At 39.6% G+C, this 123,394-nt stretch overlaps 9 protein-coding genes across 15 annotated transcripts; 2 read left to right on the top strand and 7 right to left on the bottom strand.

The window, feature by feature from the left end:
* Positions 1–16,198: 16,198 nt before the first annotated feature.
* On the top strand, positions 16,199–44,183 carry LOC146623219 (uncharacterized). Of its 4 annotated transcripts, XM_085366622.1 has the most exons (33): positions 16,199–16,276; positions 22,532–23,847; positions 24,580–24,858; positions 24,979–25,083; positions 25,199–25,317; positions 25,444–25,662; positions 25,837–25,924; positions 26,209–26,361; positions 26,790–26,887; positions 27,205–27,377; positions 27,485–27,604; positions 28,268–28,510; positions 28,722–28,856; positions 28,970–29,989; positions 30,269–30,412; positions 30,544–30,693; positions 30,812–31,045; positions 31,139–31,279; positions 31,398–31,571; positions 31,667–31,867; positions 31,962–32,120; positions 32,386–32,589; positions 32,676–32,864; positions 33,424–33,629; positions 33,824–33,892; positions 34,017–34,061; positions 34,742–34,804; positions 36,162–36,341; positions 40,330–40,704; positions 41,211–41,333; positions 41,562–41,681; positions 41,763–41,843; positions 42,525–44,183. In XM_085366622.1, exons 2-33 carry the CDS (start codon positions 22,540–22,542, stop codon positions 42,552–42,554), a joined length of 6,948 nt encoding a protein of 2,315 aa, XP_085222748.1. In that variant the 5' UTR covers positions 16,199–16,276; positions 22,532–22,539; the 3' UTR covers positions 42,555–44,183. The 4 variants fall into 4 exon arrangements, with proteins under 4 accessions (XP_085222748.1, XP_085222747.1, XP_085222745.1 ...); XM_085366621.1 differs by lacking the exons at positions 28,268–28,510; positions 28,722–28,856; positions 28,970–29,989; XM_085366619.1 differs by lacking the exons at positions 28,268–28,510; positions 28,722–28,856; positions 28,970–29,989 and having other exon boundaries at positions 30,812–31,279.
* A 239-nt stretch (positions 44,184–44,422) lies between these two features.
* On the bottom strand, positions 44,423–48,819 carry LOC146623218 (casein kinase II subunit beta-like). The gene is made up of 7 exons (XM_085365812.1): positions 48,744–48,819; positions 48,307–48,382; positions 46,435–46,537; positions 46,231–46,346; positions 46,064–46,139; positions 45,749–45,938; positions 44,423–45,639 (listed from the first exon to the last, which is right to left on the bottom strand). Exons 2-7 carry the CDS (start codon positions 48,376–48,378, stop codon positions 45,549–45,551), a joined length of 648 nt encoding a protein of 215 aa, XP_085221938.1. The 5' UTR covers positions 48,379–48,382; positions 48,744–48,819; the 3' UTR covers positions 44,423–45,548.
* A 1,961-nt stretch (positions 48,820–50,780) lies between these two features.
* LOC146623217 (allograft inflammatory factor 1-like) lies at positions 50,781–52,712 on the bottom strand. Its single transcript, XM_085365811.1, has 6 exons — positions 52,646–52,712; positions 52,394–52,455; positions 52,250–52,316; positions 52,107–52,148; positions 51,769–51,934; positions 50,781–51,144 (listed from the first exon to the last, which is right to left on the bottom strand). The coding sequence occupies exons 1-6, from the start codon at positions 52,659–52,661 to the stop codon at positions 51,057–51,059; spliced, it is 441 nt and encodes a 146-aa protein (XP_085221937.1). The 5' UTR covers positions 52,662–52,712; the 3' UTR covers positions 50,781–51,056.
* Positions 52,713–53,448: 736 nt separating this feature from the next.
* On the top strand, positions 53,449–55,249 carry LOC146623216 (uncharacterized). Its single transcript, XM_085365810.1, has 7 exons — positions 53,449–53,515; positions 53,824–54,141; positions 54,223–54,498; positions 54,587–54,640; positions 54,738–54,917; positions 55,025–55,066; positions 55,158–55,249. Exons 1-7 carry the CDS (start codon positions 53,449–53,451, stop codon positions 55,247–55,249), a joined length of 1,029 nt encoding a protein of 342 aa, XP_085221936.1.
* Positions 55,250–55,649: 400 nt separating this feature from the next.
* LOC146623215 (obscurin-like) lies at positions 55,650–58,087 on the bottom strand. Of its 2 annotated transcripts, XM_085365809.1 has the most exons (8): positions 58,015–58,087; positions 57,334–57,618; positions 56,943–57,233; positions 56,592–56,864; positions 56,187–56,453; positions 55,998–56,096; positions 55,852–55,877; positions 55,650–55,772 (listed from the first exon to the last, which is right to left on the bottom strand). In XM_085365809.1, exons 1-8 carry the CDS (start codon positions 58,085–58,087, stop codon positions 55,650–55,652), a joined length of 1,437 nt encoding a protein of 478 aa, XP_085221935.1. The 2 variants fall into 2 exon arrangements, with proteins under 2 accessions (XP_085221935.1, XP_085221934.1); XM_085365808.1 differs by having other exon boundaries at positions 56,592–57,233.
* Positions 58,088–65,082: 6,995 nt separating this feature from the next.
* On the bottom strand, positions 65,083–68,685 carry cyp21a2 (cytochrome P450, family 21, subfamily A, polypeptide 2). Of its 3 annotated transcripts, none has more exons than XM_085365805.1 (12): positions 68,571–68,685; positions 68,221–68,403; positions 68,038–68,127; positions 67,809–67,963; positions 67,620–67,715; positions 67,341–67,451; positions 67,165–67,251; positions 66,908–66,991; positions 66,616–66,729; positions 66,359–66,525; positions 65,434–65,537; positions 65,083–65,348 (listed from the first exon to the last, which is right to left on the bottom strand). In XM_085365805.1, the coding sequence occupies exons 1-12, from the start codon at positions 68,683–68,685 to the stop codon at positions 65,083–65,085; spliced, it is 1,572 nt and encodes a 523-aa protein (XP_085221931.1). The 3 variants fall into 3 exon arrangements, with proteins under 3 accessions (XP_085221931.1, XP_085221932.1, XP_085221933.1); XM_085365806.1 differs by having other exon boundaries at positions 66,908–66,988; positions 68,544–68,682; XM_085365807.1 differs by having other exon boundaries at positions 66,908–66,988; positions 68,571–68,682.
* Positions 68,686–69,376: 691 nt separating this feature from the next.
* tnxba (tenascin XBa) lies at positions 69,377–74,527 on the bottom strand. Its single transcript, XM_085365804.1, has 14 exons — positions 73,456–74,527; positions 73,224–73,355; positions 71,957–73,138; positions 71,748–71,870; positions 71,449–71,592; positions 71,230–71,349; positions 70,999–71,154; positions 70,722–70,834; positions 70,490–70,622; positions 70,265–70,416; positions 70,085–70,181; positions 69,817–69,978; positions 69,566–69,729; positions 69,377–69,475 (listed from the first exon to the last, which is right to left on the bottom strand). Exons 1-14 carry the CDS (start codon positions 74,525–74,527, stop codon positions 69,377–69,379), a joined length of 3,849 nt encoding a protein of 1,282 aa, XP_085221930.1.
* A 6,015-nt stretch (positions 74,528–80,542) lies between these two features.
* On the bottom strand, positions 80,543–99,510 carry LOC146623212 (complement C4-B-like). The gene is made up of 41 exons (XM_085366618.1): positions 99,403–99,510; positions 98,916–99,105; positions 98,644–98,815; positions 98,466–98,536; positions 98,255–98,343; positions 98,097–98,179; positions 97,913–98,000; positions 97,246–97,363; positions 96,999–97,140; positions 96,611–96,723; positions 96,374–96,526; positions 96,123–96,290; positions 95,837–96,028; positions 94,990–95,133; positions 94,770–94,893; positions 93,489–93,560; positions 93,187–93,399; positions 92,955–93,066; positions 91,139–91,209; positions 90,908–91,047; positions 90,585–90,800; positions 90,442–90,493; positions 90,267–90,356; positions 89,977–90,183; positions 89,010–89,085; positions 88,694–88,871; positions 86,962–87,057; positions 86,292–86,454; positions 85,966–86,147; positions 85,676–85,834; positions 85,541–85,600; positions 85,377–85,467; positions 85,133–85,301; positions 84,893–84,977; positions 82,724–82,798; positions 82,547–82,649; positions 82,357–82,446; positions 81,505–81,603; positions 81,297–81,380; positions 81,085–81,217; positions 80,543–81,011 (listed from the first exon to the last, which is right to left on the bottom strand). Exons 1-41 carry the CDS (start codon positions 99,465–99,467, stop codon positions 80,873–80,875), a joined length of 5,067 nt encoding a protein of 1,688 aa, XP_085222744.1. The 5' UTR covers positions 99,468–99,510; the 3' UTR covers positions 80,543–80,872.
* Positions 99,511–101,521: 2,011 nt separating this feature from the next.
* On the bottom strand, positions 101,522–122,604 carry LOC146623211 (complement C4-B-like). Its single transcript, XM_085366617.1, has 41 exons — positions 122,508–122,604; positions 122,067–122,244; positions 121,743–121,914; positions 121,562–121,632; positions 121,343–121,431; positions 121,182–121,264; positions 120,992–121,079; positions 119,257–119,374; positions 119,002–119,143; positions 117,971–118,083; positions 117,732–117,884; positions 117,481–117,648; positions 117,195–117,386; positions 116,490–116,633; positions 116,270–116,393; positions 115,862–115,933; positions 115,561–115,773; positions 115,339–115,450; positions 115,022–115,092; positions 114,797–114,936; positions 114,475–114,690; positions 114,336–114,390; positions 114,169–114,258; positions 113,877–114,083; positions 112,847–112,931; positions 112,478–112,673; positions 112,251–112,346; positions 111,702–111,864; positions 107,861–108,042; positions 107,573–107,731; positions 107,418–107,477; positions 107,255–107,345; positions 107,011–107,179; positions 106,799–106,883; positions 105,067–105,141; positions 104,892–104,994; positions 104,715–104,804; positions 102,415–102,513; positions 102,226–102,309; positions 101,952–102,084; positions 101,522–101,874 (listed from the first exon to the last, which is right to left on the bottom strand). The coding sequence occupies exons 1-41, from the start codon at positions 122,570–122,572 to the stop codon at positions 101,736–101,738; spliced, it is 5,085 nt and encodes a 1,694-aa protein (XP_085222743.1). The 5' UTR covers positions 122,573–122,604; the 3' UTR covers positions 101,522–101,735.
* Positions 122,605–123,394: the final 790 nt, after the last annotated feature.

Here is a 123,394-nt window from a genome sequence, read left to right as displayed (position 1 = left end):
GTATTCGTATCGCCACCCGAATGTGAAGTCTGGTTATGTGAGTGAGCATTATTTCGGTCGACATCACCAACAGCTCCACTAGACATAAGTCTGGCCGCAATAGATTCACCTATCTGTGAACCAAGTTGAAAGATCATGTCACTAAACTGGTTTAATGTGTCATTCCCATCACCGGGAGTGGAGTGACGTGCTTCGCCCCGCAAAAATTGCCCCACGGGAGACTCATCCGGATCTAAATCCGACCCAAAGGCTCCAACCCTCCCAGGCAACACAGGTGAAGCTCCCTCATCCCTCCCAACTGACCCATGTGACAGTAAATGAGCACGTGCTGCACCTCTACCCCGCCCAACAGAGGAGAGAACATTTTCACATATATCACTCAGCTGGAATTTGCTTGCCATATTAGCATATAAACAGAAAAAAAAAAGGAAAAGCAAGAAAAACAAACCAAAACAAAACGTAGACAATAACAAATATTCAGAGTTGCAGGTGTCAGCACAAGCAGTCCGGAGAGAGTCCCATCAAATCAAAGAACAAACAGTCCAGTACCTCAACGTAATTCACAGTCCAAGACGAGCAAAGGATGAATCTTTAAGCACAATACACTGCAACCTGGGTTGGAGATCTGCATCAAGTTGATCTCAAATCACAGAGTCACGGCACCAATGTAGCTGTTGCTGTTCTGAGAGTCTATTGTGCAAGTGGTGTGATATGCCCATGTAGAAAGGACGGCACTGCAACGCTGGACTTGCCCTTACTCTGGGCTCCCTCTTTATTCTGGCAACTGGTACAAAGAAAACAGCACACAGTCTTCATTAACAATCTGCAAAGCAACTGCAACATTCAGTTCACCAGCTTGGGAGTTTTTTTCCTTTTTCCTTTTCCAAACATAACACTTAACAAATGACTAAGATATATTTATACAACATCAACAAAATCTTTATTTTAAAAGTTCTAGCTGAAACCAAACTTGTGATCGTATAGTAGCAATATTATTTATTTATTTTTCTCCTTTTTCCTAACCAACAACAACAATAACATATAAAAACAGCTTTTCTATTATAAAACAATCATCATTGTTCATCATTTTTTTTTTCCTATACAACAGCATCAATTAAAACTTATACTTAACAGCGCCTACCTGGTACAAAGAAAACAGCACACAGTCTTCATTAACAATCTGCAAAGCAACTGCAACATTCAGTTCTGTTAAAAAGAATTAGAACAATCACAATCTCATAGAGAAGCATTAGAGCTGAGTGCAAGTCAAAAAGCACCCGACTAGCTAACGAGTATTAGCTTAGCATGCTAACTAAAAATGCTACTCGTGAATAAAGTTACTACCCATGCATCAAAATGCCTGTAACTTTCGGGATACATGCTAGTACTGCTTACAATCAAAATACATGTTGACAATTACCACTATGAGGGTGTTTTCATTAATACAATTACAAAATTGACAACAGTATCGCTCACTAGCACCTACCACCAGCTTGGGAGTTTTTTTCCTTTGCTGAGGCATGCGCTGTGCAGCAATTTGGAACCTTAACAGTTGCAGTTGCTGTGTTTGTCCACCAGGTGGCTCCAACTATTCACAAAGCACATCAATTTTGAGGAAATTCATTAAGCTATTTTCTAACTCTGTTACATCCACCCCCGCAGAATTTCACTCAAAATTAAAGATGCACAACCCACAGCATCCACCAAAATCAACAAAACAAAAGAGAAACCCAAAAGAAAACAGACCCGACATGGTTATATAGACACACCAACTCAAGAAGTATCCCCAAAAGGATGAAGCAGAGTGAGCGGCGCCAACTCACTACCAGCTCCTGGATGCAGGATGCCGTCTACACCCCACACAAACCATGCCCCACAGAAAAAGAAATGTCCCTGCATCGGGACCGAAGTTCAAACATGGTGGTGCAATGGAAAACCAGAATGGAACAAAGAATACACCAAACTGGAAACCACAATGTAGAAAATAAAAAAAACTTACTGAAAAGCCTGACGTAATGACTTAGAGACTTTGCCAATCATCTGACTTGCATCATTAACAACCTCTTGAGTGGACATTACATGGAGCAACCGATTGACTGGTTTGACAATGCGTCCAAAACGAGATCTGACTGGTTGTACATCGCCAGGACCAGAGTGGGTGGAAGGCGTGAGTTGTCTGTTCCCTCCCTGAGTGATAGTCGAGGGGGCCGATAAGCAGTCTCGTTCAGAGGTCACTGAACCGGCTTGATGGTGCAAATCACTCACACTCTCAGGCTCATCAGCCATGCTCAAAACATGACCAGAGGGCTCAGCGCCCTCACAGCTGTCCGAACGTGCAGCCGACAATTTGTCAACCCATTGCCGAGTTCTGTTCACAGAATCCCCACTCTCTGAGAAAGACAGCAATCCCGTCGCATCCATGGCATCGCCAGATCCAGCTTCAGAAGAAGACTGAAAGGTGCGATCTGCGTGACTGTCCACGTCCACAGGCAAGAAGTTAACAAGCATCAACAGGTTACGGTGCACAACCCTCTCCTGTCCAGTGATAGGATTCTTGATCACATATGTGTGAGTAGCAGGTTTCACACCAGCGACAGTGTATATGGCGGACTCCCACCTGTCTGCTGTTTTTCGCTTCCCTCTCTCACGTCTGTTGGAAACCAGGACTCTATCACCCGTAGCGATCAAGTTCCCCTTCACACGGCGGTTATAGAGCTCAGCCTGACGTCTCTGTTCTTTGTCAACATGTCCTTGAGCAATAGCCATTGCCTCTTGAAGATCCTTTGTCAGGGACACCACGTAGCTATCATAACAACCGATTTCAGGATCTTTCAGTATGTTTTTGAACAGCACATCAACTGGAAGACGGGGGACCCTACCAAACATGAGATAGAAAGGAGCGTAACCTGTTGTCTCATGCACAGTACAGTTATACATGAATGTCAGGGTCTGGAGGCGCCGGGGCCAGTCGTGTTTCGCATCAGGAGGGAGGGCACGAATCATGTTGCCCAGTGTCCTGTTAAAACGTTCCACACTACCGTTGCCCATTGGATGGTACGGCGTCGTCCGAGACTTCTTCACACCAGCAACCCTGAGCAATTCGGCAACCAGCTGACTTTCGAATGATGCGCCCTGGTCAGAATGGACCCTCTCTGGGAATCCATAAATGCAGAAATACTTGTCCCAGAGTTGCTTCGCAACCTGTTTAGCAGACTGATCTCGGCAAGGGAAGGCCTGGGCCATCCTAGTAAAATGGTCTGTCACTACCAGCACATCAACAGGTTTCTTGTTAGAATCCTCCGCAGTCCAAAAATCAATGCACACAATTTCCAAAGGTGCAGATGTCTTGATACTCTCCAGGGGTGCCCTCCCCTCAGGATCAGCTGCCTTACCAATGACACACCGCTGGCATTGTCGCACATAATCCTTCACATCTCTGTCAATGTGCGGCCAAAAGAACCTTTTTTGACCAATAGATCTTTAAGTTGATCTTGTAGACCTTGCTGAGTGTACGTCAAATTTTAATAGATTGTTAAACTGACCTCCCTCTTTATCACTACAAGGTTTTTCTTTCATTTTTTTAAAATCAGAATTAATTCAAAACATATCGAGCTATGGTGTTGACAGATTGAACGACACGCGCGCAAATATTACCAAAATCATAACCTTTTTGTGGGATAAGTAATAGCTAAAGTGGAGAACTAAAACAAAATTATATTATCTAACCACTTCCGCTTTAATGAAAACGTTCAGCAGGGGGCAACGTGACTTCATTAACGCCGTTCCACAGTGTGTTTAGGGAAACGGTCGCTCTTATCTTGTGCAGGAGTTAAATGTTTCCACACTGGGCGGATCCTGGCTGCTTTGTGTGATAATAAGGGTTGAAATATTTGCATTTGAAAACTAAATAGAATTTCAAGTTTCCTTAAATTTATAGATTACAAAAATCGAATCTCAATTCAAGCTTCTTTTTTAATGTTTAAAGTCGTTTGAAGTGAATGTTCCACTCCACATCACTGGAGTAAATCTATAAGGCCGGGTATGTTATAATATCCTGCTGGGACAGAGCCAGCATAGACCTCTGGGCTTTAGGTAACGCGGCGACAGATGCTCCAGCTGCATCAGCTGTTAGATTGAGGTCTATTGCACCTTTTGGGATTTCACTCTGCATTTTAAAGAAGACATCCCAGGTCATCAAAGGGCGCTGTCTATTTGTGAGGGCTGATTTAGTACTCTGTGCATTCACTTACTCTAGGGGACCAATGCAAACCCATGACAGGCCGTGACAAGAGGGAGCCATTTATTTATTTATTTGTGTATTTTTTAGAGGACACACGATAACACATGAGATCAGAGGGACAAATCATGCAGTAACACGACTTTTATTAACTCCTGATACATATACAGAAACACGTCTCAGTAAATATAAAAGTTCCTTGGTGACTGTAAATACCACCATTACCTGCACTTTCACACATGCATGCACAACAGCGCCTCTGTGTGGAGTCAGCTGTAAAATAAAAACAAAACACACACAGACACAAATAGCTCTAGTGACTTATGATATCACATTGAAAGTTTCCAACAGTTTACTAGAAGAAGCTGTTCAGGTACTCAGGCCCTAAAGTTGTCATATAGTTGGCAGAGCAGCCCCGAGTCAGTCCCCTCAGCAGTGCCGCTTACACTCATCTGTAAAGACAGGCTCAAACAAAAATGTCTTTGCGTGTGAGAAAAAAGATCTTTGCTTTACAGACTGTGTGAGAACTAAATAAGAACCCCATGAGGATTTTGAGCAAAGCTCCCACCTCTGATCTCCACCCATCACCAGTACTTAGTGCTTCGTCATTGTGGCTGCGTCACCGCCTCCCTGTGGAAACCCCATCGATACTTTCCAACTAGTCTTGAAGGTAAACACCGGAATTATGGCAGCAAGCTGAAGGTGGAGAAGACGCACAGAGGAGACTGCTACGTGTTCAGGTATGACCCGCAGTCTTAGACACTGCTTGTGTTTAGGTTGCACACCTTTTTTTCACCTGCAGGAGCTTTTCGCGGCGTGTTTTCTTCACGGCGGTGGTTCGTGAAGAGTTCACTGCAACGCATTTAGAAGGATTATGCGAGGTCAGGAGTATTTGTGGTAAGGAAAACAAAAAGATAAGTAGAACTGCTGACCTACTGCAGTAATATGACTTCATAACAAGAAAGAAAAATGCCCACAAATGAATGCAGAGGTGTGTCGTTAGGCTGCTCCCAGTACCTCAAACCTCCCGGGCCCTAAACACTTTACATACTTAGCATAATAGGAAGAATGCAGGTAGCAGCAGTGGTGTAGTAACTGTGTAAAAACTCAACGCCTGTTTGTTAATGTGGAGAAAAAGAAGCCGAGAAAGAAAACATTTGGTGATGTAATTACTTTGAGCGGACAGCTGATAAGTCACCTATAACCAGGCCCATTCCCCTTCCTTTCATGTGCTTCAAATGATGCTAGCACTGCATGCTACTTCTTAACAGGCAGTGCCATTTATTAATATCATGTATAATATTATTGTCTACCTCAGCTTTTAACTAAATCCTTAAAATCTGTACTGTTTAAACAGAAAAGTGTTTTTTTTATTGATGCACTTTTGTCCCCCTCTCCCTCTTTCTGTCTTGACCTGGTCACTCCATCTGCGACTGCGCATGCATTATGAAATGACCTTCTACGTGGATATAATGTGAGTATTATCCCATTTAATTTGAATGAAAGGCATTCGTGCTGTGCTTTGTGAGTGCTCTGCTGAAGCCCTACAATGATTTTTTTTTTACCCTGTCATGTGCACCAGTGATGTCCTCCTAATGCACCTGAATGCAATTCATAGTTAATGCAGAGTGTTTGTATAATTAAATAGCTGCACAGATGCTTTTCACTTATATTGAGGAAGCATTTCCCTAAAGACGTAGCTCATCAAGCTTTAGAGAGATGATTAAATATTCATTTATTCATTATTTCTATTTTAAACCATTCACTTTGGGTTCAGACTCTATCAGTATTTTTTGGGGTAGTGGATGTGAGGGAAGAGTCAGCTCTGACACTTTCTTTCTATCTGGGAAAAATAAAATTTGGGGGTTAAAAAAATGTTTTAGAATTGAGAAGATTGCTTTTGTTAAGGCTTTGATCTGAAAAGGCTATAGTGTACTTCCTGTCAAAAATTATGGCACATAGTTTTTGTTTTACTGCTGGTTACTCGAAGCCTAGTTAAATTTTGGGAGGAGTTGTTTAATGGTGTCACCCTGAGGTATCTGGACGCAAACAGGTCTTTATCTCTCATGAACACCCGCTCCCAGCATGCATTACACCTCTAGAATTGGCGGTGATCCTCTCTTACTCATCTGATATAATTTACGCTGAACTGCTTGAACTAGCTGATCTTCCGCCTCAGTGTGTTTTTTTGTTTTTGTTTTGTTTGTTACTAGACTCAAAATATGACTTACACATGGATAAAAGTGAATAATGGAAAGATGATTTTAGTGAAAGGTTTACTGTGGTTTATGATACAAAGATGAGACTGGTTTTACCATCACACTGGTTACTGAAATTAAAAGCTTCCATTCTGGGAGTAGCTTCAGCAGGGAGAACACATTTTTGCCACAATTTGTTCAATGTTCCACCAGCCATTAAAATCAGATGACATCCAAACACATGTATGTAAGCATGTTGCTTCCAATCTGACTTCCTCAACAGTATCTTTATCAGAATTTTCTCTCTTTTTTCTCCTTATGAAAGGAGATTGATTGTTATACTGCATTGATTAGCCGTACAACATGATTGAAGCAAAATAAAGAAGACATTTTTAACTCTTGTTTTTATAGTTAAGATTAAAATAAACAAGTAAATACATTCAAAGTGAAAATTGCACCACAGAGGGGCAGAAGGATAGAGCATCACTACAAAGTGGAGTGCAGAGCACAACAATCGTTTTACCTTCATTAATAATAAATTGATCATTTAAATTCACTCTCGTTCAGCTGTTTTCCTGCTCTGTACCTTTCATAGCGTAATTTATTGTCCTTAAAGTGCAAGAGAGTCAAATGTGTCTGTTGGGGGAAAACTCTGTAAAAGACCCAGGAGAAATAAAGACACAATGAGACAAGATCACTTTTTATGCTTTAACGTGCACACGGGTAAGCTGTTCAGAACAACTCACAACGTGTACAGAGGCTGGGCACTTTTTATAGGAAAGACAGTGAGAACAGGATAAGAAAATACAAAACAGATAAAATAAACAACTCCATATGTGGCGCTAGTCTCGTCAGCAGAGAGCTGTGAGAGATAAAACAATCTAAAACAATATGTCCCAAAACAGTATGTCTTTGCTGAGAAAGTCTAAAAAGATAATTCTAAACTATCTAACCATAGACAAAAGGGCATGCTTGCACATTTAAAAGAAGGTAAAGAAACATAGAATCATTTTTCCTGTAACATTCCCTCCTGTTTTAACTTATTTTAAATGTATACAACAATTGTCTGTGAAGGTTATTTATTAAGTATCTTAAGCAATTTTTTAATTTTCAAAATGTCAGCATAGCAGAAATGGAAATCATTTGGTCTAAAGAATAAAACAAAATAAAATAATAAAAAGAACAAAGAAAATCATAGTAAATGAAATAACAAGTGGAATAAACAAGAAAAAATAATAAAACTAAACTACAAAAAATAAAGGATAAAAACCTTATATTTAAAACGAAAACTACAAAAAATAAAAGGATGAAAACCTTATGTTTAAAAGGATGAAAACCTTATATTGTACCTGCATAAACTACTAATGTGTTAATCAGTGCATGATCACTTGACAAGTCATTTTTAATCACCACGTCATTCATTAGCAGTTATTACAAGTTCTCCTCTAACAGAATTGCAACGGGATGCTGTTCTTCTTGAGGCACGGCAACATAAGCAGTCATTGTAGTTGTTATCATCTTTGAAATCATTACTCTTAGACATGGCGGTGTAGCTGCTCCAGATGTGTGGTCAGTGACATATTTCTGCAGAATGGTCAAATTCTGCAAAGCTTCATAAATGTCTCCGCTTACAAACTCCTCCTTGTGATGCTGTTAGCAGGTCTAGAGTCAGTCTGTTCTGCAGCACCATCGTTCTGATGGCCTTCTGTTCTCCTGCTAAAGCCGGTCCCAGGGTCTTTGTCAAAGTTGATGCGTCGTAGCAGAGCATATCGGTTGATCTCCACATGATCCCGCACCTCGGCAGCTCCAATGCCGGGGATCAAGCTCTGTAAGAATTTCACTCCTCCTCAGATGCGAAACTCTGGTTCCTTTACTGCTTGGTGCCGTCCGTGCACATCCTGTCTGGTACTGAGTCTTTGTTTGTAGTGGCATCCGGTAGATAGGTGAGTAGGCAGCTCCCCCACTGCCCGCGATCCATTGTTCATCACACATACTGGCAGTTGCGCTGCGTTCAGCTTGTTCAGTAGAATTACATCAGGCAGTGGGTCTGAGACTTGGGGCCAGGTCAGTAGGTAGGTCTGTCCGGAACAGTTCACATTTGTGGGTGATGATGACCTCCAGGTTGCTTTTGCTGGGATGCTGTAGTTGGCCTTGGACCAAATAGTACCGTAGCCTGGATGTGTTGCCAGGCCCAACAGACACCAACTGCGATCTTCAGGTATGCTGTACGGCCACAGGCCAGACGTCTGCGAGGATAGGGGCATATGGGTACATGCATAGCAGTCCGTTTTATTATTCCAGTGAGCTGTAGTGTTCATAAACTGCCACCAAAAGTTAGTGGCGTAGCCATGGGGAAACTTGGTGTACTGTCCTTTGTCATACAGTGTCTGCCTTTTCTTCATATTGCGTGACTTGTTGTCCCTCACGGAAGCAAAGATGAGGAGCCCGGCCATGGTCAGGGCCACTGCAGTTATTAAGAGCCACCACCTCATGACGACGGGACACACCCTCCTGTCGCGAGTAGACCCCCCGGCCAGGAAAGCTGACCCCTCCACCGGGCGAGATCACAACAAGTGGGCAAGCCTGCTGTCAGCTGTGTTTAGATGGCTTCACTTACTCGCCTGCAGTGACTCTGATGGATCCAGGATGGTCGTTCCGCAATTTTGCAAGCGGTCGGTGTAGTGAGGAGGACTTGGTATGGCCCCTCCCACCTGGGTGTGCTCCAGTTTTTCCTTTGGAGCACCTTGATCAGAACCCAGTCACCGGGCTTTAGTCTGCAAGACACTGGAGAAACATCATCAGGTTGTTGATTATGTACAATGATCTCTTTGTTTTCCAATAGCTTAGACATCCATTCTGCTAATGTGTTTTCTCTGATTGCTTTGTCTATTGGTTGACTGGTGATCGGCAGTGGGAACGGCCTGCCATGAATGATTTCAAATGGAGTTAGTTTATGGGAGCCTTGCGTTAAGCGCATCCACATTTTCACTAAACCCAAACATTCAGGCCACGGCCTTCCTGTTTCTGCCATGCATTTCCTGAGCCTTTGTTTTATAGTGCCGTTAGTTCTCTCTACAAGGCCTGCGCTCTGAGGGTGATAAGCACAGTGGTGTTTTATGCTGAAACCGAGTGCTTCAGAGACCTTAGTGATGACATCATTTACAAAATGAGTGCCGTTGCCTGATCGTATCAAAGCTGGGATGCCATATGTGGGTATGACGTGATTGCACAGGCACTTTGCTACTGAAATTGCATCTGCCTTTTTCACTGGATAGATTTCCGGCCATTTTGAGAACACGTCTATAACCACTAGGGCGTATTTTGACCCTTGACATTCGCTTAGTTCAATAAAATCCATATGAATTGTGTGAAAAGGATAAGGTGGAGTGGGAAAACGGCCTCTTTTTGGTCGCAGATTTCCCTGAGCATTATATTTTTGACACGTCATGCACGTTCTGACAAATTGTTTTGCTGAAGTTTCAAAATTTACAGTGTAGAAATGAGAGTTGACAATACAGGTCATTCCCCCCGATGACAAATGCGTATAGCCATGAGTCACTAATGCCGCCATCTTGTGGAGAGATTTTGGCAGCACTGGCTTGCCATAACACATCATTAAGTCGTTTGTCAGAACTGCACCGTGTTTTAGCCATTTTGCCTGCTCTGCTGTGCTTGCTGCTTTATGTTCATTTTTCAACACATCCAGTGGAATCTGATGTGTGTTTACTGCCATCAATGTGATGTTTGTCTTTTGTGCCGCCTGTTTTGCTGCTCTGTCAGCAAAGTTATTGCCTGTAGCAATGAAAGAGGCGTTGTAAGAGGTTGGCATGCTGAACTGGTTTTCCGGTTGGTGTAATCATTCCTCTGGTTTTCCAGATTTTTTGCAAAATGATGCACAGCAGAGAAAACATACTGGCTGTCTATATAAATGGTTATTTGTTTATCTTTGTGTATTTCACATGCGCAAATCACAGCTGACAGCTCAGCGCTCTGTGCAGAATATGAAGAAGAAAGTGGTTTTGCTTCTATTATTTTACTATCTGTGGTTACTGCGTAACCTACACAATTTCGGCCTGTGCTGTAAGGTCAAATGCTGTTCTCCTAGCTTCCACACTTGCTGATCATAAGGTGGATCTGGGCCTGGAGTTTGTTTAAATCTCAGAATGTTGTGATACTCGGTCGGTTTCTGGAAAGTGGATGTGGCGGGTGTCATTTAGCATGCACTCAGGTGTAATACCAGAAAAGAATGGCATGACTGCTATCTTAAGTTTTGTCAGAGCGTCTCTACCTAGCAAATTTACTGGACACGACGGGTCATATATGCATTTAATAAAGCACCTGCGGCCACTTGCTGTATGTACTAGTTCTAAAGGGGCAGTTAATTGTTGTACAGTTGTGTGGCCTGAATGCTGACTTTACAACTAATTTGTCCTTTGAAAACTGTAAGTTCTTAAGTGGCTGCCTCAAAACTGTTTTGCATTATTTCTCTGTGGCCTACTCCTACAATCTCGTGTGAAGTGACCTTCCTCTCCACGGTTCTAGCAGGCGTTGTCTCTATGTTATCTGCTGTTTCTGCGTGGCTGTCTGCAGCCTTGGTGTTTGTGACTTTGCTCGCCTCTCTGTTCCTGATAGCCACCTGCAAATTAGTGTTTTAGTCTGTTGTCAACACGTCAGCCTTATTTCTAAGTTACAGAATGCTTCTTCTCCTTTTTTTTTTTTTTTTTTTTTTTTGGTTTGGGAGAATAGATGCAACTCTACATTTTCACTTAAGGCATTTTTAGATAATTTCTAGTTCTTCAAACAATTCATGGATCTCACACATTTCAAACTTTCAAGTTAGGGTTGTTTCCCATTTATACAAATATATATATATTTAACTTTGCATTGCTCACAGCTCATAGCTCACAGCTCTAAACCTAGGCATTTTTCAATCATATGCCTAATCACTATGTGTCACTGTGATTCTCAAGTATTGTCACAAGTTCATTTAAATTCGTTTCCAAAACCAACAAAATAATCAAACAAAAAACATAAACGTGTCAGGACACAAAAGAAAAAAGAAAAATGCTGCCACCCGAACAAGGCAGAAGTCTGCATATGTTGGCTTGTAATAGCATGCAGCTTGTAACATGGTAGACTAATGTGCCTGTGTTAATTCAGCTCCATATTATTGTGTGAAGTTGCACTGGGTTGGGAGTGGTTTTGTGTGTGTCACATTTTTGGTGAGCCAATGGCTGGAATGGGGTTGGACTAATTAGAGGCAGGTGTACTTGATTGCACTGATACACTGGTCTTCTTATAGCCCACACTACAAACACTGCTGTGTTGTTTTGTCTCTCTGTGCAGGTATGTAATGTGATGAAATCAGATATGTTTGGGATGGATGGGTTTTGCCCTATGAATTTTATATTAAGTGTGTCGTTTTGTCTCTCTGTGCAGTCCAGGGCCTATTATATGCCACAGCCTAAAGGCAGCAGAGTTGCAGAGGCTTGAGTGACCACTGACTATATGCTTGCAGGGTGGTGGGTCTCCAAGGACAACTTCTAACCCTGTTAAAGGCAACATGTGGAGTGCAACTTGGCTGTGTGGCATAGCTGGCTCTGGCCTTGGGACTGTGTGTTTTTATACAATTCTTAAGTGGGACACTGGACTGTTTTATCTTTTATCTCTTGATATATTTTTTGTCAATAAATTATCTTTTAGAATTTTATTGACTGACATCTTTTTGCCCATGACTGAAACGGTTGGTCAGACCTAGAGTCTTTCTTTGGGTGTGTTACAGCAGCTTCTGCTCTAAAAGAAACAAATAAATAAAAAGAAAAGAAAATGTGTAACATGCTCATCAGCTTAGCAGTGTCTACATATTTAATTCAGCTTCTCAATCCTGTAGTTGTAGCTGTTGTCTACAGGGTTTTGCTTATTGGTTGTTATTATAGGTGTGCTCTATATCTCAGCAATGTGTCATTCTAGGATGATAGGTTTCAAGCTGGTCAAGTGCCTCTATGCACTTCATTAGTTTAGTTATTCTCTGTATTGTCTTCATCTCACATGTCATTACACTGAGTTTTAGCAAACCTTAAGCTTGATGCAGACTACTGCTTAACAATTATCCACCTCACATCATAACCGATTAAGGTGCCTCTTCATATTAATATTATGTCATTGTTAATATTATCCTCTTTGTCTTATATAACAGCAATAGCATATTATAATATTTTATCAGTGTGTACCACTATACTACTCCTGAGCCAATTTGATAGTTAGGATCATCTTATTCAGCAAACAGATAATTTAGAATTCATCCAATCTGCGGTCACATTTGTTCTCTCTGTTGCATGGCGGACCAGGCAGTTCTATTATAATATATTATTTATATTTTATTTTGTATCCATCAAGGGCTTCAGATGACCTGCAGAATCATCCTTTTCCCAGGGTGGAGACAGTTACCTTTTCACACACTGTCCTTGGCTGAACAATGACACAGCCTTAATATACCTTATTTATTTTATTAAAATATTTTCGTGTGAATTATTTGCTTTATATTCATTTTATACATGATGGGCATGGTCATCATGCCAACTGTGTTTCATTGTTAATATCACTTTACAGGTTGTTATCCTTGCTATTATTAATTTCAAATACTCTAAAGATAATTTCTACTGTAATTTTCCCTTTGTTCATCTTTATTTCGTACTTTTTATATTTATATCTACTCAGTGGGGTCTGTTTTCAACCCTTTTAAACTACTACAAAACTACTGTGATCTCTAGTTTTCACTTAATAAGGGATTATTATGTTCTTCCTGATATGGGTGTTGCTGCAGATGCGGCTGCAGGAGTGAGTGATGGTTTACTAAAAGGATTGTGGGAACTGCACAGTGTCTCGTCTTCTGGTTTTACTAAACTGGCAGTTGAGTTCTGTTCTTCTGACTGTTTATATTTTGTTTTCTTAAATCTCTCAGTTTACAGACACTGTTTTTGTCCGGCGTCTGGACTTTTCTTTTCTCACCACTGCTCGTCAGCAGGAGTGAGTTTTAATTTCACTTGCTTGATTACCCATCTTATTTATGTATTTACTTATTTTTGTTTAAGTAATATATACACAATACAGCTGCTATCACCTTCGCTGGTATTAGAGACGAGAGTGGTTGCTCACACGCCCTTCTACTTTCGGACTATTTCCAAAAGCGGTGTGAACTTTACGAGACGGAACTCGACCGTTCTCTCAACTCACCAGCACGTCAGTGAATAGCAGTAAAAGAAAAACACAGGAGGAGCAGCTCAGTCTCTTATTGGACCGTGAAAATTCAGCTTGCTCCATTAATTAAAACAATACACACACACACATTCACATTCACAGCTTCGACGCGCGCGACCGGAACCCTTATAATAAGGGGAGCTCCCAGAGCTACTTACTCCCTAGACCCAGTCTAGACCCAGCTGGGGGAGCTACCCAGAGCTCCAAAGCTACCAGTCGACGAGCTCCCAGAGCTACCAGTCGACGAGCTACGCTACCAGTCGACGAGCTCCCAGAGCTACCAGTCGACGAGCTACTTCCGCTATTTTAAATTCCCTGAATTCAAAATGCGCTTTTACGCAAGATTGTGTCAGTGTGTCTGTATCTACCTGGTCAGTGTCGCCGGGTCTGGTCCACCTCGATCGGGTCCCACCACCGTGGGTCGCTTTCTAAGACGTTGGCCAAGACCCGAATTTAAACGCTCTTGGACTTTTATCACACACCTGGTGTGTGAGCTGTCGACAGACGAACAACGTGGACTGGTCACGGAGATGGGACACGATGGAGGCGCTCCGGCTGTCGAAGGACCAAGAAATGTTGGGGGAAAACTCTGTAAAAGACCCAGGAGAAATAAAGACACAATGAGACAAGATCACTTTTTATGCTTTAACGTGCACACGGGTAAGCTGTTCAGAACAACTCACAACGTGTACAGAGGCTGGGCACTTTTTATAGGAAAGACAGTGAGAACAGGATAAGAAAATACAAAACAGATAAAATAAACAACTCCATATGTGGCGCTAGTCTCGTCAGCAGAGAGCTGGGAGAAAGCTGTGAGAGATAAAACAATCTAAAACAATATGTCCCAAAACAGTATGTCTTTGCTGAGAAAGTCTAAAAAGATAATTCTAAACTAATCTAACCATAGACAAAAGGGCATGCTTGCACATTTAAAAGAAGGTAAAGAAACATAGAATCATTTTTCCTGTAACACCATCACACTGGTTACTGAAATTAAAAGCTTCCATTCTGGGAGTAGCTTCAGCAGGGAGAACACATTTTTGCCACAATTTGTTCAATGTTCCACCAGCCATTAAAATCAGATGACATCCAAACACATGTATGTAAGCATGTTGCTTCCAATCTGACTTCCTCAACAGTATCTTTATCAGAATTTTCTCTCTTTTTTCTCCTTATGAAAGGAGATTGATTGTTATACTGCATTGATTAGCCGTACAACATGATTGAAGCAAAATAAAGAAGACATTTTTAACTCTTGTTTTTATAGTTAAGATTAAAATAAACAAGTAAATACATTCAAAGTGAAAATTGCACCACAGAGGGGCAGAAGGATAGAGCATCACTACAAAGTGGAGTGCAGAGCACAACAATCGTTTTACCTTCATTAATAATAAATTGATCATTTAAATTCACTCTCGTTCAGCTGTTTTCCTGCTCTGTACCTTTCATAGCGTAATTTATTGTCCTTAAAGTGCAAGAGAGTCAAATGTGTCCTAGTAGAATAAGAAGGGGCAACTTGTCCGTGGGAAGGAAAGGGCAGACGCATGGAACATTCCCGCTTCATAAATTCTTCATAACATAATGGTGCAAAATTAATATTGATGTACTCTTACCATCTATCATGTTAGTGCTTTTGAGAGCTCAGTTTCTGAGCTAAAAAACAACAGAGAAAACCTCCTGCAACTGTGCCTCTCTCAGATGCACTCCAACTTCACATTTTAAAGCATTTTTTTAAGCTGCACATATTGTTTTACATAAGATGTAAATGGAAGGGTACAGGGCGTGTGTGTGTGTGTGTGTGTGTGTGTGCGTGTGTGTGTGTGTGCGTGTGTGTGACATGCGTACCCAGATGTAGTCACGAAAGTCAAAGAGAGATGAATTGGGTGGAAGTGGTATGGGGGGCGTTACATAATCACCGTGCGATAGTGCCAGAGAGGGATAAAGATGTTCCAAACAAACATAACCCCCATGCACTCAGCTGGAGTGATGCACGGCTCCGTTATATGCGCGTGTTTGCTTGCGCTTTTGAACAAATGTAGAAGAGCGGCAGGGGAAGCAGAATGTTTGCGTCAGTGTTTTGGGTGTGTCTACTGTGTGAGTGCATGGAGGTGGGCCATCTCAGGGTCTGCGGTTCCAGGCTGTCACTGTCTCAAGAGACTGGGTCTGCCAGTGCTCTGCACCTCTTCTTCTTCTCCTCCCCTTTGTAGTCTGTCTCTCCTCCCTCTCCTGGGTCCAGCTCAACACCTGCTCCTTGCAGTAGGCCTAGGGCTGGGCAGGGGTTCCTAAGCAACTGGAAGCAACACAAGTTGTTCATATGGGTTTTGTTTGCCTGCCTTGCTCCCCTTCCTCTGTTTTCTCCTCAGTAGCGACACAAAACTTACATCCTGCCTGTGCGCAACCCTGATTCCTGTTAATGTGTTATGTCAAAGTAAATGTTTAACAAATGCCAGTCGGTGTGCTGTTATGGTGTCCTCGCTTTGCTTTGCGATCAAAGTCTAAAGAAAAAAAAAAGCACACAGACGCACACAGACTGTTACTGGCCTGGAGAGATATTTTCTGTTCACTTTCATCATTCGCCCCAACGGTAAGAGCTTCGGACTTTACGGCAACCCGGTATTATTTTAGTTGGAATCGCAGGATAACCTTTTTTTTGCCGGTAAGATATTTTATCTTCTTCAGCATATAATAGTGCTAGACATGACATGACACTGATAATGCCCGCCACATGAACTTGCCTGTGTAGGACAAAGGTGATGGCGCCTCACCCCCGTGTGGTTCTGAGAATAATGAGCCCCCTTCTGCCTATGAGCCGTATGTCGCTAATGGGGTCAAGCAGATGGGTGGGGGAACCGTCATGTGGTCCATAAAGACTGCTTGTGTGTATGTGTGTGCCCAAAAACAAGACCCATATGTGTGTGAGCTTGTTTTTGAATTTTGAGATGTAGATCGACGGGTGGGTGTGTCTGGGATTGTAGTTTTCAGCTGGGCAGAGTTTTAAGCTGTTCCTCTGTCACGTCTGCATTCTTGAGACCCTTACCTATGTTGTGTTGGTGCCTGCCTCCTCCTGCTTCTAGGCGTTGCACAGTACTAATGATCGCTCGCTTTAACCGAGCCACACCACGCATGCACTTTTAAAAGGGGTCAATACAGTGAAATGAATCAAAATATGGGTTTTTACTTGGCAAACCCACATAGCCTTACTAAATTTCATTCATGAGCAATTTCTAAAACCATCTTAAATGTTCTAGACGTCATTATTATGCACCATTTTTATATTAAATCAGAATTTCTCTGGAGCTGGCCTCATCAGCCTTATATGAAAGTTGTGTGCATCTCCTCCGCCTTGGCATGGGTTTGTAAGCCACGCTGGTTGGTGCTCATTCGCTCAGCTGAAGTCCAAGCCTCGGCGTGAGACTCCACCCCTTTACGAGCATCGGACACCTTCAAGCACAACAAAGCATGTGTCGCTCAGCAGCATTGTTTCTCGTGTGAACGCGCGGAATATCGCATTTTTTTCTGTCCGTCTTTGCGCCATCCAGTCTCCTCCTTGATGCTGATCCCGGAGTAGGTAAGCCGCATTTCAGGCTCGCATGCGCCGGGGCTGTGGAGATGAGTTGGTGTGTGTTTGTTTTGTTGCACATTCGGCGCCATTTTCGTGCACAGATTGTTTAAATACCCCGGCATGTAGGTCCGACACAGCCCGTAACTGTTTCAGGGAAGGAGGGTGAAAAAGTTACATTTTAGATTATTTTAAACGTAATTGATCATTTATTATTATTATTATTATTATTATTATTATTATTAACGCGTAATTAATGAATTTGTTCCGCTTGAGGATTGTTTAGTTTAAAACAACCAAACAAAAAAAACACCTTTAGAAACGAACAGTAGTGTGGAGGCAGGGTGTGTTGTTGTTTAGTGTAAAATAAATAAATAAATGCACTGATCGCTCTGCTAAAAGAGGGCGCATTTAGACATTTCGGGAAAACCCACTTTGCAATTTTCCTTCTTTTTATTATAGTAATCCTGATATATTATGATTGAAAAAAATAGATAAACATAGATTATAACAAGAGAAAAAACATAGGTTTTCTATAAAACTGTTTTTTTTGTTAATTTATTTTATTTCATTTATTTTTTTATTGTCTGACAGGTACATAAAGAGCTTTAAAAGTATTGACTGGGATGCCTGAGAATGGCCGCCCTGTTTAGGTCTCTTAAATCATACTTAAAATGTGTTATTGCTGATGATGCTCTTGTGTCTGTCTTCTCTGTTCAGATGTTCAGTTGTTGCTTGTTTGTTTATTTTTAATTGGTGCTGCTCTGCTTTGGATTTCATATTTTCTGCTCGCTTTTGCACCGTGAGGAGTGTATTAGGGGTTAAAAGATTCCCATCTTTACCACAGGGCTTCTTGTGCCTGTGTCTGTCTTGTTCCTGCCTGCGTACTTCGGAGCAACTCATCCAATAAGCCTCACCTCCATTGATGATACTGCTGAATATATATAGTCAGATAATCTTTTATGAAGCGCTGCAGATGTGACGTAGGGCGGATGAGGGAGAGTGTCGCGGATTGAACTAATGCAGCAGAACTGGCAAGTGCTGGCATGAGCAACAGAGGTAAACACGGAGGTTAAAAATAACAGATAAGACCGAGGGTCTCCTGCACTGCTGAATCAGCAGTGTTGTGGACACAGAGCTGCTGAAGTGATACGCAAAGATGTTTTTGGTCTTTCTGTGTGAGAGTGAGGTCATCCAGGTCCCAGAAGAGCTTGCTGATGTTAATCCTCTTTTGGGAGTTATGATGCATTCGAGCAGTTAGACTACTACTGTGTTGTATGAGCATTACCAAACAGGGAACAGACTCTGCATCCCTTAGAGCCATTTGCTCTTTCCTTCATGAGTTAGGACAGTGATTACGATTATTAAACACCAAGGAAAAAGTAAATTTAACATAACCTTTTCACAAATAATTCTAGGATCAAATTAGACATTTTTTTCACTTAATGACAGAAAACTGAGTAATGGCACAAAGCTGATTCTGAATCTTATAACGTGTCTGTATTTCTATGTCTCTGCAACATGGAAAGAAGCTTTCGTTCACAATGTACAGAAATATTATGACTCTAATCGGCGGCGGCTGAGGTAATGTTGGAAAAGGATTCGAAATTGCTTTCAGGGCAACCGCAGTAAATCAATCACGGTACTTCATTGTTTTCCCATGTCGGTTCATGTTACAGCATCACACTCACAGACACCATCTGTGTGTATTGATTGGTGTGGCACTGAGTTTGGGATAGGTTTACACTGATAGCCAGACTGAAATAAACCATTGGAAACCAACACCGTTTGTTCGACCGTCCTCCGGTTCACACGGGAGATTGTGGACCCAATCTTTGATTGCTACATTTCATTTGTTGTAGTCAGTCTATGCTTCCTGTCCATAATCCATAACTACACAGTAGCAATTTACATCCTGTGATCATTTAAGAAACGTGTTTATGAAAACTGTAAAGACGAAATATGGATATAAATCCCTGCCCGTGTGCTTGTATTCACAGTGTTGCTAGGCAGGCTTCTATGTTAACCGCACACGAATAGGTTAGCGAGGCACGTGTTGGCGTGTATGTTGTCATGTGTGCCTCTGTTTGCAAGGAGAGGTTAATGGGAGCCACCATGTGGCGGAGGGGCTGATATCTTGGTCTTCAGTTCATTTCTGTTGATTTTCAGCCAGGTAGGCGGGGCTCCACATAAAACCATGAATCAGCACAGCGGATCACCACTGTGCTTCTGCCAGCTTTTCTTTTTCCTTGCTCACGCACGCATGCACGCACACACACACACATACACACACACACATACAGATGCATGTAGGATGAGGAGCACAGAGCTGGCGAATCAGGGTGGAGGGCGACAGGGAGAGAGAGAGATCCTGTGGGCAGGTAGATGGAGATAATCTCACTTGGTCACTTGGGGGCTGATTAACTCTAAACTCCTTCTAATTCCTTAAGCCTACTGTCAGTGCCCAGGAAACATGCTTTCGTTGTCTTCTAGTATTTATACGTCGTTGCAGTTATTTTGGGAGCCGCGCTTATTTTAAGTCAGCGGTCAGTGCTGATAATGACGGAGCAGTGCACTCGTTCAGATTAAATCCATTTTCAAAAACTGGGCTTTAAGTGGAATTGAGTGTGCAGTTGCGATGGTGCACGCATGTATACACGTGTTGTGAACAGGAATAGATATGAGGTTGTCTGTAAAGGCCAACTAATGAGTCCCAGCTTCTTGCGCACACGTTGCTATTTATACACTTTACCTCCTCCTGCGTCTCTGCAAGCTCGTCTTCATTCAGCCCTCTGCTTTTATTTTATTACACATGCACACAGCGGTGCTGCTGCAGCGTCACTGGTAAACAGTGTGACGGTTTTAGTAGCGAGACAAATATATTTTCGGAGTGTGAGAATGATAAATAGAGCTTTGATCGTGTGGCTGGGTTAGCATCAGTTCAAGCAGTTATTCTAATAACTAATAACTAAGCATATGCAATTTTTCTTGTAAGTCAGGTTCACTCAATCATATCACCTATTTTCAGATTTTTAAATAACCTTCAGATGAATTAAGAGCATAATAAACTCTAAATCACATCCTCTTTTGACTCCAGTTCTGTTCACACCTGATCCAGCAGCTCACTTATGCTGGAGGGTGGCCTGCTTCATCTATAATTTAGCTCATTAGAGACACTAATTATATGGTATTGAGGGCAGTTTTATCCCTCTCGGTGCAGCAACATTTCATCCATGTGTAAGAGGAGGAGATATTAGTCACGTTGCTAGAAATTAACTGTGAGTTGAGATCCTGTGGCGTGACGGTCGCCGTCTCAATTGGTCAGGATGCAGGTTGGGCCTGCTCAGCTGGGTGACAGCAGAGATGTTAGATAGGCAACACAAAATGGAGGAGGCAGCAGACACAAGCTCAGCTGGTCCATTAGGAGCATGTCTGCTTTCTGACAATCAGAATTGAGATGACAGAGCACTAAAAGACCCAAAGGAGACTGTGAGCATTGATGCATACCACTATCTGTGTGTGTATGTGCATATGTGTGTGTGTGTGGTGACCTAGGGAATAGGCCTACGGGGGGGGGAAGGGTAGGCAGGATTAGTTATAGTGTTCAGCCCAGTTATTGGTCACTGGACACAATGGGAGGGCTAAAGAGGATTTGTTCTTATGTGTACCCCCCTCCTCCTCTCCCGCTGTCCTGTAGTGCCAGTGGGAAGTGCACGGTATAGAGGTCCAGGCTGCACCCAACGGGGGCGGCCCCGTGCATCTGGAAGATTGGCCCGTCTGCCCGTCTAGCGTTTTCCCATCCCCCACCCCTCCCCCAGCCCAGGGTGGGACTTGAACTACATATGGACGAGACAAAAACACAGCCACATTCGTCACCAGTCAGACGAGACCTAGTTCAGGGGAGCGTGCACATCGGCACAGTCGAAATAAGGAGCTGATCTGCGATGCGAGTGGCTGTAACTTGCTTAAGCGAGGTGTTGTGCCATTGCACAATACCTGCAGTTTTTTTTAGTCCCTGTGTGATTTAATCAGCTGGTTAGAAGTTTCTAAATATACCAGATCTGTCCTCACACTGCCACCGCAGAGGATCAAAGTTGTGTTCATTAAAGGGCCCAAGTACTGGGACTGCGAGTCACATCATTTTGATTGTAATAACACGGGCAGGTATGCTCGCTCTGTTACATACTGACAGAAGTCAGCCTCACCTTAACCGAGTGAGGTTGAAAAGTACAAGAGGTAAAATGAGATGGACGTGAAACCACTAAGAAATATTTTTTTAAATCTCGATGTGTTAAACTATTTGAAATTGTGTGAGTAATCAGGTGGCTTATTTACTCATTACTAGCAGACATATACAATAACAATACTGTGCAGAGCAAAATGTGACTGAAGTAAGAGTTAATTTATTGACCTGCAATTTTAGACATTAGGAATGACTTTTAAAAAACTTTATAAGCTTTTTATTGGTTTATTTATGTCTTTATTGTCATATTGTTCTAGTGCCTTAGATGACCTAAGCATGAGGGGCGTGTGTGATTTGAAGAGCCAGGCATGCCCAATGTAGACAGTGCTAATAGGCAAATCCAGAGCAGAATGCCTCCTTTGTGTCAGTGAGCTTTAATGAGCCTGTTGTGAGATCTCTGTGCAGACAGAGAAACACTCTGCAACAAGGAGGACCACTGTGCGATGAAATGATGTTTGTGCATGTGTAAATACGTGCGTGTGTTTGAGTCACGGCGCAGTCTGTAGGTGGCAGTTGGCTCCATGTTTCCTGGAATATTAATAAATAATAGGCACTCTTAAGGAGTAGGCAGCTAACGATACACTGAAGCAATAATGAAAATTACAGTGAAAAATAGCTTATTGTTAATTAAGAGTGTAAGCCAAAATGCAGAATATTTAAGAGAAAATAAGCAGGAACGGGTAGAAATAATCCTGTTTGTGTCATAAAATAAAACATTATCTGTTCCGCTGGCAATCTGAGCCGAGGGCGATGACTGAAAGGCAGATTAGATAGAGCTTAAAACAGGAAATAATCCACAGATTTTAGTAAATTTTGTGTAGCTGATGTGATAGTTGCTGTCTTGATTAAAAAGTCACTAGTTTTACCTGTAAAATGTCAAAAAATGGTTTAAAAATGTCCTAAAATTTATTTAAAAAAAACTTTTGTTCCAAAACTGCGTATGTGTAAATGAAGTGTTAAGTTAACCTGGTTTGTTGGACACCATCAATGCTGTGACCTTTCTTCATCTATGACTCCCTTCTGTTTCACCTTCGCAGTGGCTACCATGACAACAGAGGCAACTGCCGTGACTGAGGCAGACACTGAGGGCAAGCAGAAGACCAGTAGTGCTGAGCCCGAACCAGAGAACAAGCAGAAGGCAGAGGCGGCTACATCTGACCCAGAGGGAGAGCAGTCGAGCACAAAGGCCCAGGAACAGGTCACTGAGCCTGGGCCTGCCGAAGCAGCGACCTCCCCTGAGGAGGAGCAGCTAAAGCCTCGTACCAGAACCTCTGCTGGCAAAGGCCTTTCTCGTCTCTTCTCCTCTTTCCTCAAGCGCCGATCGCAGTGCTCAGAGGAAGAGGTGTTTGAGGCAGAAAAAGCCAAAGACGAAAAGGCAGACAAAGAGGAAAAAGTAGATAAGAAAGAAGAGGAGAAGGTGGAAGAAGGGAAAAGTCAAGACAAGGAGGCCAAAGCAGAGGAGGAAAAACCAGAGGTGAAAGAAGTGAAAAAGAAAGACGACAAAGCAGAACCTAAAGAAGAGAAAAAGAACGTGGAAGAAAAAGTAGAGAAGAAAGGTAGCAAAAAGAAAAAGAAAGAGGCCAAGAAAAAAGCAGAAGAAAAGGATGAAGAGAAAGTAAAAAAGGAGGAGACAAAAAAGGGGGAGGAAAAGTTGGTGAAAAAAGAGGAGCAAAACGAGGAAGGGACAACACAGCAGACTGTAGAAAAGGAGGAAAAGCAAGTGGAGAAAAAGGAAGAGAAAAAGAAGGAAACTGCTGAGGTCAAAGGCAAGGCGGCAGACGCTGGAAAGAAGGAGGAAGAAAAGGTTGACAAGAAGGTGGCAAAGAAAAAAGAAAAAGAAGAGAAATTAAAGAAGAAAGAGGAGGAGAAAGCAAAAAGGAAAGCAGAGGAAGAAGAGAGGATAAAAAAGAGGGAAGAGGAAAAAGCAAAGAAGAAAGAAGAAGAAAAAGCCAGAGAAGCCGAGAGAGCGAAGAAGAAAGAGGAGGAAAAAGCTAAGAAGAAAGAAGAGGAAAAAACGAAAGAGGAAAAAGCAAAAACAAAAGAAGAGGAAAAACCAAAAGAGGAGTTGAAGAAAAAAGAAGACGAAAAGGTGAAAGAAGAAGCAAAGAAGAAAGAGAAAGAAGGGGAGGAAGCAAAGCCGGAAGAAAAGGAGGAAAAAGAAGAGAACAAAGAGAAGAAAAAAGACAAGGGAAAGAGCAAAGGAAAGAAAGAGGAGAAGGAAGTGAAGGAAGTGAAAGGACCAAGTGAGGAGCAGGTGAAAGCACCGATTGCTGCTCCTGAGCCCGAGCTTAAAACTGAGCCAGATATTGAACAGGCTGCTGATCAGCACTCTATAAGCAGCACAGAGGCGCAGGTGAGTCCTAACAATCTCACATTTAGAGTACTTGTTCTAAGATTCGCTGTGATTAAGATGAAAGTAGAACCAGTAGGCAGTTGGCTTAAATTAGCATGATCACTGGAAATGTAAAGATATGGCAGCCTCTCCTAAACAGACCTCCAAAACTTACGGGTCAAACAATATATTTTGCCTGTATATTTCTACCAAAAAACAAAGCTAACACTAAAAACAGACCGTATTTATTTGGAGTAATGTGCAGTTCTATTTTTAAGCTGACTGCCGTGATTTCAGACTGTTTGCAATGTCCTTGTGATAACAAGATCCCAGGAAGCCTGACCTTGATGGAAAAGAGGTATTACAGACTTTCAGAGGTGCTGTAGACCGACTCCAGACGGATTTATCTAACTCCTCTAACTGTATTTTCTAAAACAAGGGCTAAAAAAGAACATCACTGCAGACAAAGGTTATAAAAAAAAGCACTTCAGGCTGCTGATTGGGTTTTGCTTTCTAATGAATTTTTTATGTGGACAGCTTGCTCAGTGAGCATCACTGTGCTCACTTGGGCTTAAAGGCTGGTCTGAAACAAAGATGACCCATGCTGGTTTGAACTAACGCTAGTATCAACCGCTCGGGTTCATCCTGGGTTATTTGAGTACTACCTTAGTATGGTGCTCTGTATAATGTCTCCCACTTTCTCTTTCATCTTTGTAACACACTTTGGCAATTGTCTGGTTTTGACTATTTTAGCCAGCCCAAGAGGAACACAAGGAAGAGGCTATGATAAAAGAGCCTGAAGCAGTGGAAGAAGTGAAACAGGAGGACACGGAGAAAATAGAGGAAGAACCAGCAGAAAAGGAAGAGCCAATCAAAGAAGAGGAAAAGGAACAAAAGCAGGCAAAGAAAGAGAAGCCTGCAAAAGAAAAGACAGAAAAGAAGACTGAAGAGGTTAAAGGCTCTAAACGTCAGAAGACCATGCAGTGCAAAGTCACCCTGCTGGACGACGCTCAGTTTGAGTGTGAACTTGATGTAAGCAAACCCTCCCAAAATGCACCACTGTTGCGTTTGCTTTTCTGTGATGATAAACATGGAAACTGAAGAGTTTCTCTTGCCGTGTGTCCCATGTCTGCGTTTCTCTTTCTCATTTAGAAACATGCTAAAGGCCAAGAACTTCTTACAAAGGTGTGTGACCATGTTAACCTCCTGGAGAAAGACTACTTTGGCCTGGCTCACTGGGAAACCCCAACCAGCAAGGTAGGATGGTTTTACCCTTCTGTAGTGTTAATTACTTGGAGCATAACTGGATGTTATGAATGACAGTGCAAAAAAAAGTGAGCAAATTTTCTTGCATTTCTTCCGTTTTGCTCAGACATGGTTGGAACCCACCAAAGAGATACGGAAACAGGTCCCAGGTGCTGTCTATGAGTTTACATTCAACGTCAAGTTCTACCCTCCTGATCCAGCTCAGCTTACTGAAGACCTAACCAGGTGAGCAAGCATCAGCTTGGAGGAATGGATCAACATGAGGCAATAGGGAGCTTTTGCACTGCATTTATTCAACCCAGGATAAATGTTCATAGACTCAATTCCTTAATCGTTTCACACCTTTTCCAGGTACTTTCTGTGTCTCCAGCTGAGAAAGGACATTATGCTTGGTGTTCTTCCCTGTTCCTTTGTCACACTGTCCCTGCTGGGCTCCTACACAGCCCAGTCAGAACTCGGAGAGTATGACCCCGAGCTCCATGGAACAGACTACGTTAAAGATTTGAACCTGGCCCCCGGACAGAGCAAAGAGCTGGAGGAAAAAGTGATGGATCTGCACCGCACATACAGGTCATTAAGGAGTTGTCTAGACACGCCCTTTTCACAGTGTTCATTTAAGCCCAGTGTGCATACATTGAAGGAACCTAATTCATTTTCGAAGCTGCTTGAAGATGATTGAGCCTCAAAAATGATTCTGACAGTAAAATACGTCTTTGAATTAAACGTTATCGTGTGTGCCTCCAGATCAATGAGTCCAGCCCAGGCAGACCTGCTGTTTCTGGAAAATGCCAAGAAGCTCGCCATGTATGGAGTTGACCTGCACCAAGCCAAGGTATGTTTATTTTTATTTTTAAAATTATTTTACTGGTTTGGATGAATGGTTTGCTTCTTAACACGTGGTCCAGTCTTTTTCATAGAAGCATGTCACGAGTATGTATGCATGTATTGATTTTTATTCGATTTTAAAATGCTCTTTTTACAATAGCATCATTGTATTGCAGCAGTAGCATTCGTGTTTCGTGAGAAAGTCTGCCCCCCGGTGACTGATTATTGCAAGAGCAGGCTGGCGGTGTTTGGTCAGGGCTGTAAATGTTCCGTGGTGTTTCTTGCATGCAGGATCTGGACGGTGTTGATATAATGCTGGGCGTTTGCTCCAGTGGTCTGATGGTTTACAAAGACAAGCTGAGGATCAACCGTTTCCCTTGGCCCAAAGTGCTCAAGATCTCATACAAACGGAGCAGCTTTTTTATCAAAATCAGGCCGTCAGAGGTAAATCTCACTTTACATAGTCTGTATGTTTGACCTGTATTGATTTTTGTATTGTTCTATACAGATCCAATTTCCATAGATTTCCTCTGAGCTTAGCTTTGAAAAATGTAAAGAACTGATTTCTTTTAATAACCAATAGATTGTGTGTGGGGGGTTTACTCTAACCCCCTAGACTTATTTATTATTTCTCAGCAGAAGTGGCTGGTATAAAATGTAATAGTACTGTTAGTTTATATTGCTATTGGTTTTCTTATACACATAAATGTAACTGTACGACTGAGCCAACTGATTGCAAGAATGATAAGATACATCCAGCTTTTCAGATGTCTTTCAGTTTCTTTCACTATTTAAAGAAAACTGTGTTTCACAATTGCAGAATAATGTCGCTATGGAGTCATTGAATTTGACTTTTGTTTCTTTGCTTTTAGCAAGAGCAGTATGAAAGCACCATTGGTTTCAAGCTGCCCAACTACAAAGCCTCAAAGAAGCTGTGGAAAGTTTGTGTTGAACATCATACCTTCTTCAGGTAACAACGCTTTGATTCTGAGTGACACTTAGGTCCTCCCTATCCACTTGTTAATTGGCTAACTCCTCACTCCACCTTAAGCCCTGTATTGGCACCACAGCAGTTTTAACCACAGAGGAAAAGCTGAACGCTCTTAAAGCTTTTGTCTGTTTAATGAGATAAATCCAAACATGTTGCTAATCTTTTTACATAACACGAATCCTTTTTTTTTTTTTTTAAAGAAGACAGTGCAGGGTTTATAATTTTGAATCCACAGTGTTCATGTAATGGTCAAATAATGTGTAGATTAAAATGTAATTCTTATATCTCTTGCTCAGGGTTTCAACAGTGGAGCCGCCCTCTTCACGTCGCTTCCTCGCCTTGGGCTCTAAGTTCCGGTACAGCGGTCGTACTCAGGCCCAGACCCGCCAGGCGAGCTCCATGATCGACCGGCCGGCACCTCGCTTCACACGATCTGCAAGCAAGAGGCTGTCTCGCAACCTAGATGGAGGTATGCGTGAGTGTATGTTGTCACACCTGTGTGTGTGTGTGTGTGTGTGTGTGTCCTGCAATAAACCACAGGTCCAATAAGGTGCCCTCTGACTTCTTTTGCTATAGAACCTGGAGATGAAACTCTCCAGTTTCTGCAGGTAGTCTCGGCATCAGCCACGACTCAGGTTGATGATTGGTCACTGCTGATGGTATCTGAAAGACCCCAGCCTTCTTCCGAATTCACAGGTACTTCGAAGTGTGTGAAGTGATGCCTTTTGGCATACCTTCTACTCGCAGATTGCTTTGTAGGATCTAACAGCCTTTTTGCATCATTTTTCCATTCATCTTTGCTTCCATACCTGCAAAACTGTTGCTGTTCAGCACAGTTAGCTTGTCTGGAAAGTGACCTATTCTGATACATGAGATGGGACACCTACCCTGTACTTTCCCCGGTGTGACTCCACAGTATTGTTGGTTACTGAAATCTGAAAGAAATTAAATAAATTTCCTCACAAATGTAACTCTAAACAGGTATTTCCAGTCTTGAGGCTCTTGTTCCTCTTTTTTTTTCATTTCATAACTTTGCACTTAACGTGTGTTGCACAACCGCTTTCATTTGCTTATTTTCATTTGCCTTTATGCTTGAATTTTTGACTGACTGACCTCCCTCATCACTGCCCCAGTGCCCATCATTGTAACGGGTTCCATCTGGAGCCTGTTTGTGTTCCAAAGTGCAAAAGGCATCTTTCATTCATCTTTATACTAACTTCGCTTTACTGGACTCACAGAAGTCTGGCACAAAAGCTTGAAATCTTGCTTGCTTGAAGCGCTGTGCAGCATTCACAGCCGGTCGTCATCTCTGCAGCAAAACCATTACATAACTGGCATCACCTCGTCATGTCTTCACAGCCGGAAGGGAGTTTGAGCAGAATTTCACTCAGTCCTGGGAGGAGGAGGAGGGGCGTACTGTTGGCACGGAGACTGGGACTGCTGGTCCTCAAACCATTATCCAGACAGTCAGTCAGCCATGGCTGGATCTGGCGAGCGATGACGATCACCAGCAGAGGAGAACGGAAGATGAATGGTTTATTCTTCTGGATCATCAGCCTCATATTCCATTTATCTCACCCTTTGATTTTGTTGAAGAGCCAGGTATCTACCTTTATAGTGCATGGGTAGCGTCAAATATCGCAAATTTAACATGCACTTCATTCATGTTGCCACCATACTATATGCACACGGCACTACTCAGTAAGAAACCAGGCGCGTGGCTCCACGTGGCCTTCTCGTTTCAGCTGGTTGAAGTTTGTTGTTGTTTGATCACCTGATACAAAAAATGTTGCACCTTGTTTTTTGATGTCAGCTGAAACTAGCTTGGCAAAAACGAGCTCTATGGACCACCAACTGGAACCAGTGGTGATAAAACAGGATGACTGGTTCCTGTACTTTGACCGTCTGCTCAGCGTGTCTCCCTCTGAGCATTTTGAAAAACTTCAACGTGAGTTTCTTTGTCTGGCTTTCTGCAAAAACCTTCACACTTTTTTGGGTAAAAAATGGTAAAAAAAACAATTAATTGCAGCACTTAAATGGTTTGTTGTATCACTCTTCCAGTCTCTACCACGGAGGGGGAGGAGGAGGAGCAGGTCATAAGCGTGAAAGAACAGCAAATGATCACTGAGGAAATGATTGGGAGGATGCGGGAAACAGTGATGTTGGTGGATGCATTTACAGAGAAGGAAATTTTGGAAGGAAGATTGAGGGACGTGAGGGATCTTGAGGAAAGGCTACAAGAAATTGATGAAATTGCAGGGAGAATTCAGCATGCAGTAGAGGAAGAACTGGGGGAGGAAGAGGTAGAAAAGCTAAAACAAGAAGAGAGAGACATGGAGCAGAAACAGTTGATCCAAGCCAAAGGTGTAACAGAAATGGTGGTGAGGAAATCTGTGAGGAGAAGAGTTATAAAAGAGGGTGAAGAAGGCGAAGTGGACGAATTGGAAGAACAAATAAAAGAGGTGTTTTTAAAGGACTTGTTGCCTGAGGAGGAAGACATCATGGTGAAGCGGGAGAGCGAAAAACAAGTGGGCAAGAAAGTGGTAGAAGCGTTAAGGGAAGGAGAGAGCAATTTGGAGCAGAGACAGTCAATCCAATCCAGGGTTATAACGGACATGGTGGTGAGGAAATCTGTGCGGAGAATAGATATAAGTGAGGGTGAAGTGGATGACTTGGAAGAACAAATAAAACGGGTGAAGTGGGAGGGTGAAGAAGACACAGACGATAGCTTTAGAGAGAAACTGCGTGAAATGGAACAGGAGTGGCAAGATGCAGACGTCGCCGGCTCTGCTGCTGTAGCAGGATACAAGAAAGTTCAGCATAGGACTGAGAAGATAGTGACTATTGTACAAGAGAGGGGGCAGCAGCAGGAAGGCATGGAAGACGTGCAGGGACAGTCTAGTGTTGCATCAGAGGAGATGTTAGAAAGACAGGAACTGTGGCGTAAGACAGAAGTGGTGGAGGAGAGGCCACATAGGGAGGTTCCAGAGAGGTCAGAAGGTCTGTCTCAGGCGAGAGTTGATGATGTTTGGTTCATACTTTTAGATCAGCCTCCACACAAAGCTGGTTTCAAAACACCAGGTAAAGTATGCTAATCCCTCTGATATTCTAATATCATCAAAACCATAAAGACATACATGTCCGGAAGCACTAGCATTATATTAACCAAACCGGCTTTCGTTTTGCTCTTTTCTTTTGCTTTGATTTCTGCAGTGAGGTGTAAGATATACTCGACTTTAGATTTTCATACGGCCTATGTATTTTTTAAAGAGAGAATAACCACCACTGCCCAGCTTCTCTTCCAGCTGGGCATTTGTTTTCCGTCGCGCTCAAATATTCTGTCTTCACTTTCCTACATAGTTGCCGATGTGGAACGTGTTCAAGTGGACAAGGGTGGTCATTTCAACCCCGAGAAAGAAAAACCACATATCAGCGTTGAACGGGTTGATGACTGGTTTGTGTTGCTGGATTTTATTCCCCGACAAAAGCTTTTTGGGCCATCAGGTACTGCTCGGTCTTGTTTTTGTTTTGTTTTTTGAAACTTCCTTGTGCTTTATTTTGTCCTTACTCGCTCATGAAAGAATTGCATGTTAATGCTGGCGATTAAAGATGCCTCTCCTGACTCTGCTTACCAGTTACTCACATGGAAGAGAGGAAAGAAATAGCAATCGAAGACGGATCGAGATATATAGGAGAAAAGCTACAACACCAAGTGTCAGACAAAGTTGATGATTGGTTTGTGTTACTGGATGTTTTTTCAAGACAAACGTCACACGCACCACCAGGTATTCATAAAAGTCCCCTGTGCTGGCTCACAGCTTTAGCAGAACCAATTATTCTAAGCACTGCAGGTACTCTTATTTTCAAAGTCCCTGAGCTTTTTCCTCTTTTTTTTTTACTAAGTCACCTTTTCAGAGCGAATTGCTGCTCACCCAGAGGAACGTGCCTCTCTGATTGAAGTAACAGCTCTTGAGCAGAGAGAAAGAAGAGTTGACATTTTGGTTGAAGGTGCTGACGCAAAACAAATGCTGCCAGAAAGGGAGGGGGTAGCACTTCTACAGGATGTGAAAGAGCGAGAAGATGACTGGTTTGTGCTGCTGGATGTTCCCATTAGGCAGCCCTCATTTGTGGCACCAGGTAGAGCAGATTTTCCGCTGCGCTCCTGCTGTTTCTTCATTCACTTTTTGCCTCAAGTGTCATACAGCGAGTTTTCCGTTTCTTTGTTGGTAGCTTCCATGGCTGAGTATGTTGAGGTTTACACCAGAGAGAGTGTTTCTGCCTTGACTGAAGCAGAGGCTGTTGATTCCAGGCGGGAGCTTGTAGTTGAGGATGCTGCTGTGGAGAAAGTGGAAGCAGTGGCTCCCAAGCAAGGTATTCCAGATGTCCCTATAAGTATCTGCAGCTCACAAATGTGCTTTTATAAGATCAACAAAAGATTTATCTTGTGCTTCATAGTAGCCGGTGTTGAAATCAAAATTTTGTTTTGCAGTTTCTATGTCGATGCAGACTAAAATCTATCCAGATGTTTCAACTGAAGTGAAAAGTATAGAGCAGAGATTGCTTCAGATTGACCAGGTTACACCACAGCCTCCCCAGCCAGAGAGAGAGGATGACTGGTTTGCTCTGTTTGGTACTGCACGTGATGAAGTCATGATACCAACAGGTATTACAGTAAATTCAGACTGAAACATAATATTCTAAGAGGACTATGGTGGTCATAGCAGTATCACTCAACGCCTTTGACTCTGTCTGTGCCAGTGACTCCAGCTCAGATCGTTCCAGAAATGAAGACTTTTGAGGTTGAGGTGACCGAAAAATGGAAGAAGACAGTAATTGGTGCGGACAGCGGGCAAGACAGGACAAGTGTGTCTGAAATTAGAGCGAGCCAAATTGCCTCCCTCTCTGAGAGAGAAGCTGATTGGTTTGTCCTGTTTGAAAAGCCTGTGGTCGTACAACCAGGTAGATTTCTACGCCGAATGGGTGCTGTGTGAAGCTGTGCGCAAAAAGTTTGCATCAGATGTATTTACGTTTATGTTTGTGTTTGTTGCTGTAGTCAAACCTATTATTGATCTAGTGGCAACCACTGAAGCAAGAGTGAAGATCGTGGAAGGTGTGAGGCCACCTGTGGAGATGGTGAAGATTGAAATGGCAAGAGCAGGAAAAGTGGACGATGATTGGTTTGTGCTGCTGGATGTAGCAGCAAAAGCACCAGGTATTCTGCTGCTTGTATGGCCATGCGGCTTTGCTATGAGATGCTATCAGACTGAATAACATGGCAACTGTGCTCGACTTCTATTATGTTGTACTAGGAGCACATTATAAACGAATGCAGAAATACTGCACCAGCCTTAGTTATATTGTGTTTGTATGGTGGTGCAGTATGTCAGGGGAAAATGCTCATTTAAGATATTTAGGTAGAGGGAATATTTAACTTCATGCAGATCTCATTTTAGTTTTTTTTTTCTGTACTCTGTCAGCGGCTGGGGTGGAACGCATCCATATATATCCTGATGTAAGACCTGCTAAAGAGCTTACACTCACAGAGCAGACAGCACAGCAGACAATTACAGTAGTGGAGAGAATACGGCAGCAGCAGCAGGATGTGGTGCAGCCACGTCCAGCAGTGAGAGAGGTGGAAGATGATTGGTTTACTCTTCTGGATAAGTCCCTTAAGAAATCAGGTATAATCCCAAAGAGCTTGGTATGCCAATACATACGAAACATTTCTCGCTGAGGTGAGTAACACCTGGTTGTGTGTTTGTATTAGCCGCTGTCTCGGAGCGCGAGCAGCTCCCAGCACAGGTCACAGTTCCTGCTCCTGCCGCGGCCACGAAAAAGATTACGATTTCTGAGACGAGACCGGGGTTTGAGAAACGGATCCTGGAAGAAAGACCCTCGCAAACACGTGTCAGTGATAATTGGTTTGTTCTACTCGAGGGTGACCTCAAAGCGTCAGGTATTTTTTTCCTTGTGTGGAGTTTTTTCGTTTTGTGTGTGGCTAAAAAAAACCTCACACGGTCATGCCTTGTTTGCTTCATAAAAACACTCATTTCTAACAGCTGCTACCTCTGCACGGGACACACTGGCTCACAGCTAGCATTTTCCATTATTCACGGACCTTCGATTGAAGAAATAATGCTTTCTTAACGTCGTCATTTCCCTGGTTCAATCTCATTTAGCTTTATGCCTTTTTGCAGCATTTGTTTGGAATATAACAAGAACCGCTTTTACTGATCCACTTTGTGGACATCTGCTTCTGGCCCACATCACATCCTTACGCTTATGCGTGCTTGTCCTTTTAAATGAGAGCAAAGGAAACAAATGAGGTACAGTATACCTGTGCAGCATTGAGGCTAAGTGTGCCATATGCTTGTTAAGCTGTTTTATTTTTAATGCTATATCTGTTTTCGTGTGCATTTTACTCACCGTGATCCTCACAAAACTCTCCACTCGCAGCCTGCTCAGTGCTAAAACCCAACATTCACTCATTTCCATTTTGTCTGCGTTTTGTCTAGCTGCGAGCGCCCAGAGGGGCACGCGCCCTGTCAGTGCTCCGGTCTTCTCCCAGGCTGCTCTGATGGAGGCGGGAATCCCCATGGCCACTCTCGACCAGCCTCAGACCTCCACTCCAATCAAAACCAGCCGCCAGGAGGAACGGAAGCTGCAGGTCACCGTAGAAGCTGTGGAGCCCTCAAAAATCGAAGCCGGGGCTGACGCCAAGGTATTCAGTTACTCTGATTGCTGTTGTAAATGTTGGTAATGTAATATGTGTGGAAAAAAGTGATAACAAATGTTGTGTTTTCATAGAAAGTCTTTTATTGTGAATGGTACAACGCCTTTGTGGTGAAAGATGCTAAAGTATCTGAGATCGCTCTCTGTGTCTGAGTGTGAACTGTGTATCTCTTGCTGCTGTAGCCAGCAGTGTGGAGGGACCAGAGAGAACTAGACTCATCACTGATATCCACCATGAATGGGGACATCCAGGTTAGTGTCAGATGCAGGCGTCTTGCATGTCAGAAGACGTGCTTATACCACGGTTGAGATCTGAGTGTTAACGCCAACATTCAGGGGATGCTAACACGTCTTCCTCTCTCCTCCCCTGGGGTAGCACGAGTCTGAGACGACGAGCACGGAGGTGGTGCGAATGCGAAAGGTCAGATTCTTAGTGCCGTACATACTACCGTAGCCATTTTCTCCACCTCCATTTCTGATGATAAAGAGCTTCTCATCCCAAAGACTAATATCACCCTCTTCTCATGTTGTGCTTCCACACAGCTAGGTCGTAAATGAAACCTACATCAGGTTCGATGCACAAGAAATGTTTTTATTTATTTTTTATTAATTTCATAAAAGGTAGAAAATATAACAATGGCTAGATTGCAAACAGTTTCACAGTCTCAGAGTACGTTAACACCTACTGGCTGTTTTTAAAAGTTGAAACAGTTACATCATTTCTTCCCATTGCTTGCTGTTCTTAACACTGGAATGCACACATGCATGATTATAGATTAAATGCACTAAAGAGGCATGGTAACTGGTGTTTTATCACATTTATGTCACTCCATCACTTTTTTTTCTTTTCTCGGTATAAGAATAGAAATCTTCGGTCAGTCCTCCAGAGCCATCTGTTCTTTGCTTTGTTAGTGTAGTGCAGATTTTGGTCCCTTATGGTCACACAAACGACTGTGCATGCACTCTTACTCTTACTTTCTCTGTTTTATTAACACATTAGTGAACTTCGTAGTGTGCATGGAAGAGGTGTGGTTGATGCCAGCATAAAGGGAAACTGAAACAAACCCACCTTCTTTTTTTTGTTCTTTTCATTTTTCACAGAAAAGAGCTAAGAAAATTGAGGGTGACTCAATATATATCAGACATAGCCAATTAATGTTGGAGGTTGGTATCCCTTCTGGAGACGTCCGTCTCCAGCTGCATTTTCTTGCTCTTTGGCGCACCGGCTGCTGTTTAACATCACGCTTGCATGCGGCATGATTCACACTTTTCTCGTCGGCGTTAACGAGCGGCTGTAGATTACATGAAAAATGTGTGTTTGTGTGGGGCAACCGACTCTGATCCGATTGATTCAGGAGAGTGCTGTTGAGTTTAGAACAACAAGAAAAAATGACTGGGTTCAATCTGAACTTGTTCAGGATGCTGCACTCCTGATAATCCACAAACTGTTCATAGTGATTCACCGTGCGGTGTTGGTGCGGCACCAAGGTCTAAGAACGGTGAAGCTTTCCTTAATTGTTTTTTTAATGGCAGGTTTCATTCCGAGCTCATGTTTTATGCACTTATTTATTCAAGATCATCAGTATTCTCCTGTTCCTGCTTTTGCTCTGTCCTTCATCTCATTTTCAGACTTGTCAGTAATGCATTTCATTTTCTTGACAATTATGGAAATGAGTGTTTTAGTCTGTAGAAATGAAAATGTGTGTGTGGGGGGGGATCCCTGCTGTGTTGTGTATGAAAGAAATGCCATTTGGTGAAACATTTATCATTAAGTTGCTCTTTTGCACCACAACAGCTCATGATTTACAGATATATAGTTTGCAGTATGTTCTGTTTATTTGCTATCACATCCTGCGGTTGCCTGTAAAGATCAACTTGGTGCTAAATGTTGCCAAATCAGCGCTTTGACCGTTGTTCATTTGTCTTAAATGAACGGGGATTTCATTTGGAACAAGCCTTCATCTTCAAGAGCTTTTACAATGTCTGCTGTCACCGTCTTTCTCCTGCTCTTTGGTTTGCAGCCTCTTCTCTTAACATGTTTCACTGCGAGCCTAATGCTGTGAAATAGATACTCAGTGTTGCGCTGTATAGTTTAGGCCCTCTACCCAACCACGGCTCCAAATGACTCCAAATATTTATCAGCTTGATAAATCGCAGCTCCAGCTCTGCTCTCATGAATCAGCTGCCAGGTTTAATTTGCATTTTGAATAGGAGACACTGATAATTTTTTAAGGAATCTGAAACATTTATGTTTGCTTAGAATCACGTTAACCCCGCTTCTGCTTATTTAATCATCAATAAATCAACCAAAGTTGCACAAAACGGCAAAAAAACACCAAATAATCTGACTTTTTTTTTCTTTTAATCTCTCCCTCTCTACGACACATCTTCTGCCTTCCCTCTCCCTTCCCGGACAACCTCTGTGTACTTTCTGTCCTTGTATTATCCTCTTTCTCCATCCTCCATCCTTTCCCCCCCCTCAACCGCAACGTCTTTCCCATCTCGACTTTCCTCTGTAAAGGATTTCGATAAGCCTCAGGAGGTGCTGCTCAGGCATCACGCCAGCATCAGTGAGCTGAAGAGAAACTTCATGGAGGCGGTCCCAGATCACAAGCCAAGTGAGTGGGACAAGCGCCTGTCCACACACTCTCCCTTCCGCACCCTGGGAATCAACGGTCAGCCTCTGCCCAGCGCGGATGGGGTAAGTCTGGCACAAAAAACAACTGATCCTTTTAGTTCATTTAGTCTATCAGTTGAAGAATTTGAGAGAAAAAATAGTAAAAAAATAACATCTAATTTGGCTAATTAAGATGAGCAGTTTTGGAACTGACTTGGCACTTACTTGTGTTTGAGTAATGCTTAAAAAGAAGAAGAAATTGTGAAGAGGAGTCATTCAGGCTCTTTCTGATGTAGACAGTGTTGACAGTTTGCGTGTGCATGTATCTGAGCTGATGGCATGCGGTATGCATTAATTGAATGTGTATGAAGAATGCAGCCGGACTCGTTGACTTTTATATTTGTTCATTCACATAAAAGACCGCTGTGGGTGAGGCATCTTTGGCACAGGTTTTCCTCCCTGAGATGTCACTCGGTCTGAATCAGACCTGCTTAGGATGCTTCTGAAGCCCAACACGTTTGTACTGCATGACTGACAGACCTGACTTTTACAAATTTGCTGCATGACTAAAAGGCAACCCACCTTCAAGACGTTTTGCACGTGCTGGCGCTGAACAGTATTTCCCTCTCTTTTTCCTCTCTTTTTTTCTTGGCTTACTTTCTTTTTACGCTGCTTTCACCTTTTTCATTTTGCTGCTTTCTCTGAGCATCTTTGTTTGTTTTTTATGAAGAGATGAGGCCTCATTCACAGTTGTATCAGCAAACAGCTAATACAACATTATTATTATTATTAATATTGTTATTGACATGAGTAAATATTTGAATGACAGTATTTCAGGTAATTGAAGCTTTTCACGGATGGAAACTCAGTTTCAATTTAGTCGCTGTCACATGAGTAATTATGTAATCTGTTGACGTTCACTTGACATGCATTTGCATCAAGTGCTTCATGATGACTTGGACACAAAGATTATTACATTTGAAAACTTAAATTCCTTCAAAAATATCATATTGTCAGTATGCACTTGAGTTTTCAAAGAAAAACGTACAGGAGGGGCCATAATTTCTTGGAGATAGACATTTGTTTTTAATAGTTTCGCAGTGGATTTGAAATCAAGTCATCAACATGTGATTGAAGTGCCATCTGTCAGCTTTAATTTAAGGGCTTGTACAAAAGTATAGCATTATCTGTTTAGGAATTACAGCCATTTTTATGCACTGTCTCCACAACATTTTCATGGCCAGGTGAAACTTGTGCCCTTATTATTTCTCGACAGATGAAACAGACGTAACATAACAAGTTGAGTCAAAATGTTATTCAAAAATATGAGGCTAGAGCAAGTCAGGGGACTGTCATTAGGCTGAACAATCCGATCACACCTATCAGAGAAATAGCAAAAACCTACAGAGTGGCCAAATCAATAATCTCGGACGTTTTATAAGATAATGAATTCAATGGCCAACTCAGCAACATCGAGATGCCTGAAAGACCACAGAAAACAACCAAAGTGGATGATGAAATATTTCCAAGGTTAAGAAAAAACATTTTCACAACACATAAGCAAGTTAGCAAGGTAAGAGTATCAGTGTCCGAGTGTATTATCAAGAGGGAAATGAATGGAAATACAGAGGCTTTACAGCTGGGTGGTTAAACGAGAAGGCTGAATTAGACTTTGCCAGAAAACATCTAAAAGAGTTTGGACACATGAAACCAAGATGAACTACCAGAATGATGGGAAGAGAAAAGTATTGATAAGGAGGGAAATAGCCAATGATCATAAGGCCATCAAGGAAAAGAAATGAGATACTCTTCCACGGCCAGTTGATCACCTGATCTCAGCCAAACAGTTTTGATTTTCTTTTTACTGGAGACAAATTTCAAAGATGCACAAATAGACGTAAACAGAAGATTTGATGTCAGCAGGTTGTAGACTTGAACATTTTTATTCAAGTGAACAAACCTGATATTTAAAATTGGCAAAAAAAAGTCATTATTTTTAAACCTCACAACTTGTTAAACACCTTGAATTGCTGGAAGTCTGCATTTCAGTCATATTGATTTAAAATCCACTGTGGTGATGTGCATAGGCAAACTACAAACACTGTTCCTTTGTCCAACAAATTATGGACCAACTGTACTGACAGCTCACAGCGAGCAGTTTGGAAATGAAACAGAACAATTGTAGAAAGTCTATGAGCCAACAACCACACGACTCATAACAGGAGTAATATTATTTTTTATAATTTTTTTCCAAGGCAGCTTATCGTCTTATTTACAACTCACTACTGTGAGAAAAGTAAACATCAACTTTAAGCAGAGCTAGATTTGATTCTGCTGCTTCTAACGGACTGATAATTGAATTAAAATAAAGTAAAAGCTACTTGTTAAAACAACCAGTTAAACTTTAGGTTCTGAGCTGCTGACATTATGAACCTTTATGACAGCTTGATGTCACTTGAGATGCATAGCATTGTTGCTATCCATCAGCTCTCAGCTGCATCAGCTTTAGCTGATGAGATAGTTTTAAATAAGATACCGCAAGTGTGAATGACTTTTCTGTCTTTTCAAGAGAAGAAAGAAAAGTTTGTTGTTCATGGAAACAAATAAAGTGCATGTTAAAATGCATGTAACATTTCAATGCTCTGAAAACAAACGAAAAGTGAATAAAATCTGGTTTGTTTTCTAATAAAGGCTTTAAAATGTTAGAATTTTATCAGCTGTTTTATCAGCACAAATTCAGATTTGACAAATTCAGTTCATTATCGTATTTTAAAATTCCTCCCTCTCATCTTTTCCCCCCTCCTCCTCCTGCTCATCCTCGTCCCCCCATCAGTTTGTCATCCGCCTTCCGCGCGGCCCCCTGCTCGACTTCTACTCCAAACGCAGCTGAGGGGGTCGTCTCAACCCTGCGGAGGCCCCACACAAGGTGTGAATGTGACCCACGGAGACCGCACCCTGCCCATCTACCCATCAGCCTCTAGCTTTCTCTTCTCCTCTTCTCCTTCCTTTGCTTCCTCTGCAGCATCACTCCAGCATTTTCACCTCTCATCCTCTGCTCCACTTGAGAAGCTGCCCTCTTTTTTTTTTTTTTTTTTCTCTCAGGCTTCCTTTGAACTGTTGAGACTTTGATTCCCTGTTTCCTCCACTGCGGCACAATTCCCCCACCCCACCCCTGGTTTCTCCAACCAGAATCAGACCTCTCCTTCTCCAAAGACTGATCAGGACTGGAAGTGATAACGCAGTGCTGTTTGCATTTTCTGTGACGTCTTTTGGACTTTTAAAGATACAAGTTTTGACTTTTATCCAGAGGTTTTTAATGTTTGACCGCATCACTTTGAGCCTGCTTTTATACACGTGTTGAGGTTCATTTATATTGTCAGTAGTCTTTAAAAAAAGAAAAAGATGACCACTGTGACTTTTTTCCTGAGCTCACATGCACTAGAAAACAGCAGTCTTGTTAATGGGGGAAATGATCAGTACCCTTTCACACTATAGTATTTCTTGAGGCAGCTTAATTGTTATTCTTAATAACCTGTTTGTCCTCCACCAGTATTTGGAAAGGGAGTATGTAGCAGCTGCAAGAGATTCCTTGTTGCATGACTTTTTGACAATCAACGTTGACCAAAGAATAAAAGCCATTCCATATTCAGTTCATATGCTTCTTATTTCCATTTATGGAATTGAATTATTTCATATAAACTTCAGGTTTCATAATATTCCACTGGTCCTTCCTCTCCAAATTTAAACAGGAGAATTGAATCATGACGCATTCTATTTATTGTTAAGATGCATGCCATAAAGTTGTAACCATTCATAAAACTTGCTCATCTACTTTTAGCATGCACCATGTAGAAATGATTGTGGCCATTGTGTGGCATTAAAACAGGGCTGATTTTTATTACATAAGTGCAATCAGATAACCAGAGTCTCTGCAGTACCTCATAAAACCTATACTTTGTGCAGCCTAATCCACTCTATGTACATATTTTTAGCTTGCATGCATGTGTATTTATCATTTTCACAGTATCAGTTGGAAATACTTCACATAGTAACTATTTTATGTCTTTTTTAGAGTGTGTGCATTAGACCCCTAAGCAATGGTTCAGACACAAAGACTGCACATGAGGAAACCAGCAGTAGTTTGGAATTTACAGACCTACCCATCAAGAGCGAGCCCGAGAGTGTCGAAGTCCACAGCGCTACTGTTGAGAAAGAGTTACGTGATCAGGAAGAGGTTGTAGTGTTTGAGGCGAACTTGGTGCCAATCGTAGAGGTGGAAATGGCACAGCTGCCTCCTTCCTTTGATCCCTCCTGTAATGCTTTAGAAGTGATCCCGGAAGAAGAAGGATCGTGTCCCGGAGTGTCGGCTGACTCTGGGAGGATAGCTGGATCTTCCCCAGCTTCCTATTTCTGGAGCGATGGTCCACAGGTCATGCGCTGTTTCCAGGTAGCCTCCTGACTCCCTCGGGGTGATGCTGATTATTTCCCTTCTTGGCTGACACACTCCTTTGCAGCACCGATACAAATAAAAAAACTTGTGACTCTCCTAAGGTGGTATTCGGTTTGGTGTGAAAGTGCTTGTTATTGTCAGATGGAACTCAAGACGCTGCAGAGGTGCTGCACAGTGGTGTGCTAAGTTTTTAACGACGGTGACGGGTCACTGTAAAAATCTCTGCTACAAAACCATTACTTTTGATCATCTTTCTAACGCACCTGTGCCGTTTATTCACCGTTTCTCTTGGAGTGGTTGGTGGTGGGAAGTGACGTTAACACGTTGATTCTTCTGTTTCGAATACAATAAACTAATCTGGTGAGAGGAAATAGCGGTTGTGGTGAAAGTCTAATTAAAGAAAAAAAAGGCAATAGCTAATGCATGGTGTGAAATAAAGTGTTTGCTGTGGTGCAAAGTGTCTGGTTAAACAGCCACTCATGGGGCTGTGCTCCATTTCACAGCCCCCTCTGGTGCAGACGCAGACTGTCACCATCACAGCCGTCTCCAGCCCCTTACCCAGTGGCATCTCCACCACAGAGGTCCCTATCATCCCGACTAGGACCTTCACCTATGAGTCTTCAAAGGTAGGGGCTCCAGCAGCTGCTCAGCCCAGATCTGTCTCAGCTATAGGCAGTCAGGTTTGCATGGTGGAGGTGGCTTCAAAAACTCCCAATAAGGAGGTCTGGGAGGATCAGTAGAAGGGCTCCAAAATAAGAATGAAGCAGCCTCGTGCCTTCCTCGGTGAAACCTTGATGTCACATGATTTAGAAATGATTATTCAGTACATCCCCCTTTTTTCTTCTTTCCTTCAGGTGACCGTTGATGGGACAGAGGAGGACAAAGATTGCTCAACAGTATCCAGTTCCCAGACCATTACCTCAGAGACCACCAGTGGCACCTCAGTGACGACTACCACCACTCACATCTCAAAGGTCAGCAGAGCAAATTAGGCTCTCGCCTTTCCCGTTCTATTACTCTTTATATGCCTAATATAGATTTTCCTTCCTGTACAGGTAGTAAAAAGTGGATCTTCAGAAACTCGCGTGGAGAAGAGAATTGTCATAACCGCAGACTCTGACATCGACCAAGATAAGGTACAAAATCTACACACAGGTTTAGGCGTAAGGCGGTATTTGCTCTCTTGGCTGAGTTTTATATGGAAGCTTGTTTGTGCAGTAAAAGGAAAGAAAGCCTTAACTCAAAATTTCAACAACTGGAAGGAAATTCCAAGATAGTTAGCAAAGACGTTACACAGAGTGCGGTGCAAAATAACAGCATTTCATTCCAAATTTTTCAGATGCAAACTTGTCGTGTAATCGTCTCTGAGGTAAAACAATATTATTTAATCACTGCATATTCAGTACGGGTGCGCATTTTGAGCTACGAGTGCACTTGCTGCCAAATGCAGTGCTGTGATTAGTCAGATCTGTATTTTTTACATGTGAAAAATCAAAAAAATTGAGGTTGAACTGGAAAAATAAATGCCACAACCTCATCCCGCAAAATCATGTGAGCGGTTGAGGTGAACAGCTGCATTAATAGTAGGCGAGTCCAAAAAATATTTTTAATGCACAGAATATTCTAATCTTATCCAATTTTTTTTCAGCACCGAAAACAAGCTTCCTTAGTTTTAGATACTACTCTTTAATCTGAAATATGAAGTTATAGTGTTTTGCTTAAATTTGTACTTGCATCAACTCTTTAGCGCTTAATGACGAGGACAGTTTTGTCTTAGCAACTTGAGATCATATAAACAAAACATGTCTGTGTTGCAGGAGAAGCACGGCGGAGCATCAGCATTGTAACTGAACCACACCTTGTTCCTTTGACCAATCACCTCCGATATCCCCAGCACTCAACACACAGTGACCAGCTGTACTTGCGCACACATATCTTAAAAAACAGGAAAAAAACCCCACTCATAACTCTGCAGCTAAAATGATTGATAACAGCGTATATTAATTCCTAATAGTCTGTTTGTTTTCAGTTTTTGTATTTTTTTCAGGCTGTTCATTGTAGGCAGAGCTGCACAGTCCTCAGATTATCCTAGTGTTGTAAAAGTTTAGCGAGTACACGTTTATTGGTTAAATCCCAGCATTTGCAGTTGTGTGATCTCAAGTTACGTTTGCTTTTAAATACTTTTTTTTCCTAGTGGTTTTTACATTGTTGATTTTATACAAATTTACTGTTTCCATTATAGTTTAGATGCCATTATCAGCATTTCTTCCCACGGTGCTGCTAGGGGAACGTTAAGACCACATTCAAGGGAACTCTCTTTTTTTTTTTTTTTTTCTTGTTGTTGTTTACTTGTCTATTTAATTCAGGAGAGACTTTTTATTTTAATGAAATGACATACCTCACATCTCTATGTGGACAAAGATATTTTCTGCTCAAATTTGGACAGTTTGTTCACGTCTCAGGTACAAAAATAAAGAAAGAAATAAAAAAAAAACCAAGTTAATATTTTCTTCCCCAACCAGCTTAAGAACCAGTAGCCTACATATTCTTGTAAAGTTTGAATTTTTAAAAAATTGATCTATTTTGAAATATTTCTCTATTTTATAGAAGTAATGCTTTTTATAGTATTTGTACAAATGTGAGGTTTTTAAGTTATTCATATCTGCTCATGAAAATGTAGGTTACCATTTGTGGTGTTTTACTGAATTTTGAGGTCTCTATTTAAGACTCGTCTTGCCTGAATCACCCTGAATCATTCTTATTCGTTTCCTCTCGTAGTCCACCAAGTACATCCGACTTTACAGAACTCACAGAACTCAGCTCTGTTTTTGTTCATTTTAATAGAAGTCCTACCTGCTTTGAACATATTTGGTTGATATGAAAAGTTTTTACAGGTTTTTGGTCTGTTTATCTCAGGTTTTGATATTCTTTGTAAGACTACAGACCTCCGTATGATTGTATGAGGAATGTCCATGTATTTATTATCCACCTCTATTGTAAATGTACATGTATGTTCAGTCAAGTGAGGTCAATAAATATAAAAGCTTGTCTGTCACAATAGCCACACATGTAAGCCATGAAGGCAGCTGCCCGATAAATGTGGCTTTTCCTCTCACGGGAGCACACGTTGTCTTTTTTTTTTTTTTTTTTCTACGTGTTCTACTATACAGTAATTTATTTGTTAAGTAGGAACTGTTTCATGTGATTTGATGTATTGTGATGTTTCACCACAAGCTGGTTTCCAGGCTTCCACCATGTTAAATACTACATTCATAATCAACCAAGTTTGTAAAGCCTTTTTAACCACGTAGTCTGAGTAGGTTGCTCTCACTTGCTGTTTTTCCTGTACTTTTTCATAGAGAAGAAAACATACGAATCTTTTCTAGATAGCATGTTTGGTAGCATTTTTTTTTTTAAACAAACAAAAAAAAAAAAAAGCCATTGCTATTATAGCTAAAACTCAATCACATCTGCATTTTTCCTCCCTCGATAAAAAAGTAGTTTCACATTAAGAAAAAAATAATAGTTTTTAGAAAATTGAAAATATTGTTGCTTTGTGACTTATCCCTGTCTTTTTATGGAAAATAAAATAAAATAAGCATTATTTTGCATGTTGTTGGGCTGTCTGTGAATGAAGCACGTCATATTAAAAATGAGCTCTTGGTAAGTAATAAATATTTAATGCCAGTCTTTTTTTTTTTTAATTTAATGCCAGTCACTTGTTTTGCAGTGGATGTTGCACGTTCAATACCAAACTCTTAAAAAAAAAAAAGAGAGTCACATCTGTCTAGATCAGGGATGTCAAACTCATTTTACACAGTCAGTCCGCTTTGATCTTAAGTGAGCCGAATCAATGAAACTGATGGATGTTTAAAATTACAGTAGTTCTGGAAGTTCATTGCCCAGACTATTCTGTAATTATACAATATAAAGTTTTCATAACTTCACAGACACCTAAAAAAAAAAAAAAATCATAGTAGGTAGTGGAAAAAACAAACTTTTATGTAATTATTAATTATTGTGATGAATTATGAATGGGAGATCTTTATCAATAAGAAATGCTGTCAAAACTATGAAAATACAGTTAAAAGTTCAAACTTTCTGAACTTTTTTTGCCCAGTGGACTGGATTGGAGTCTTTGCCGGCCACTTCTGGCCCCAGAGCCTTATGTTCTGACACCCCTGGTCTAGATCGTTATCCCATTATTTAAACATATACAAACAGAGCCCTCAGGAAATGATTGTTAGAGCTGTCTAAACAAGCAAATACACAGCCACTATATCTCATGAAACTGAAGAGTAACATTTAAAACAAGCATAGGTCCTTTTGGCTTTTCTTTATCTCTCTAATTTGGTATTCACTGGTTGTTGGTAAGAGCACCTGAATCTATTTGCACATATTACAAGAACAACATCTAAGCACATTCCTACATGTGTTCTGGATTTAATAGTTACATTTTCATGAGGCTTAATCACTGATAAGGCAAACCTCTTGGGGCTGGTGGTGAGACATTCTGTTACATTCAACTAAGCCGCAAAGCAAACTGCAGTAAAAGTCACTTTTCAATCTAAAAGAGAAACCCCTTTATTTTGAAAAGATGGACTGACATCAGTTAAGGTTCAACCACATGTCTGAAGCTCAATTAATTAGTATAATTAAAAACTGCTCAACTGTAACTGCCTCCTAAAAGAGGGGAAATGGCTGAATCTGAAAGTGCTTATCAACACAGAGGTGAGTTTGGAGAACTGTACAGGTATTTATTGGTTATACACAATCAATTGCTTCACGCAAGTTGTAAACAACAAAGTCTCTGAGTCCACTGTCTTTGTCAAAGATGGCTTCTAGCGAATCACCTTTACTGGGCTCTTGAAACTTGATGCTGCCTGAAGCTGGAGTTGATAAGCCATCGGGTGGATTTTGAAACCATACAGCCTAAAAAAAAAAAAGAACAAAAATAAATAAATAAATTCCTCGCTTTTCAGAGGTCAGTGGTTTGGTGTCGTTTGAAAACTGAGTGTAACATTGATGCAAAAGAACAAACCTTGGCACAAACTGATTGGCGGGTCGCTTTGGGCGGTACTCTGGGTGCACCATGAACAGCATGTGAGGGAACCCCGTGCCAAAGTAGGCTCCATCCGTGTGGTGGTGCCTAGAGGATTTAGGGGTGTACACATCCATGCACTTTGGGCAATAAAGCTTCACCATCGCTTCTCCCGGTATATCCGATAAACCTACGTTACGCAGGAGAGAGAGAAAAGAAGGGATAGTCACAAATATCACAGTGTGTTGTTTAGTTCAAGTGACCCCCCCCCCCCCCCCCCCCCCCAATGAGAAGATCAAAAACAATCAGACCTACCAATCGGAAGCATTGGCTGATTCTCACAATACACTCTGGGGCAATAGCCAAAATCCCCCTGCTGATACTTTTCCAACTACAAAAAAGAACAAACTTAAATCACTCGTGATGATCATGTTGTGGTGCCTGTAAGAGGTTGTTGCAAAAACTATAAAATAAGAGCCCACCATTTGTGCAATGCCTCTGTTTGTGAGGATGTAACGTGCATGTATAAGTCCGTACAGCATCTCTGCTGCCTGCTCTATCAGGTCGCTCTGGTTTGGATTATCTTCAAGCTCCTCATCTGTTTAAATAGAAACAATTTAGCCTGTTTAACTATTTTACTATCTCATTTTATGAGAGAAGTGGTTTGCACCACTTTAAAATCTCACCTGGCTCCAGGTCAAGAATCATATCCAGAGCCTGGCGGTAATGAGGCACCTGCTCATTCAACCCCGTCAGGTTAAACTTGTCCTGTATGTAGTCTTCATCAACCTAAAACACAGCAGCAGAAGGAAACCAAAGGCTATTAATAGCACAAGTTACTGTTGCAGCAGTGCACTGCACAGCACACTGATATAGAACCATTATACAAAAGTTTAACAAGATTACTGCAATGCAGCCAGCTATTTCTTGGCATTTTTCATTTAAGCATTTTTACTTGATGCCCTTTTTGTACTCTTAGAAAGAAAACCCTCCGTGCTCTTCACAAACAGGCGAGGAGAGCAGTTGCAACAGTCAGGTCTTAACTATATGTAGCTGAACTGAAAACTACGTGTGTGTAAAATGTCCAAGGTGGCATCTTCCAGCCCCAAAGATACCAAATAATAAAATAAATAATGCAGACCAGAAAGTAAATGACGCAGCAGATTATCCTGGTTACAGGTTACTGGCCATAGTGTGACCTTGACCCCAGGTTGATATCCAGTAGGTGACGACCTACTCCATCATTTAAAGATTTCCCTGCAAGTTATTGAGACACTGCAATATAAATAACAGTACAGGGATATTTGACCAAGAGAGAAATTCAGACACTCAAACACAAAAAAAAAAGGGAAATGTGTTTTATTTGGTGGTTTCAGTTCTGAAATTACAACAGAACAGAAACTACTGGATGGAAAAAAGTAGCTGAGGTGATTAACTGATTTCTAACCAAAGGAACTTCCAAGAGTCCTAATGTAAAGCTGCAGCTACTTCTAGCATCTACAAATTCATTTGAATTCAGTGTGTTGTTTGCCTAATAGATAACAGTTCAGATTTAAAACTTCAAACACATTTTTGATGCATTTGAATTTTTCTTGTTTTTATGGAAGGTGGTCTAATAAATTCATTAAGCACATACACCTGGTAAGAAGGTAAAATATCATCTTTACATAGCCTGGTTAGTTTGATTTAAGCACATTCTGTACATTTCAGTACTCGCATGTGTTATTCCACATAATATATCAAACAAAATCATGAGTGTGGTGGTCATTTTTGTCTTCTTTATAGCTGATGGCTTTAGTCCACCATACACGTCACACTTTACTGGTTTGGCAAAAGGTCCCAGTACGCTCTCAAACTGTTTTTTATTTTTTATGTTGTTAGCTGAGATTATAAATTTAGCAAAGTAATTTTTGATTGAGAGTAGCTTCACTACGATTTCCAAATGGTTTTGCAACATGCAGCATATCCTTAAGTACTGGCTGTTTTGATGTGTCACCACTATACTAGGCATTTATCTTTCAGTCTAAGCATGCATGGTGCAGGGTCTCAGAATCCTGCTGAACTCCGAAATGGTTCACAGATTACATCTGCATGATTTATAGAAATCTTTCAATCATAAAGTTCAAGTGTCTCCATGATCTTAATCAATAAATTATTCTTTAGGTGATGTTGTAACTATTAACATAAGTGTGCAAACAGAGAAAGTGATCATAAGAAACCAGCACACCACATCAGGTTTGATTTATTCAAAGAAAGTCTGTACGTATGGTCTGATGTGCAAATACATTTGATATATCTTGGTGCTGTGATGAATATGGACCAAAAATCAAGAAGTCAAGGTTCGATTTAATTTAATCATGCGAACCACTAAGGAATTGTGTATTTATGCAGAGTGCTTGTGCTGCCACAGTGTAGAGCAGCCTGATGGTGTGGGGACATAATTTACGCTTCTGTATACTCCGCCAGCAGGCGATGCGAATGATGAAGTCTGTGAAAAGCTTATGACGGTGCAACTAAAGCTTTGAAAAATAAAGAGTGAAAATGAAAATGAGACTGACCTCGCAGAAGAACTCGTTCCCTCTGAGTCCACAGAACCACGATATCCAGGACACCTCCTCTGAGCTGCTCATCCTCCTGACAAACCAACATAGCCGCAGTGAACCAATTTACACCCAGAAAGGTTAAAAACAAAGGCAGTAAAACATTAACAGGGTTAGTGAGCCGAGCTTTATAAGTGAACATAGCACAACATTATTTTCAGCACAGATAAGGACTGCAGCTGACACCTGGGGTTTTACTAAAAATGTTAAACATAATCTTTAATTGAGCTTAGACCTGCCTCTCAAACCTGGGAAATACGTCAGCTCTTGATTTAGCATGCTGGCTAGCGTTCATGCTAACACGTTCAGTACAAATGTATTACTGTAACGGCACATTAACATAAATACCGCCTATGTGTTTGTATAACTGTATACAAACATTCGCTTTCACTCACCCTTCTTTTATATTAAATAACGCATCAATTTGGAAGCTTTGCTAAGCTGTCCTCCCTCCCAGGGTGACAAAATATAATTTCCGGTCATGCGTTCTTTTCAAAATAAGGTAGCCGACTACACATCCGGCTAGTGATGGCCAAATGAAGCTTTCTGAAAACGGTTCGTTACTCGAAGCTTTTCAACACAGTCCTTTTTGGTGACATCTTGTGGCCAAAAATATGAAGAGCAGCTTGAATCCACAAAATAAAACCAACTGCTTCATAATGATTGTCCACTCTACAGAGTGGAATTCTGTCTGATATTGGGCTGCTGTTGTGTTGCTTTGAACGTGTATTTTTTTGTGTTAAAAAAATGTGGTTTATTTGTTTAATAAATAATTTTGACCAGTAAACTTTCCTTGTTTAAACATGCACCATGGTGTGGTCTTTCTTTGCTTGTGACTTCTTGATGTTGGTAAATACAATAATTGAAAAATACCACGTTACATATAACATACATATAATAATGCACATTATGGAGTATGCTTCTGTTGTGACGTCCTGCCTCCATGTACTTATGCAATTAATCGCTAGACGGGTATATTTATAAACAATATTATATTAGGGAAATTTTCCTATACATATTTTTGACCTGGGGGTAGAATTGATTGTGAGATGGAAAGGGAAAATGCTTATGAGGTTGCAAATTAAAAACATGGTGCATTTAAGGTAACACTTTTCATTTTTATTTAAGAAGAGAATTTGTTCCGCTGTGCGATGGCCGAACCTGTTCCTTTTCGTGGAGATAATTTCTCCTGCCTTAAGGAAAATCCCTTCACATGGCACAGAAGATGCTGGATTGCAGAAAAACTGGTAGAGATGCAGTTATACAGTCTAACTGGGCCTCACAAACTATCAGCTAAAGAGAATAAATAAATTAAATTGCTGCACATTTTGTAGACTAACATTTTTAAGATTATTTTTTAAAATAAAATATATCTTTTTATAACATTAAATGTTACGAGTCAAATGAAAGTTTTTCTAAAGTTATTTAATGATATTTATATTATGAAAAGCAGATTTTTGACATTTTAAGTTTTTCCCGTTTCCAGATAAAATAAACACGCACAAAACAAAAGCAAACAGCCAGAACACAAAGCTGGAAAAACCCACCCGATTGACCAAAATCAACTCAAAATACTCCCACACAACAGAACCTCCTCTATTCCTCGTTGGCTCCAAATCTGATCAGTGGTTCGCTATCTGTCACCATCAAAACACTCCACAAATCCCGCGAATGATTCACCTGCTTATAAACCATTGAATCAGATACCGAAGCAGTTAGCTTCTAAATGAAGCTTCGGACGTCACTGATCACGTGACTCTGGCCAAACGAATCAAGCTTCGACACAGTGCTTCTGAAGCAGTGTGTTGATTTTTTTGACACACGCCATCACTACATACGGCATATATTAGGCGAAAGCGAAGGAGAGATAAGCCTACTACCGGTACAATTATCTTTTTGTTGTTTGTTTGTTTGCCATGTTCTCTAAGATCAACATCTGACGTTGCTATATTAGAAGAAAAGTGGCCACACTGTTGTATATTGTGAAACACCCAATTTTTTAAACTACTATAGTAAATAAATACAATCAAATCCAACAATAATGGAAGTAATACGTCAGATCCAAATGAGACATGGTTCACCTTAGTTCAAGTAGGCTAATGTTATGATAATGTCAGTCATGCATCCCAAATTGAATGTGATAGTTAAGAGGTGTGCCTCTATCTCCTCTGTCTGTAAAATACCTTGATGCATGGAGGAGATGCAATGGAAACATACCTTTGATTTTGTTTTTTTTTAATTAATATGAAAGAATATAAAATAAAAGCGAGCGAAAGCAGCTGTTTGTAGTTATATCTCATGTGTTTAATATTTTTACTTTTAGGCTCTTTTAGCTATAAGGGTTAAAAACAGAAAAGCAAAATGCAATGCAGTTTAATCTTTTCACTTTAACAAACACAACATGAGATCCGTGACTGTTTAACCACGTAATTTTTAATGAACTTGTAAAAATGTTGACCTTCTAACATGAACCACACTGATCACATATTTTGCCACTGCCATGTACATTTCACATTATCAGAGTACTTGAACAAACACCTAGAACAGTACAGTTCTAGTACATGCAGGCTAGTTTACATCTCTTCATGAAAATTGCACATTTTACTTCATGTTTCATTTTTTTCACAACTTTACCTTTGATTGATTTTAAAATCTAGGCGGGGGGAAGGGGGGGAGGTTTATTGACAGAATTCAGCTCGGATGGAAGGTCAGGGCAGGTCTGAAAAGGTTTTACGACGAGGTGGTCCAACTTCTTTCTGCTCTTCTTCCTTTGCCATGCCTTCAAACATCAAGATCCTTGAATAAAAACAAGACATTTTACATGCTTTAAAAAGCATTCTTGCAAACCTCAGACGTTACGCATTTGTTTCTCTATTGTCGGTAAGCGGTAGGCCTAGATCTTTTTAGTTTCAGTTTATTTATGAAAATGCTTCTGTGCTGGAATTGAAATACAAGATTTCTTTTATTATTCCTTCTAAGAAAAACTCTTCTCATCTGTAAATGTATCTTATGGGTTGCTGTGCAAGCTGTTATTGTGAATAGTATTTATTTATGTAAAATTGTTATTATCACAGTGAGATGGATAGGATCTTTTTACCCCACTGCCAACAACAAAACGACAAACCTACAGAGCATGTGCACGTAGCAAGTAAAGTGAAAGTAAATGAGAAGAAAGTGTTCATGTAAATGAAACTCATTCCCCAAGTTAACCAAACTGCAGAAAATATCTGAAGGACTACTTTGATATATAGGCTCAGTTTCAACATAACCAGTAATTTCACAAGTATAGGTTTCTGATGTCCAGTATTAGTTCAGTTTTTCAGTTGTTTGGGAAGTTCTTCTCACTATAACCTTATTTGACCTTGGACTCCACTTGCAGTCTACAGCTATGCTCTGAATAGCAACTTATTTCATACTCACAGTTTTAAAATTGCATTTCTCTTTCCCAGCATCATATTGAGGAAGTCATTGTAGCTGATAGTGTCTTTTGAGCTACTTCCAACCACCTCTGCCATCATTTTTTTCAGTTCCAGGTGAGTCTTGGCCAATCCAAGTTTCTCCAACATCCTCTTCAAACCCATTATGTCTATAAAATTACAAGTGCGCAAAAAGAAAAATGAAGTAAAAAACATTACTGCTTGCTTAATCTGAGAGGTTTATTTTGTTGTTGTTTTTGTCTGAGGCACTACTGAAAGTAGCACTTGCTTAATGTTGCTAAAAAAAATTACTTCAGGGCTGCACGGCTAGTGGCGTCCTACCTATTTCCCCTTTGTCGTTGAGATCAAACTCCATGTATTTCTCTGTAACATAAACAATAAGATTATTATTATTCCAAAATTTATGACTTTGCACCAATTGAACAATGAACTGAAGTGTTACTGGTACCCCCTTTGAGACTCACTTTTAAACATTTCAAGCTTTGAGGCCAGGTCTTCCTCTCCTTCATATTTAGGATCTGTGAGAAAAGCCTAATAATGACATAAATACACAATTTAGCATCGCAGGGTGTCAGTCGACGTCTTGGACAGTTCTGTGTTTAGCTCACCTCGTTGATACCATTTAGCTTTTCCTCCTGCTGAGACTTTAGAAGACCAAATGCTTTACCACCTGTGAAAAACCAATATTTTAGGAACAACAACAGCCTGAGAGAACTCTCACAAACAATCAATAAGAACTGGTAGTTTAATGGATGAATTAATAACATAAATGAATGATTAAATAAGTAAATTCAGTCTTGTATTGTTCAGGCTGGTTAAAGTGGCTTTAACAACCAAAGCTAACAGAAAGACAAACTAACCTTGAGCACAGTCCATTTCTGTCAAGAGAGCTGAGAAACTGTGAAACCAACACAAACACAGGCGGAAGGTTACGATGATGCTTCTATAAACTGAACGAGAAGAGGAAGTGAAGTGACAAAGTTTCAGTTAGACAGAAGAGGTTCCTCTGTTACATTTAAGGCTGCAGAAAACGAAGCCAACCTGATGACACAGATAATAATTTAGGAGAACTGTGCATGCAGGACACACGTGTGATCTATCAGCTTATTTAAAATTCTATGTTTTAGGAAGAAGACGTATGTGGCAATAAGATCTTTCTTTAGTGCTCTAGTCTGGAAACTTTTGCTCATGAGGCATTTTTGGATTACATCATATTTTGTTATTCACAGTTTTTTTTTCTGGGTGTGGGTTCCTTTTTATTCATTTAAATGAAAGAGTTATGCACATTTACACCTGGAAGTACCTCAAAGGTGAAATGTCTGTACCAGTGAACAGCTCCACTGGAACGGGTGGAAGTAAAATGGTTTAAGCAGTCACATAAGTCAGATCAATGTGTTTGGAGAGAACTTTAGTGCAGCTTTATCACTTTCTTTTCCTTACTTTAAACATGAGCCCAGAAAGCAACTTGGCCACAAAACTGGCCAAATGTAATGCCTAGTTCTTGCCACACTGTGGTATTGTTGATCACATAATCAGGTAAAGAACATCCAAAAGACTCATGGTAGTTTCCAGTTGAGACTTCTATGTAACTTCAAGGAAGTGAAAATAAAAAGGTCTAGAGGTGACTGATCTTTGTCTCTTCACTAGCTGCATTACACAGAACATGTTACATTTATATCTTCAGGGTTACCTTTCTTTAATTCTGTTGAATGTCGCATCAGGATTTGGAGGTAAGCAGTTCTGCAGATAATGTCTGGATCTGATTGGATAAAAATAAACGCTTTTTAACTATGCTTGCTACATTTGTAATTAAGTAACTAAAGGTTTATTCAGTGTATATCATCTTGGCTCCAAAAATTATTTAACAACAAATGCAATTTCATTATATGCCATGAATCTAAAAATATGCATACTGCTAATCTGATATTGCATATTTTGGTGTAAACTTTCTAACCAGCAAAAATGAGGTACTTGCTTCCTTGAATGCGATGCATGTATTAGTACATTTAGACTCATTATTTAACTTTTGGCTTAACAGATACTGAGCCCATCTTAGCTGTTCAAGAAGAAGATGTAGCTCTCACTTGTTTCAGTCAAAATGACACGGATCCAAACAGCTTCTACAGATACAGCGTGACAAAGTTTGCTACAGATCCTAATCAAGTGAAGGATATGTTTAAATGGCCCACACCGAGCAACGATGTGTATAAACGTGTAAAATGGGTAGCTGATGGAAATGGACAAAAATGCTTAACTCTGACAAAACTTCAAAAATCCGACGCAGGACTGTACACTTGTGAAATGTGGAAAGGATGGGACCGTGTTGCGGCCAAAAACATATCTTTGAGAATAAAAGGTAAAACTTTTTACTACTTTCTCTTTACTTTGCAAGCAAATATCTCACTGGTGAGTCACATGATTTGTTATGATCTTGCAGACTGCAAAGTCCTTGAACCTGTGAAGGCCGCACCCAGCATGCCTGCCAAGTTAAACTGCCCAGTAAACATGACAAGTGGACAACAAGAACCTCAAAACATCTCCTGGGCAATCCAGAAAGGAGACATGCGTGAATCACTCGACTCCAGCAAAGCCAAAACTGATGGTACATCTCTGACTTTCCAGTCTGTGAACACCAGCGACAGTGGCTGGTATACATGCAGTTACACGCTTGGTAAAACTCAGCGCTGCTTTGACATCAATCTACAAGTACAAGGTCAGTGATTTTTTTCTTTGACATGTCAAAAGCAATGATCAAACATACACACAAGTAATATGTAAGATTCCTGTTTTTTCACACGAAGCTTTTGTGACCACAACGGTTCCGGTTATTCCAACAAAAACTCCGAGTCTGCCAGGTCTGTTTGCCTTTGCTGTCTTGCACATTCATTAAATCATATTTATGATTATATGTTCACTATATTGTTGCTTTAACTTTCGCCTTGTTCTCTTTAGCACCAAAAGCCAATGATATATCTCTGTCGCAAAGGAAGGAGGAGAGCAATGATGCTTTAATTGCAGTTGTGGTCTGTGTCATTTTGGGGATGATCATAATTGCTGCTGTGATTGGACTCGTTGTGTACCGCAGATGCAAAACCCAGAGAATCACACAGTTACACCAGAGGCGCTTTAACGGTTTGATCTGACTTTAAACTCTTTCATTCTTATCACACTGTCATGCAGTCACACTAACTTTACGTAGTGTTGAGTTGTTTAAATATTTCTGTTTTCTTGTTATTCAGGTAATTGTATGTCTACATATGAGATTGTTGCACCTTTGACGAGTGAGTGCAAACTCTCTTCTTACTGCGCTTTTTAGCCACTGTGATGCCTTTCTGTTCAACACTTGACTTGAACCTTTTTCTTTTTTCACAGATACTCCAGGCCAGCGAATCAACAGTCTGTATCAAATGCCAGACGAAAGCTTAGTTACCTGTAAGTTGTATGAGGTTTTGCCTCCTTTATGAAATTGTTCAAATCTTATCATGTCAACAAAAAACAACCCAACAACAACGAAAACCAAAGAAACCAAAACATTTTTCTCTCCTTTGTTGCAGTCCAATAATAAATATTTTCAAGTAAGGAAGAAGATTCTCCTTTGCAGTTATCTCATCCTTGCAGTGTGGGTTGGATTTTCAAAAGTAGATAAGTTTGCATGCTTATAATGTAACCAATCATGTTTTTGTAACTTTATTTCTTTAAAATCTTACATGCATGTCTGTAGCAAGGCAAAGGAGGAGCTGATTTACTGTGCATTTCTGTTTCTTGAAATAGAAAAAAGTCTGTTTTCAAACAGGTTTTGTAAACCACATCTGTTGATGATTTTGAAGTTTGTGATAAAGACAAAGAATAGCATGTGGTTTCACTCTAGTTCACAGCTTGTAATAAATCATAAAAACTGGTTGTTGCAGTGGCTGCTTCTCTTTTTAAATGTAGTTGCTGTTGTTGTTCCTCATTACGATCATCCTGAACGACCTCGTACACATGAGTCTGAGGAGAAGAGCACCAACATTAGTGAAATAGGACATGTGAGCTTGACTCGGCATGATCCTGTTTTTTGATATCTTACCATTTCAGTACTGGGCTGATCATTAGCTGCAGACCAAGAAGGAAAACATTGTGGTCATTGTGGAAATATTCAATCTCCATCAAAGCCTTAGAGTAATTCATGTTGTAGCTGTTGTTTGGTTGTAATTTCTGAAGCACATTCAGTACCTGCATCCTTGTTGCGCTTCCTCTTGGTGTAAATGTAGAGCCCACCCGCCACTATCAGGATGACTAGAGGCAGGCCTACCCAGGCAGGTGTTTGCAGAGCTGTGGAAAGGAATAATTTTCTGATCAGTTTGGTCATGAATAGAAGGTGCATTCAGCAGACAAGGCAACAGTAAAGTAATTCATGCTTACGGTCAACGGCATGCCACTTTTTTGATGCCACCCGAGCGCCCTCTCTGTGCACAGAGCATGTTATATCTTCGTATGATCGCACTGATGACTCTGGGAGAAATAACTTCTTTATCAGAGTATTATTGATATTCATTAATTCACTCTGCCAACCTTTGTGGGCACTTCCTGACCAAGTTAATTCAAAGTCATTTTCACATTCTGTGGCACAGGTAAGTGCACAGGTCAAGGTGAGATTCTCTCCTCTGAGCCCTGCAGGCATTGCAGTTACTGTAAAAATGTAGAACATGAGAGATGAAACATCAGATATCGATAGCTATCTCTCCATCTCTCCATCTCTCTCTCTTTCTCTCTCATATTTGTATGTGTATATATATACACTTGCATCTACAAAGTTTTAATACTTACCATCAAGGGTATGCAGCCTGAATTTATTGAGCACATCTTTTTTATCAGTGGAGTGTGAACACTGGTAGTCTCCAGCATGCAGTGAGCTCAGTCTGCTAATGACCAGAGAGGAATCTTGATTAACATGTGATGCTTTTATTTGGCCATTATCAGGTGAGCTAGCATCTCTCAGTTGCTTTTCACGCAAAGTCCACTTCATATCAGGAGAGGAAGTGTTGCCACAATTCAATAGTACTGACTCACCCACTGTGGCAAACACTTCCTCTAGTCCATCTGGGGAAAAGGGAGAACTGGTCACACTTTGTACGTACTGAGCAACATCTTTCATTTTGTGTACAGGCTGTGTAGCACCTTTTACTGTTGTCGTATAACTGATGGTGGCTTTAACAAGGTCATTCTGAGTTAGATGACATCTCCATTTTCTGTGGTGGTCTGTCGATTTTGTATCAATGATCAGTTTAGAGAAGCAATTATGTGGATGTTCAATTACAAATCTGCTTCCATTTATTGGTGTATCATCCTCAGAGCTCCAGTTGATATGAAGCTCTTTGCGGTTGAAACAGGGGTCAGCTCCTTTATCTGTACTGAGGTAACAATGAAGCTCCATCTTTTTGTCATTTGCAGGAAGTGACCTTTCAGTAACTGGTGGATAAAAAAAAGTGAGCATTGTGATATTTTTGTTTACTATTTCTGTATGTAAAACAAAAAAAACAAAAAGAAGGTGTGAAGCAAAAATACTTACTGCAAAGAATTCGAAGTGAAACACTTGACTTGAGCGTTCCACTCTTACACGTGTAAAGCCGTGCGTCATTGAGCACCAGCTGAGTAATCTGCAGAGAGCAGTCTTTGAGCAGGCGATACCTGTGGCTGCTTGGAGCTGTCGGTTTTTCTTTCTTTATAATCTCATCAGTTAAATTAAATTCTGCACTCATGTCCCAGCTGATAGAAGAACAGGTTTTGATAGAAGGGATACCACATGGCAAAGTAACATTATCTCCTTCTACAGCGACCATTAGCAAAGGGTTCCCTGAAGAAAATTACAGAAAAATGCATTTTTTTTAAATGAAAAAGATTTCTTAAAATCTATATATGCCATAAAATGAAAACTGTAACACTTGTGTACATGTGAGCAGTTCACAAAGGACTGAGTGAATATCTGAGATCACAATTATTTTGTGAGTTATTTTTATTATGGTTATTTTGCTATGATACAATATAAGGTAAAAAAAAATCAGTAACCACTGACTAATTATTTTTCTGTGACACCAACAAGTTTTGTCTCATAACGGTGCCTCGTGGGTTAGAAAACAATCAGAAAGGATGAAATCAAGCCATGTCCAAGAGGGTTTTACAAGGTACCGCGTGTGAATATATTACATCATGTGTATATATATTTATAGGTGTTATATGTTTGTTTAATTACCAGTTGGATGATGTCCACTTGCTGCCTGTGTGAGATAAAAAAGACAGATTACCAACAGTGAGAGCGAGTCCATCTTGCCGTTTCCAGATTTTCTCTGTTATTGCAAAATGCTCTTATAGCAGAAGTTTTGCAAAACACTTTTCCAGGAAATGACACATGAAGATCATGTTTAACTGAGGAGAATGACTCATAAGAGAAATTTATATTTATGTAGTGATCGAGTCCGTCATGTTTATCCAAAATTGTCACAATCACTTTAAGTGTTGTGACTGTTGTGATTTACCTGTCAATTAAATTACTTTTAATAATAACGTCTACATTCCTTTTTATCACCAGGATGCTATTAATTGTGTAACAACCCAAACAGCAGATACTGCTGTATCCAGTGCTGTGGAGACTGCATTTTTAAGGTTTGTCCACCAGGTGGTGCTGTCAGATTCAGTGAAACCTGCAAAAAAGAAGGCTCTTTCACATTGTGGTGTCCAACTCCGTAGATACATTAACAGCATTCATTTTTACGACTTTTTACTCCTCTCACTTTAGTTTTTCATTTTGCAAAAATATAATTACTTATATGATCATTGTTGTAATTTCCCTCCACTACAGGTGAACATTAATGAGCACCAACAGTACAGTTATTCTGTGCATTGCCAATGAAGAAATAAAGACTTTGGTTTGGACATTTTATTCAGTGATGGTGGAACAAATAACTTTGATAATAAAGTGTAAGAATAAATAAGAATAAGAAGAGAAAATATAAATATGTGAAACATAAATTTGCACATGCATGGCCAACGCAAACAACAAGTCAGCAATACACCCACTGCAGCTCAGGGATTAGTCACAGGTCTTGGACGTGCTACAACTTCATAGGACTTGATTTTAAGCACAACACTGGCAACTCCTCTCAGATCAGGCAGTGAGGTCTCGCTCTCAGGCAGGAGGAACTGAAAATCTCTCAGCAAGTAGGCACTGAACAGAAAAAGCTCCATTTTGGCCACAGACTCTCCCAGGCAGAGCCGAGCCCCCCCTCCAAAAGGGATCAGGTCACGGGTGGAGCCGCCTCCGCTTCCTCCTCCTTCATTCAGAAAGCGCTCTGAAAGAGAGAGTGTCAATACTTTATTTGAACTCTTCTGAGCCAAGTGAAATGAACACAAATCACACAGCGTTTGGGACAGTACCTGGTTTGAAGCTGTATGGGTCAGGCCAAACTTCAGGATCATGATGTGCTCCAAAAAGATTAGGAATGATGACTGTGTTCTTAGGGATGAAATAACCTGCAATGCTAAACATGAGGAGGAGTCAAATATTTGTCATGAGGCCAACTAAAAACAGTGTTAATAAGCAACTTAACAACATTAGAAAATGTGTACGTCAGACATTTGTCTGTGTATGAATGTTCATTTAAATAGAAATATGCTGTTTTTCCAGGTTTCATGTGTGTGTGTAGTTTATATTCTTACGTTTTCTTATCTTTGCAAATTTTCTTTCTGTACAAAAACAAAAAATAAGCAACTGATTATTTGTCGGTTGTTTGCTTTTTTTTGCTTTTTTTTTAAACTTCTCCGTAAGAACTCTCTGTTATTATTTTTCTCTCCCAACTTTAACTGCAAGTGCAATGATTAATTGTATTTATTGGGCCAGTTTTGTGGCTTATGCAACAAAACTGGCAGTTATGGATCGCAGAACAACCAAAAGACTGGTTATAGTTTCAAGTCGAGACTTCTGCGTAACGTCAAGGAAATGAAAATAAGTGGAAGCAAAAATAAAAAGGCCTGTGTGTGACTGATCTTTGTCTCTTCACTAGCTGTTCCATTTTATGCAAAACCCGGAGAATCACACAGTTACACTAGAGGCACCTTTTTGGATTGATCTGACTTTCAACACTTTCATTCTTATGAAAGAGTTGAAAGTCTCATGTCTTTTGACCAAGACATGTCCTTCAATGCACATATTAAACAAATGTGTACGACTGCGTTCTTCCATTTGCGCAACATCTCTAAAGTTAGAAATATCCTGTCTCAGAGTGACGCTGAAAAACTAGTTCATGCATTTATTACTTCCAGGCTGGACGACTGCAATTCATTATTATCAGGATGTCCAAAAAACTCACTGAAAAGTCTTCAGCTAATCCAAAATGCTGCAGCAAGAGTACTGACAGGGACTAGAAAGAGAGAGCATATTTCTCCTGTTTTGGCTTCCCTTCATTGGCTTCCTGTTAAATTCAGAATTGAATTCAAAATCCTGCTCCTCACATACAAGGTCTTAAATAATCAGGCCCCATCTTATCTTAATGACCTTGTAGTACCATATCACCCTATTAGAGCACTTCGCTCTCGCTCTGCAGGCCTACTTGTTGTTCCTAGAGTATTTAAAAGTAGAATGGGAGGGAGAGCCTTCAGTTTTCAGGCCCCTCTTCTGTGGAACCAGCTTCCAGTTTGGATTCGGGAGACAGACACTATCTCTACTTTTAAGATTAGGCTTAAAACTTTCCTTTTTGCCAAAGCATATAGTTAGGGCTGGATCAGGTGACCCTGAATCCTCCCTTAGTTATGCTGCAATAGACGTAGGCTGCCGGGGGATTCCCATGATGCATTGAGTTTTTCCTTTCCAGTCACCTTTCTCACTCACTGGTCGTGTCCAAATTCATGGGCTGCATCCTCCTGAGGCTGCATTTGTAAACCGATTACATCACAGCGACGCGACGAAGGCTGTCCAAATTCGTAGACTCCTCCAAATGCAGCCGACAAATGCGTCCTCCTTTTCCCCGAATTTGAAGGATGGGTCGGGTGTGTCCTTCGTGGCCCACCTTATCCCAGAATTCATAGCGCGGCCCAGCCAAACTCCAGTTTCCAACAATGCTCCTAAGTTTTACCAATGCTCCGCTACTAAGTTTTAAAATTACTCATACTAATCTTTCTGGGTCACAAAATAAAGTTTTAACATATTTTCAGGCGAGAAAGTAGCTGTGTAAACATCAAATATCTGCTCGGTTTATCAAGATGTCACATATTTGCAAAAGTGCTTCGACGTTTTCGGAGACGTCTGCTACCCACCAGCTCGATAGCTAGCCGAGAGCTCGAGGGTCACTGGAGCCGCCGAGAACGGCACAACTCCCGGCACATCACTTTCAGATCACCGCAGTCTACTCAGGTTAAACGTGATATATAAGTCACTTAGGCAACCTAAAAATGTTATTGTTGGGCTTTTTTCACTGTTTGATTTGTTCCTGAGTAAATTGGTTTGGCTGAGATTAAAGTCCTAGTTTTCACACAGCTGAATAAACGTCAAACAGAAAACTGATTAAACAGAAGTGTGAGACGGTTGAGAATTTACGCCAGTGTCCTGTTATATTTTAGATAGGAAGGAGCAGACGGCTGAGTTCATTAAACTCCACCGAGACAGCGGTGACGTAAATCAGAAGGCTAGACCGTCCAATTTCCACAGCCGTTTACTTCCGGCCTACCCGACCTTCTGAGGACCCGGCCCACGTAGACAGCGAAGGCCGGGTCCTCAGGAGGATGCAGCCCATGAATTTGGACACGACCACTATGTGTTAGCAGACCTCTCTGCATTGAATCATATCTGTTATTAATCTCTGTCTCTCTTCCAGAGCATGTCTTATCCTGTCTTCCTTCTCTCACCCCAATTGGTCCCAGCAGATGTCCCCCCTCCCTGAGCCTGGTTCTGCTGGAGGTTTCTTCCTGTTAAAAGGGAGTTTTTCCTTCCCACTGTCGCCAAAGTGCTTGCTCATAGGGGGTCATATGATTGTTGGGTTTTTCTCTGTATCTATTATTGTAGGATCTACTGTGCAATAAAAAGCACCTTGAGGTAACTGTTGTGATTTGGCGCTATATAAATAAAATTGAATTGAAATTATCACACTATCATAATGTAGTGTTGAGTTGTTTAAATGGTTCGGTGTTTTCTTGTTATTCAGGTAATTGTATGTCTACATATGAAATTGTTGCGCCTTTGGGGAGTGAGTGCCAACTCTTTTCTTACTGCGCTTTTTAGCCTCTTTGATGCCTTTCTGTTCAACACTTGACTTGAACCTTTTTCTTTTCTCACAGATAATCCAAGCCAGCTTGTCAGCAGTCTCTACCCAATGCCAGATGTAATCTTGGTTACTTGTTAGCGGTATCATGCCTTGTTTTCTCAATTGATTATGATTTTCAAATCTTAGCCTGTCGCAAAAAATAATTTCTCTCTTTTACTGCAGTCCAATATTAGCCACTTTCAAGCTAAAGAAGATTTTCCTCAGCAGTTATCTCATCTTTTTTTGTGTAGTTTGACTGAGTGTGTAAAATAAAATTTTAAAATGAATAATTTAAAAACCATATTATTGAAATAAAATGTGTTTTTCAAAATTGCTTACAATGTAATCATACATTTTTTAAATTTACTTTAAAACATCTTGCATGCATGTCTGGCAAAGGAGGAGCTGATTTACTGTGCATTTCTGTTTCTTGAAATAGAAAAAAGTCTGTTTTCAAACAGGTTTTGTAAACCACATCTGTTGATGATTTTGAAGTTTGTGATAAAGACAAAGAATAGCATGTGGTTTCACTCTAGTTCACAGCTTGTAATAAATCATAAAAACTGGTTGTTGCAGTGGCTGCTTCTCTTTTTAAATGTTGTTGTTGTTGTTGTTCCTCATTACGATCATCCTGAACGACCTCGTACACATGAGTCTGAGGAGAAGAGCACCAACATTAGTGAAATAGGACATGTGAGCTTGACTCGGCATGATCCTGTTTTTTGATATCTTTCAAAAATATCTTTCAGTACTGGGCTGATCATTAGCTGCAGACCAAGAAGGAAAACATTGTCGTCATTGTGGAAGTATTCAACCTTCAGATCCAGAATAAATCGGATTTATTCCCCAGATCCTTGTTGCGCTTCCACGCAAATGTAAATGGGCCTGTATTTATATAGCGCTTTTACTAGTCCCTAAGGACCCCAAAGCGCTTTACATATCCAGTCATCCATCCACCCATTCACGCACACATTCACACACTGGTGATGGCAAGCTACATTGTAGCCACAGCCACCCTGGGGCGCACTGACAGAGGCGAGGTTGCCGGACCACCACCAGTAGGCAACGGGTGAAGTGTCTTGCCCAAGGACACAACGACCGAGACTGTCCGAGCCGGGGCTCGAACCGGCAACCTTCCGATTACAAGGCGAACTCCCAACTCTTGAGCCACGATTGCCCCATAGAATCCTCCCTTCCACTATCAGAATGATTAGGAGGATACTTACAGGCATGTGTTTGCAGAGCTGGGGAAAGCAATCATTTTCATCAGTTGAATCAAGAACAGAGGTTGCATGAAGATGCAACCGTTCAGTAATTCATGCATACAGTCAGCAATGCATCACTTCTTTGATGTCATCGAAGCACCTTCTGTCTGTGGTGGCTTTCATACATATTTCAGGAGGACTGAGGGTTTCTTTAAACTCAGTTCAGTTGATTGAGCTGGAGCTATGTTTAGCTATGTGTCTGAGGTATTTGTAGTTTCAGTACCGTTTTTGAGCTATGAGTGCACTTGTTGCCAAATGCAGTAGTCTGATTGGTCAGATCTGGGGACAGTTTACCCTGCCCAGGAAGAAAGGGCTACCCTCTTGTAGGCCCACAACCCAGAAGGTGACATAGAGTCAGGTGCAGTGTGTGCTGGGTGGCATTCAAGAAGAGAGACCCTGGCAGTCCATTCCCTAGCTATCAAAGTTGGATGTTGTAAATTAAACTTTCTAAACCCATGCAGGTGTGAGCAGTTAATGACCTTAATAAAGGACAGGGCCGTAATGCAACATGTAATTTAATTACTTGCCAGAGAAAGCTTTTCATTAACTTCTCATTTTTTAACTTTCTCGTTACAACACAAACCCATTCAGTTGCACGAAATGACACAGGAACCTCACTTTTTGCTCATGAGAGTGAGTCATAAGAGATGAGTTATTTTTACTTGTAAGAGTTATTTATGTTGACTCTGCTACAGTCACGTTAACTCTCGTGACTGCTGTGTGTTTTACATGTGGGTTACTATTTTGATAAAGGTGCCATCGTAGCTCAAGAGTTGTGTGTTTGTCTCGTAATCGGAAGGTTGCCAGTTCGAGCCCCGGCTTGGACAGTCTTGGTCATTGTGTCCTTGGGCAAGACACTTCACCTAAAGCCTACTGGTGATGGCCAGGGGGGCCGATGGTGCGATATGGCAGCCTCGCCCCTGTTAGTCTGCCCCAGGGCAGCTGTGGCTACAACTGTAGCTTGCCTCCACCAGTGTATGAATGTGAGAGTGAAAGAATAGTGGTATTGTAAAGTGCTTTGAGGGGTACTGAAAAGCATATATATAAATACAATCCATTATTATTGTTTCAAATAATAACTTTTACATTCCTTTTCATCATGAGTAGGATATTAATGATGAAAACCCAAACAGCAGATACGCCTGTAACCCAGTGCTGAGGAGAAACTGGACTTATCCCATACATTATGCCACTGTGTGGCATTTTTAAGAGTCAGTGGAGTTTTCTATGTGTTATGTAGTGTATGGGAATGTCCAGGTCCCTGCGAGATGAATGAGAATAGTGGGCGTATTAGTGGGAGGTGCTTAGGTGACAAAAGGCTGTGCACCAGGTGTGGAGTAGGCCTTTGTCTTGCTCAGTGAACGGGGTAGTAAATGTACTACTGGGTAGATTACTCACTATAGCTGATTAACTGACAAGCTGAATGTTTTAGTCGGACCAACACATATATATATATATATTTAATTATCTGATATTTTTTGCATAGTTAATAAAGCTGCTTGTGACTGCACTCTAATGGGACATTTCTGACTGCAGTGTTTGTTTTAATTTCGCAAGAGTGGTCACCTATTGTCAGGGTTATCGCCACTGAAGAAATAAAGACTTTGGTTTGGACATTTTATTCAGTGATGGTGGAACAAATAACTTTGATAATAAAGTGTAAGAATAAATAAGAATAAGAAGAGAAAATATAAATATGTGAAACATAAATTTGCACATGCATGGCCAACACAAACAACAAGTCAGCAATACACCCACTGCAGCTCAGGGATTAGTCACAGGTCTTGGACGTGCTACAACATCATAGGACTTGATCTTAAGCACAACACTGGCAACTCCTCTCAGATCAGGCAGTGAGGTCTCACTCTCAGGCAGGAGGAACTGAAAATCTCTCAGCAAGTAGGCACTGAACAGAAAAAGCTCCATTTTGGCCACAGACTCTCCCAGGCAGAGCCGAGCCCCCCCTCCAAAAGGGATCAGGTCACGGGTGGAGCCGCCTCCGCTTCCCCCTCCTTCATTCAGAAAGCGCTCTGAAAGAGAGAGTGTCAATACTTTATTTGAACTCTTCTGAGCCAAGTGAAATGAACACAAATCACACAGCGTTTGGGACAGTACCTGGTTTGAAGCTGTATGGGTCAGGCCAAACTTCAGGATCATGATGTGCTCCAAAAAGATTAGGAATGATGACTGTGTTCTTAGGGATGAAATAACCTGCAATGCTAAACATGAGGAGGAGCCATGTATTTGTCTTAATGCCAAGTATCAAGCAACACACATACATAACAGGGCAACAGCAGAAAATGTGTATGTGTGTATGCCTGTTTGTTTGTTGTTGTTGTTTTTTCAGGTTTTGGTTAATTTAAATAATGTCTACACATCTTCTTTCTGCACAATTACATAAATAAACAATGCTGGTGCTTGTTGTTTTAATAAATTACATTTTTCTAAAGGTAATTCAAGTGGATGTCTCTTCATAAGTCTGATCTTGGAGGAAGAGCGGTGCCAAATGTTGCAATACTTCATACTTCCAGCATCACATTCCAGCATACTTCATTAATTAAAACCACTCCCTTTGGAGAAATGTGAGACTGTGGGAGATCTGGAGACCTCAGCCAGGCTGTACTAGCACATGTATCTCACACATAAACACACACGCACACACAAAGACAATTGTGTTTTCATATCTTTGTGGAGACATCTAATTGACATAATGCTTTCCCTAGCCGCTTACCCTGACCCTAACCATCAAAAATAAACGAAATGAGTGCCTGATACTAAAATCACATTTTGATCCTCAAAAATGGCTTCAAACTCGTGGGGACATGGATTTTGTCCCCATAAGGGCTGTTGGTCCGCACAACAAAAGAAAACTTCAAATTTTTGGTCCCACAAAGATATGTAAACATGGTACATGTGTGTACACACCCCCATCTACACACACACACACACACACACTCACACATATACACACACAGGTACTTAGTCAGTAGTGCTTATTGTGTGTTGTGTAGTTCCTGCTATTTATTATGTGCAGGCTGACCTGCTGTCTCTGATGGCTCTGTGTGGTACTGCCAAAGGGGCGACTGGCCTGAGCCTGAGCACCTCACTGATCAGAGAGCAGAGGACCGGAAGTCTGTGTCTGTCGCTGTATTTAGGGTATCGGCCCTCCAATACTGTGCACAGCTCCTCATATACCAACTCCTGCACCTGTAGATTACATTAGAAAGGATGCATAAAAAACAAAAACATGTATTTTGTTTTAACTTTTTTTTGTTTTTTGGTAAAAATTCCCAGTGCCTCTGGTCTGTGCAGGAGGAAGGCCACCATCCAGTTTAGCCAGGCCGCAGTAGTCTCTGTTCCCCCGATAAGAAGGTCCACTGTTGCCATGTGAACATGAATATCTGTTAATAGCTGGGAACATGAAGACATGTAATTTAATACTTTTACAGTGTTGCATGTTTCCACTTCTAATTGTGATCTTGAACTAAGCTTGCTCTATCATCATAGTTTGTAAAATTATCGGGACTTCAGGTGATTTATTAAGGAAAGCAGTCCACTATCTCTCCTGGTATTCACTGTATGTACTCACCGCTTTGTCTTCTGTGTTCTGATTGTCAAGTCCCTGGAGGAGGGATCCTGTGATGACATCCTGATTTTTTTTGTCCTGTGACTGCTTAAATAAATAGCAAAAGTAGATTAAAAGAGAGTTATTTTGGATGTTTTTAAATAACTTGTGTGATTTTGTGTTTGGTTTCACAAAATCACAGCAAGTATTTTCTTTGTCTTGCGATCTGAATGATTTCAATTCATGAGATCATTATTTTCTTATCATCTTACATTACTAACCTTGTAATTGTTGAGATGTCTTCCTATGATTTCGTCTCTCCTGACCACCTCTTTCAGAAGATGGGCAAAAACAGGATTGGGTAATTTCTTTGAGAGAACAAATGACATGAAATTATTTTCACAACATGGTACTGGTTTTATTTATTTGACCAATAGTCTAAATGGTGGATATTTACTCTAAGCAGTGGGAAAGAGTCCAGGGCTGATATCCAAGCGGAGCCCCACAGAGCAACAATCTCATTGAGACATCTGTGCAACTCCTGCAGCTCCGATGAGCTCTTATCATACTACAAGACACAAAGTAATGAGACACACTGTCCAAAAACAGAGGGAACGAGATGTCGTCATGCTTATCCTCAAGAGTTTCACTTCCTGATTAACAGAACATTATGAATGTACCTTTTCTAAGACGGTGACATGAAAACAAACAGAACTAGGGGGAGAAGAATACTCACTTCTATTCCGAAAGCCAGAGTGGTGATGACATTACTGGCCGCCACAGTAAAATCCTCTGACAGATCTACAGCACAGCCTTTATAGCCCATCAAAACCTAAACAGTGAACAAACCCGTGCTTTATCCCGAGCATTTGGTTTGCAAAGTCTTCCTTCTAAAATCTTGTTTTCCAGCTTTTTTTAACTGTACCTTTAACAGATGCAGCGCTTGTCTCTCAATGACATCATGCAACGACTTTTTGCAGCAACGCTGCAGAGAACTATGGACAAGGCGATGTTGTGCCTTCCACTTTTCAGTATAGTCACCTAAAGATATGTTGCAACCTCCCCCAGACACAATATTACCTGAAAGAAATGAGTCAGGGTCATGATATCATATGACAACTACGCAGCCCAGTGCACTGAACTGAACTCTTTACCTGTGTATGAGATCGGTCTCCCGGCAAAGTCACACCATTTCTTCACCAGTGCTTCTCTTATGACTTCGCTGCTGTTCAGCACTACCATAGCTGAAACAACACGATTATAAGTGCAGTGTTTTGGTGTTATGCAATCTGAAATTTACTAAAAATGTCAACCGTTATCAATTAATGGATCATTACTTGTTGTTCCGCATTTAAGGCGATAAATGCTTCCATAGCGCTGTGCCAAATTTGTGAGGTGAATTGGTAGATGATCATGTTTCAGCTCCATCATATTACCAATGAGAAAGTGGCCGGGAGGGCCCGGGAGGGAAAGAGATGAGGAGCAGGGAAGAAACTGGTCCAGAAATCTAGAATCATCTCCTACACAGAATTAGAAAAGACAAAGTAAAATGGACAGGCGCAAACGATATAGAATAACAACCAGTTTCAGTTTTGTAAGTCTCCATATTTTTAATTTCATTATTTATTGCAACCATCAAAACCATATACTATAAAAAGACCGTGAATATATACTCAACTTGACTTACTTCCCTTATGATTTTCCTGAACATCTTTGTGTTTCTGACCAGAAATCCAATTCAGCACCATGAACAGCAGTACAACCAGGAACGCAGCTCCCACACTGACTATTGATATTTCCATTATCACTTAGAGTCTTCTCGCGGTGGTCAACACGCAGCCCTGAACATTTATAGTCCTCTCACAGGTCTTAAAGCCTGTCAGCTCGATACAGTGTTTGGTGTTTTCGCTATAATCAAGGACATCCAAATATTTGTTAGGTCAGCATGACTGTTGATGTGATAAATGCAGCACAAGACAGCCTAGACATGATTTGCACTCACTAAAGGGCATGTTAACACATTTTAGTTGACATTACAATCTGTCAAGCCTGTGTTTCTCAATCTTGTAACACGACGAACGCAGGGAGGTGAGAAATTGTAAATTGCTTTCAGGAAATAAAAACTCACGAGACCAAGGTTAGCCACATTTATTCCAATGGAGTGAAACAGTGCATGTTTAATTACAGTAGTAGTGGGGTGGCATACAATTTTGGGGCACAAAACACATTTGTATTGAAATGAATGAGTCAGGCAGAACAGTAGAACAGAATTCAAAAGTTACAATAAAATTAGTTGTTACGTCTGCTATAAAAACAGATCAGAAAATTACTTGCACATTGAATCAAATGAACTGACAGCTGCAGCTATCAAAACAACTATAGGTTATTTTATTCGGACAGAGACACAGAAACCGTGAGATCCAAGGTTCTCGAAAATTTCTGGAGCTTTAATTTTCTGTCAGATGCAGAGTTTTGATGGAGGCTGGTCCATCCTTACCCATGAGTTGCAGGGGAGAACCTGGAGGGTCTGAACTTCATCTCAGTGAAGGGAATGGAGGAGTCTTTACCTTTCCAGTCTATCCAGACTATTCCCTAGAGCAGAAACAGAAAAAGAAAATCTATCTTTGGCCAGTGTGCTTTAAAAGATAAAAACGTTTAGAAATCAGCAGAGATTAGTCGTACCTGATTGTTACTGTTGATGCCATAAAGACCATTGAGGTTGACCTTGTAACAGTTTTTATACCACCAGCCTCCCATGTAGGCCTTGGCACAGTGGATCCCCATGGGATCAGGGTTCTTGTCTCGGGTTGAGAATGGACGACCGTTATGGTACCTCATAGAGTCACCTGTCAGAAAAGTGCATTGATATTGAGATCCAAATTGTCAGGTATAACTGCACTTGTTTTGTTTTAATGCAGTTTTTGAAACTGGACCTGCTGTTCCGGTGTAGCCAGACACGGTGAGCGTATAGTGCCTCGTCTCTGAATCGACAGAGAAGTTCGTGTAGTGAGCGTAGACGGTATGGTTTCCTGATCGCATATCCACTCTCAGACTCACAGGGCCAACATTAGTCAGGTTGTGCAGGAGCTCATTTCCTGGTGGGAGTTGGGAGAAAAGATGCTGTTTAAGCAGATGTAGTGAAAACAAAAGAAAACACTTTGAATCAGAAAAAGTGATTAGAAGCTTGGCTTTATACTGTACCAAGCCAGAATTCTTCACTCAGGTTTCCAAAGCCAGCTTTGTATTCACTCCATGTTCTGAAAAAATCTGTTTTTCCATTCATCCTCCTCTGGAACACCTGCAAAACACAGAGACTGCTGTCTAAAACCCAAATAAAAGTCTATTTTTGACTTTTATTCAAGTGACTGCAGTTTGTCTTACTGTCCAGCCGCCTCCATCAGTCTCCATGTCACAGTAGACTCTAACTGCTCGCCCCTCTCGTCCTTGAGGGTAGATGTCCAACTCTCCTGAGTGCAGAGCTCCATTCAGCAGCTCCTGAGAGCACTCGGTAGGGAAAGGGAAGCGCAGTTTTCCTAACAGATAAAGAAAATTAGTTTTTAGAGTAATCACAAGATGGGATTACATTGCAACACGTAAAATGCATACCTGTGATGAATTCTGTGGTGACAACAGATGTATAGTGTCCATCTCTCTCGCCTTGCACCACAACAAAATAGCGGGACATGGGCAAAAGCCCAGTCAACTTGTACTCTGTGATGGTGGGCTCCAGAATCACCTCCTAATATAAACACAGTAACACACACAGAGCTTTGAAATTCTGTAAAAGTCGGGTCTCTCTTTAATTATTGTATACCAAAGATCAAAAATTGCAACTGACCTTTGTCTCCTCTCCGGCCACCTGATAGAGCACTTTGTAGCTGTGATAAACGGCAGGGGTGGCTCTCCAAGCTATGACTGCACTTCGAGCCCCAACTTCACTGGCTTTGACCACTGAGAGACACAAGAAGCCCCTTGGCAGTTTTTCTTTTTTCTTTTTTTAAGTTTACTCACTTAAAACTAAACATACTCTCTAGGTTGCTCATCCATGAAGGATTATTTTATTCTCTCTTGTTTAAGATTATGATTTTACTTCATTTTCCCACCCTTTTGCTCACCATTTGCAGTAGTAAATGTTGTTGAGATGGCCATACTCTGCAGACTGTCCTTCTGGCTCAGCACTTTGACCCTGTAGAGGGTGCCTTTCTGCAGGCCTCTCAGCTGGTGCTCCACTGAGTTTCCTGACAAGGTCACGGTCACTGTCACATTAGGAGCTGTGGCAATAAGAGCATTCCGCTTAGTCGCAAGCACTTATTCATTAGTCATTATGTCAGTGTGGCCACACTCACTCTTAGAGGACTCGTAGCTGATGACGAAGCGGTCTACTTTCCCTAGACTGGGAGTCCACTGCAGCACAGCTCTGGTGTCTGTCACATTGACAACTTGAAGATGCGTTGGAGGGGCGGGCACTGCAGTTCGGATATTATCCACAGTGTTTATGTTTTATTTTTGCACTCCAAGACAAAGACAGTAGCCTTTTATAATAGTAAACTTGTCTAAGATTGTACCTGTGGTGATGACGGATGTGAGTGGATCACTCTGGAATTGGCCTTGTGTCGTAGTTACAGTGATTATGTAGGAAGACCCAGCAGACAGCTTGGACAGAACAACATAAGACTGCTTAGAGCCCACTGTCACCAAGCGGTTCTCCCCTGTCAGGACGACAACAAGCACCACAATGAGACACTAAGAACATTTCCTAATAAACTGACATTAACCTTCACTTGGGTTGAGCTGGCATTAATTAAGTGTTTTATGCTGGATAACTCTGGTCTGAGATAAACAATATGAGCAGTACTTAACAGACCTGTTAAAATGTTGGTGTATGTGACCCTGAAGCCTGTGAACGTTGTCTTTGGTTTGGACCAGGAAACATTGAGAGAAGCCTCTGTGACATTACTGAAAACCATCTCTGTGGCTGGCTCAGGACCTAGCAAGAGAAAAAAGTACAACATAGTGTATCATTTGCTTAGATATTGATGGACTTATACATAAACGTTTTCCTGCTGTTATTACCTGTGGTTGCAGTTACTCTGTGAATCTTTGATCTTCTCTGTGCTGCTGTACCATATATATGCAGGACATAGCGCGTGTTTGCCCGCAAATTACTGAACTCCACAGAGCGCACATTACCCGGGACCACCATCGAGATCCTCTTGGTGTCAGCTTTAACTTTTGATCCATCAGCTTTCCTGGAGGAGGCAGTTGTGTTGGTGCGCTCACTCTGTACTAAGACTTCCGTTGCGTTCCTAGCTGCAGAGGGCTTTTGTCCTGGAAGAGCTTCCTCCTCAAAGTCCTCGTAACCATCTTCATCTCCTTCTGTCTGTGGCTCTCTTCTGATCACAGTGAAGTTCTTAAACATCCCTTGGGGTGCTAACCATGTGACTGTGAAGCTGTGGGAAGATATGTTTACAGCCTTCACAGATCCTAATCCAGATCCTCCGGTCCTCTTGATGCTGATCCCTGAGTCATGGTGAGTTGTTTTGTCATGATGAGATTTAGTCTTATCTGATGCAGCTCCAATGGTTCGATTCAATACATCCAGATTTATTTGTGTTCCTTTCCCAGTCTTGTCAGTTTTTTTGTCCACAGTCTGCAAAATTAAAGTGTCTAATTTACCTGTCTTATTTGGTTTATGGCCGGATGACTGAGATACATTCTTTTCACCCTTCGTGGACTGCTCCAAAATGTCCTTGTCTGTTTTGGTTTTGGTTGTCCCTGTGCCCTTGGAGATGGTTGTGTCAGTTTTAGAAACCTTCTTCACATTGCTTTGTGTTGCATTATTTTGTGGTTCATCTTTCAGATGGTCGGACGTTGAAAATGTTCTGCTGCCAGTCCCATCTTTAATGTTGGTTTCTGAGGCTGAGGGTGTTGTTTTGCCTTTTCGGGTTACCTCCTTCTTGTTTTCCTCTTGTTTCGGGAGACTTTTGTCAACAGTTGGGCGACTGGTGTTTTCAGGATTTGAAGAACCTTTAGTAGTTGTTTTCTTCACAGCGGTGTCTTCTTTCACTTGTGTTTTATCAACAGCTCCTTTGGCATTAGTGGCTTCTTTAGGTGTAGTGTCAGTCTCAGACACATTCTTCTGGAAAAGTGTTTGTTCTGCTTTGGTATTTTTCTCCTGCATGCTGTCCTTTCCTTTTTTCACCTGCAGGATTACAGTCTCCACTGTTGGCTGGATGGTGCTCCCTTTGCTAGCTTCTGAAAAGCCCAGGGAGAGGCTGCATCATTCAAAGGTTACATAAAAATATTTATTTTTTCTCATTTTAGTGCAAACATAACTTACTTTTGCTACACTCGGCTCCTTGTGCACACTTACTGCAGTCTAGACCCATGAATCCTTTGTGGCAGATACATTTACCCTTCTCACATTTCCCATTGTCGCCACAGTCATTTGGACAGTTTGCAGAGCACGGACCTGGGCAGAAACAAACAGAACAAGGAATGTTTAATCCTGTCTATACTGAATAGTGTTTAAAATGATAAAATATGGTGAATAAATCATAAGAAAATGATACATTTATCTTTGAGAAAGGACATCTCTCTTTCGAGCCGAGCCACACGCCCTTTCAGTTCGGCCATTTCAGCCTCACACTCTCCACTGCAGCCACCAGGCAACAAGCTGATCTTATGAGTCATGACGAGTGGAGCACCAGGTTTCAGCTTCAGCTCCTGCTCCTTGGTGTTGCTTGAGTCGCAGCCCTCACTGATAATCACTTTGATGGGCTGCGAAGAGGCAGGCTTGTCTTTGCTGGATTCTTTGATTAAAACTGTGTCATTGGCAGAGGTTGTGACCTTTTCTTTGTCAGTTGTCTTTGCTGGAGTCTCCAGTGGCAACACAGTTGGAACTTTTGTGGGAGAAGGCTTGCCCTTGGACTTCACGTCATTGATGGTGGGGGACCTAGCAACAACAGTTTGATTGACAGATGGTGCGGGCTTGTTTTTTGTGGCAGCAGTGGACTTTATAAATGTTGACTGAGTATTTTGAACTACGGTGGTGGCAGGCCTGTCTTTGGCAGTATTCCCATGATCAGTTGAAGGAGACCTAATTAGAATAGTCTGATTGCCAGAGGGCTGAAGTTTGTGTTTGGTGGGTTTAGCACCGCTGGATGAAGCAGTCTTTGTGGGTGTTGGCTGAACATTTAGAATTCCAGTGGGGGAATGCTTGTCTTTGCTTCCTTTTACTTCACCACCTGAGGCTGACTTAGGGGACTTAGTCTGGTTAACTGGGACTGTGTGCTTGTCTTTGTTTGAGAGGGTGCTTCTGGGTGTAGTAGCCTTTACCACTGACGGAGTGGTTTGAATTACTGTTGGGCTGTGCCTGCCTTTGGTGGTCAGTGTAACATTGGCTGTTGGAGATTTTTGCTTGGTAGCTGGAGTGGGTAAAACTGTCTGATTGATGGCATTTGGCTTAAGGGTGAGCTGGTTGGTCTGTTTGTCAGGGAGAGCAGTGGTTTTTGGTTTTGAACGGGTAAATGCTGCACTGGCTTTGGTCACATCACTTCCTGTGGAGTCTCTCTTCTCATTGGTTGTGGTTTGAATAGAGGGAAATGGGGTGAGAAGGAGGAGTAGTCCTAGAGTAAATAACATTTTGATCCAGCAACTGTGGTCAGAGAAGCTGTTGCTTCAGTGGAACTGAATTTACGTTACTGTAAATCTATGAATTCCTTCTTCTATATTTTGCTTTTTTCTTTGCCAGGTCTCACCTGGAAATGAAGACAGAAATAAAGAAAGAGCTGAATTATGGCAGAGTTGAATGCAGGAAACACTAACGTAGGCCATTTTATAGCTGATTTTTGAGTTCCAAGTAGGACTTTAATGAGCATACATATATCTTTTACAGGACTGACCAGCATCACATTCACAGAGCTTCCATTCACACTTAAAGCTCCTCAGTAGAACTGGCTAATCAGAGACTGGCAGCAATTTAAAAAGTGGTTAACTGACAAGACATTTCTGGCTTCTAAGTACTTACTTTTTCTATTCAGTTTCAAAAAACATTTAGATTTTTTTTCCTGAAAAACAAACTTACTGAAAAATTCTAATTGTTTTTGTTGTTTGTTTTTTGTAGTCTATTGCTTAAAAATCTATTTTTCAATTGTTTCAAGTTTTTCCAGAGAGGAAAATATGCATATGATGGAGAACTCTCAAAAATAAAATATCAGATATGATACACTAGGTGTTAAAGTGTTAATGCAGAAGCTGTATGCTGTGAGCTGACCTTTAGAGCTAACTAAGCAGATTTATTTAAATGACCTTTTAAGTATTTCCTTTGAGCTTTGCCACTTATATATACTATAAATATGCTATATACCTAAATACTCATAACTGGAAAACATGTCCAAACCTCTGTTATGTGCTTTTTACAATAAAGCTGCTGTAAAAATTGACACAGACATGCATCCAGATATTCAGAAGTGTTCCAAGTGTTCAGTCGTAAAGTGACTGCTGTTCAAACCAAGTAAGGTCTAAGTCACTGGACACTGAGCAGGAAGGAAAAGCTGGCCTGAGTGGGAAACTCAGAGTGTGCCACTGAGACTATGTGGCCAGGTAACAGAGCTTTACTGTAAGAACTGTGGGACACAGTATGTCTTTCACTATACAGACGGTTACATAAAGCTCGTCACCCACAACTCATAAAACCACAAAAGAAAATACGTCCAGCCTTGCTTTTAAATGGGCTTCAGTGCTGGTTGAATTAATAAGTCTTCTTTATTTCTAAAACTGATAGAATTCATTTTGATTCCATGATTAAAACTAAAAGGAAAAATTTAGCAATAATGGTTTTTTTAAAAATTGTTTTTCCACTGCACTCACAAAAACTACTATTTATAAATCCTTTTCACTGTAAATAAAACAAGGAAAGAATCAACACCAAAACCCTTTCTACTCATTAAGACACAGAAAATTATAACATTATACTCTACAAATAAACAATAAGATTAAAAACCCATCCACACAAACACACCTGAAAGTAGGATGCTAGTTATTCCAATGCAGTTTTCACAAAAAAGGGGAATAAAAAGTTGCACTTACTTGAATAATGACTTGGTTCTTTCTTTATCTCTTTCTTTGACTTTCTCCCTCCATCTAATTGGAAGAGTGGACACAGAACTTCTTCAACTAACCTGAGAGGAAAGAGGTGAGAAGAAGGACCACCACTAGAAAGGAGGAGAGTGATAAAGTCTGCTCCTACTTAAGGAAAATCCCCCCACCCCCACGCCCTTTACCAAATCTTATGGTCCCACTCTCTCAACCACCATGAAAAATATTTGTATTGGACTTACAAAAAGGCATGGTATTTTACACTGGTTTCTGTATCTAACATGACAAGTTACTCTGTTTTATTTGCTTGCACAAAGAAAGCACATGTTTGCTTCTTATAGCTGAAAATCCACTGTTGATTCAAGAGTTGATTCAAAATGACTTCATTTAGTTTGTCTCAACAACACACTGAATTGTTGAACACGGCAACTGAATTGCTGAATTGTTTAAAACAATCAAATAAATCTTATCTATTTACCGGTAATTTAAAATTATTATGACTCAGCTTTGCAGATTGTATAGCAGTTATTTCACAAATGTCTGTCACATGTAACTTGCCTTATCCCAAAGATTGCTGCTAGCAGCACACAGTTTTTGGCTGAATAAAGCCCCGGTGTGAGAATCATGATTCATCTGGAATACATAACACTGTGGGCATTCAGAGCAGACTCTGGGGGACAGGACCCTCTCTCTATATGAATCGGCTGTTTGTTGGAAGTAATGAGATGTAACTACGTGGGAGTTATGTAAGTGACCAAATATCCAGCAGATTTAAGGAATCCTCTGTGGATGCATTGCATCTCAGACAAGATGGCCACCCACCAACCCACCTTTTGTAAACCACATGAAGACAAGTAGGCTATATCAAGGGTGTAGAGCAAACAAGGTATGTAAGTGACATTCATCTAAATGTACAAGAGAGCATATAGGTTAAGACACTGCGCTAACATAAGAAACATAAGAGGTAAGAAACTATGGGTGATACAGAAGAAGCGTGTTTTCTTTTACTTTTACGTCTGCTCAATCCATATATGTTACAGTGTGTGTGTCTGTGTGTGTAAAACGTCAGTTATTCAGCTTTTGTTATTTCATACTTTTGTTGCAAATATCTTGACGTAGCTAGGTTTTTCTTGGTAGACACAACAAGCAACTTACAATACACTGTTGTGGTATTGGAATGTCAATGACAAGCAGATAGTAAATGTATAAAAATCGACAATAATTGCATATTGAATTATGGGGATTCCAGGCCGGCAGGAGTGCAACATTAACAGCTGATGCTGCACAGCAAAGCTGCTGGCGTCACTTGCTTTCTTAAAAATGGCATACAGTGTAACAAGTACTACTGTTAAATTACGGAAAACTGCCGGCAACAAAAAGGTTATTGTGCAGTTATTTTTACAGTGTACCTAATGTAATGTAAACTGCAGAAATAGTTTCTTTAAAAAAAAAACATATAACAGTATATTATATAGGTTTTACACTATACCAGTGTCTGCTGCTTGGCTTTCATTGTACCTTCATATTAGAGTACCCACTGTATTCTACATAAACTGTTTTGTATCATCAGTTCTTTATATTAACTTTAAAAATGGATTTCTTGCTAAATGTGCAAAAGTACGCAGAAATAAAGTATATGAGGCAAAAACAGAGTTTGCATAATTCTAACAAGCTTGAAAGTCAATACTTATCAATGCAGTGTTGCAGTCCAGACTGTGGGGAGGCCAGCCCATCACTGAGCTCTATTGTGTGTTTTTTCTTTCTCGGTAACACTGGTTCAATCCCTACACACAGTTTTGTATCCACACGCAACATAACATAAATCCTCATCTTAAAAAAACAGTATAAAGTTGCATAGCCTTCAGTACATTGATTTCCGTGTCTTTGTTGACCCTTGAGACAAAAACAGCTTATAGCAATTCAAACAACTGCCCTGAAGATAGACACTGTAGAACAGGCATTGGGTTTGCTTGTTTTAGTGTAGCTTTCCTTTTGGTTGGAAATGTTTAGTTGTAGTTTCGTTTTTATTTAGTTTTAGTGTTTTTGAGTAGCATTTTATTTAGATATAATATGCCAGAGGAAACATTTAGGTAACTCAGTTGAGATACTCCCTCTATATTTTCATTTTATTTTAGTTCGTTTTCCAAGTTAACAAAATGATTAAACTTCTTTTTTTTTTTTTTTTTTCAAAAGTCTTGTTTTTATTTTAATTTTAGTAACTTTAGTGCAACCTGAGACTTGACTTGATAAAAAAATGATGTGGCTCAGAGACTTTATAGAGTGAGACTCAAGTCTAAACAAGAGAGCGCAACTCCCCCCAAATGCCATGGACTATATGTAAAGTTCAATGTTTAATGATTTTTTTTTTTACAACATGTTGTCATCAGCTGCTTTTATAACAGCACTCTCATGTCTGACCTTTGACCTATGACCTTAGATACTAAAACTGTGTATTTAATTATTTTCTTTACCCTCATGATTGGAGCAGACATGGCTGAAATCTTTGGCTTCTATAAGCTGTAAAAAACCGAGATAAGATATATTCATGTAGTGTTTGAGTTTGTAACACTTTATGGTGTGATTGTAGCGCCGTAGGGCATCCCTGAAAAACTTTGAAGTCTGTTCTTTTAATGCCCTTTCATATGATATATTACTCAATAACACATTATTATTACTCGATACTCAATATAAACAGACAGACAAACAAACAGAAGCATACTTGCGCCCTGCCTTTGGGAGGAGAAAGCTATAAGACTGAACAGCAGCAGTCTTCTGAGGCATTCGGATCTATGGAATTGAGTTATATTAACACCACTGTGTGTTTTTACAGCTGTAATTGTTAAATTGTAGCTTCTTTTGTTAGATTACAAAAATGTAATCACATAACCTAAAGGGCAAGGATACAGTCAAAACAATTAACATGTAGTGTGGGAAAGCCAGGAATGGTTACACTGCATGTATAAGTATACAAGCAAGGCTACACATGCATATACACATTTACCTAATTAACTGGTTTCTATGAGCCATTTTACAGATACATACACACTTTCCTGTCTGTCTATAAATTAATCTCTGAGTCACAGAAGTCAAATAAACCAGTAACAAAGTAATGGGAAAGTCAGGTATATTCTTTTTCAGATGCGTATGTTGATTTGAAAACTGAAACTGAAGAAGCTGAGTGGTATTCCCCTATCCACCTTCTGTGGCAAAGTTTTATCCTGTTAACAGAACAAATCATGCTAAACAAAGTGAAAAACAAAAAGACAGCGCAGCATGGACTGCTAAGTGGGGGGTCCCGCTTTATCTTGCGGCACCGTCCTGAAACACCTGTGCCTTTTACGCCGCTCGACATCGTAGACCACCCTCAAACTGCTGACCCTCTCTTGGCCTTTGGAAAAAAAAAAATGGTTATAGACGTGCCATCAACACCTATGGCAAATGCACACCTGAGAAAATACACCTGATTATATGAGCACACTTCAAATTTCCCCCAGAGCTGTTCCCAGATGTTGCTCAAGCACATTTCATAGGCCAGAGCAGGTCAGATTGTACTTGGAATGGAAAATGTACATTTACAGTAAATCCCTTTGGGCAATACACAAATCTACCAAAAATAAACACTTTATTTTTCAACTGCACTTCAATCAGTTGTTGTTGTGAGAATAACTTATTGCGTTGCGTAAATCAAGTGTTCTTTGGTTTACGTCATTATACGAAAACTCATGTCGAAACTGTTCGGTCACGACAAGCCACTGCTTACTTCGACAAGAAAAAAAAAACCCATCTTTTTAAAATGTGTTGTTGGCAGCTCACAGCACACCAAAGCAATCTCGAGATGAAAATATGCGATGCTGAAGTCAGACTATTTATTTAACTTTTATTGGTTCAGATTTAATGAAATGTCTAATGGTGAGGCTGAAACAGTGCGCACATTGATCTGGTTGTGATTGAAGTTATGGTCAGTGCGCTGTGTTGCTTACATTGGACCTGGACTCAGAGATTAGAATAATATAAGCACATAAGCCTTTGCTTGTTCTCAGCCACTTCACCGTGCACCCCGGCACCTCTGGGTTTCTCCCCGCCCCTCTGCATTACCTGCAAGTTATATAACTGCACAGAGTACCCCATGTTGCATTTGTGTAATATGACCACATTTTAGGGACTACAGATCAAATTTAATGCTTGTGAAGAGATGATTGAACCATATCTTGTCAGTGTGCAAATCCATGAGCAGCAATGGACTCGTGCACTAAAAGCCATCCCCTCCTCCCCTTTTCTCCTCAACCTGCAGATGTTATATCGTGAGGGGGTGACTGGAATTACACTGAGTACAGAGACCCCTCTCAGAGCCTTTGCTGCAGTAAAAAGAAGAAAAAAAACATAAAAACAAATATATTCGACAGAAACCTAAATCAAACCACACTGAATCACACTTCTGGGAAAAAATATGAAAGTGCAGACATACATGTTTGGGCCCACTGTGTTTCTTTTTACCCAGTTGCTTCTGTTTCATTTTAAGTTATAAAATGAATATTATGCAAACAATGACATATTCTCTATAGCATGAAGATGTTTTTATTTTACATGAAACACAGACCGTTGTTTTGCATATGAAAGATTACATTTCAAAGTGATGGAGTCACACTCAGTATGTCTACCAATGTCTTACTGTACTTACTGTATATGTTTCAAGGTTTTATCATTTTGATTTATAGGTAGCTAGATAGATGCAGAGCATACATGTATAGCTATGTACTGTGAGGTGGTAGTAGAATAAGCCAAAAAGTATAAGAAAAACAACAAAAGCTCTAAGCACTCATGCTAATCGTGTATCTGATGGGAAAGTCATTTAATCAAGCTCCATTAAAATGACAGTGAAAGCAGTTTGTTTCACTGTCTGCAGCCATCTATCATGTACTCTTGTACAAAGTCATTAAAATGCCTACAAGACTTTCTATTAGCACTTTTACTACATTCTTCTGAAGGCTTTTTTTCAACCCACGTGTTTGATTCCAGCAGATACTGCATCCTATAAAAAGAAGAAAGCAATGAAGAGAGAATCGTTCTCTGAAATCTTTCCTTAATATCCCTGATATACTTACATTCCACTTGTATCTTTTGTGGTGCCATCTTTGCCCATGATGAGATACTGTTTTCCCATGTCTAGTTTTCCTTTGCAGTGAACCCTCTTAGCAAACACTCGGACAGAGTTCTTACTCACCAACACATCGTTATCTAGTAGAAGGATTATAATTATTATATTTAAAGAAAGTCTTCAAATAAACATAATGAAAGGCAACAATAGTTCACTTACTCGATTTGAGAACCTCAATTATAAGAGTGGTGTACAACTCAAAGTTACTCTTCACAGAAATACTGGAGACCTCAACGATGTATGCTGGAATACAAAACAAATATAGAAATAATGCAGTGATTAACACCCCCAAAAATGCTAACAAGCTAACTAGCAAACAGTTAATATTTGATTCTTTTCACGTAAATGTCTTGTTTAGAATACTGACCGTAATCTACGATAGGGAAGGAGCAAGCATGTTGGACACGGGTAACCTTCCAAATTTTTTGTCTTGGATCAAATGTTTTTTGTAGGGTATGACAGGGTCCTATAAAAAGATTTTTAAAAAGTCAAGACACTTATATTTTTTTGATTGTTTTTTACACAAAATTACATAAAATTAAAAACAGACATGTTTCTGTTATGGAAGTCCCAGCATGGACTCAGGATCACTTTTCTGTGAATACAGCTGTTGGCTTCATCAAAGTCATATATTAGCACATCTCGAAAGGCACCCTCAATTCTGAAAGGTCTGTATGCATTGCAGAGCAACATATGCTGCTATCCAGGCAATATATATCAGGGAAGGTCTTGCATATTTCAGCAAGACAATGTAAAACCATACAAAGCATCAAGTTAAGAAACATGATATTTTAGTAACGAGCCTGGGTGCTCAACTAGTCTGCCTGTAGTCCAGACCTCTGCCCAAGTGAAAACATTTGGTGCTTGACAAAATGTAAAATATGACAAAAAAGACCCACAAGTGTCGAGCATCTCAAGTCCTGTATCAAACAAGAATTGGACAACATTCATCTCTCAAAAGTCCAGCGCTATTTCAGACATATACAGAAATTTACAGACTTTTGTTTTTTGAGATGCGTTGCTGCCTTTCAATTAAAAATGGGCTATTTTTTTTAAAACATTTTAAGCAGTTTAAACATTTAATATCTTTTCAGTTTTATTTTGAATAAAATATGACTTTATGAAATCTGAAAATCATTGGATTCAGTTTTTATTTTGATTTTAGACGGCCGTTTTAGATTTGGGGGTGTCATTGTAGTGTACTAAATTTTTTTTGTACTTTCTGCGCATTCGCACACGTCCTCTGAACACAGTTTGGATACCATCTTGCTTCTTTGTGGTGCAGCGTAGAACACAGTACACTTTCTGTCTGTAAGAAAAACACATAGTACTATTTATGAAGTCCTATTCAATAAAAGAGATCGCATATGTGTTTGTATAAAGAGAGAAAGAAAGAACGACAGTCTTACCTGGTTCATAATAATCATAGAATGTGGCTGGAGCAGGCTGTAGAAGCCCAACTGGTACCAGTTGTTTAGCTTCAAAACTAATACATTCCTCATCCTCTTTCACCTTCACAGAGATAAAAAAGTAAATCTAACATTTGACAAGCACATTTATTTTCCATAACCTGAATTCATCCATACCTCGTTGAAGTAAATCAGAAGTCTTCCAAAATACGTCTCATAATGGTCAATGTAATGTTCAGGTGAATCTTTTAACTGGGGAAAAAAAGAATTAAACAATTTTGCATTTTAGCAGAAAAAAAGAATCTTCTGAAGTTTCAGTGTGAGTACAGGTCATTCCAGTTTCACATGTAACTTTTATTATAATATTTTTGATGTGCTCTTTGAAACCACAAAATATTTTTTTCTTGAGTTAAATGAGATTTCTGTATGTTAAATATAGCTAACTTAAAATAACTTCACACATAGATAAAGAAAAGATCTAAAGACTAAATACATTTTTTTCATAAGTTTTCTCTCTTTAACAGAGAAAACTAAAGGCTTGTATTTGTTTACTGTAAATTTGCAAAAACATCTTATTAAGGTTATCAATTGTGTTTTTAAACTTAGCACAAAAAGTAAGATCATTTGTGTTTGGTCAGTTTTTTCTTTTTTGTAACAATACTTCTTGACAAGAAATCTAATACTGCCAGAAAGCCTGTGTTTTACCCTTAAATGGCGCCACATTTGTAAGCAAAATATATATGTATAGTTCTGTGTAAATAATCATTCTGTACATACCATAATTTTTAATCCTAAAACTGTTTATAACCTGCATAGTTCACATTTCTGTATAACTGTATACCTCAGATTTCTGTATAGTTTTTTTTATTTCATATTTATATCCTGTTCATAGTCTGTACATACTTATAGAATATTCATAACATACTTCATACTGTGTACATTATAACATACCCATAATAGACCCATTTCTGTAATACACTTACATATCTATATTATTGCTAATATATATTGTAATATATCTATATCATGGCTAAAGCAAACTGCATTTCATTGCCCTGTACCTGTGACATGTGCAATGACAATAAAGTTGAATTCTATTCTATTCTTGTCATGGTCCTGGGCCATGTGGGCCCAGTATTCTTAGTTCTTTGTATTTTTGTATTTCGTTCCTTATTTAGGCCATGTCTTCTGAGTTGCCCTGTTGTGTTGTTCCCTAAGTGTTTTCCCTTCATGGCTCTCTCCCCCCTGTGTGCCCTCTATGTATTGATGAGCCCTCGTCTCCCTTTGTGGTTGTTTCATGTTTCCCCAGCCCGTTATGTCTGTGTTTTCCCCGTGCTCTCTCTCCTCCTGTCGGAACCTCTGTGCCTCTACATGTCATGTTCAGTTCACCCCGCCCTGTCTCGTTATGATTATCAGTGTCACCTGTGTTCCCCGTGTGTGCCCACTTTCCTCGTTTACCCTCTGTGTATTTCTGTCTGAGTCTCCCTCTGTTCGGCGTCGTGTTCTCCCTCATGCTGTGTGTGATTCCCCTGTGTTCCTTGGTGAGCTTTATGTTAGTTTTTCCCAGTTTAGTTTTGTATTGTTTCTCGTGGCCAGCAATAAAGCTGTGTTTTTGAGTTCATCCCCGTGTGTGTGAGTTTTGCGATTGGGTCCTCATCCTGCCTGCCACACAGCCGAAACATGACAATTCTATTCTAAAATGCCTTATGGGTTAAGCATCACAGTTGAGTATGTGGGTTGCTCTGCCAATGCCAAACAGCTTATACTCCTGTTGACTCTTGTTTGGGTTGCTTCACATTGAAGTGTGAAGCAACAAGACATGTTTGCATCTTAATTCATTTGTTTCACAATATGGGCTCCAGCACCATGTGGAAGAACCATACACAGCTATAAAAGCCTGGCACCTCGTCCTCATGTTGGTCAGCAGCCCGGTTACACACTGCTGTGGGATGATTTCATGTTCTCATGCTGAAAACACCAGCTGATAACCACCTTTTATGTAACCACTAAGTCTGATTACTAATGTTAGTTTCCTGAGTATGACGAACTTACTTGGAAGTAGTATAATGCAGTTTATACAGGATCGAACCTTCCATATAGGCTTCTTGTCTTATTTTATGTTTATTTTTTACATTTTTGTAATTTCTAATTATCAGAATGACACCCCAGCACTTGTATTTATGTCACAGTGCAACTCTGACAAATATTGCCTCAAAGAATGTTAAAATGAAGCACACCACGTGCAATTCCCCTTCAGCGTAAATAATTGCTGTGGCATCGAGATTTGCACATGTCTAGAAAATCTTCTCTTACTTTGTAATGGGAGTAATGGTGAAGAATACCAACCTTATCCAGGTCCTCCGTTTTAGCCTCAAATCCACTCAATAATGTAATATCGGCAATGGCCATTCCTGTAAGATTCCTCTTCTTACTATGACCATGAATACAAAAAACAAAAGGACATTGAGAAAGACATTGATCAGGAAATGTTTTTTTTTTTGTTTGTTTTTTGAACTGCACAGCTCATACTCTGAATTCATATTCATGAAAAGTAAATATGAATTTACTGGATCTCATTTAACTAACCTGACACAGACAGTGTAGGTAACAGCCTCATTTGGACTGAAGTTATTATCAATCTCTCTCCTGTATCGGGTGTGAGCATCAGACCCCTCAATGGCTGTTCGTCCCAGGTCTTCCTGGTCTTGTTTCGCATCATCGTAGTCATAGTATTCATAATTTTCTAATATCGGAGCTAGATAGACAAAGATTAATGTAAGTGTGTGCCTTTTATCAGTAGTTGTGATTTGTTAGCATTTACAAATCTCACCAGTGTACTTCACTTTCCCCTCCACTCTGACACTGATAGACACCTGGTCACATTCATCCTTGGGTTCCAATAAATGGTAAGCCTTAACAATCTACAAGGGACATTTAGAGTCAATTATAGATCTGATTGATAATATACAAATCAAAGATGTGAATCCAACATACTTTAAGCTTAATTTCTCCTTTTCCAGTCAGATGCACGGTGATGTTGTTCCCTGTAAATTTCTAGGGCAACAGAAAAAAAATTAGAAGGGGGTTTCATCTTATACAGATATGTCTGAGCGCATTGCTTTATGATACCTTCAGGCTGGTCTCTACTTTTTCCTTCTTATTTTCTAGTTGAAGTGTTACAATTTCATTCCTTCCAGCAGAGGTGAAATCTGCTTTCAGTTTTGGTTCTGGACTGGGAGGCTTTTTTAACTCGTACTCTGCGAGGGCTTCCAGGGCCATGAGCGTATCCTGGGAATGGTAAGAATTCTTAATAATATAATGGTTGACATGTCTTCCCTGACAGTGAATAAATGGTGTTAAACAACAGGGGAAACAGGAGTTCCACACAAAGATGGATTCTCCAGCTCTAGCCTAATCACCTGTGTTGACTTGAAGCCTCCATAATAGTTTTCTCTGGAGTTTAACCAACAGGCTGCTCTCTCTGCCCAGTTTATATGCCCAAGCTGAACAGCAGTTAGAAGGACGTAGGCTGTCGTCTCTATTGTGATAGCATCCAGCTTTGGGCTGTCATTAACTGCCCAAAAATAGCAGTCATTCGTTCCTAATAAAAAAAACAAAACAGAATAATTATACAAAAATTAGACATTATATGATAATATAGGAAGAGACAGCACATATAATTTGGTCATAGTAATAGATTATTGTATGTATAGTGCCCACACTCATTTTCTTGTACTGGACATACCTTTAATAGCCGCTGCTTCCACTTTTTTCCATATATGTGAATGATCTGTTGTATTTGGCATGCACACTGAGAGGCAATAGGCTGTAATGGCGACAGCATAGGGATGCTGCAGCTCCACTGCGAGTGACTGGAGATATGATGTTGAAGAGGAAATACTTGGTCTCTGGAAGAGAATAACATGAAGGTGGTGAATTATTTTTTGCTCATATTTGTTGTGACTTATGGGCTAACTGTGGCAAATAAAAATTAACAATTCTCAATGTAGCATCAATTATTTTGTGTCCCCGAACCTGATGAATGTCCTGTTTTATCTAAATAGCAACAGTAATGCTAATATATAGAACGTTTTTCACAGGACTCCCTGCAGGTGAAACACTAAGTACATCCTGACACCTTTCATAGGAATTAGGAAGGTAAGTAGCAACCTAGTGCTTCTAATTAAATGCACCGGAATAACTGATCATTTGTGAGCGTGCTCACCACTACAAAAGCAGGAAATTTGGCATATGCTTTGGTTATTTTTCTCTTTTGTGTAATATTCCATCAGAGTTTATCATTTAAATGCTGTCTGGACTGCAGTCTGGACTCAGATACCAGACTGACTACAATTACCCACTTGTAGTCAAAACTAGTAAAAAAAGTACAGTTGGTTTTTAATATCACCACTCACCACTTTATTTTGCATATCAGGCTGGAGAAATTCGACAGACCGGTACAGTGCAAGAGTTATGAAAGCAGTCACTGATGCATCTTGGTCTTTGTCTATCTAGATTAAACACACAGATATAAAGTTGCACTCAGATCACTGTATTTTGGTTTGTTGTATTTAGATCTAAATGGGAGACAAATTAAAGGAAAAGAATGAACATTATAAAATGCAGTGCATTGGCCCATCACATGCTGCCAGAACAGCTTTAATGTAACTTAGCATTGACTCGACCAGTGTCTGGAGCTCTGATAGTAAAATAGTATGTTCTTCTTCCAAAAATATTCCCTTCTTTTTGTGTTTTAGTTAGATTTAAAGATGATGACTATTGCAAAGAAACCGCTGCCATCAGGATGGAAATGGGCCAACCAAGGCTTTATGACTTTTCCTTTAATTTGTCATCTGTTTATACCCCTAATGTTCTAATTAGGGGTGCAACGATATACAAAATTCAGGGTTCGGTTCGATACTTTGGTGTCACGGTTTAATATTTTTTCGATACCAAAATTTTTTTATGCTTTTTTAATTTGTCATTTATTAAAATTATAAATATATATTTTAACTCAAAAGTACAGTTTTTAAATTTAATGTTGCTGAAAGAACAAAGTAATAAAAAAATAAATCTATCTGATCGAGAAATCACTCATCTTTGGAAAAGAGAGTTTATTACAGAGAAATGTCTCTTTCCAAAATAAAAGCTATACTATACGCTTCTTCTGGGCTATATTCTCAGCAGCATATTAAACATATCAGGTCCCCATAAGGGGAATCATGTGCTAATGGCTGTCTAAATGACTCGGGTAAAGTTTGTAGCATGTGTGCTTGTTGTTTTTGTCGGCTTCCACTTGTCTTTGCACTAGGATGATGTCGGAGTCAATGTGCAGTCATATTAATTGTGTTCCCACTAGTGCTGTCAGCGTTAATCTGAAATTACGTTAACGCCACAACACGGCAAATCTCCGTTAACGAGCTACCGCGGATCGCCCCGTGCTTGGGGCTAGACGGCCAACACGTTAACGAGCCAGTAGTTCCCACCCATGTAATTGAGCATTGCGTGGCACATCCGACATACTGTTTTACTTTTGTCCATGATGCGCTTACCTTCAGGGTCATACTTCACATGAAGACTCTGTTTTGTTTTATTTATTTTCTTTTTGGTTTTATCTGAGCACAATGTGGAAAAATGTTGCCGTTAATTTCAGCATTTTTCACTTTACAAACGGCGCCCCATACATATGTGTGTATTTACATATATATTCATATTTGTAAATGCAAGTATGTGTACTTGTGTACATATTGTTTTTTTTCTGTATATGTCTGAAATAAAGATACAATAATAATAAAAAAAAAAAGACCAAAATAGTTCCAAAGGCCAGATCTGAATGAGGGTGGGGGAGGTTCAATTTGCCATTTTGCAAAGAAGCTTAGCTTCTGTCTTGCTAGCTTGCGCTGTGCTCAGTGGATCTGCGCTCAACAGTGCAGCCTAGGCGGAGTAGTCGAACGCAGATCCACTGAGCTCTCAACACGGACAGCATCGTCAGAAGAAAAGTTGATAAAATAAATTAAAAATTTTGTATTGTTCGATACATATGCTTACCGAACCGACAGCACTGTATCGAACGGTTCAATATCGATATGAGTATCGTTGCACCCCTAGTTCTAATATGCACAATACATTTATTTTGCGAGAATTTACCAGGGTTCCTTTGTGTAGCACAGGATTTGGGTCACTGAATGACCCATCATGTTTCTGGACTGAGAGCAAGTAACTGACTGATCTTCTGATGTCTTCTCCTAATCTGACGTTCTTCCGTTCTTCATTAGTCTGACGCTGAGTCACAAATGAAAACATTTTTACTATAAGAGCAGTCACCCTGAGAACATGAAAAAACAAAGTGAAAAGGTTGATTCATTATTATTCATAATGGAGATTTTAAAATATAAATATAAAGTGAGATTCAAATTACTACTTTACATCCAAAACTAAAGAAGAATTATATACCCATACTCACCAATTACTCGATGGCACATAACTCAATGTACCATAGGCTCCATCATGCCTTCTATAGCTTGTGATGTGTTTACTGCCTAGCAAAAAAGTACACTGTGCTTATAAAAGTGTCAGTTCATTACTATATATATATGAATACATATATGAATCACGAAGGCGAAATACAAGCATAGTGATGATTTGTGACACAAAACTGACTTTTCCCCTAATTAAAACACAGAAAGTTATTCCATAAAAAAATTTGTGAGTGCATTTCAGTGCATTTCAAGTATGATTTTTTTTTTACAATAACTTTAACATATTTAATAAGGTTATGTATTTTTTTTTTTACCTTTATTCTATTGATTTTTACCACAGTCAAAAATTGTAATCTTTTTTGTTTACATAATTTTTTCCAACATATTTGAGTCCTCATAGCTTCTGAACTACAGGAGATGAAAACACATGAAATCTTTTGAGCTAAAAACACATTCAAGCTCCATTTTTGGTTTATTATGCACCCAATCCAAAAATAATAATCTAAAAAGTCCTGTATTTGTTCATTAGGATTTGTTCTTCAATTACTATTGAGCAAAACTTTACCAATTTAATGATGCAGAGTACAGAAAAAAGCACTCACATCCTTAATGTTTTACTTGCTTTCTGATAAGTCACTAGAGAAAACTTTTTTTAAAAAGTGCATGCTGTGTATACTTGATGGTGTTGTATTACCATGTGGGACAGGAGACTGGTTAAATTGAGCTACAGTATATTTCAAGAGCCTGTAACTCAGCTCTAACATCATTAAACTAAGGTGAACTTCATGCTAAAATATTTGTTCAAGAAATCCTTCGGAGAGGTCAAATGGTAACTTTTTTAAGATCCGAATAATTGTATGTGGACTGACCAGTGAATCTATAAATTATAAAACAATTTTAATTTGTAGCATATTTAGCGCCTAATAAGGATATTTTTTCATGTCTTCCTACCTTGCTCAAGTTTATTAAGAGCATCTTCTCTGCTGCCAGGTGGCAGCTCAAACCACTGATTGCTCAAGTCAAGGTACCGGAAAGCTAAAACTGTAGGTCCCAGTTTTGACATTGTCTGCTCTAAACATCCAGTTGGCAAAACAATCATTTCAGCAACCCTTTCAGTAGAAAGAAGCTTTCTTGCATATGAATCACCAAAGCCATTCCCTGTTGAATGAGAGAAATTAAATAATAAGATGTCAGGTATTTCTAAAAGTCAACAAATTTTATGTCTGTGTCTCAGTGTCTACCTTCTACTGAAACAAATATATTGGAGCTGGAGTCAGGGACTGTGTCATCTGGTAAGGATCCGTCAATAGTTATAGTCTTTGTGCTTCTTCCTATCATAACAGAGATAAGTATAAAAAGGAGAACAATAACTATGACTGACATTAAACTATCCATCAGAAATACAAACCCACTCACCATCTAAGTTATGGACACTGGTTTCTTGATCTCTCTTTTCTAATCCTTCTTTCTACAACATAAGATAGAAGACAACCAGTTTATAGTATGCCTTGTTTTTGGAACTCAGACTGCCATAAAAGTATCTTATACATTTCACTCACCTGCACATTCAAAGTTTTTTCTATTGCATCTATTCCGAAGCTATTCTTCATATCATAGAGACGTATTTTGATGGGTATTGAACCAGCGACCATGGGCACAGCAGAGAAGGAGACAAACTGAGAGGATTGGGGTGCAAGAGTAATGTTAACATAAGATGATTTCGTGGCTGAACCAGGAGAGCAAAGTCCTTCAGTTTGTTCCATGTGCACTGCCACCTGTGAACATGCAGGTGTCCAAGAAGACAAAAAAAATCTTTACTTATTCCACACAAAGTAGTTACTGTTTCCAGTGACACTCAGCGCTGATGTTGAGGTTAATCTACCTGCAGTTCGGAGTCATCATAGTTGTAGATAACAGGTGAAACTGACAGCTGCTCAAATTTTTTCACAAATGAAGGCAGTCTCAGAGACACAAATGACGTCTTAAAGGCTCTGATCTCAAGTGGCTTATCGACACAGAAACCTGAGTGAAACACAGAATAGAAGTAAGTTGCAGTTAATGAGATCCAGTCAAATATCTGTGATGTGTTTATAAAGCACAGAGTAATGATTACCTGTGGATGGAGATAATGTGACAATCTGAATCTCCCATGTGGTGATGGAATCAGGAAGGAGCAATGAGTAGCTACAAGAGTTTTTGATGAAGAGAAATCAAATTAAATCAAATCAATCAGACAAATGACACAGTTTATACGGGGGTTCAAAGATAAGCTGCTTAAGTGAAATAATCACACATTATTCAAGCAATAACAATTAAGATGAGTACATAAACAAAGCAACTGCATGGTGTCATTATGCATCGAACAACTGTATTTGACTGGAAATGGATTTGTGTATATAAAAAAAAAAAATTCCCCACTCGCCCCTTCAAGCTCGGGTCCTCTACCTGGGAGCTTGAGGGTCCTGCGCGTTATCTTAGCTGTTCCTAGGACTGTGCGCTTCTGGACAGAGATCTCCGATGTAAAATGGTAAATGGCCTGCATTTATATAGCGCTTTTCTAGTCCCTAAGGACCCCAAAGCACTTCACACTACATTCAGTCATTCACACACACATTCACACACTAGTGATGGCAAGCTACATTGTAGCCACAGCTGCCCTGGGGCGCACTGACAGAGGCGAGGCTGCCGGACACTGGCGCCACCGGGCCCTTTGACCACCACCAGTAGGCAAACATGGGGTTAGTATCTTGCCCAAGGATATTTGGCATGCAGCCAGGAGGTAGCCTGGGATCGAACCACCGACCTTCTGATTAGTGGCTGACCTGCTCTGCCACCTGAGCCACAGCCACCCCACATGATGTTGTTCCTGGGATCTTCTAGAGCCACTCATCTAGTTTGGGAGTCACCGCACCTAGTCCTCCGATTACCACTGGGACCACTGTTACCTGATGAAGGCTCTTAGACTCCTGTTGATCTTGTATAGCTCCGATAGTTGGCTAACCTCCCTCCCTACTACCTTGATCTTAGCCTCTTGCCTCCTTCTCCATGGAGGGCACTGCCCCTTGTGGCTGTAGCCAAGCATCTCACTGATCACTGCTGCCATGGTGTAGATCAGCTTGTTAGTCTCGGTAATGGTGGCTGTAGGTATCGTCCACAGTGCTGCATTAACATAGTCTAACAGACCTTCTGAGGGTACTTCACGTAGACTTGGTAACCGGCTACGGGGGATTCAGGTTTCAAGCTTGGCCATGATCCCATCTTTCAGGTCACTTCCTCTCGCACTCAACGATCCTTCTTCTATCGCACTTGGTGCTTGGTACCCAATCTCGAGTGGGGTTGATCATATCACCCTCCTGACCTGGCGTCCTGGCTCAGCATTTGTGTTGTACCTCGTCAATCTCTAGCTGTGAGAGCCGTCCCATCTTTCGTATGTTGGAACACTGAGCTAGTTGTTTCGCCGTCGTTGTGGATGTTGGGTATCGAAGATTCCATAGGTCCCTCATCCTATTCATGTAACCCCTTCAACGAGGGTTACTAGTGTAGTAGCATTCCAACAATGCCCTATTTTTGTCTCTTGCCCACCGATGCCTTCTTGTTCCAGTAGCCCACTTCTCGTCAGGGTGCCCTGGTTCCTCAACACCTGACACGGACCTTGTTCATCCGGGCAACATCCAAGCCGGTATGCCTCATATTTATCTGTCTCGCTCATGTCTGCGGTAGGCTCGCTTAGCATGGGAGGTCTAGCCTTAGGACCCTTACTGGATACAGACACCCCAGGGGGGAATCGAACATGCGATCCTCTGCTCCAAAGGCATGTAGTCTACACACACATATATATATATATATATATATATATATATATATATATATATATATATATACTGTATATATATATATATATATATTAAAGGTACATTAAAAATGCTTACCTTTTTTTGTTGGAGACGTCAAATTCCACAAAACCAAAGCTTGGAGGAAAATATCTTCGGATATACTGAGAGGTTTCTGAGAAGAACTCCTCTATATCAGCAACGGATGCAGCTAAAAGCCAGAAAAAGTCAAAGTCAGTCAAAGTCAGACTTTGATAATTAAGCTACAGCTATTAAATGCTACTCAAGATGATTTTTAAAGTGTCAGCATAAAGTGTCAGTTTCATCTCACTCCTGCCAAATCCTTTTTGGAGTTCTTCCTGGATCTTTTTTTGTCTTAGACGCTCCGCTTCAAGGCAGCACTTTAAAAACACTTCAGCACAAGTTGGATTTTTTTTCACTAGAAGGACCCGATCAGCTCTTTCCCGACATGTTCGTTCCATCGGGATTTGAGAAAATCCATAAACACAACAGTTTTGCAGCTCTTTCTCTGTGTAGTTCAATTCTAAAGAAAATAAAAGACACATTTAGCATGTTCTTGCAAAAAATATTTTATACAATCAGACCAAAGTTTTAATACTAGAATCTTCTTACTCATGGCCATCATTTCGGGTTGAAGGTCCACTGAGCGTCTTTGTCGTGTTAATGAAGAATTACAACCAAAATCTAGTAGTAGGAGAGAAGCAGGAAAGCAACAGAAAAATGATTCGAATGGAATAAAAAAATGTAATACGTATTTATTAGCTGTTGTTGTAGGAAATAATTTGGAAAAGCGAAAGTGCTTCTTCCTACTGTCCAAAGATATGCAGTTAGTGGGGATAGGTTAATTGGAAACTAAATTGCCCATAGATGTGAATGCAGGTATGAATGTGAGTGTGAATGATTGTTTTCATGTGTTAGCCCTGTGATAGACTGGCGACCTGCCCAGGGAGTAGGCTGCCTCTTGCTCTAAGACAGCTGGGATAGGCTCCAGCAGCCCCCCCCCCCATGACCCTGAAAAGGATAAGCGGAAGAGAGTGGATGTATGTATGTATGGATGGATGGATGGATGGATGGATGGGAAAGTGTTGTGTTTATGGTTGGATTGATGGAAGCTTTATTCTCAAAGTCAGAAAATACAATTTTTTATTTAAACAGTGAAGTCTACATAAAATACAATTCCTTAAAAGACACTCATTGTATTTTAAAAAGGAAAATAACCTAAAGATATCATAATAATATGAAGTAACAACTGCTATGGCATTCAGAACACCTTGGTACTAATTAACAGAGGTTGTTAGTTTTCTTTCTAAAAACAGGGTATTTTACTACATTAAAATAGCATAACAGAGCTCTACAACAATGTCGAGAGGAAATAAGCATGTTTCTTCACATTTTTGTGTGTTAGGGTCCTGACTTCAAAGAGACGGGGATTGGTGCGAGGAAGATAATGAGGTGGAAATGAAAAAGGACCGGGCAATTGTGGAGGAAGCAGATAAGTAGGAGTAGAAAGTCATTATGAAAAGGACATGATATAGATATAAAAGTACAAATGTTGAATAGTCATATAAACTTTGAAAGAGCTTTTTGTGATCTTGATAAAAATTTATAGGCAATAGGCAATACTACGTAAATGGCTAGTCTCTAATCGCATACATAAAACGAAACCAAGTAGAAAGGCCCTGTCCATCTCAGCTACTGTATTCAGGATGGTGGGACGACATGGTGGCTTCCACAGAGCTGTGCCCGCTCCTATGTATATTTTATTGGATTATTTCAATAATGTATTAAAAAAGTTTCAAGGAGAAGATATAATTACACACTAATCAATTAAATAACCTCAAAAAATTACCTAATGTTCCTTTAACTAAATGAAGAAAAACTTTTTTTTCTTACCCTTTCTCCACAGAAACTGGTCATTAGATACAGAAGCCAAGCCATTGTCTAACAGAACTGATGCTGAGTCAGGTCCACCACCATAGGAACAACCCAGATCATATGAGTTCATAGTAGAGAATACCTGACAATTGAGAAGAAAAGCTTAGACTTACTACTATGATTACCTATAAATTACAAAAAATACCATAAGTATGAAAGTAGTGTGTGAGACTGTAACCTGTTTGGGTGTGAGTTTATTGTCAGCATTGAGAGCGTAGAAGGCCTTATCCACAGCCAGCAAAGCCACTTTTGCGCTGTTCCCATGTAGATCAAAGTCTATCTTTAAATGTGTGTTAGGTGCAAGGGTACCTTTGGGTTGTACCTAAATTAAGACATTTAAGATATACCAGGATTTTTTTTTTTTTGTTTAGTGAAGGAAAATTCAAATAATACAAATAGACTTCTCAAACCAAAATCAAATAAATCTATCAATATAAATACATGTAGATGTAGGCAATTTAAAAATCCAAATTATTTAAATATATGCAATGTTTGTACACCTCCATTAGTTAAATGTTAGTAAAAATTAGTTACAGCGCACACATTTGAAATAGTTTTGCTTTCTCTGCTCGTGCTGCACTTTTTTATCTGTTCTGTTTACTTACCTTGACATTTAGCTCACATTCATCCCTGACATGTCACTTCCTGTGTGTGTGTGTGTGTGTGTGTGTGTGTGTGTGTGTGTGTGTGTGTGTGTGTGTGTGTGTGTGTGTGTGTGTGTGTGTGTGTGTGTGTGTGTGTGTGTGTGTTGGAGTGGGGGGTGTTATATGATGATCTAAATGATCATTGGAACAATTTATTAACCCCTTAAAAATAAGAGGAAATTACATAGATAAACTAATATTCATAGGACATATTACAGTGTCCTGCAATGTTCTTGTCCAAATACTTATGGAAGTTATAGGTTAACGAACACTAAAAAAGGATCCAAATTAATGAGAATGAACAGATTTAAGCGCACACATTTGAAATAGTTTTGCTTTCTCTGCTCGTGCTGCACTTTTTTATCTGTTCTGTTTACTTACCTTGACATTTAGCTCACATTCATCCCTGACATCTACCCACACTGAATCAGCTATGACATGACCGTTAGTGTTGTGATAGTAGCCAATCACACGGAACGATGGAACCATATTATGTGTTATCTGCAGTCGGTGTTTAGCTGATATACCAAGTGGGAGTGAGCCGGTGTTTACTACAATTCCCCGGCTTAAGACCTGAAACAAAGACAATTAAAACGTGTTTAATCAAGACAAAATGCTGCTCCTTTATGAGAATACACAATATTGCATTTAGTCAGATATTTCTGACCATGTAGTGTATATATCCACTGCGTGGGCTGTTGATGGTGTTGAATGTTATGGTAAGGAATTCATTCACAGAGTAGATCCTGCTGGTAAAAGTCATGTAAAGGTAGCTGTCATGTTGAGAGGAAGCACGTCGCATTATTTTTCTCTCTCGTAATCCATTTGTAGAAACCTGTTGGAGGCAGATGAACAAACAGTTAAAACTGGAATCAAATCTGTTAAACAACACCTTTGAATAAGGTTGGGGATACTAACTTCAACTGTAATATCAGCTTTATCATGAACATTAAAAGTATTGAACAGTGCCCCGTCTTGATCAGTGGTGCCTTCCCAAGGCTGTGATGTTGGTAGATTAATATTTACTGGCACACCAGCTGCTGGAGAGCCATCTGGCAGACGCACGAGCACCTATATGAAAAACAAAGAAAAGTTTTATTAAAGATCATTCCAGTAATTTGTGTAACTATTCCCATGTGTTAGTTTCAGACATACCACCACGTCCAGTGGATATCCAGGAATAAAATGAGATCGAGTTCGAGAGAGGTCTATCGTGTATTTGTGGGTGAAGATTCGCAGGTAAACTTCTGCCTCTTGTATTTCACCACCTAGGCCAAAAAATGTACACAGTATTATCAAGAAAAATAAAAGGTCGCATTAATATTTCTCCATGTCTTAATGAGTTTATCAATAGATTTATTATATTGGAACTTTTACTTATTAAATGCAATAATTAAATGTAGCTCCAGAAATTCTGTATTATGCACTGCTATATGAAACCACATTGTTTACAACAATTAAATACTCTCTAATATCTATGATTTCAAATAAAATAACCAAAAACAAACTCAGATATATTGATGAATGTAAATGTCTCCTTTACTTTGTATGTTTGTGACAAACACTCTCAAAAACAATCGATCTCCATTTTCCTGCATCTTAGAGAGGGTTGTTTTCAGCTGCCTCTGAAGTTTTGCATTTGTCTCATTAAACAAAAGAGAAACCTTTGCATTTCCATCTTTGACCTGCAAGAAACAGAGAAGTTTTGATAAAATGAAACAATAATGGCATGCAGTTTGTTACTCATTTTAAAATTAGCTGCATTGTGAATTTTGGATGGATTTCCTCACCGAACCGGTCTGCTCCAGTCCCTTGATAAAAGTCATTTCCTGACCGCCAGAGCCATCTTTTTTTACAAATCCAAACTGGCAGTGATAAGCACCTTTAACTTTTTCACCATGTGTGTACCTAAAGAAAACAACTGTTAACTGGAGCAAAGATAGTCTAAAAATGCAATAGTATATTTATACTTGAGACAGTCAATCCAAGCATTAAACGGTCTGACTCAAGCAGTGAATATTTTTTGTTGCTGAATCCAAGTTAATAAAAAGTTTTATTATTTTCACTACATAGGAAATAATTATGGAAGAGAAAATGCCCAATCTCAAACTCCAGGTTTTCACCTGGTAAGTGATCAGAGGCTGCAAGGACCATCATGTGTCATAATGAGTCATTATGTGACATTAATTTCATTTTTCAAATCGTGCTACAGTAGACTTGCAGATTCCCTTACGTTTTTTGCATTTTTCATTGCATGAGTGTGCTTATTTGAATACTGGCAGCCCTTGGTCAGGTAATGACTTGGTTAAACAGTTAAACTGTTCTATTTGTTAAAAGTCATCCTGCTGATAAGATGTTGACAAAATCACCCCAATGCCAAAGCCTTAGCTTTTAACATTTCTTGACATGAATTTGCAAAGAAAGAGTTAGTTTAATGGAAGTAAAATTAGCACTTACATTGCTGAGATGGTGAATTGAAGATCTTTGTTGGTCAGCAAAATATATTTCGGATCCATTACGATGTTCACATCAAAGCTTGGTAAAACTACAGTTAGTAAATAAGTTATGAGAGTCAAAAGATACTTTCTGTGAATTTAAAAAAAAGATCTCAATTGCACGAATCAGTTTATAGTAAACTTACTAAATTTCTGAACTTTGAACTCTCTGAAGGCAGCATTTGCTTCATCACCCTCATAGTGTGCAGTAATCTTCCAAGTACCCGTTCTTTACGAACAACAAAGTACAGTAAGTGTCAAAATTCCTTGACATCTTCACTTTCATTGGAAATTTGTAACCTACTCAGAAACGTCAGGTATGAGGAATGAGTCTTGATGTACTCCTCCCTTTGCAATCTTCATGATTTTCATTATTCTATTTCCAGCAGCATTCTGTCATACAGTGACCAAACACAGACCAAGACAAGAAAGAGTGAATATGTTTCTGTCTTTCAAACTTGTATTACCAAAGACATTTATAAAGAAAATATATAATATTAATAATTATAACTCACAATTACTGATATGTGGACAGGTTCCTCATGAGGCCTCATCGTGTGGTCAAGAGTGAAGATTCTGTACTTCACTAAAAGAATGATAACATAAAAGGAATATAAAATGTCTTTTTCACAAAATAATCACTGTTAGGTAAAGTCTGTAGAATTATTTAATTTTCTTTTACTTTGTTTCTACCTCTGTCTGCTGGGTTATAAATTGGCTGAGCTGTCTGAATGAAGATGTAGCCCCTGTGTTTTGACACCAGAACCCTTGTTAGCTTCGTGTTGGGTGTGAAGGATTGGCTCTCTGCCACGAGCATAACGTAAGAAGGAAATTGAGGCAATCCTAACAAAGAATCCATGTTTAGCTGTAAAGATGTAAATTATAAAGTTAGGGTAAAGTGGGTAGTAACATCTCAGTCCTGTCTTTTATTGTTTGCTTTTTGTTTGAGTGTGAAGTCTGCATACCTTGAGCTCAGCTATTTCAATCTTGTCTTCTTTAGTGCACGTAACCGTTTTCATCTCAGACACAACAGTACTAGAGATCTCATCCTTCAGGTAGAGCTTAACAGGTTTGTTAAGGTGACCCGGTCCCATCTGGACAAACACTTTCTCATTAACGCCCACGTGAAAGACTTTCGGGCCTGAGATGAAGAATCTGCACACAAAAATGAAAGATAGTGAACATTACATCTTTTAATAATCTGTTTCACATAATCTGATTTTTAGATAACTATGCAATCTGCAGTGCTGCATATTTGAGCGTATCTTACATTAAGTCAAGTTGATTATTAGGAAATAAATATGGGAATACCAACATATGATTTTTTTTTCATTTGTAAGGTTATGAAATTGTTTGAAGACAAAAACTTTAGTTATATTTAATTATATATATCAGTTAAAATGAGTAGACATCAGCCATTAAAGCATTACACTTCATTCTTCCTAAATTTACCTGTTTTGTGCTGAACACTCCGCGATCCATATCAGCAGCAGTATCACAAAAATGTGGCACTTCATCGCGCCGCTTTGATTACTTTGCCTGCTTTGACACAGACTTTAGATTAACTGCTGTTTTGTAAGTCACTCACCCCTGTTTCACAATATCTGGATCTCATTAATGCCCTCCCTCTGTTTTTTTCAGCTGCAGATGAACAGACTTATAAAACTTAAAACCAATTACAAAACTTTAAAAAATGCATGCATAAACACTCAAGGCATAATATGATAACAGTTTAATACTGCTAGATATAGCATGTTGCTCGATGCATGCTGTTGTTTAACACACAATGTGTTTTTTTTGTCAATTATTAAAATTATTAAATCTATATATTTTTTTTTAACTTTGCACATTAGGTTTCAATAGACCACCAGACCAACATTTCTGACAACAAGCTGTTTGGTTTTATTAAAATCCGTTTTACATTGCTACTTGGCTTGCAGCCTGGAAAGTGTTCCTGTTTCACAATGTGTAACCATCTCCTCATTGGTCAGTTGAAGCCAGATTTCCCTTAAGTCATGTGGTTTACAAGAAATCATGTTTGTTTTTTCTGTTTTCATCCCCCCCCCCTCCTAGCTACCTTTGAAACTAAATGGCTGACAAATTATTTGACGAATACAGATTAATTGTTCTCTTTTTCTTTAGCAGTCATAGAGTATTTGTCATCTCTTTGTAATAGTTAGAAAAGCTGTTTATTCCACACTTGCTGGACATGGTGTCATGGTCCTGGGTCGAGCGACCCAGTGTTTGAGTTTTATGTATCTTTTGTATTCATTTGTGCCCTAGTTTAGTTCATCTAGTTTATTTTGAGGTTGCTGTTTAGTCCTTTGTTTCTTAGTGTTTATGTCATCTCCTCCTGTACGCAGTCTCCCTGGTTCGTGTGTCTACCTGTCATGCGTCATGTCTGTGTGGTTATGTTCAGTTCAGATCACGTCTAATCTCCATGTTTCCTGTTTTACTTTGAAAGTCTGTGTCTAATGTCAGTGTATGTAGTTTCACTTTTCCTGTCCTGTCATTAGGTTCATGTGTATCAGCTGTTCCCCCTCATGTGTTTCCACTTCCCTTGATCATCCCTTATGTGTATTTAGTCTCTGTGTTTTATTCAGTCTGTGTCGTGTCCTCACGACCAGTCTTTGTCATGGTTTTCTTCATAGAGAAGACTCATAAGTTACTCCGGTCTACTCTCTTGTGTTCGCACCTGGGTCCACCACATGCACCACCGCATGGTCTGTCTCCTCAGATCGTGACACATGGTCCTTATGTGTGTATTAATTAGTGAATTGAATAATAAGGTAAATAAATATAGCAAGGCACTTCATGATATTCAAAATTAAACATCATTATGGTAATTAGATTGTTTTAAACTATAAATATAAATCTTTTTTCCAGTTGCTTCTGTTTCTTGCTACTTTGTGTGTGTATTACTGCTCCTTTGGACTAGTACTGTAATACACATGCAATGTCATTTGCTCAATATTAGACGATTTAAATGAAACACAGAACATTGTTTTGCATATAAATAAATGGTTAAAGGTTACAGGTTAAATCACAACGTGACTGAGTCATAAGCTTATACCATTTTGATTCATGGGTAGCTAGTGTTGAGAAAGATGGCATTACCTCTCTTTACATCTGAGAGAGGGTAAAAGGACTTAACATCCAGCCTTTTATGTTAAAAGTGTTACAGGGTGCTAAAACAGAGTTTATCTGTATGTGATTTTGCTAATAGTTAATAGGGTCTCTGTTTAAAAAGTCTTAATCTCTAATGCTATGATTATCACCCAGTAGGCAGACTGAGGTCAGATGGAGGCAGGAAGGATACTCGCCCAGCTCTAACTGCCCTCCTGATGTTGATCCTGCTCCCTCTGATTGCGTGCTTGTCAGTGTAGCAGCAGCTCTCCTCTAAATCTGTGCGCTTGGTAACTAACTAATGAAAATTAGTGGCCTTTAATAGACCTCAAGAATCTGTTCATTTTTAATGGTAGAGTAACCTGTGATAAAACATAGGTTTTTACCTTTGCTGTTTCACAAAAGGTTAAAAAGGGAATGTCCAGAATTTAGACTTTTTGAATGCAGGATATTTTATTAAAGCAGTTTAGAAGGAGCAAAGGAAAAGCCAAATCACTAGATACATGCAGAACATACATGTGCAACTATGTGATGTGGCAGTAGAATAAGCCAAAAAGTAAAAGCAACAACAGAAACTCTTAACATCCATGCTAACTGTGTATCTGATGGGAAATTCATTTAACTGACTTGCATGAAAATGAAAATGAGAGCAGGTTGCTTCACTGTCTGCAGCCATCCACCTTGTACTCATCTACAAACTCATCAAACTCCTTGCAAACATATTTATTGACACTTTTACTACATTCTACTGAAGGTTTCTTTTCAACCCACGTGTTTGATTCCAGCAGATACTGCATCCTATAAAAAGAAAAAATGGTTGACCAGAGAATCATTTTATGAAAACACACTTTCCTTAATATCACTGACATACTCACATTCCACTTGAATCTTTTGTCGTGCCATCTTTGCCCATGATGAGATACTGTTTTTCCAAGTGTAATTTTCCTTTGCAGTGAACCCTCTTAGCAAACACTCGGACTGAGTTCTCACTCACTGACGCATCGTTATCTAGCAGAAGGATTAGACTCAATAAATTATATTCATTATAATCATAATATTTAAAGAAAGCTTTTTAATAAACATAATGAAACATACGATATAAGAGTCAGTTTTACAGCATCTTATAAGGCTTGTAGTTAGTTCACTTACTTGATCTGAGAACGTCAATTACAGAAGTAGTGTACAGCTCAAAGTTACTCTTCACAGAAATGCTGGTGACCTCAACAATGTATGCTGGAAAACAAAAAAAAAAAAGGCTTAATATGATTAATATTTAAAAATCATGATAGCAAGCAGTTATTATTTGATGCAAATAAATGTTTTGTTTAGAATACACACCATAATCTACGATAGGGAAGAAGCAAGCATGTTGGACACGGTTAATCTTCCTAATTCTTCTTCTTCGATTGAATGTATCTTGTAGTTTATGACAAGGTCCTATAAAAACATGAATGAACATGAGTGAGTTTTCAATTATACATCAACCTAATAAGGCACTGGAATGCTTTTATTCACAAATACTTGTCAGAATGTGTGCATATTAAGCTAATTGCTTTCAAACACTATCTAATATTCATTGGTAGATGTCATTCATTCATTGTTTGCATGATAATCGATTACACAGCAGGGTGATTTTACAGTCATATGATGCATTTTGGGTTTAAATCAATATTTCTCATTCATAGACTACAGTAACATTCACGGACGGTCGATATATATTACTGCATATACTATATTACCAGTATAGTAAGTATTCATTTACCCATCCAAATCATTAAATTCAGGTGTTCTTCCATGGTCACAGGTATCTAAAATCAAGTACCTAAGCATGCTTCTGCAAACATTTGTGAACAAATGGTTCGCTCTCAGGAGCTCAGTGAATTCCAGCGTGGTACCATGATAGGATGCACCTCCCCTTGCAGCTAAATATTCCAGAGTCAAGTGTTGGTATTATAATTAAGTGGAAGCGATGGGAAACAACAGCAATTCAGCCACAAAGTGGTAGGGCAGTCAAATCACAGTGTGGGGTTGGCAGATTTTGAGGCACGAGCGCACAGAGGTCGCCAGATTTCTGCAGAGTCAGTACCTACAAACTTCATGTGGCCTTCAGGTTGGCATTTCTCAAGCTTCTCGTGCTCTTCCTGCCTGATGTAGCTATCACTTGGTATAGCTAGATCTATTGCTGCAGCCATCTTCCTCTGCTTCTCCACTACTACTTTGTCTGGCTGCTTAGCCATCACCAGTTTGTTAGTCTGATAGGATCTTAGCTTGGTTATCACATTTTGACCTCAGGTCTTACTCAGCACAAATGTTCCAGTACAAACACTTTGGTTATGATAATCCTGTTCAGAGAGGTGGCTGCGGGCTGCTTTTAGACCCACTAACCACTAAGCATCGTTGTTATGTGTTGCATCCTTCTCCCATATGTTTTTCTAGTTTTCCTTCATTTCCAGGCTGAGTGGGGCTGTTCTCATATTGTTCCCCTGCCACCTAGAGTACTCCTTGAATGGTTCAGTGGAGTATAGCTGGTTTATTCTCCTGCCTTCTATCTCTGTATTCTACCTCATCAAGGGGTGAGCCAAGGCTGGGATCCGTTTTTTGGCAGGCCTCGGATTACTTCTTAGACCCTGTGTCAGTTAACACTGTTCTGCAGTTGGCTAACTGACCTTTATCTTGACCTCTAGTCTCCTTATCCATACAGGGTACTGCTCCTTGTGGCCCTTCATCTTGTAGCCAAGTATCTGAAGGATAACTGTTGCTGTGATATAGATCACCTGGTTGATTTCAGTGATGGTCGCAGTAGGGATACTCTGTAACTCTGGATTAAATCTTATGGTAGATGTTCAGAGTTTTGGTATTCATTCATGGAGGGTCCAGCTTAGCCGGGATCTTCTCTTTCAGGTCAGTTGCTCTGGCTTTTAATGTACCTGTTTTTTCTTGATACCTGATCTCAGTGTGTGGGGATGATGATATCTCCCTCCTAACCTGATATCCTGATTCTCCCTTGCTATAGCATTTGTGTTGTATCTCATCAATCTCTAGTTGCAATAGCAGTTGCTTCTTGAAAATGTTGGAACACTGAGCTACCAGTGTTTTGAATGTTAGTCTAGATGAAGAATTCATCGGTCCCACATCCTCTTTCACTAGGGTTACATGTATAGTAGCGTTACAGCAGTTCTCTATTATCATCCCTTATCAACTTATGCTTTGTCCTAGTAGCCTAATTCTCATCAGTATACCCTGGTACCTCAACACCTGACGCACACCTTGTTAATCCTGGAGACATCCGAGCCACTATGGCTTTATTTATGTCTCGCTCATCCGATGTGGGTGTATTTAGGTGCACCCTTAATGAGCCCTGTGAAAAATTTCTTTCTTACATTAAATGAAAAAGGAGTTTCAACAGAGTCTGTGCAGCCCAATCACAAATATGGGCTAGTGGTCTGTGGCAAAAGCAGTTTAAAGAAAATTTCATCTAATTTTGAGTTATGCTTTACAAACAGCACTGATAATAAAATAAAGATTGTTTCAGCTGAGATAGTTACATTAATTTGACTGTTTCAGTGTTTTCCAGATTTAGATGTTTCAGTTTAGACAGAGGCCCTAATAAAGATTGAACAGTAAAAGTATTTTCCTACTTTCTGCGCATTGGCACACGTCCTCCGAACACAATGTGGAGACCATCTTGCTTCTTTGCGGTGCAGAATAGAACACAGTACACTTTCGATCTGCAGGAAAAACACAAATAGTCCTGATGATAAAATCCCTTCTTTCCTAACAAATACATACAGAAATTTCTGAAATGAAAATCTTACTTGGTTCATAATAATCATAGAACGAGACTGGAGCAGGCTGTAGAAGACCAACCGGTACCTGCTGTGTAGCTTCAAAACTAATACATTCCTCAGATTTAAAAAGCTAGAGAGATTAAAAAAATGTTTCAGTGTTGGCCAAGTACAATTATTGTATATAATTTGAATTCAGCAGTACCTCATTGAAGTAGAGCAGAACTTTTCCAAAAGACTCCTCAAAATGGGAAATGTATTGCTCAGATGGCTCCATTAGCTGGAGAAGACAAGAATTAATTGATTCTACGTTATAGCAAAAAGGAAGTTTCTGAAGTTTACCTTTGATTTCCTTTTATTCCTTTGTATTTTATCTATTCATGTCCATGTGTGTTATCTTTCCATTTAGTTATTTCCCTTCCTTTTTCCTTCCCCAGCTGAAAATAATGTGCCGGGAGTCCAGTGTTCTCACCGGTTCTAGTGAGCCTCGACCTCCCAGTGGGGCAACAGACTTTTGCAAATATGTGATGTCTTGATTAATCGAGCAGATATTTGAAGTTTACACAGCTACATTCTCGCCTGAAAATATCTTAAAGGTTTAGTTTGTGAACCAGAAAGAGTAATATTAAAACTAAGTAGCTGCCGCCATTGTTAGAAACTGGAATTGGTTGGGCGCGCTATGAATTCTGGGATAGTTTGGGCCACAAAGGATACACCCAACCAATCTTTCAAATCAGGGAAAATGAAGGACGCATTTGTCTGCCCCATTTGGTGCATCCTTCGAATTGGGATGGCCTTCGTCGCCTGGCTGTGACGTAATCGGCCTAGGAATTGGGACACAGCTAATATATGGTCTTTTGTTTGATCATATGAAGCTTTTCTCCTTCTCTAACAAGCATCAATGAGAAACCTTGATTCTTACAGAATGGAACTTCATTCCTTGCTTCTTTTTTCTGCTAGCTGTAAGATATTTCAAAGCAATTTTATGGCTATAGGCCTAAAGAAGCTTTGTTCTTGTTGATTGTCAGTTTAAAAATAAGTGTATTTGGAGTTTTGAAATCTGTGTTTATACTGCCTGTGTCCAAATGCAGCTAAAAAGGCTAAAACGTTACTACATGCCAGACAAAATGATTTAAACACCTTGATTCACAGAAGCACAGAATATTAAACATATCCAGGTGTTACCATTTGTTCCTAAAGTGCAAGTTGTACTGATAAAAAAATGACACAAGAAACATATCACATGACGCAAACACATGATACCTCTTTCATGTGAACATGATGGCATGATGATCATAGCTTGTTATAGGTCACACCCCAGTCACCCTCTATTTGAACTTTTGTTAAGTTCATGCATGTCTTTGCATTCTCTACTGAGCTACAGTTTTTACTTCCTGCTTTAGTTTGATAGTCCTTTGTCTCTCCTGCTTTGTATTTAGGTTTACTTTCCAAGTTTTCTTGTTGCTTATTAGCTGTGGTACACTCATGTTTCCACTCCTCCCTAATTGCCCTTTTGTGTCTGAGTGTACTTAAAGTGTTTTACTGTTGTTTGTGTTTTACTGTTGTGTTCACTACATGTTCTATGCTAGTTTTAGTTTATTTGGAGTTTGCTATCAACCAAAAAGGTTAACTTTTTGCTTACATCTGTTTACCTGTAGAGTCTGCTTCTGGGCCCTCACTCCTCCAAAATATGACATTATTTGTCTGAACTTTTGCTGTTTATAATTATTGGACTTTAAGTATTCATTGACTGCAGGACTGATTTGTGCCCTAATAATAATGGCTTGTTTTATTATGTGCCCTTTATTTCCTTTGATATCAGCATCCAGATGTGACACCCAGGACCACAGGTGACTAAAACAGATGTGGTCCTCCCTTGCTCCTGCTGAGCAAGCAAGGGACACAGTGATGAAGAGTAAGAAAAGACACCCACTAACCCTCTCCAAAGTTTTAGTTTCAGCCTTAAATCCACTCAGTAATGTGATGTCAGCAATGGCCATTCCTGTAAGATTGCTCTTCTGCCTATGGCCACGGAAAGGAAAAGAGATGTTCTGAGATGGCTCAGGAGTTGTGGACTTTTTATTGCAGAGTTCTTTCTTTTGTGTATATTAATAAATAATAAATGTGATGTGGATTTTTTTTAACTAACCTGACACAGACAGTGTAGGTAACAGCCTCTTTTGTACTTAAGTTGTTATCAACAGTTCTCCTGTATCGGGTGTGAGCATCAGACCCCTCAATGGCTGTTCGTCCCAGGTCTTCCTGGTCTTGTTTTGCATCATCGTAGTCATAGTATTCATAATTTTCTAATATCGGAGCTAGATAGACAAAGATTAATGTAAGTGTGTGCCTTTTATCAGTAGTTGTGATTTGTTAGCATTTACAAATCTCACCAGTGTACTTCACTTTCCCCTCCACTCTGACACTGATAGACACCTGGTCACATTCATCCTTGGGTTCCAATAAATGGTAAGCCTTAACAATCTACAAGGGACATTTAGAGTCAATTATAGATCTGATTCATAATATAAAAACAAAGAAGTGAATCCAACATACTTTAAACTTAATTTCTCCTTTTCCAGTCAGATTTGCAGTGATTTTGTTCCCTGTAAATTTCTAGAACAACAGACACAAAAAAATGTATTTAGAAAAAAATTCAGAATGGGATTTAATCTTATATAGATATGTCTGAGTGCAATGTTTTATGATACCTTCAAGTCAGTTTCCACTCTTTCCTTCTTATTTTCCAGTTGAAGTGTTACAATTTCATTCCTTGTTGGGGATGTGAACTCTGCTTTCATTCTTGTTTCAGAACTGGCAGATTTCTTTAGCTCATACTCCGCGAGGGCTTCCAGGGCCACGAGGGTATCCTGGGAATGGTAAGAACTTATTAATATAATATTTAATATCTCTACTCTGATGGTGAATATATGATGTCAGACAAAAAGGGAAACAGGAGCTCCATTCAAAGATGTACTCTTTGGCTCTAGCCTAATCACCTGTGTTGACTTGAAGCCTCCATAATAGTTTTCTTGGGAGTTTAACCAGCAGGCTATTTCATCAGCCTCTTTCACATGCCCAAGCTGAACTGCAGTTAGGAGAGCATAGGCTGTTGTCTCTACTGTGATAGCATCCACCTTTTGGTTATCATCAGATGGCCAGAAAGAACAGCCATCTTTCCCTGGTAATTAAAGATGCATAAACAAATAAATCAAATAACAGCAAAGAGTAATGTAATTATTAAACAATATAATGCTAAGTGATCCTTCTTTCCAGATATCCCAACTTTTCTCAGTTGATCATCCATTATTAGCAATATTGAGAAATTCAATTTAAATTACAGATAGCAACAGTGGATTGTACACCGATCACCCAGACTTTGTGCATTGAAGGTAAGTCCAGTCCAATCGAGTTCTCAGTGTTGGTGTTGTTCCTACATAATCATAATAATTTTGTTCCAGAGTAAACATTGGAACTGACCATTGACATTGTTTAAGCATTTAGCCAAGAAGTTAGTGTAACCTAGCTGAGAAAATTTCTTTTATTTTTCAAATTTCTTTCTTTCTCCCTTTTATTTGTATCATTGCATTTTCACACTTTTACTTGAAAAAAATACTTGTTTTGAAAAGAGGTGCAATCCTCTCTCTAATTTTATTTTCCTGCTTCACAGATCGCGATGGGTGATACTAGTTTAGAAGCAATGCTCGTCCCGCCTTCCAAGCAGGAGGATCACCATCACGTATTAGCTAGGTCTTTTGCACTTTGAGAAGTAAACAAGACAGGCTGCAGACAGTCCATGCTGAACTATTGGGGTCTTCTTGTTGATAGGAGCATGAGCTAGAGAGACCGTGTGACTGTGTGCCTTGCTATGTTCGCCCTGATACCTCATCTTGTATTTATTTTGGTGTCTAAAAAGCAGCTTGAACTGATTCCTGGATTTTCTCCGGATGGAGATGGCGAGCTGGTGCCCAGACTGAACTGAACCCTTGTTAAAGAACTTCATTCTTTTCTACCGGTAACAAAACAATAACAGAACTGAAATTAAAAGCAATCTTGACTTGACTAATAGAACTTTGTTTTTTTTTGGTTTGTTTGCTTTGTTATGACAGCTTATTACTTGGTATTGTTGAAATTGTAAATTGTATCTTTTGTGTATCTTTTCCACTTGCATTCACCTCAGTTCCTGTTGTAATCCTGTCAAGCCTAGTCACTGGTCTATACTTTTGGCTACTTTTGGCTAGACTACTTAGCATGAGTCAGGGGTTACCTTAGCAAGGCAAGGCAAGGCAAGTTTATTTATATAGCTCAATTCAACAACAAGGTGATTCAAAGTGCTTTAGATAGACATTAAAAAATAAAAAGCATGATTTAAAATTGATTAAAAAAACTGTAGATAAAATCAGAACAATAGATAAAATCAGTAGTTAAAATATAAGTTTTGAAATTTAAGCTTAAAAGTGTGGATTTGGTGCTTTATTCAAATGCAGCTGAGAACAGGTGAGTCTTCAACCTGGATTTAAATAAACCGAGTGTTTCAGCTGATCTGAGGCTTTCTGGGAGTTTGTTCCAGATATATGGGGCATTAAAGCTGAATGCAGCTTCTCCGTGTCTGGTTCTGACTCTGGGAACTGATAAAAAACCGGATCCAGATGACCTGAGGGATCTGGAAGGTTCATACTGGGTCAGGAGGTCACTGATGTATTTTGGTCCTAAACCATTCAGAGCTTTATAGACCAGCATCAGAACTTTAAAGTCTATCCTCTGACGGACAGGCAGCCAGTGTAAAGACCTCAGAGCTGGACTGATGTGGTCCACTTTTTTGGGTCTTAGTGAGGACTCGAGCAGCAGAGTTCTGAATGAACTGTAGATGTCTGACTGATTTTTTAGGTAGACCTGTAAAGATGCTGTTACAGTAATCAAGCCTACTAAAGATGAATACATGAACTGGTTTTTCCAGGTCCTGTTGAGACATCAGATCTTTTATCCTTGATAAAAAACTTGAAACTGCTTTTTCAATGATCTTACTTAAAAATGGGAGATTTGAGATCGTCCTGTGGTTGTTCATTTGTGTCTTCTCAAGATTGTCCTTTTTCAGTATAGGTTTAATTACAGTTTTTAGTGGTTCTGGAAACACACCTGACATTAAAGAAAAGTTGACGATCTGTAACAGGTCTGACTCCAAAGTCTTTGAGACCTTTTTGAAAAAACTTGTTGGCAGGACATCTAAACAGCAAGAGGAGGAGTTCAGTTGACCTAAGATGTCCTCCAGGTCTTTGCTGTTAATAGGGTGAAACTGTTTTATGGTGTTTAAACAGTTTTTCGGTGGACACAGTACATATTCTGAATCTGCTGTTGATATACCAATTGCTTGTCTAATCTTTTGGATTTTGTCTGTGAAGAATTTGGCGAAGTCATTGCAGGCCATGGTCGAATGAAGTTCAGCTGCCACTGACACAGGAGGGTTTGTTAGCCTGTCAACTGTAGAAAATAAGACCCGAGCATTATGACTGTTTTTAGTGATGATGTCAGAGAAGTAGGACCTCCTTGCACTCCTCAGTTGTGAATTATAATTGTGAAGTTTCTCTTTATAGATGTCATAGTGGACCTGGAGGTTTGTTTTTCTCCATCTGCGCTCAGCTTTCCTACACTCTCTTTTTTCATTTTTCACCAGTGTGGAGTTTCTCCAGGGAGACTTTTTCCTTCCAGAGATAATCTTCACCTTAATGGGAGCAATAGAGTCCATTACATTTAACATTTTAGCATTGAAGCTATTGATGAGCTCATTGACTGAACCTCTGGACAGGTCAGGTGTTAATGGGAAGACCTGGTTAAATATCTCACTACTGTATTCAGTTATGCACCGTTTTGTGATCACTGCTGTTGATATATTTGTGTGGGCTGAAATTTTACTGTCAAAGAAAACACAGTAATGATCAGACAGGCCCACATCAGACACAGTAACCTTTGAAATGCTCAGACCCTTGGAGATCAGTAGGTCAAGAGTGTGTCCTCTATTATGTGTGGCCTCTGTTACATACCGAGAAAAAGAAACACAACTTTGGATGGGGCCTTCAGCCGTAAAGCCACATATTCAAAAGACTGAAAACTTCCAGGTGATAGCTGCTTACATTGAAATGATTCATTGAATAAGACAGCAACCCCCCCCCTCTCCTGCTCACCCTGGCCTCACTGATAAAACTGTAGTTAGGAGGGGTCGTCTCGATGAGAACAGCTCCACTGTTACTTTGGTCCAACCAAGTTTCAGTTAAAAACAGTTATCATTAATTAAAAATGTTTTCCCAGCTAAGGATCTAATGTTTAATAAAGCCAACTTAAGTGTTTTAGAGTGTTTGGGAGCAGTCTGTGGCACACAAGGTATGTTTACTATATTTAAAGATCTTTTAGAGTGCCGCTCTCTGTGTTTTGACCAGGCCACATGTCTCCTTCTGTCACCTAAAAGTACAGAAATTTGAAAACCTTCTAGTAAACAGGGTCCCAGCTTCTCCTGGGAAAAGAAGCAAAGCATTTAAAGAGCAAAGAGAGGAAGCGTCCACACTCACAAAAGGGGGAGGAGCAAGCCTGAAGTTGGCTAACACCAAACCTAACTTGATCATTTATTTATTATACTATATAACTTATTAAATAAATCACTTGAAATGCTTACCATTTGTTCCAGAAAAGAGTTCTACATAATGAAGGGAATTTGTTTTTCTTTTTTCCCATATTTCAAAGCAATGACATCACAACAATATGGCTGGTTAGTTGCAATTTTGATCCCGGACTAACATTATTATGGTGATGCAGAAACAGCCCTTACATAAGAATATCAGATACACCTACTTTTAACAGCCCCTGCTTTAAGTTTTGCCCATGTACGTGAATGATCTGTTCCTTCTGGCAGGCACACTGAGAGGCAATAGGCTGTAATGGCAATGGCATAGGGATGCTGAAGCTCCGCTAGGTGTGATAGGAGATATGATGTCGATCTCAAAATACTTGCTTCCTAGCGGCAGAATAAAGAATAAGTGAAAAAAAAATTAAAAGTTCCAATGCAAATTATTAATTGCCATTTATAAGAGAAACATCATAATCATACAAACATGTTGTACTGGGAGATATTACTATTTAAATTAAATGTTATCATTCCAACTTTTGATGACGTTCTGCTTTCTTCATTTTTCTGATCAATAGTGTTTGAAATTTGATCATAAAATAAACTTCTGTTAAGCGTATTTTTGTATTTGATGAGTCATCAGAGTTATGAGGATTCATCCTCAGTGCAACTTGACTCTTGATATTTTAATTAGCTTTTGAGATGATTGACTACGTTGTCCCACTGTCACTGCTAATAACAGTTAGCACAGACAGTAGGTTCAAATATCAACTTACCACATCATTTCGCACTTCAAGCTGGAGGAATTCAAGGGACCGGTACAATGCAATAGTCATAAACGCAGTCATGGATGCATCTTGGTTTTTGCCTTTCTACATTAAACACACAGAAACAGTAGTGTGCATTCAAATGTATGTACTTCAGATTTATCTATAAAAATCTGATACTGGGTTTACATATAGGCCAACATGCAGACCATGTTTTAACTTTTGAGAGAAGTTACCAGGACTCCTCTGTGTATCACAGGATTTGGATCACTGAACGACCCATCCTGAGTATTCTGTATTTTGAGCAGGTATTTGACTGGTTTCCTGATATTTATTTCTGGCACAACTTTATTAATTCGACCCTGCAGTCCAAAAACGGCTGTTTGGCGTTGTGCCACCAATGAAAATATTTTCACTACAAGGGCAGTCACCCTGAGGACAAAAGAAGATAAACAAGTGAAAAGAGCATATGGAAAAGTTTGTTTAATAGTCGTACAGAGTAAAAATGAAGAAAATTTGTTTTTATGTGACACTGTGACAGTAACAACCAAAAAACAACAAAAATTGAAGAAGTAATAATAATAGTGGCAATAACAAATACTCACCAATTACTGCTGTGTGGCATTGTATAGAATGAGCCATAAGATCCATCAGCTTTGGTTCCCCATTTTGTCATAACCCACGTATAGCCTGATTAAATATATATATATATATATATATATGTATGTATATAATATTTACAACATAACTGCTTTTTCAGTTACACCAGACAACATATTCAATCGACCAGCCCAACCTAATTTTCAGTGCCACAGATCAATATTATATATATTATTTGTTATTTTTAATGGAAATTGAAGAAGAGAACATTTGAAAAAAAAAAAAAAAAGAAGAACTGGTTGAGAACCAGTTACACCAAAATAGTTGATTTATAGGGTTTAAAAGACAGAGTTCTTCACCTGATCCAGTGAAAGAATGCAGCACAATAGTAATTGTGTTTGTGTCACATCATAAGTCTTGTTACGTAATTAATTTATTCAGTTAATAAATGTTTCAGGGGTTGTGGCAGGAAATGTCATCCAATTGCTTCACAATACGGGGCGCTAACAAGAGTATATGTAGTGGATTTTTTCCTCATGGTGTATCTATAAAAGTAAACTTCGTTCTACTTTATAAGCCTACTTTAGAGAGGAACACCTATAATAGGGAGATGTGTAGTCTCTCATTGAGTCTTGTTTACGCTGGGGGTGACATTACAAATATGTTGCTGTTGCAACAGAGAAACCAATAACATAATGAAGAAAAACTTAATCCAGCTAAAAAGTACTCATTCACATTTGGAGAATGGCCACTAGTACAGCCTCGTGATGTTTTCTCTGTATGTATTATTGTAGGGTCTACCTTACAATATAAAGCATCTTGAGATGTGAGGTGCATGAGATGAGGTGCTTTATAAATAAATAAAATTGAAATTGAGTTCCTTTCTTTTTTTTTCTTTTTTTTAAGTATTTTTTAAAGACAAAGAATGGATTCAAGAGATAAGCCAAAAATATTAGAAATTACAATTACAAACATCCTCAATAAATAATAAAGATGTAGTTATACAAGGAATTAACTGTTCTGGTGTGTACCTACCATGCTCAATTTTATTAAGAGCATCATCTCTGCTTCCAGGAGGCAGCTCAAGCCACTGATTGCTCAAGTCAAGGTACCGGACAGCTAGAACTGTGGGAGCCAGTTTTGACATTGTCTGCTCTAAACATCCAGTTGGCAAAACGATCATCTTAGCAATTTTTTCAGGAGAAAGAAGTTTTCGTGCAAATGAACTGCCAAATCCCTTCCCTGTTAGATGAGAACACTGGAAAGTTAAGAGTCCAGCTATTTACGAACGTCTGTGAGTTGTATGTCTGTGTCTCTCAGTGTCTACCTTCTACTGAAACAAATATATTGGAGCTGGAGTCAGGGACTGTGTCATCTGGTAAGGATCCATCAATGATCAAGGTCTTTGAGCTTCTCCCTATCATAACAAAAGTAAGCTGATATAAAGATAACATCTGACATGAAGGTTTTACTGAGAAATATCGAATCACTCACCATCTAAGTTGAGGACTATGGTTTCTTCTTCTTCTCTCTTTTCAAATCCTTCCATCTATAACATAAGATGCCTTGGTTTGGATTGTTAATTACTATAAAAAACATTTCATAGAACGATAAACTAATGCATTTCACTCACCTGCACATTCAAAGTTTTTTCTATTGCATCTATTCCGAAGCTATTCTCCATATCATAGAGACGTATTTTGATGGGTATTGGACCAGCGACCATGGGCACAGCAGAGAAGGAGACAAACTGAGAGGATTGGGGTTCAAGAGTAATGTTAACGTAAGATGAGGTGGTGGCTGAACCAGGAGAGCAAAGCCCTTCAGTTTGTTCCATGTGCACTGCCACCTGTGAACATGCAGGTGTCCAAGAAGACAAAAAAATCTTTACTTATTCCACACAAAGTAGTTACTGTTTCCAGTGACACTCAGCGCTGATGTTGAGGTTAATCTACCTGCAGTTCGGAGTCATCATAGTTGTAGATAACAGGTGAAACCGACAGCTGCTCAAATTTTTTCACAAATGAGGGCAGTCTCAGAGACACAAATGACCTCTTAAAGGCTCTGATCTCCTCTGGCTTAACGACACAGAAACCTGAGTGAATAGAAATAAGTTGCAGTTAAGGAGCTCCTGTCAAAAATATCTGTGATGTGTTTATAAAGCACAGAGTTATTATTACCGGTGGATGGAGATAATGTGACAACCTGAATCTCCCATGTGGTGATGGAATCAGGAAGGAGCAATGAGTAGCTACAAGAGTTTTTGATGAAGAGAAATCAAATTAAATCAAATCAATCAGACAAATGACACAGTTTATACTGGGGTTCAAAGATAAGCTGCTTAAGTGAAATAATCACACTCACAGTATTCCCAGCAACACCAATAAAGATGAGTACATAGACAAAGCTACTGCATAGTGTAATTACGCATCTAACCACTGTATTTGACTGGAAATGGAAAAAATGAAATATGTTTATTAACATTAAAAATGCTTACGTTCTTTTGTTGGTGACTTCAAATTCTACAAATTCAAAGCTTGGGGGAAAATATCTTCGAATGTATTGAGACGTGTCCAAGAAGAAGTCTTCGATATCATCAGCGGTTGCACCTGAAAACAAAACAAAACAAAAAGATAAACAAACAAAAGTTCATAGTCAAACTTTAATAACCCATTAAAAGCTACTGAAGTTGATCTTTAAAGTGTCATTTTTATCTCACTCCTGCCAAATCCTTTTTGGAGTTCTTCTTGGATCATTTTTTGTCTTAGACGCTCGGCTTCAAGGCAGCACCTTAAAAAGACTTCAGCACAAGTTGGATTTTTTTTCACTAGAAGGACCCGATCTGCTCTTTCCTGACAAGTTCGCACCATTGGGATTCGAGAAAATCCATGAACACAACACTCTTGCAGGCTTTCCTCTGTGTAGTTCAGTTCTAAAGGGAATGAGAAAAGACAAATGATGCACTTTCAGGAGGTATTTTTGTTATAAGACTAACATTTTCAATACCAGAATCCTCTTACTTAAGGTCATCATTTCCTGTTCAAGGTCCACTGAGCGTCTTTGTCGCACAGATGGTGAAGCACAGCCAAAGTCTGAATGCAACAGAAAAAAAATAAAATAAAATAAATATATATATATAAAATTAACAGTAACAGTCAGCATACCTCATACATTTGCTCAACAGTAGCTTTATTTTAACTTTCAGCTTTTGTCTATTTAAAAAATCCTTGTTGCTTTTTAAGGTCAACAGGGCCCATATTACAAGAATAACACAATAGTGGTGTGTAATCAGCACTTCCTAAGACTTTTTTGAACCCATATTTTGGATAACTGTCTATTCCAGCAGACAACCATTTATTTGACACCAAATATAAAACACAAACTCTTTTCATTTAGTATTTTCATTTCAATGTTAATTTTTCTCTTACCCTTTCTCCATACAGACAGATCGTTAGATACAGCAGCCAAGCCAGCGTCTAACAGAACTGATGCTGAGTCAGGTCCACCACCATAGGAACAACCCAGATCATATGAGTTCATAGTAGAGAATACCTGACAATTGAGAAGAAAAGCTTAGACTTACTACTATGATTACCTATAAATGACAAAAAATACCATAAGTATGAAAGTAGTGTGTAAGACTGTAACCTGTTTGGGTGTGAGTTTATTGTCAGCATTGAGAGCGTAGAAGGCCTTATCCACAGCCAGCAAAGCCACTTTTGCTCTGTTCCCATGTAGATCAAAGTCTATCTTTGATTGTGTTTTAGGTGCAAATGGACCTTTGGGTTGAACCTAAATTAAGACATTTAAGATATACAAGGATTTTCATTATTTTATGTTCAGTCAAGGAAAATTCAAATAGTACTTCTAAAACCAAAATCAAATAAATCTATCAATATAAATACATGTAGACAGGGGTAAATCTAAATTATTTAAATATATGCTATGTTTGTACACTTCCATTAGTTAAATATTTGTATGTAATGTCACTTCCTCTGTGTGTGTGTGTGTGTGTGTGTGTGTGTGTGTGTGTGTGTGTGTGTGTGTGTGTGTGTGTGTGTGTGTGTGTGTGTGTGTTGGAGTGGGGGGTGTTATATGATGATCTAAATGATCATTGGAACAATTTATTAACCCCTTAAAAATAAGAGGAAATTACATAGATAAACTAATATTCATAGGACATATTACAGTGTCCTGCAATGTTCTTGTCCAAATACTTATGGAAGTTATAGGTTAACGAACACTAAAAAAGGATCCAAATTAATGAGAATGAACAGATTTAAGCGCACACATTTGAAATAGTTTTGCTTTCTCTGCTCGTGCTGCACTTTTTTATCTGTTCTGTTTACTTACCTTGACATTTAGCTCACATTCATCCCTGACATCTACCCACACTGAATCAGCTATGACATGACCGTTAGTGTTGTGATAGTAGCCAATCACACGGAACGATGGAACCATATTATGTGTTATCTGCAGTTGGTGTTTAGCTGATATACCAAGTGTGAGTGAGCCGGTGTTTACTACAATTCCCCGGCTTAAGACCTGAAACAAAGACAATTAAAACGTGTAAAATCAAGACAAAATGCTGCTCCTTTATGAGAATACACAATATTGCATTTAGTCAGATATTTCTGACCATGTAGTGTATATATCCACTGCGTGGGCTGTTGATGGTGTTGAATGTTATGGTAAGGAATTCATTCACAGAGTAGATCCTGCTGGTAAAAGTCATGTAAAGGTAGCTGTCATGTTGAGAGGAAGCACGTCGCATTATTTTTCTCTCTCGTAATCCATTTGTAGAAACCTGTTGGAGGCAGATGAACAAACAGTTAAAACTGGAATCAAATCTGTTAAACAACACCTTTGAATAAGGTTGGGGATACTAACTTCAACTGTAATATCAGCTTTATCATGAACATTAAAAGTATTGAACAGTGCCCCGTCTTGATCAGTGGTGCCTTCCCAAGGCTGTGATGTTGGTAGATTAATATTTACTGGCACACCAACTGCTGGAGAGCCATCTGGCAGACGCACGAGCACCTATATGAAAAACAAAGAAAAGTGTTATATTAAAGATCATTACAGTAATTTGTGTAACTATTCCCATGTGTTAGTTTCAGACATACCACCATGTCCAGTGGATATCCAGGAATAAAATGAGATCGAGTTCGAGAGAGGTCTATCGTGTATTTGTGGGCGAAGATTCGCAGGTAAACTTCTGCCTCTTGTATTTCACCACCTAGGCCAAAAAATGTACACAGTATTATCAAGAAAAATAAAAGGTCGCGTTAATATTTCTCCATGTCTTTGGCACATTGCAGTGGGTTTCTCTTTAGGTTTTAGTTGTATTAATATTAACTGCATTATCAGTCATATTGTAGTGTAAGTTCTGTCAATTAAATTAAAATTTCCATATAAAGTAATATATAGTGTTTGCACAGTAGGACAGTCTACTTCCACTAAGTTTCAGTAATTTAATAGTTTCATGAGATTATATTCCATCTAACCATTTTTATAACTGCTTTTGCAGTTGTAATGAAAATGGATGGGTGAAACTAGGGTAATGCAGAGACTGTACCACTCCCAGCTGACATATAGGTGAGACAGCGGGAAACATCTGGTGGTAACAGTATAACTTCTAGAGGGTAGAAAGTTTCTAAAATCTTGTTTACACCAGAGTCTGCAACTATTTTTATCTCAAAACATAACTGCTCAAATACATTTCCAGAGGGTTACCCACATGGTGAGACTGACTTCTAAAAGGACAATGTTTGAATGATTTCAACACTGTCATATCTGCAGCTGTTGGTCTACTACTGTCCTTGTATGTTTTTCAAGATGCTTTATTTATTTAATTATATCTTGCTTTACTGTGACTATTGTACATTGTAATTCCTAAACTACAGTATACTAAAGTAAAAGAGAAGCAGTATTTAGATTGGCTCGTATGTCCTGTGTATGTATCCCGTGTATAAATTGACAATGAAAAATATTCGAATCTTTCACTCTAACATATTGTATGTGTAGGGTGTACTTACCTACAAAGAACATTACTGATCAAGTAACAACAATAAAACTACAGTTGAATAATTACAAACGGATGAATGTAAATATCTCCTTTACTTTGTATGTTGATGAATGTAAATATCTCCTTTACTTTGTATGTTGGTAACAAACACTCTCAAATAGAGTTGATCTCCATTTTCCTGCATCTTAGAGACAGTTGTGCTCAGCTGGTTCTGAAGTTTTGCATTTGTCTCATTTAACCAAAGAGAAACCTTTGCATTTCCATCTTTGACCTGCAACAAACAGTAAAGCTTTAAAAAAATGCAACAATGCTGATTTACATTATGTTACTGATTTTAAAATTAGCAGGATTTTAGAATTTTGAATGGACTGTCTACATCCTCACCGAACCAGTCAGCTCTAGACCCTTGATAAAAGTGGTTTTCTGATCACTGGAGCCATGTTTTTTTACAACTCCAATTTGGCAGTGATAAGCTCCTTTAACCTTTTCACCATGTGTGTACCTAAAGAAGAAAAGCAAAGAAAGAAAGAAGGAAATATGATAGTAACATGTACACTTGAAGCATTCCTACAACTATCATATCTACAATTTTAACTGATTATCAATCAAGCAGAGGTCTTGGGTCTGGGTAATTGGTCACACAGGGTACAGATTTCCAGCTGAGCCTCGTTCAGGTCAGCTGCTGTCACCCTCAGCACATTCAGCGCAGTAGTTATTCTTGGGGCTTGGTACTCAGTCTTGAAGGTCGGGGATGATATCTCCTCCCTGACCTGACTGTTGTACCTCATCAGTTTCTATTTGTGATAGAAGTTGCTTTAGAACGGCATGTTGTAAAATCCTGTTGGGTCTCAGAGAATCCACAGGCCCCACATCCTCTTCATGTAACCCCTTCCACTGGGATTACTTGCAGCTCCCTATTCTCAATCACAAGAGACTCCACCCATCCTGCATCTCACCTGTTTGACCTACTGTCCTCTGGGAGGCGCTACAGGTCAATCCAAACCAGTACCAACAGACTCAGGAATGGTTTCTATCCACAGGTGATCTCCATACTGACCACATACACACAACCCAAACTCAAACATCAATAACTGTGACAAGCATACAACACACACACACACACACATGACAATGTGCAATATTACAGAACTCACTTTTAAAATGTTCATATTTTGTTTTTTTAGATTTGTTTTTATTGTATTTATTCATACATGCTACAACGGGGAGGTGTTTCTAATTTCGCTGAACATCCTATGTGTCACAGTCTGGCGAGAGCAGACTGTATGTATAGTGAAGAGTGGACCCAAAATGCAGACACCAAGGAACTTGGATCAAAACTTGAGTATCAACAAAAAGCGAGCCGTTTAATGAGGCTGGCAGAAAAGGTACAAATAAAGGGCAAGGCAAACAGAAATAAAACTAACATTAACCTAAACTGGGAGAACTAAACAAACAACATGGAAAAACCTGGACATGAAACCTAGAAACATGGCATGGAGAACATGGCGTGAACAACAGACGACCTGACAATCACACACTGAAAACAGAGGACTTAAATACACAGGAGGTGATTAGGGGAAGTGGAGACACATGAGGAAACAGCTGGCACACATGAACATAATGACGTCACAGTGGGAGAGTAAAACTGAACATGATGAACACAGAACACCAGACCTCTTCACAATAAAACAGGAAACATAATGAGACATAGACATGACAACCCGAACTTGACAACGTAAGACACAGACATGAAACGCATGAAGAGCAGGGGAGATTTAACATGGTTGGAAACACGAGGGGAAAATAATAACTAGAAACACTTAGGCATAATAATACAAACTTGATAACAAATGACACGCAGCATGAAACACGAAGGTTGAGGGGAAACTTAAATACAGGGGAAGAAAACACAAGGAGTCTAATAACCAAATGAACTTAGATAACCTAATGAACAAAATAAACTCAAACTTAAAACGCTGGGTCAAAAGACCCAGGATCATGACACTATGTTTAATGACAGGATATGGGATCTGACTATTTTCAAGGTTTTTCTTGATATTAATTTGTAAAGAAAGCTTATCAGCAGAGTTATTTTAACGGAAAGAAAATAAGTACTTACATTGCTGAGATGGTGAATTGAAGCTCTTCATCAGTCAACAAAATGTATCTCTGATCCATTGCGATGTTCACATCAAAGCTTGGTAAAACTAGAGTTTTTTAACAATAAACAATTTTTCCGAGTCAACATATACTTTCTGTGAATTTTAAGAACAATATAAACTGTGTGAATCAGTTTATAGTAAACTTACTAAATTTCTGAACTTTGAACTCTCTGAAGGCAGCATTTGCTTCATCATTCTCATAGTGTGCAGTAATCTTCCACGTACCCGTTCTTTACGAACAACAAAGTACAGTAAGCGTCAAAGTTGCTTGACATCTTCACTTTTATTTGAAATTTGTTGTAACCTACCGAGAGATTTCAGGTATGGGGAATGAGTCTTGATGTACTCCTCCCTTTGCAATCTTCATGATTTTCAGTATTTTGTTTCCAGCAGCATTCTATCATAGAGTGACCAAAACACAGACCAAGACAAGAAGGCAGGAAAACTGTATGTCTCTGTCTTTCAAAGTTATATTTCCAAAGATATATTTATAAAGAAAATATATAATATTAATAATTATAACTCACAATTACTGATATGTGGACAGGTTCCTCATGAGGCCTCATCGTGTGGTCAAGAGTGAAGATTCTGTACTTCACTAAAAGAACGATAACATAAAAGGAATATAAAATGTCTTTTTTTTAAAGGTTCACCGTTAGGTAAAGTCTGTAGAATTGCTTCATTTATTTTTTTTAACTTTGTTTTTACCTCTGTCTGTTGGGTTATAAATTGGCTGAGCTGTCTGAATGAAGATGTAGCCCCTGTGTTTTGACACCAGAACCCTTGTTAACTTCCTGTTGGGTGTGAAGGATTGGCTCTCTGCCACGAGCATAACGTAAGAAGGAAATTGAGGCAATCTTAACAAAGAATCCATGTTTAGCTGTAAAGACGTAAATTATAAAGTTAGGGTAAAGTGGGTAGTTGCTACTCTGTTCTGTCTAAGCAACTTGAGGCAACTGTTGTTGTGATTTGGTGCTATATAAATAAAATTGAAATGTCTATATTGTTTACTTTCTGGTGAAGTTTGCATACCTTAAGCTTAACTAGTTCTGTCTTCTCTCTGCATGAAGCATTTCCCTTCTCAGACAAAATAGTATTAGAAACCTCATCCTCCAGGTAGAGACTAACAGGTCTGTTACAAGTTTCCATCTGGACAAATACTTTCTCATTAACACCCACATGAAACACATTTGGGGCTGAGATGATGAATCTGCACACAAAAATGAAAGATAGTGTTTGCTGCATCATTCATTAATCTATTTCCCATTAAATGATTTTTCGATAACTATGCAATCTGCAGTGCTGCATGTTCAGTATTATCTACAACATGAACTCAAGTTGAGTCTTAGGAAAGATATATGGGAATACTAATACATGTAATTTATTTAATCTATAATGTCAATCTTCTATATAACAATAATAAATGAGTCAACATCGCATTAAAACATCACATTTAGTTCTTCCTAAATTTACCTGTTTTGCGCTGAACACTCCACGATCCATATTAGGAGCTGTATCACAAAAATGTGGCACATCATCGCGCTGCTTTGATTTCTTTGCCTGCTTTGACACAGACTTTAGATTAACTGAGGTTTTGTTAGTCATCCACCCCTGTATTTCACAACATTTGGATCTTATCACTGCCCTCCCCCTGGTTTGTTTTTCCAGCTTGAGCTGAAAAAACATCTATTGCATCTTAAAGTGATAAAACTACATGACACTCAAGACATAATATGATAACAGTTTAATACTACTAGATGTAGCATGTGTCCTGATGTGCGCAGATGTGTAACGTACATGTGATTTCCATAGTGTGAACATTTTGGTGTTAAAAATATACTTAATCTGTACAGATTTACATAAAACATAGATTTTAATTTTGCATATTACAATAGACTCTCAGGCCAACATTTCTGAGCACAAGATGTTTAATTTAAAAAAATCCTTTTTATATCCCTGCTTGGCTTGCTGCCTGGAAAGTGTTTATTCCTTTCTTTCACAATGTGTAACCATCTCAGTTCAAGCCAGATTTCCCGCATGTGATTTACAAGAAATCAAGTTCCCCCTCCCATACCTGTCACACTAAACAAATGGTTTATAAATGATTTACAAATAATCAGTTATGTTCATCATTATTCTTGGTAACAGCAGCTTCTTTTCTTTGAGCAAATCAGAGTATTTTTAATCTCCTATTAATAATAACTAAAGTGTCCCATTTAACACTGTACATGATCCATATTTGTGTATTGATCGTTCCCCTTTAAACAGCCAGTCTTTTGCAAATTGAGTGGCTCTGGTAATAATGACAAAGACTGAGATGATATCTAAAATTTTATTTTTCTACACAAACAGCTTGATAA

This window comes from Diplotaxodon limnothrissa, linkage group LG11, assembly GCF_057381915.1.
Source record: "Diplotaxodon limnothrissa isolate DT_005_m linkage group LG11, D_limnothrissa_male_GT1.1, whole genome shotgun sequence".
Classification (NCBI taxonomy): domain Eukaryota; kingdom Metazoa; phylum Chordata; class Actinopteri; order Cichliformes; family Cichlidae; genus Diplotaxodon; species Diplotaxodon limnothrissa.
The sequence above is the reverse complement of the archived record's forward strand: the minus strand, read 5'-3'. Positions and strand labels throughout refer to the sequence as shown.

Bases quoted from the DNA above. Each gene is read 5' to 3' on its own strand.
- LOC146623219 (XM_085366622.1), top strand. From the start codon at position 22,540: ATGACAACAGAGGCAACTGCCGTGACTGAGGCAGACACTGAGGGCAAG. The intron at 28,857-28,969 runs GTGAGTTTCTTT...TCACTCTTCCAG, and splicing joins GCATTTTGAAAAACTTCAAC to TCTCTACCACGGAGGGGGAG. The intron at 31,280-31,397 runs GTATTCCAGATG...TTTGTTTTGCAG, and splicing joins AGCAGTGGCTCCCAAGCAAG to TTTCTATGTCGATGCAGACT.
- LOC146623218 (XM_085365812.1), bottom strand. From the start codon at position 48,378: ATGAGCAGCTCAGAGGAGGTGTCCTGGATATCGTGGTTCTGTGGACTC. The intron at 46,140-46,230 runs GTGGGCTCTTAT...TCTTTTTTGTAG, and splicing joins ACAGAGGCATTGCACAAATG to TTGGAAAAGTATCAGCAGGG. The intron at 45,640-45,748 runs GTTTGTTCTTTT...TTTTTTTTTTAG, and splicing joins GCCAATCAGTTTGTGCCAAG to GCTGTATGGTTTCAAAATCC.
- LOC146623217 (XM_085365811.1), bottom strand. The intron at 52,317-52,393 runs GTGAGCTAAACA...TGTCATTATTAG, and splicing joins AGCTAAATGGTATCAACGAG to GCTTTTCTCACAGATCCTAA. The intron at 51,935-52,106 runs GTAGGACGCCAC...GTAATTTTATAG, and splicing joins CAACGACAAAGGGGAAATAG to ACATAATGGGTTTGAAGAGG.
- LOC146623216 (XM_085365810.1), top strand. From the start codon at position 53,449: ATGTTACATTTATATCTTCAGGGTTACCTTTCTTTAATTCTGTTGAAT. The intron at 53,516-53,823 runs GTAAGCAGTTCT...TTGGCTTAACAG, and splicing joins TGTCGCATCAGGATTTGGAG to ATACTGAGCCCATCTTAGCT. The intron at 54,918-55,024 runs GTTTGATCTGAC...CTTGTTATTCAG, and splicing joins ACACCAGAGGCGCTTTAACG to GTAATTGTATGTCTACATAT.
- LOC146623215 (XM_085365808.1), bottom strand. From the start codon at position 58,087: ATGGACTCGCTCTCACTGTTGGTAATCTGTCTTTTTTATCTCACACAG. The intron at 57,619-58,014 runs GTAATTAAACAA...AATTTTCTTCAG, and splicing joins AAGTGGACATCATCCAACTG to GGAACCCTTTGCTAATGGTC. The intron at 56,454-56,591 runs GTAAGTATTAAA...ACATTTTTACAG, and splicing joins CAGGCTGCATACCCTTGATG to TAACTGCAATGCCTGCAGGG.
- cyp21a2 (XM_085365805.1), bottom strand. From the start codon at position 68,685: ATGGAAATATCAATAGTCAGTGTGGGAGCTGCGTTCCTGGTTGTACTG. The intron at 66,526-66,615 runs GCACTGGGAATT...TGTAATCTACAG, and splicing joins TCCTCCTGCACAGACCAGAG to GTGCAGGAGTTGGTATATGA. The intron at 65,538-66,358 runs GTCAGCCTGCAC...CCTCATGTTTAG, and splicing joins AGAGCCATCAGAGACAGCAG to CATTGCAGGTTATTTCATCC.
- tnxba (XM_085365804.1), bottom strand. From the start codon at position 74,527: ATGTTATTTACTCTAGGACTACTCCTCCTTCTCACCCCATTTCCCTCT. The intron at 73,139-73,223 runs GTAAGTTATGTT...TGGGCTTTTCAG, and splicing joins AGGAGCCGAGTGTAGCAAAA to AAGCTAGCAAAGGGAGCACC. The intron at 69,476-69,565 runs GTACGACTAATC...TTTCTGCTCTAG, and splicing joins GCATCAACAGTAACAATCAG to GGAATAGTCTGGATAGACTG.
- LOC146623212 (XM_085366618.1), bottom strand. From the start codon at position 99,467: ATGAAGTGCCACATTTTTGTGATACTGCTGCTGATATGGATCGCGGAG. The intron at 84,978-85,132 runs GTTAGTTAAATG...TCATGGTCATAG, and splicing joins ACCTACACTGTCTGTGTCAG to TAAGAAGAGGAATCTTACAG. The intron at 81,218-81,296 runs GTAAGTGAACTA...TCCTTCTACTAG, and splicing joins AATTGAGGTTCTCAAATCGA to ATAACGATGTGTTGGTGAGT.
- LOC146623211 (XM_085366617.1), bottom strand. From the start codon at position 122,572: ATGATGTGCCACATTTTTGTGATACAGCTCCTAATATGGATCGTGGAG. The intron at 122,245-122,507 runs GTAAATTTAGGA...TTTTGTGTGCAG, and splicing joins GAGTGTTCAGCGCAAAACAG to ATTCATCATCTCAGCCCCAA. The intron at 114,691-114,796 runs GTAGATTAACCT...GCATGTTCACAG, and splicing joins ATGATGACTCCGAACTGCAG to GTGGCAGTGCACATGGAACA.